The 144,179-nt window shown below is 39.9% G+C and overlaps 2 protein-coding genes and 1 long non-coding RNA gene across 3 annotated transcripts; 1 reads left to right on the forward strand and 2 right to left on the reverse strand.

The window, feature by feature from the left end:
• The first annotated feature begins 11,492 nt into the window (after window positions 1-11,492).
• On the forward strand, window positions 11,493-41,486 carry SLC18A2 (solute carrier family 18 member A2). The gene is made up of 16 exons (XM_075026993.1): window positions 11,493-11,561; window positions 11,641-11,790; window positions 13,565-13,916; window positions 21,542-21,600; window positions 23,587-23,670; window positions 26,182-26,274; window positions 26,704-26,793; window positions 26,902-26,945; window positions 27,021-27,081; window positions 32,264-32,359; window positions 35,826-35,904; window positions 36,152-36,203; window positions 36,668-36,731; window positions 37,833-37,952; window positions 38,516-38,649; window positions 41,243-41,486. Exons 2-16 carry the CDS (start codon window positions 11,670-11,672, stop codon window positions 41,348-41,350), a joined length of 1,557 nt encoding a protein of 518 aa, XP_074883094.1. The 5' UTR covers window positions 11,493-11,561; window positions 11,641-11,669; the 3' UTR covers window positions 41,351-41,486.
• Window positions 41,487-44,654: 3,168 nt separating this feature from the next.
• Window positions 44,655-111,662, reverse strand: PDZD8 (PDZ domain containing 8). Its single transcript, XM_075026478.1, has 5 exons — window positions 110,612-111,662; window positions 90,422-90,544; window positions 84,635-84,737; window positions 51,777-51,939; window positions 44,655-49,412 (listed from the first exon to the last, which is right to left on the reverse strand). Exons 1-5 carry the CDS (start codon window positions 111,541-111,543, stop codon window positions 47,215-47,217), a joined length of 3,519 nt encoding a protein of 1,172 aa, XP_074882579.1. The 5' UTR covers window positions 111,544-111,662; the 3' UTR covers window positions 44,655-47,214.
• An 11,209-nt stretch (window positions 111,663-122,871) lies between these two features.
• LOC142030704 (uncharacterized) lies at window positions 122,872-130,992 on the reverse strand. Its single transcript, XR_012650241.1, has 3 exons — window positions 130,822-130,992; window positions 126,074-126,262; window positions 122,872-123,896 (listed from the first exon to the last, which is right to left on the reverse strand). It is a non-coding gene; the product is annotated as an uncharacterized LOC142030704 (long non-coding RNA).
• Window positions 130,993-144,179: the final 13,187 nt, after the last annotated feature.

The raw sequence follows: 144,179 nt of genomic DNA on the forward strand, positions 1-144,179 counted from the left end.
TTAATACCCTTGACGTCATGCACAGAGGAATCCCTTCACTCCCTTTGTAGAAACACTCCCCTACTCACAGGCTCGTCCGTGGGTAAAGATGGATGTACTGCAGGTTTTTAAATGCAGTGTTCAGCAGATCACATTGTTCCATTTCATGGCTTCTATGGTCTTATCCATCGTGTTGCATTCTGCTATATTAAAGAAAAAAATCTCCAGTTGCCAGACTAAGCCTTTTTAAGGCTTTCAGGGAAAGCTCTGGGTTCAGCTTAGTTTTTACAGTTCATGGCTTCTCAGTTCGAACAAATGCATCTTTTGACTCAGCAGTGGCTTCATTATTTATAGTTAACTTTTTAACATGAAAGGGCTGAATCGCTCCCTTCCCTGACTCTGTGAAGAAGCTTGGTACTGCTCACTGGCTCCCAACAACCAAGTAGAGTCTCTTATGACCAAGTAAAATCACATAAGAAAGTACAAGTGTAAAAGAAAGCATTTTATTGAACTGCTTTCCCCTGGAAGATCCATGGAAATCCTCTAGCCCATGTACTATTGAGAGCTCATCTTAGGACTCCTGTGCTCCTGAGAAGCTATCGCTGATAGCAGATCTAACACCCTGAGAAAGATTTGGTCCTTAAAAGAGGAATCTCACACAAAATTGTGCTGCAAGCTTGCCAACGGCCAGAACTTTCTTCACTGCTTGGAGCTTTCTGGCTCATATTTCCTTCCTTTTTTACTGAATGCATTTAATATAGCTTTTGCTCAGTCGGAATCAGAGTTCATTAATACTTTTGCTCTTTGTGTCCCTATGGAGAGTATAAATAAAGACATTAGGGAAAGCTCGGCCAAATATGCTGCAACATAAATGTGCATTTGCAATGCATACCTTATATGAGGTTTCACATCTCTTTGCTAAGTAGGGTTGAAAACAAAACTGCAGAGCACACTTCATATACATAGTGTACCCACACATACATATACATGTGTTTATATATAAATCTGATATTACATGTCCGTGCTCATGGACACCCTGCATGTACTATGCAAAATTACCTATCACATTAAGACTGTAAAAGGCTTACAAAAGCTAAAAAAACTGACAGAAAGTAGGAAGTAGCACAGTCAATTTTGATGGCTTCTAACACGAGATGGTAACCTTTGTTTTTCAGTTATGTCAGTACAGGCCAGACATCATGCGTATGGGCAAACCCTGCTATAGTTAATGGAAATATATCCATTAGCAGCACCAATTTATTCTCTTTTTGGTTCTATAAAGCAAAATAAAACAAGTAGCAAAGGAGGCTTTATGCTAAGGGAAATGCAATTTTGAATTTAAATGCATGGAATCAGTTCTGGGAACGGATCAGGAAAGAATCATTTGCTCAGTGTTTTGGAGGTCATTAGTCTGTAAGACAGCACAGTGCAATTCAGCACAGCCTAAGTTTGCCAGTGATGGTTCTCATAGACCATGGAGCTAATTAGCCCCTCTGAAATTCCTGCTTGATCCCTTGTGGATTTCTTTCTGAGAAGCCTCAGAAAGTCAGTATAAAAATTCCTCTTAATGCTTTACGTCTCCAGTTCACTCTAATTTTCAGTGTAGGATCAGGAAGAGTATTGCAGTCTTGAAGATTATGCAGAGCTCGCCACGCTTGTAAACACACATGCTATTCTGATCCTTAGTATTGCTGCTATTAATAAGAAAAAAAGGAAAAGGTTTGTCCTGCTTTGATTTTCTATTGCTAAGGTCAATGCTGAAGAAAAGAGGATGTGTAAGAACCCCAGCATTTGCACCTTCAGGTCCGGGCTGTAAGCACCACCAAGCACGCGAACACTAGCGACGAGAACACCGCGGATTTCAGTGGCTCTTCAGGGAAGCCAACAGCTCTACTTACAAAAGAGCTAATGGTTGTGTGCCAGAGTCCTGTTTGCTGCTGTTTCCTTCACTTACTGCTTCCTCCTTTTATCCCACCCTGCTTGCAATGTCCGTCGGTGCCTTCTGCCACCCCGAAGTCTTTCTGTGAACAACCGTTACGAAGATGCCCTCTGCCAACTGCAGCCCAGACGCGCTGTCTCAGGATCAAGCCTTACACCCATGTTATAAACTCAGACTCTCACAATTATTTTCTTTGCAGACTGACAACATGTTTTCTCTTCGGCTGAGCAGTGTCATCAAGCAGCTGCAAAAAATTACAGGCTGTGAAATCTCTCTGTATTGTTCCCTCTGCTAGTGGTAAGGATCTGTTGGAGCTGAGATCCCTTCCAAATGTGTAAACTGTTCTCCCCAGGAATACTCTAGCTAACTCTGCTCTAACCAGCCACTGTTGGGTTATTTCTAGGCATTAAAAAGATTTTCTTCCAATGAACACATTTAGGATTTTCTAATAGCAATTTAAACCTAATCTGAGAATGTCTGGAAGTGGAAAATGACTTCTACATGCTGAGGATAGTGTTCCATTACCAGTAATTTATTGTCTTTAAGAGCATCACTGGAACATTTATTGACACAACAAAACACAGACATTTCTGGTTTATTGTAAAATCTCATTGGGCTCAGCCATTTGTGACTAAGCACAGCAGTGCAGTTTATATTCCCAGGCAGGGCTTCCTATTTTTCCAAGTGTGTTTAGACTCATATGAAGACTGTATAATCCAAGGGACAAAAAAAATCTATTGAAAACAAATGCAAAAACACATGCACTCTTGGCAGAAGAAAATTGAATAAGATTTTTAAAAAGGAATTTGGCTGAAGAAATTTACTACAGCATTTCCAGTAGTCTATGCAGGTATCTAAGAGATTATGACAGATTTGATGAAGCAAAGGATTTCAGTCATCTCAGATCATAAATCATGTTTTTCTGTGTTAAGAATTGTAATTTAACAAGCTCATGTAAGATATAAACTTAGTTTGTGTCTATTTACTTGACTCTAGAACAGATATTCCAGAGAAATATAATCTTTATTAAAAGGTTACAGAAAACAGCACTGTTAGAGCAATTTTTAAAAAAACCCAAACTTAAATACTTATTGTTATTGCTAGCAGGTTTTAGGACCCAGTCCTGTAAAGTCGTACTTTGAGGTCAGGGATTATATGTGTGAGTAACTGTTAGGGCTGTCAAAGTATTAGAGTAGAAATCTTCCTTGAATTTCATCCATTAGCAATGGGTGAGGAGGGAATAAGTCCCTGGGTGGTTTTAAGCTACTTCAGATGCCCTACAACAGCCAGGTGTTTGTTCCAGGTGTCTAAGGAGATCCTGAGTGAGTCACATGTAGCTGAGAGGGAGAGCTCATCCACCCCACATTTCACTGGTATTTTACTGCAATATTCGAAACAAACTCAGAACCAAAGTTTGCAAGAATTCAGAGCTGTCCAATGTCAATCTTTAACCTTCAGATCTTTCAGAGACAGTCCTGTGTATTTCTTTTGAATGTATTTATTTCTTGGTATCTTTGACCAATCTGTCATTCAACCTGACCTCTATCACCTTTTAAAAGGGAAACCCATTGGTCTGTCTGGGAGAGCCACATTGCTCCTACTTGCAGAGTTGCACCTCCCTTGTTTTTTTCTGATGTTCATTAGAAGTCTTTTGCTGTGTTTGTGGCCAGGTAGATTTAAATAAAAGAAAACAAGCTGGTTATTCGACGATATCTCTCATGGAAGACTTTGAAACATAACTTATATATGTTAACTAAAAAGGCTGTGTGAGGCTACCGGAGATTAGGTAAAGAGCATTACACACATTATACTGAGGCAGCAAGTGATTATGTCGTGGGCTTGTGACTTGTCCCAAGTCATATAGGTTAGCGTAGAGAGAGGCAGGCACAGAGGGCAGTTCAGACCGCAGCAAGGGCAGCCGCCCTCTGAAAGCGCCCGTCACCCTTCCCTGAGCAATCAGGGAGCCCAAAAGGGAAAGAGGTAGGTGGCATAAACCTCTCCTCTTCTTCTGCCATCTCACCTTTCCCATACGACCAGGATATTTTATTTAAGACCTTGTCCTTCTGCAAAACTATAGCAATTCCCTCCAGACCAGGCAGTTAACATTTCTCATTGACTGCATTTATATATAACATACTACATACAGGTCTGAAGAGATTTTATTTATGCCAGCAATATAAATAAGGCCACACAAAAGCTTTTCATCTCCCAGCTAATCTAGTATCTTTGATCCTGCATTACAGTTGTTTGTTTTCTCACAAGCTCTGAATGTTTCTTTGTGCTCTTATCCCGTAATTATTTCATTAGGATCCATAAGGCTGTTGCATCAGCACAGCACATTTAGCCCAGGTGTTGCTAAAATTATAATCTATGGGAAGCAATCACACTATTCAGCAGCCTGCAGGTCACGCCTGCTCTGTGTGGTTGGCTTGTCTTTCATTATGAATTTTCCACAGGGTTTAATCCAGGATAATATATTTAGATGTAGGTCTGGCAGGCAATTCAGGGATTTTAGAGTGGCTTCACTTTCCACAATGGATGGGATTTGCTCTTAAATGTTAATGAAGTAGGCTGACTTTTTGGAGTCACTTCCACTAATGATGATTGTGTATTTGGGGGATTCTACTATAATATCATAATTCTTAAACACGGAAATGAAACCTTGTTTTATTTTATTGACACTCAACTCGTCCTTTAGAAAGACAAAGTTACGGGTTGGTTTGACCTTTTTACACAAGCAGAAGCCAGCTGTGCTGAAACTGTGTTAAAGAACAAGGCATGGCTCCACGAGAAGTCCCAGGCATCCCACCGCTCAGTGTGGCAGCCGTGACGTGACTGCTGTGCCCTGGTGACGTGGTGTGCCATCAGGTGCCATCAACACCAACCCACGGGAACCAGAGGTCCCTTTACAACAGCGCACGGATACGGCTGAGCCAGCCAGAAGGTCCTGAAACGGTTCGTTTTGGTCACGCTGGAGGATTTGGTAGTGAACAGGCTGAACACGCTGTCGGGGAAAAAGCAAGCATGAAAATCCTGGACAGAAGAACCCCAACAACTACCTGGCCAAGAGTTTTACTAAGTCAGGACCCCTGGTATGGCTTTCAGGCTCTTGCAACACACTGTGCCTTATCATGACGGCCCAGCAACTGAACTGAAATGCAACCAAGAGGTAGAAGTGCTTCATCATATGTTTTCACCATCTTTCTTTCTTTGTTTGCACATCTTTCTTTGTGCTAAATGAAGGTTTACAGATCTATGGGAGGTATGGACCCATCTCTTCACTCCTGGCGGTTTCAAAGGTATGTGAAAAAAGGAGAGCCTGCCCTGGCCATCAGCTATTTCCTCCTGTTGGAGGCAAATATTTCACATAACCCCCTTCACTGACTCTTGAGTGATGCCCGTAGAGATATTTGGGTTGAGTTCAAGCAGGATATTCCCTACAACTGGTTCAAGACCTGGCACAAGTATTTCCCTGCCCAGCAGTCCTGCTTTATATGTTTCCACCTCTGCAGTTCCGCTTCGTGAGCTTTTCTGGCTTTGTGACTGTTGCTGTCTCTGAGTATTTCCTTTTTTCTACCAACACCACAGCTGATGGGGAATGCATGTCATACTTCAAACTTGCCTCACCTCACTGTCGGCATCTCTTTTGCTCAGGAGACCCCTGCATTCGTGCACTCAGCCTTGGCCAGTTCTGCGAAACGAATTGGTGCTAATGCAGGCAATATGTTCTATGCCAGCAGAAAGAAGAGGTTGAATACACTTTCTGATGTAGAGCTATGTTGTGGCAAAGGGCTTACGATGTGTGCGAAAGCTGGCTAATCTTTTACCAGTTGACAAATGTTAAAGGTGAACAACTACTTAAAATTGACCTTAAGGCTTCCTGTACGCTCTGAGTTACTGCACAGGCTGACGCCTGGGCTAAAAAAGCAGGATGGTATTTGCCTCTGAAGCCCAGCCACTAAAGGAAAAGCTGTTGCTTCTTTTCCCCACAACCCGCTCGCCCTCTGCTTTCCCTTCAGACTTCCCAGGGTGTGCGGCTTGTGCACCATTACCTGAGTAACTGATGCCCAGTGGCATCTTACACGCACACACCTATATAAGCAGGCGCACACACACACGCAACCGTTTATGTGCATATGTCTCTGTGTGTACAAATACAAACACATACTACATTCTTATTGCTAACCATATTTCTTAATGTATGGAGTTCACAGTTTGTGCCTAGAGGGGAATGGGTTTTTCTTGCAAAGCCACCTAAAAGGCACCAGTTTCAAAAGACATGTAAGCGGTCAATATAAACACAATTTACATGCAATGACTGAATTCCTCTAAGCTCCAGGGATAGGAAAGATTTTTTTGTCAGCTGCCTTTTAGTTGCAGACAAATTTCTGAAGAAAATAATTAGGTTTGTAAAACAGAGGCCAGCATGTCTTCCCATTGATCACGGAGCTAACAGTGGGCTGCCCTCAGGGTTGCGTTCACTGCAAACAGAATACCAGCTTGGAAAGAACAGATAAAACAAGGTGTTATTTAGCCTAGTTATCTTCCAGCTTTTAATGGGCTTGGCAGACCCTCTTTTCTTGTCAGAGCAATGAAACCTGTCAGAGCTAGACCTCACCATCACTAACCTGTGGTCAGTAATACCGGAGTGGTTAGACAAAGCCTGCCACAGAAAATGCTAAAAATAGCTTCCCTGGCCATCTTGCAGCATGATGGCTCTCCTGACAGATCCCGAGGACAGTCATGTTAAATCCTCAGCATCACACAGCTCTTGCTAGTGTGTGCTTTCAGGAAGGAAAAATATTCTGGGTGCAAAAAGCTAGCAGAGGAATGATGATGTTCTGGGGTGTGGGACCAACGGGAATGCCCTTCCCTCCTCACGTGTCGCAGACAGGCAATAGTAACACAGCACTAGAAGGCAGGAGGAGAAATCAGGGCCAGTGCTGATATCTGACCCCTCCTTCAACAGTTTCGGGTTTCTTTAGGTTAAATTTTCAAGCAAGTCTAAAAGGTGAGGATATACACCTGAGGCATACCATTGCACTGATCAAGCATTACTGGTGCTTTTTCTGACATGACTTTAGCTACTGTACCCATATGTAGCTAAATATTTTCTCATCTATAGCTAAATATGTTCATGCTATAACATGCTAGCTTGAGTATTACAGGCTATGTGTTTTCTTCAGGGGTTTAGATAGGGAGCAGGGTAAGCGGTGATTTTTTACTCAACCACTTGCCCAACTCCAGAATAGCCGAATGTTTTTTCTAATGTGAATAGCAAAATAGTTTAAAAAGTTAATTTTAGAGGAGGGATGTTGTGCTGTAGAATAAAATTTCCTAGTTCTGAAACACTCTGAAAATTTCAGACCCTCACTGAAACTCTTACAATACAGTTTCCCAACCATATCAGCTTTGAGTTGTGGGTTGGTTTTTTTTTCAGTGTGAATGGTACAGAGAAAACCTGAAGGGACTGCACCTCATGCACCTCAGACTGCTGCTGCTACTCTGGGCCAAGACTACGTGTGAACAATATTTTAGAATAAGTGCCCTAACTTGAAAAGCTCTACTTTTTAACAGGTTAAATTATTTACTGCATAGAGATAGCCTATGCCATTATGTAATGCGGTCCAGGATTTTCTCCATGACACATCTGTATGTCTATCACTTGCCATAAACATCACAACAAAGCATCACCTATTTATCTTCATCTCTCCTTCTACCTCTCTTTCACTACAGCCTTCCTACATCTCTGAAAAATTCCTGCCACAGTTTCTTGGTGCATGGAGAAATGGCTGCCTTATGTTCCTACATGAAAATTAACGTCTTTGTTCCTGTGCAAAGGGGAGCAAGTAATGTTTTACTTCTTTTTAATGGAGACACATGAGCTCTGTAATATCTTTTCTTCCCCCGCACACCCTGTCTCCACCCTGAGCCTTTCTGGCTTTAAAGATGAATCCCTCATAGTCTCAGACCTGGTTATCATGCACACCGTTGTTCAGCTAACTAAATGCTTATAGATTAATTGATAAGTGACCCTCTTAAAAGCAAAATTTCTGCTTTTTCTCTCTTTCCTCTGAACATCACATGCCACAGTGAACAATCATATATATAAATATACACGTTCACACATAGGCTTACTGTAGGCTATATGGCAGAAGATTAAAATACAACGCATATCCTCAAAGCCTGGAGAAAAGGAGATGCATTATTCAGTGGAGCTAACTACCACATAGTCTTACTGCAGAGTAATTAGTAGCATGACTGTCGGGCACGAAGAAAAAAGTCTTGAAAGAGCTACAAAGGTTGAAAAAGCTGACTAAGTATATTACTTGTTATTAGTAAAACATAAGCTGCCAGGTATGTCTTCCAACTGAAATTGTAAAAATTATTTATAGCAGGAATTTTCCCCAATAGCAATAACTGCAAATAATTAATTCATACAGAAAGCTAAGATAATTATGAATTATTGCAAATTAAACTCCAAGCACTAAAAATAAATGTAAATCTTAAAAAGAGACAGCTTTGAAAGGGATTACAGTTCCCAAAGAAGCCAGCAAGGTAGTGCATTTCTCAGCCTGGATGGTGAGAAGCAGAAGTGGTTTTTTTCTAAATTTCAGCATTTAAGGAACCTGTAGGCAAACAAGCAAAATGTCGCTTCTCTCCGGTGCTTGTAACAACATTGTGCCCCCTCCCATGCCAGCATTCAGGACATCTTGCCCCAGAGGAATTTTCAGCTGAGGTCAAAATTTTGACTGCTAATAAGTACTATTCTCCAACATCGTATCCAGACTGGTGATTATTTGCAGTATCATTGCCTACGTGTTTATGCCTATTTTATTTGTCTGCCTAGCTCATTGGGCTACGCAGGCTCTATGGCACCGCAGAGGTGATTCAGGAGAGTCTACCTTCAGTCTGCCAAAGCCTGAGAATCAGACACCACATTAAAACATTTTTTTTTCATCACCAGCTTCATGATGCTCCATGCCTTTAAGCCTACGCCCTAATGGCTTAGGGGTGTTTCATGTAGAGAGGAGTATTTGTAAGTCCTCAAAATTTTGATTCCTAAATAAATATATGCTTTTGGAACTAATTTCAAAGTTTATAATTATTTCTTATTAAAACATAATAAAGAGAGAATATTATTAAATCTAGGTATAATAAGCACATGTATACTTTAAAGGATAGTTAAAGCAAATAAAAGGTAGAGACTTAACAAAAGAGGTGGAACCTACCAGCATTTTTCAAAGCATGAAATTTTGCTCAACTGTTCTGTTGAAAGCTCAAATAACAACTGGAAAAATCCCATAGCTTTTCTTCCCTCCTTTTTTGACCAATCTTAATTAACAATTATATAATAGGAAAAAATTCAATCGGAAAACCAAATCGACAGCTCCCCAAAAGTAATTGCTGATTTGGCTGTGGTCCTATTCCTTTTCTGCTTGTTCTTCAGAAGACACAAAGATCACCGATTAAAGGTAAATAAATATCAGTGAAGGAATCATTATTTGCCAGAATACAGTTTACACCCGCAGAGCAGCAAACCTAGCAGGTTCCTGACCTGCTCACTTCCTAGAGGTTACCACAATTTCATCGCCTAGATTAGTAAAGCAGTAGTATTCCGTGCACAAGTAGGCATCTTTACATGCAAATAAGTATATTCAAATGCTCTCATGCTTATCCATGCTAGTAGTGCGGGCATGATTTTGCATAGATATTTTAGCATTATTTATCAAACAATCGATTGGCTGAAGGCAAGAGAAACTAGGGCAGGAGGAAAGAGGAGTGATGTAAAGTCCAGCAAAGCAAAGTGGCCAGATGCTGTCAGAGTGAGCGACAGCACCGCAGCGATAGATGGATGAAGAGGAGAAATATTCTAGAAGAAAGGACTGGGAGGGGAGGCAGGGGGAAGGGGAGGTTCATCTTGTCACGTAGATGATACAGAGAGAAGGAGTTGCTTCTACAGTCATGTCCCTCATCAGAAATGGCTGGAAAAGCATCTTATTTCTCTCCCCATCTGCTTTCTGACAGGTGACAGAAACAGCAGCACCGCTGTCAGTTAACTCTCCAGTGAACTGCTGGGAATACAAGATACCCAAACCCCTGTTTTCCGGGTGGAATATTACTACTGCCACTTCACTGACATGCATCCCGTACTAACGCTGCTTCTGCTGCTAATGAGAGCCAGTGTTCCCCTTCTCCTTCTGCACTCCGCACGAGTTCTCAACTAAATGATGTAGTTTGCTGTCTAAGTGCCTTCAGGATCTGATACTTGGAAGATGAAACATTTCTCCCCACTCCAGCCCAGTAGATCATATTTTTCTATTTCCTCTGAGTACAGGAGCAGAAGCTCTGTTTTGGAAATTCAACTTCAATCATGAATGTGCCCCACTCCCGAAGTTGCTGGTTAAAAATGTTTGGAAAAGACAAACCATCTATAAGCCATCATTCAAGAACTAATAGCTTATTAATAGCCTTGGGTGGTATTTGTCATGTACCAGCATAATAGGTCCCATTTAAAAATAATACATGGTGGACATGTCAAACAAAATCAAAGCTACCTGCATGCAAACAAAAGAGAGATGTGCTATCAGCATATCCTCTCCCATTTTTCATTAGTTTTAGAAAATTCTGTGTACAGCCAGTAACACACTGGACCACAAATTTCCTCCCATTCCCCAGGCCTGTTAAGCTTCATCCAGAGATGGATTAGGACCTAAGAGAGCAATTTAGACCATAAACATTTATCTTCTACTGTTACTCACATTGGCAAATTTCCACAGTGTAAATGTCTTTTGATATTCCTGAAACTGGGTGTTTACAGCATGAAATGACTGCTGCCACAGAAGCACCAGCCTAAGTTTGAGCACCCCTTCCTAAGAAACCTGCATTAGTAATGAAATCCCATCGCATTGCAAATGGACACCACTAAACTGGTGAACATACACAGCAGGCAATGTAGTTAGAGAAACAAAGGATTTGCATAGTGATGATGTCATCAGCTTCAGCCTGACGTTTGGTTCTGGGACCATTAAATTCATTAAGAGACTTCCCTCACGTTCAGTGGGCTTTGCCAAAAGGGGAGCTCCGCGAAGACAGCGAAGCAGAGAGCGGTTCACAAAGTTCAGTACCGGGCGACTGAAAGAAAGCAGTGTAATACGTGATGTGAAAGACAATGTATTAAAAACCCGCAAGTCTTTGTTAAAACGTGTTTCTTGATCAGTTCAACGCAGTTAATCCCTTTCCTAACCTAGATTAAAAAAAGAAATTCCAAATGATGCTGACCAAATGCCCCAGCCTGGGTACACCTCTTGGAAATCTGCGCGGAGCGGACAGGCGAAAGGAGCAACTGAAATGCCCAAACGGGGCGAATTCCTGGTTTCGGGAGAAGAATCAATCAGTGCCCCTCTTTCGATTTAGCTCGCCGAGGGGGCACGCTGCTCGCGGGTTTAAGCGGACGAGCAGCGGTGGCTTTTGCTCCCCCCCCCCCCTCTTCTGTGTTTCGGCCCTCCTCCTCCTCCTCCTCCTCCTCTTCCTCCTCCTCCTCCTCCTCCTCCCTCTCCTGCCCAGCCGGCTGGCAGCGTGCGGCCGGAGCGGGGACCACCGCCGGGAGCTGGGAGCCGGGTCGGGCTGCCGGCGGCCAAAGGTGGGGGGGGAAAGGGGCTGTGTGTGGGGGGGGTCCTGCAGCCGTCGGAGGTCCCTAAGGGGCTTTCGTGTGTCTGCAGGCAGAGCCGGCGGCGAGGGGCCGGGGACGATGGCTTGGGGCGAGTTCAGCCTCCTCCGGTGGCTGCGGGAGAGCCGGCAGTCCCGGAGACTGATCCTGCTCATCGTGTTCATCGCCTTGCTGCTGGACAACATGCTGCTGACGGTAGTCGGTAGGTAGAAGCGGGTTTGGGGTTGCTTTCTGGTTTTTTTTAATTTTTTTTTTCTTCCCGATTCATGCCAGGGATGATCTCCAGTGACAGATGTACTCCCCGAATGCATGATTAATGCTCTCAACCCAAACGTTTCCAAGCACTGATTTATTTATTTTTTTAAACACAACTGATATTCTAGTTATTGCAAACACGCTGCCATGCACAGCAAAGGCTCGCTTTATTTCCACGCTAATTGCAGGACAAGGAACGGTATAAAAAGGTCTTAGTAATTCTTTTTTTCTACTAAGCGCCACTAACACTTCACAGAATGACAGATAACAGTATTTTTAGCTCATCATTGCTTTTTCTCTTGTGGTCATGCAACTGAAACAACAGGCTAGATAGCATTGGAGATGCCTGTTTCCTGGAGATAGTTTCTCTTTCCCCCGCATTGGTCTTAAAATGATAGGTTAATAAGAAAACTATCTAACTGGGTTTTAAGAAAAGCACTTCTGTGAGTTCATTTCATAAAGTAATCCAAGTTTTGATCAAAGTCGAAGATGCAACTTCTACTGGCTTCAGCAGCACAGTGTCAAGCAAGATTTAGGAATCTACTCAAATAAAACGCTTGAACTTTTTTCACTGGTAGTTTTAGAAGTCCTCATATTCCAATGTTTACATGAATTTAAAGAAGAAGGTTCAGAGAAACTAGGGCTTCATGGCTGCGCAAACACACACACACACACGAACGCACATGCTTCTCTCAGAAGTGAATCGGGCTGTGCAGAGCCGGCTCTTGGATGATGCTGCAGCGTCAGCTTCTGAATCAGACTCCTGAATTTCTTGGGGGACTTCAGCTTAAAAGCTGATGCCACAGTATCGACCTTAGCTATACACATATATATTTTTGGCAAGTCGATTTGGCATTTTTTTTTTCCATGAATATACCTTCTTATAAAGTTATTAACATTTAATTACTTATTCAGTACGATGTATGCTAGAAGCTTGAGAAATTATTATACCCTGCAGACTTACTAAAAGAGTGGGCTTTTTCAGGGTGAGATGCAAGGCAAAGAGGGGTGATTCTATCACTAGTGTTAAATTAAATGAACCTGATATCTGGTTTTACACATGCTGAAATGCTAATTTCTGAGATGCATATTAATGCAATTCAATTGCAGCAAAGATCCTAAAGCATACAAAGAAGGTCCCTTCTGGATGATCTTTTCAGTGTAAGTTTTTAAAAAATAATGAGATATGCAAACATCCACACATTAGTTCTGAATACTTAATACAGGAGCGATGCTGTTACTTATCAATATTTTTGTGTTTTATTTTAGAAGTGTGTTTTATTACATTTTTTATATTTTGGTTTAATAATAGTTTCAATGCTTTTCTCATCTTTCACGTTTTCACAATCTAATAAATGGATTTGCGCAGTCATGTGCAACAAATAGACTCTTCAGACATGGGTTTTGATACTTCGTACATTTTGCTTTCTGAATGATGTCTGTATAGAAAATCTTATATTTATGAAAACTGGCAGAAAATAAAGACTAATGTAAAAGAACTTTTTGTTTTAAACTGCACTTCTGAGTTACTGGTGTGTTTTTTCCCATGAGCAAACTCCTATTTCAGTTCTGTGTTTCTGCTGTTCAAAATCTTTACTAATGTGCTCAGTAGGAAAGCCTTGTATTTCCTAATCCGAGGCAAAGCAGACAAGAAAATTTGGTGATTCCATTTACAAATAACCTGATAGTAAGATGCCAATATATTCTATTTGTTTTTCCAGTGCCAATAATTCCCAGTTACCTTTACAGCATCAAACATGAGAAAAATGCCACAGAAATCCAGACTACTAAGCCTAACGTAGTCTCAACAACGATGGACAATTTTCAGAGCATCTTCTCCTACTATGACAACTCAACGATGGTTACTGGAAATGAATCTGATAAGACACGACCCAGAGAGTTGCATCATACTCAGACAGAACAAATGATAGTAAATGTGACTCCTTCCCCGTCTGACTGCCCTAAGGAAGATAAGGACCTGCTGAATGAAAATGTTCAAGTCGGTCTCTTGTTTGCCTCAAAAGCAACAGTGCAGCTAATCACTAACCCCTTCATAGGGCCGCTGACAAACAGGTATGTTATTTCTGCTACGTTACTCAGTTAGGATTTTATATTGGTACTTTAGTCCGGACTAGTGTTTCAAACAAAGTATCTTTAATTCTATTGTGGCCCTGGCTTACTGGCCTTCTCACTTTATCTGGAGGAATATTTTAGTGAAATACATTTGGTGAACACTTCTAAACACCTATATCATTTTCAAAATAAATCGCTAAGCTGCACATGAGCCATCTGATACGTTCAGTATCGTACACTTTTCCTCCAGCTCCTGAGGCCTCCGGTTTTTATGGAAACTTTTGCTGAAATGGTGTTGAAACGTCTTCAGTGCAGTTATATGGGGCCAAAAGACACTCCAATGTAGCATTTACAAAGCACTGTGAACTGATGATATATCTGTTACACCTACATTAGGCAAACCTAATATTGAAACTGTAGGCAGCGTTCATATCCCTCCCTTGCTCTCACAGAGATGCGCAGCTCTTGGTGTGATTTGGTATTCAATGATTTGGAGTCATCTGAGGTAAGAATCAGTGGGAAATTCATGTGGACATCAGTGAAAAATGAACAGGCGTCAAACTTTGCTGATGCCATGTTCATCATTGAGTTCAGTAGATCACAGATTTCCATCAGTATATGATCTAGCCCAGCCTTCAAACTGTTCTCTCTAAATTCTTGCATATATATGATGTCTTGAACAAAGTATGCTTAAATGCTACTTCATAGGAAATCTATTTGAGCCAGGATCAAGGGTATAAGCACTGACTGATATTGTGACTTACAACCCCCCCAATCCAAGCACTAATGATGTTTACACGGAGATTAAAAAGTGTTTGTAATATAATTTAAATTTTTGATGTTAATAATTAATTTGATTTTATTGTTAGGTTTTTGTGTAACTGTTCCCCAGAGAAGCAGCTGCAGTCCTCCAAAACAGAATCTCTGCAGGAAATGAAGTCCAAATTGTATTTAGTCAGGTCACTAATTTCATACTTCTTATTTAAGCTGTTTTTATAAAGAAGATTTTTTCCTTTCAGAAAATAATATGCAGCAGAAATTTGTCCTTGTAAAACACTTTTGTTTAAGCAGCCAATGCCTATCATACATGACAATATCCAAAACAACCAACACACTTTAATGCTAGATATTTCAGGTTTTGAAGCCAAAACCACCTTTCTTAGGTTTTACAGCTTTAGAGAGAGAGAGAGAGAGAGAGAGTATTTAATTTCAATCTAACAGAAGAGTATCCAACTGAGGGCTAAGCAGTGGTTTGACTCACAGTGTTATGAATTCAAAACCTGTATTCAATCTGTGGAACTGATCTAAACACAAAAGCTTTAAATGAGATAGACAGTTCCATTTCTCTCTCATTTCACCTTATCTCCTACTGCATACCACCTACAAAGATACAAGTATGCCGCTGTAAAATTACTCTTCCACAAATATTGCTGCAAGTTGAGGAGGAAAAAAATTTTTTTGTTACCTGGATTTTCTTTATTGTTTTGTGAGGATATAATAGCTCATCCACAGGCAAAGTAACACAACGTCAAACAGTATTTTCTTAATAGTTCTTTAGGTATTCCAGATTTTCCTAAATGTCTAAATTATTGCCCTATCGATATTTACTTTCCTCTGTTAGCATCATCATTTCCACAACCAGCCAAACCAGGAGAAGGGCAATAATAACGCCGCTCCACGTTGTCGACGCCTTTTTCAATAGCTAGGATCTCCGCTCTTTCTTCGGTAGGCATCTGCCTAAGTCAGAGGGTGCGTGTCCCTGCCGACGTCTCCTGTCTGCCTCCGCATCTCGGGTCCGGAGCCTGGTGCTGCCTGTGCCGAGGCACGGGGTGACACCTCTCCCCTGGAGCCGGCTGCCGGGACACGCGTGACACATCCTTACTTTTGGCCGTGGGGCAGGAGCTGTTCTTGTAGCGTCTCCCTTTGCTGTTAGGGGCAGGGTTGGCACCACACCGGTGTGAACATTAGCTGAGATTTCCTCCTGGAAACATCCGACAGGTTTTTGCACGGGGCTGAGCGTGCGACTGCAGTCACAGGGGGAGGTTTGCAAGCTCAGGAGCTCAACACGTGCGAGAAGAAAAATCAAGGAGCACATCATCCCAGTGTCCTGTGCGACAAACTCGTCTCTCATACAGCAGAAATGAGTGCCTTAGTGGCAAAGTGGCCCTAAATTAGATTTAAGGATAACTGGTTTTCCTTCGTGTGTTATTTGTATCTTGGTACCAGTGTCTGCCTTTCTTTTGAGAAATGCTTAGTGGGAAATACCAGTTAACACATTTATCAATTAACTGTAGAAGTAATTGGCAACCTGCCTCCCCAAGTTGACATTTCCTAATAACTATGTATATGATCAGTTAAAAAGCAGTGTGAAATTTGTGATTATTATAAATGAAACAGAAAATATCTGAGTTATCATTACAAAGACTCTTCCTTACCACTGATAAGCTGTTCAGTGACAATTGTTACTGCCGTTGTTACTTTTGCAAAATTTCAGAAAAATATCACAGCTTAAGGAGAATTGGTTGCTTGGTTCAATATTAGTGTGCGCAGTTTGTTAAGATGCCCAGTAAGTTTCTTTTTCAAATAGGTAACACACTGTGTTTATGGTTTTTATTTTTTCAATTAAATATAGTCATTCAAGAGTGGTTTAGATTTTTAGTTGAGTATGGAGTTACTGGCTTTCAGTAGGCATTGGCTTTGAGTGCTTGAGTTTGTACAGGATGCAACAGGATGTTCTATTGATACAAGTCTGTGCCAATAATTATTTTAGGTTTTCTGGAAGTTTTTCCCTTTTTCTATAACTACTGGAGGTATAGATTTTAAAAAATAAATTTCAAAATTGATTTCTTCAAGCAGTAAATTCTGCTAAAAATATTTCTTATTTAAAAGCCAGCTCTTTCTGTGGAGTATCAGACAAAACACACACCTGGCTTAGTGAACTGGTTTGCAATTCATGAAACAACGCAATTTACCCTTGGTCTCACAAAGTCCTAGCAAAGGAAGCGCTAGGTGATGGCTTTGCCATAGGATGTCAACACCACACTTCCCACCGTGGCACAGTTTCAGGGCAGAGCTGATAAGATTTTGTGGCTCAGATGCATGTTATGTTTTCCCCTGTAGTGAAATTGGTAAGAAACTATACAAATAGCACAGCACTTGGCACAGGGCGCTTTGTGAGGAGGATACCCTGGCAAGGGGAGATCGAAGGCTCTTCCTAATCCTTTCCAGTGAAGAGAGTGGGCAGAAGGCTGCCGTGCCCTCTATAACTACCTGATTTGCTCCATTATTTTTTTCAGACTCTTACCAAGCTCTCTGAGTAAGCCCAGCCGTGTTAGCCCCACAATCCACTACAGATAATGAATGTCTCCGCGCCATGTCTCTCTCTCCCTTTAGTTATCAGTCTGAAAAAATACATAGTTTTAACCTTGTGCTTATCCATATTGGCCTCAAAAATCAGTGACAAATGAACAGATATTTTCATCATCATTTTTACACCAGCCTGATCACATTTTTAAACTTCTTTGCATGAGAGAGAGAATGGCTAGGACCATGACATGTTCATGACCAAGACACTTGCAAAGAACGAGGCAGAGAAATAAATAGCATTTGTAACTACTTAGCTACAGTTCAGTTCCTATGGTAGCTTTCCTTTCAGGTTTTGGCAGGTGATTGAAATGATGAGTTCTGCAGGTTGGACGAAGCCCCTCTGCCCACCCTATGCTACAGTGTGGAGGTGGAGAGTGCGTGGATCACACTCCCCGTCCCTGCTGACCATGCAAGTTCTTCCTTACCTTCACACACATTCAGCGGTTCATTGGTCCATAACCTCGAGGAAAATATTCTTCTTGCCATACGTCCTCCCCAGTCTTCACTGGAAGGGAAGAAGGTAGCCAGCCTGGCAACCAGGACAGACTTAACACGGGGCGCTCACAGTGGTACCGGTGTAGCTGTGTAACAACAAGGTTGAAACGACCGGATTTGCAGCACTGTAATGGATGGATAATTAGGCTTTAATCACCCACAGCTGCTAACCTGGTTAGTGTAACCTTTATTTTCCTGCTGCACAGGACCCATCACTTGGTTGTCTTATTGTAGGGTAACCTCGTTAATGGGTATAATGCAATTCCAAACAGTCCTGCGGTCTGGGGCCAACGTGGGACTGAAACGGAGTAATTTCGGTGTTCTCCATCAGTGGCAGCCTTTCCTCTCCCTCCTTCAACTAATGACTCCAGCATTTTCAGAGGTCAGAAATGCTTGTAGGAAGCACTTTTGGTGCAGGTAGCCTTGGTGAAACATGCTGGACTCTGCTTCAGATTCTCTTGGAGGGTTTTGCAAGGAGCGCCCAAGAAAATCACATGCTTGAGTGTGGTAACGAGAAAAAAGGAAAGACAGGCTGTAATATTCTTTTGTGTTGCACACGTGCAGAGGAACAAAATGTAGAGATAACTGTGATGGAGTATGCCATGTCATGGCCGAGAAGTAGAAACTGCACATTCACAGGTTTCACGTGGCAAGAACATGAATGGCCCAGGACCAGGGGACAGAATCACTGTATAGTTGGCTGTTACAGGTGGTGCCTCTCCTTTTTGTGATTATTTATGTTATATAGTGTAATTGTTCACCAAAACCTCCCAGGCTGTGCTCTCTAAAATCCGTTGGACAGATCAGGGAATGCAGCTGCAGATTACACATTTGTGGTAGCACAACTGCCAACTAATTAGTGCTGCTATTTCAGGAGGCGGCAGGGTTTGCTAAGATTATGCAGGAAAGGACAATCTACATATCTAACTAAATGTCAGCTGGATGTGGGTAAGACCATCCCCTGACCAAGAGCAACCACAACTTCTGGAGGTTCAGCAGGGGCAGCACACCAGAACCGTGCATCTCCAAATTGTGGGTGAAGCTCCAGGCAATTTTTAGCTTTTCAGGGGATTATAATGACTTGTTTAATTCAGCACAAATGCATGTCCTGTGCTGACCTATATACCTTTGCATCATCTTGTATGATGGATCACTGGCAATGCAGACTTTGGCTGAAATGACTTGCCGTGCCCACACAGAGTCTAGTTCTGAAATGATTAATTTCTGTGTCGAGGAAAAGGTATGTGTTAGACCTCGGTATGTGTGATAAAGCATCATGGTCTGCTGGGTAGCAAGAGTAGGACTGCATTCTGCTCCAGTTCTGCCCTCATCACCCTCTGCTATGTATCGCTTCACACCTTGCTGTGACCCTGTTTGTCCAAGATAAAGGAAGAATAATATCTGTGACTGCAAAAATTAAGAACAATGCTTGAACAGTATTTTGCTGGGCATTAAAATGTTGTTTTCTTACAACCTTCAACCACCAGAAACTTTCCAAGTGTAGGAAGCCTACTGGAAGAATTGAAATCTGCTTTAGCTTGATAGAGTATCATTCAGAACTAGTATGATAGCCCATCTCTTTGTTTAACTAATTAATGTTTATGGAAGGTCTCACAGCTCATGTCTCTGATCTAGTGATCGAAACGTGAATGTGGGAGCCAATCTGGATGGCGTTTGTCTTCATGCAAATAACTGAGTTTTAATTCAGTGTACTTGTAGCAGAGGCAAATTGCTGTCTCATGGCCCCTTTGTCAAGTCTAAGAATTGCTTGGTTTCTGTACTGAAATCAGATTTCTCCCCCTCCATGTCCATCCTAGATACCTCCGGGATAGCCTTGACTGACACAACTCTACTTTACTTTGCAATGAAGGAAGGCATAAGGACATTCAACTTTCACTTTCATACCACAGAGAAAGATGCTATCACTCACCACCAGCAGTAGCCATACCTGCAGGGTGTTTTTTTTAAATCTGTACTTCTATCAGTGCTTTCTTTAATTGAAAAATTCAAAATCAAAGCAATTATGGTCAAACTCTCTGTGGCCTGTTCTACTTGAGGGCACTGGGAAGGGAAGTGCCCACTTCAGCTCTGAGGCAGGCATGAAGTTGGTAACAGGTAATTTTTTATTTCCTCGTGTACGTAGAAACTTCAGTGGAGATTAGCACCCCATTGTACTACAAACATGAGTAAGAGAAGAGACAGGCTTAGAAAAATCATCCACAAAATAAAGCAGACCAAAAAAGGTGGTAGTATTCTCTGACAGGCCAGGTATCAAGGTGCTCAGAGATTAAAATGATTATAAGGCTACAGAGGAAGTCTGTGATAGTGCCAGGGATTTAAATTGCTTTGGAGATACCAGTCCAGTTAAGTACCACAGGAGTAACTAGTCTCTGCTGGATATTTGTAACACCTCCTTACAAATTTCAACTAGAAGAATCTGCGTACTACCTTTTTGACATATTGTAATGTAGTGATGATATTTAAGGCAAAACTGTTCTTCATTAGAGATTTCTGTGGCATGTAGAAATGTGCAGGCTAGATTTCTTTCATTCACAAAACTCGAACAAATGTTACAATGAGACATATAATGAACGTTGAGCCCTGCACTTCAGACAGTTTTCCATTATCCAAGGTCCTTAATTGTATAAAAATTATATTAACAAAAAAACAAAGCACAGAATACTTATTTTGGTTTACCTATGTCGTGACTGCTATTATTAAAAATTAAAAGGGCCATTATAGACTCTTCCCTTATTTGATTGACCTGCTTCAGCCAATACTGTCAATATAAATGCCCAATACTGTCAAATCATTGGAAGTTGAAATCAGTCAGTACTTGGAAAAGCATCACTCGTTGTTGAAGAATTTGGCCATGAAATAATGTCTTTGCAAGTACATTTGAGATGCCCAATCCTACAAAAAAGAAGCCGTGAGTAAAGTGTGCTGAGTAGAACATACAGACTGTCTTCAGAGTTACCCGGGTAGTGTTTTTGATTCGAGGGTGGATTTTTAATGGTGTGAAAAATAGTGTATTTTGAATTTTTTGTTAAAGGTTCAGTTTTAGCTGCTCAAAAATTGTATTTGCTTTCCAGACAAAAAATTCTTTATTTCCTGGAAACTTGAAAATACTTATAGCAACCAGGCATTTCTACAGGCTGTTTAGAGTCCTAATGAAGAAGTGGGCTGATGAAAGCTTTGATCAGCTCTATTTTTACTCCTAAACCCATGGAAAGCAAAAATCTTATTCTCAGGCTCTTTAGGACTCTTCCAGTGCTCCTGGCTGAGGCAGAACTCTCAACAAAGCTGATGACAAATTTTTCCAGTAAAAAAGCCATTGGTTTGACTGTGTCTCATTATAGTCATTGTCTCATGAGGATGAAAACAGATGAGCATTGAAACACCACTGGGATATTTCTAAGTTCAGCATGCTCAGCCAAATCTTCCCTTCTCATATCCTTGGCAACCCCATGGAGGCCCAGAGGGGCTTTATTGAGAACAATTATGGTGGAACGAGAACAGGGCAATCAGATTCTAATGAGAGAAGGCTTTCTTCCAGGGATTTCAGATACAAAGTCTGCTGTGCCAGATGAAACGGCGTTTGTAACATGGACAAATTTGATCATGTCATCCACAATAAATAGTTCAAAGCCTACCAAGGAACTACAGGTTGGGTTTTTGCGGTGTGTCCACTCATGTGAGTTAAGTCTAACTCAAAATGTCAGTGAGACAATCCCAGAAACATGAATATTCATTTTGTTTTCCAGAATAGGCTACCAGATTCCACTGTTTGCTGGCTTCTGCATCATGTTTGTGTCAACAATCAGTAAGTGTCCACATCTTATTTGGTCTGGCCCAGACGCAACTTTTAAATAAATGATCTATAATAACTATCACTAGGAATTCTTCTTGTTGATGTAGAGGGACTGATTTCTAAGGAAAATTTAAGGGCGGCTGCTCCATGTGGATGGTGATGCTGATGAGATTTGACAAGTATGCTCTCATGAACGTGCTCTAAGGAATTCACCACCTTCCATCCTACGTCGGCTGGTCTTTTACTTAGCTGAACCTTTCTCTCAGGTTGTTGTAACCTGAAGTGGTGCTCAGATAGTTTTAAACTGATAGCCACGGGAGGGCCATCAGCCATGAGAGGGCTATTTTGCAGGGCCCTTAACAACTAGCTATCGCAGGGGCTTATCAGAAAGATTGTGAGGCTGCAGGGGCTCACGGGTAGAATATGAGTCAACAGTGTCACAGCGTTGCTAAACATCGCTGTGGGATGTGCAAACAGGAGCATAGCCTGCAAGTCAGCGGAGATCATTTGCTCTAAATGACACTGATACAGCCTCAGCTGGTGTTTTATGTTCAGTTTTGGCATGGCATTTAAGTAGTGGCCCAGATGGAAAGAGCACAGAGGAGAACATCAAGGATCATTAGAAGCCTGTGAAGAACAATGAAAGAGCCAGGTTTGCTTCAGAAGGCAGATGTAAAACATACCAGAGTCTATGACAAAAAGGAAGGGAACAAGCAGTTTTCCATGTCCACTGTACATAAGAGAAGGAATAATGAGCTTAAAACTGTGTCAGATAAAATTTAGGTTAAATATTAGGAAAATATTTCTAACAGCAAGGGGGCTGAAGTGCAGGAGAAGACTACCTGGTCTTAGAGTCTCTGACAACTCTGGATTTTAGGAACACGTTAGACAAATTTTAGTTGGGATGGAGATAAGCATAGTAAGCCTAATTCATGACAGAGGGGAGTACTGTTGATTTGCTGGCATACTTTCTTTCTTTATTTTTCTTTATTTTCCTCTGTCCATGCAGGTAGGGATTTTTGTAAGACCCAGTGAAAAGCCCAGGAGGCACAATGCCACAGGGCGGGTGGGAGAAGTGCACGTGGATCTCGCGTTTAGCTGGTCTGTAACAGCTTCCCCCAGCTATAACCTGTCTGGCAAAATTCCTTAGGTGGCCAACAGATAGGAGCTGAAAAAAGTTTTTAAAAACTCACTGTAGATATAATGCCACTGACCACGACTCAGGCTTTAGAAGCAGAGATGCGCTTGGGTTTCTGGGACGCTCCTACTTTCCAGTGTTGTGGATGGGGACTTTAGCCGGACTGATGGGCGCAGCATCCAGGGGCTCTGTCCCAAAAGGCAGAGTGGAGCCTGGCGTAAAATCCCTTGGGGTGAGAGAGAGAGGCACCTCCTCGGCTGAAATTTCTTTAGTGGTCTGCTGTTGGGAGGATCAGGAATTTGCCACAGCCCTTGAATGAGTGGAGCTGGCTGCCCTGCGCCTTCAGCCAGCCGTGCTGCACAGCATCTATCGCAGAGCTGGCAACACCAGGGTAAAAACTCTCCCCACCCATTTACTTGTTGGAGGAAACATCGGTGCATGCATGCATGCGGGTGCATGTGCATTAAATCCTGCTTTCCCTGAACGCCTGGAGCTTCAGCCTGGGCAGCCCTAAATGAAGCAGTGTGGGGAGGCAAGGCTGGAAAGAAAGGTCTTATTACTCCTTCTGTGTGCAGCTGAATCAGGGCAGGATGTAATCAAATCCTAAGTAATTAGTTAAAACTGCTTGTGTGCTTGCATTCTGTGTTACCAGGAGGCTTAGACACCTGAGAGCAATTCAACACTGACACATCTAAATGCAATAAGAGCAAATAATGCAGTTAGCATCGAAAGTGGCACAAGTTGCTGTAAACACTTGACTAAATTGTATGAAGTTTTTGTGGTAGTTTCAAGAAATCTAACTTTTTAACCTAGTTAGAGTTAACCTAATTTTAAAAATTTACCTCTATTTTTTTCTGTAGTGTTTGCCTTCTCTGGAAGCTATACATTACTGTTTATTGCCAGGTCACTTCAAGGAGTGGGTTCCTCTTGTTCGTCGGTGGCAGGTAAGAAAAGAGATGATAGAGTAAAATGCAGATCACTGATTCTGTCATTTTTAGTCATTTTCTGAAGTGTATTTTGTCTGTGGTTTTGATAATTAATCAAAAAATATTTAATTAAATCAATTTCATGTTTTTTCTGTCCCTTTCATATAAAGTAGCTCAAAAGCAAATGTCTTCTCAGACTTCCTTGGTATTTGGGTTGCAGTAAGGTAGAGTACTAAATGAACTGCGCTCTCCCTGGGATTTCTGCATCTGTCCTCTCAACATTTTAAATTCATTTTTAGCCATTTTAAAGGTCATTGGGAACTTATGTTGGTACTTATTATAGTAGGGATAGCAGTTCTGTCTGCTACTGAAATTTCTGTTATAAAACGTTGTTTTCAAGGACTTACCATGCCATCTGCAAGTTTGGACTCAGTTTACCTGTACCAGATTTCCAATACAAGGTTATAATTTTTAAATGAGTAGGTGAAATGGAGTATGGGTTTTCAGCCCAAATTATTCAACCATTTCTGAGACTGAGATGGTAGAAAATATGTTTTGTTCGTGTTAGAACATTTCGCAGTCTTTTGTTGGAAAAATTTCCCGTGATGGCAGCAGCAAGATAAATTTGGCTTGGGAAGTGAGGTGAATACAGTGTTTTGTCGAGAATGTGTCTTTTGGCTTCCTCGGGAAAATTCCCCCTTCCAAGTTGGACTGGTCTATAAGCAGGGTTCACATACGCTCCATAGAAACTTAACAAGAATTTGGCAGCTGGATTCCTCCTCAGTTCCTTTTGCAGGGATTTTGCTCCAGCCCACATCTGGGCAGCAGTGCTGGGGGCAGCTGGGGAGACGCAATGCCCCAGACTGAGCGTTTGAACTGGGAGCAAGAAGCATCTTATGCTTAAGATGGGCTTGAAGCTGTGCAACAAGCGCTGGTTAAGCAGAGAGAATTAATACTCTTAGATGAGTACGTGACTTTTTTTCACAGGCATCCTACAAAATAGAGCAGAAAAGACCAAGAGACCATCTAGTCCACCCCCTTCCTGAAGGCAGGATCAGCTTTGTGTCTGTCATTCCTCATGCACGCTTGACAGGCATGTTCTCAGAAGCCTCTCATCTAAAGCCTCCTTACTGTCATGTAAACCCATTTCTGCTTCCCATACTTGAGAAAACATGAAGAACAGTTTCTTTTCTTTATCTTCGTGGCTCTTTTTCATATTGCAAGATTATTATCACATCTCGCATAATTTTTCTCCTCTCTGCAGTTGCCCCCCACGGATATTTTTCTATGCCTTTGCTCACCCTCATCACTCTTCTCTGGATAGTCTCCAGTCACCCCCCACCTTTTCTTCTTGTCCTGCACCAAAACCAGACCCAGCACTTGGAAGAAGCTCTAACTCCTTACAAGGGCCAAGGGCAGTGAAAGCCACTTCACGTATCTCACAGGCAAAGGAAGTTTTCTGTAGTATTGCTGCCAATCAGTCTTTTACCCCCCCCCCCTCCAGTTGTGCATGTAATCATTCCTACCAGAGTGTAAAACTTTGAGTTATCTTGTTTGTATTGTCTCCTATTTTTTTCCAGAATATTTCTCCAAGTTTCACAAATGCATTATGAATTCTGATATTATTCTCTAACTTGCTCTTCAACTGTTCATGCAAACAATTTGATGTCATCTGCAATTTTCTAAGCATGTTCATCCACACAGGACCTCTGCTTTTTTGGTGCACACAATGGAGGGTATTCACTTAATGATCAATCATGCAATATTCTTTGTTTTCTTTTTCTGGCTCACTGTATAGCTGTGGACCCTATTTACTGAGTCCTACTTAAACCTTGATTTGAAAACAGAATTATTAATTTCTACGAAGACTCTTCTGCAGCATTTACCTCTACAGTGTCTGAGTGCTTCACAGAAAACACAAATAAATTGGGCTTCATGTTTTCTTTTGTGAAATGAAGGCTCATCACCAAATGCAGGAGTGAGGGATGTGAAAACGAAGGTCAAAAGAATCCTTTAATTTTGGATGCTGAACTTGAAATACTAATTTTCAAAGTAATCAGCTCTGCATAATACCTCATGCCCAGAACAGGGCTAGCACTGACTACAGTTACGGCTAGGAGTGGTCACCAGACCTTTGTGTCAAATGCCCCGACTATAAATAACAGATAGTGAATACTTGTCAAAAGCTTTGTTTCACCTAGTTGAAAAGCGGCATCTAAAAGCTCTGTGAAAAAGACAGGGACAAAGAATCTAGCAAATGAGGGTATCATTAAATTACCTGAGTAAAACTGTATAATAGAACATGGTCTTAGAGACCATTTACGTTTGCCAAACGTCCTTTTTGCTTCAAGGTGAATTCCATGTGGAGGGGATATGTATATTTGTATTTATAGAGAGAGAAATACCTGCTGTCATGTCTGTATAATGTTTAGTAGGGCTGGCAAATGATGACCACAAACTATAGTACATAGCTGCCTAATTTTGCGTTGTACTTTTAAAATTTTTTTTTATTTTTTTTTTTTCTTTTAGGAATGGGTATGCTTGCCAGTGTATATACAGATGATGAAGAGAGAGGCAACGCAATGGGAATTGCACTAGGAGGCCTTGCTATGGGAGTATTAGGTCAGTGAGATGGAGGCTCTGCTGGCAAGAGAAACCACCCCCCAGCCTTCCCCAAAGCAAGTACTTGGGATGTATGAAAGCAGCAGAAGAGTCTCATCGAGTGCAATGTTATCGTGCTGTCTCCAGATTAGATTCACACTGCATGTTAAGAATAGTTTTTCCCACAGAAGCACATTTCTTATGCAGATACATATGTCAGGCAATAGTCTCTGAGATGTTTGGGTTTTGTTTACACAGAAGAGTATTTTGGGGAGTGAAGAATATGGTTATTGTCATGATCAATGAGCTTTGTGGTTAGGTTTGTGTTGGTTTTTTTTAAATTGAGCTTTTGGGGCACTGAGTGCCCATAGCAGGATGCCCAAATTCTTGCAAGGGATGTTTGCTCAGAGACGTGGCTTCACAACTGTGTCCTTTCTGTCTCCCTGGCAGTGGGCCCACCTTTCGGGAGCATCATGTATGAGTTTGTGGGGAAGAGTTCTCCTTTCCTGGTGCTGGCAGCACTAGCTCTGTTAGACGGAGGTCAGTAAATACGAAGAGTCAATATCGCCATGCAGCACATCCCTTTCATATTACTACCATCTAACCCCCTTCTCGAAGAAATGTTACAATATTGATTTCTTTTTGCAGCTGTTCAATTATTTGTTCTGCAGCCATCCAGAGCACAAGCAGAAGTAAGTATTAAGGAAAAACACTCTAGGCAATGGATGACACTTTGCCTTTCCTAATCCCAAGCTTTTATTTCACAGAGTCAGAAGGGGACACCACTACTGACACTTTTGAAGGACCCGTATATCATTATTGCAGCAGGTATGAGATTTTTTTTTTTTTCTCTTTTCCCTTTAAACCAACCATTGGTGTCATACCTGGCATCCTGGAATGCCTCAGGCTGAGCTGATTTAAAAATACTGTCATTTGCTGGTTTTATTTACATAAAGCTCAAAGAACTTGTTGGTAACACAGGATGAATATACCAGTAGAAAGATAATAGGTAGAAAGTTTGAAATGTAGGTGTCTTTCCAGCTGAGAGGACACTAATGACTTGTGGTTGCTCGTTAAGGTAATGAGATGTGGCCATGAAACTTTCTATGAGGCATATGAATAGGGCCAAGGCTTTCAGAGGGAGGGATTGCCAGCACATCCCAGGCAGGTGTAGGGAATAACACTGAACTTTGTTTCCATTTGAAAAGGGAGTGAATTTGGTCTCTAGAGCATGTATTATATTTCATAAAAGGTCTAGGTTGAATGGTGAATGGCATTTGGTATTACATGTATCGTTTGTCTAATGAGTCTTTCTGTCTCAAGGGAAGTTTGCCTTTTTGCGTTGCATTTTGTTGAATATTTATTCTGAAGTCTGTAATTAAGCCTGGCCATTTTTAATGTTCATAAAATATCAGAAAAGAGATCATAATTTTTGCAGTTTTGTTCTTAATCCTACCCTGTATGTCCAAGAAAGCAATTCTTCCAGGCACATTTGGGGTTTGCTGTTTCTTGGTGGTCTTAGGGAATGACCATGACCCTAACTCTTTGACTAGACACTTTGGTCAAGCTGTGACTGAAGTTATACAAACACTTTTACTCGAGATATTCTTAGAGCATTAAAAGACTTTTTCATAGAATGAAAGCATTTGAAGGAAAAGAGTAGCAAAGACGGTACCTGTCATAAGAGATCAGATCTATCATTCATCTAACTCAGTACCTTGTCTCACAGTGCTTAAAGCAGATGCTGCAAGATGAGGTTCACCTAGCATATAAAGTAGATTTCTGGAGAATAAGGTAAACCCTGCCAAGGTCTAATGTGTGACAGAACTTGGTTTAAAACACAAAATATGACCGGGGACTGATTTCAAGGTGTACTTATTAGCTGCTTATGCCAAACTAGTCTTAGCCAAGGAAGAGAAAAGGTACCAAAGACCGTGGATCCCACTATTTTGACCACATCCTATGTCCGCTAAGAGTGGGGATGGACTCTGTTCCCGTTTTCTAATACATTCACATGGCATTCAATTCCTGCAGCTATTCTCTTCTCTGAAGCTGTTTCAGCTGATGTTTTGGGGCTCTGTAAAGCAGGGCTGCGTGAACAGTCTCAGGGCACCAAAAGAGTGAGACGATTCAGGGCTGGGTAGCCTGGAATCAGGACCGTGTGTGTCAGAGAGACCTTACCTTTACTGCCCTGGCTCTTTTTGCCTCTTGCTTCCCTGCATGTGCCTGCAGGTCCTGCCAGTGCCTCCTGTTTCCCCTTCCCATCGTCAATCCAGAGCAGCTGGGCATGGCCAGAGATGGGAAAGGAAGGGTGTACAGAGGAGTAGAAACATAAAGACCCTCTGTTCCCATCCCTCCTGCTTTTGCCAACTGCTCTGGGTGACCTGTCCTGCTCCCACCAAGCAGCAGTGCCAAGGATCTGAGAAAGTCCCTCCCGTGGGTTACTGGCAGGGTTAGGTACAGCACCCAGGGTCTCTGCCTCCCAGGACAGAGACTGCCCACGCTTTGACAGTACGGATGATGATGATGTTCTTAACCACAGCCTCTTCACCCTGTGATTAATTTCCCTTGCAGACCAAATTTGGTTTTTCTCAGAGCTGAATGCCAAGTACCAACTAGAAATTCAGCCTTTTTTCTGGCCAACCAGTGCACACCAGTCCAAATGCAGATTTCTTGAAGCACCAGGAGTACACTGTTTAAATGTTAATTGCTTCAGTTGGGAAGTTGTTTCTTTTTACAGTGAAAAGGGTCAGGAAGTTTCATTTGCTCTCCCTTACCCCAAGGAGTCTGGTATTTTCCTTGCTCTGTTTTCTAAGATGGGAGCTTCTAATTCTGATACTAACGGGGAAGGTTGGGTAAGCGGTTGGTCGGGATGGCAGAATTAGCTCCATGCTCAGACACCTTGAGGCAATCACGCCACATTTCTCCATATCTAAGCCAGGATAATGTCTTCTCCTTCACAAGGATGCTGTGAATGTAAATGTCCCACACTGCATACGATGTTCAGATACAATGATTGTATGAGGAGAAGGTTAAAAGTCTCACTGGGTTTGCATGGCTCAGGGAAGGTTAGAGGTTTTGAATGGCTTTTAAGGTGGTTAACTACCTCATTAAAAAATTGACGGCATCTCTAGTGGCCTGACTTGTTAACCACAACTAAAAACCAGGGACGTTTTAGGCATGCTGAAAATGGACTAGCAGCTTAAGTGTTCTTTGCACTCTTGATTTAGGTACACTAATTTCATGGTCTAAACTCAGATTCAATCTCCTGAATGTGCGTCATACGCTTGAGTCATAATTGTTTGTACTCTCAAAGAACAAGCACTTTCTGACCAATTTGGCTTATCTATAGCACAATATTACTCTTTAACGCAAGGTGTCGTGAACTCAGGCATGGTGCTCTTCTCTCTTCTTTCTGAGAGTATGACTTTTTTCCCTTGATAACGCACGTTGCCTGTGAGTTAATAACGGTGACTGTCAGACAGGAGGCCAGTGCTCTCATTCACTCGCTGTATATATCGCAGTCCCTATGGCCAGTCCTGTTGCCTTTGGTGCCAGCAATAGCTTTTGCAGGATGCGTTGTGGCCGTTCCTGTTGAACGTGCGCTCACCAGTTACGGTGGGAAGCTCACAAAGATGTGGCATCAGAGGGACAGGACCAGGTCATATGGCAAGCTCACGTGAAAACCTCTGCAAGAGAAACAAAATGTGAGCAAATACAGGTTCTGCCTCCTATGTGGATTGTGTCAGAGGTGATGCTTCAAAGTCAGTGCCATCAGTACTCGCTGACCCAGGCAAAAGAAGTGTTACTGATGTTTTTTGTCACTGCTGGTAAGAGCTAAGTGAATGAAGTCAATGTCGTTCTCGCAGCCAGACCTCACTGAGAGCAATTAAAGAAACTTTAGGTGTTACTAGGTGACAAAGCTGCATTGATGGACAAGTTAGTTTAAATTATCGGATCCAAAAACCAGAGTTGAGACAGATGTCATCATGAGCACATGGGTTCCTGAGAAGGTGTGTGACAGCTTTTTGCTGGGTACCTGGTTTTTCACAGGAAAATACCAGTGACGTCTATGGCACTCTGCCAAAAGCTGAGTGGGTTCCCATGTGGGGAGATGGGATCCAGCTGGAAGGTTGCAATTTCACACCTTCTGGCCAGCATAGGATGTTTAATTTAAAGAAGAAACAATGCAGGATTTATGCCTTTGAGATATGGCCCTCTAAAGAGTGGTCAGCTCCATACAAGACAGAGGAAAAAAATATTTTATCTTCATTTGGGGAAGCTTTGCTAAGGTAGCACAGTACTGGACTTTACCCTGAGTTTGCAGAATATCAGCTCAAGTTCTCGCTTTTCTTTTGGGGCACATCCTCAAGATCTGAAGCACCTTTGTCACCATGTACCTGACTAATTTGGTAAGCTGTGGTGATGCTCCCTGACCTAATGAGAAATAGATGCAACACACGTGTGCATGTACACCTGTTTCTCATTTCTTTGTGAAGTTTAAGAGTAGAATAAGACCTTTGCTATTGAAGTCATCTCTGTTAGAATGGCTCTGCACTTTTTGTGGCCTGAAATTTTTTCCAGCATCAAGGAAGCCGTTCGAGCATGGCTGATTTTGGCTCGGAAGAGGGCAGCCCTGAGGTGTTTAACTGAGGCTCCTTACAGACACTACACTAGTGGGAGCTTGCAGCAGAGTGGAAAGGTTAGCTTTAGATCTAACATTTCGTCCGCAGGGTAGAGCAGTGCTGAACTGTTTCTCCTTGCCCTGGGAAGGGAGTGAGCCAGCCAGCCTGGAAGTTCAGTTTAGGAATTGTGAATACACACTCTAATGTATTCTGACAGGTTTGAGCAAAGAATGACATCAGTGCTCATTTTGTTTTGAAGTGTATGATGAGGAACTTGTTCCAGGAGAAATAAAATTTCTCTGACCTCAGACAAATTAAGCTTTTTTTTTTTTTTTTTTTAAAGTAAAATTTGGATGGTAGATGACTGTAAGAGCCTAGAATATTTTCCTAAATTTCAGAGACTATAAATATTAGGAAAAAAAGTGGGAACACAAGTTTGAGGCTGTCACTTCTAGTGACTTCCAAACTCCCTTAAAAGTCATTTTGCAAGGGATTAGCAGAGGGGACATGTCCTATTGCCCTGCATTAGGCTCTGACTGCCTCGGGTTCTTTTCAGTAAGTGGGAAAGGCATCTTGAATCCAAAGAAATACCATGGGGTTTAATAATCCCTGCACTAAAGCTGAAGTGTGCTACTGAGGATAGACGCACTTGACACAAACCCACTGGAGTCTGGATCTGCAGGCAGTGGCATAGGGCAGAGCCGAGCCAGCGGGCAAGACTGAATCAGCATTTCCACTGCCTGTTATCCCTTGCGTCCGGGTGACTAAAGGTCCAGAAATTCAAAAGAGATTTGGAAGCATTTGAAATTCATAGGGGTGGGCAAGCTCAGCCAGACCCATGCTGTGCTGCAAGGACTTACTGGCTGCTCGCTCTAGGATCTCTATACAAAATTCCCTTTTGTAGAGGATAGACATCTCTGTGGTTGTCTCATGGTATTTTTAGGATCGAGACCTCCACATCTTACTGTAGTCACCCTCAGATGATGGAGGCATAGGGTCAGAACCTGTGCCTCTTACACAATAGGGCTCCGGTTTTGCCCCAGGAGACTAGGTAAAGACCAAAAGATTGTAGTTTTAGCTAATCATTTGTACAACAGTCGGACCTCATGAACTTTCTAAATGTCATCAAGCTCGCTGCAGACTTTCACATTATGAAAATAGCTTAACCTTTATTGTAGAATCTCTAGAATAGAAATATATAGAAAGTTAGTCTTCAGTGATTTTTACATTCTATTCTATTTAACATTAATCAACATTTGCTGCATGGCAAATAGGACTGCAAAATGCAATGTTTTCTTGTAAAAGCATCCATTCTTTGCATGGCTTTTTGTTCACAGTCAAAAGAAATAATAACTACTTTTTTTTCCTCCTGTTCTTCCTCTAAGGATCAATTTGCTTTGCAAACATGGCGATTGCTATGCTTGAACCAGCATTACCGATCTGGATGATGGAGACCATGTGTTCAAAAAAATGGCAGCTTGGTAAAGTACAGCATATATTTGCACCGCTATGTTTTGTCTAATGACTGTCTCAGTTCTGGTCCTGTTAATGATGGTCCCCTTACACGCTTCAGGGTAGTAATTTTTTTTACTATCTTTAAATTGTCGGTGTTATACCTGCACAGTTGCAAACATCACTTTGTAAGAAAAATAGGTAGTCGATTGATGTTATTGCAATAGAGGCTCCAGTAAAGGGCAAAACTCACATTGCAAGGAGAAATAGATGGAGGCAGCCCCGGCGCTGTGCTTGTCCCGGCTCCTTCGGGAGCCCCAGCAGCACCTCTGGCAGCGGCTGCAAGATGCCGTTTGAGCCGCAGAGCCAGCCTAGCAGGGCAAAATGATTTGTTTGGATTCCCTTTGGGAAAAACCCCATCCTCAGTTCCTCGTTTGCATTGCCGGGAGCAGGCAGCCACAGGAGGTGCACTATCTTTGGTGCAGAGCATGCTCATGGCAACACATACTCCTTCCAGGGCTGCTCCTGGTACCATGTGGAAGAAGGATGGACTTTACCTAAAATGTGGCCACCAAGGACATAAGGAACACTTTCCCTTGAATTTGATAATTTGACACTTTTCAGTGGTTACTTAGTCATCCCATTCAACAGCAAGAAACAGGAGATCCCCAACTTGGACCATCTTATAACCTGTAACAGGGACACAGCCTCAGGAAACCAGTGTCCACAGGCAGACTGAGAATTTGTCCCACGTATCAAGTCAGACTAAAGAGTAAAATTGGGGCAGTTACTTTCTCTTTGAGATGAACAGAAGCGGGGGGAGAAAATGGACTGACTTCCAGTGTCAGACTGTGTGCGGGAGGTTGATGTGAATTGTCTTGGGTGGGGGGTACCTGGCCTTTGTGTGCCACAACGCATAGTGCTGGTCCTCTGTATCCATCTGACTGATTTTACCTTTTTAATAGTTTGTAGGAAAGAGTTACCGTTACGACACCACAGATACCTATTTGATAAAGTTAATGAAGTGTTCTGTGCTGTGACATTTTGCGAGGGTATTTTTTAATATCAATATATGGCGTTTGAAGGAAAAAGAAAAATCCTTCATGAAAATGATGTTCAGCTAGCATCCGACTAATATCCCTACTCTGTGTAAACGTAGGTGTTCCTACATTATACAGAATGCACAAACCTGAGTTCTAATTAATGCAGGGTGGCCATAGGTAGCAGCCCTTAATGTGCTGCTGTACTGTTGAACATGTTAATGACTGCTAGCCTGTAATATAGCAAAATTAACACACAAACTTAGATATTTTAAACCTCACAAAGAAAAAGAAAGATTGCTTATCTACTTCCCTCACTACAGTTTCGTATTACTGGTACAACGAAAATGAGATTTACAAATCTCTTTGTCGAATAGAAGTTCCTAGAAGGAAAATATCCATTTTAAGTTAAGACTAATTTTACCCCTTAATGGTATAAGTAATTGACTCCATTACGCTTTGTCTGATTTGACAGCATTAATTAAAGTTTTTTAAGCCTCTGAAATTATATCTTGAACTGCAGGGTTTTAAGCAAATTATTATCTTATGCAATTCGGAGATCCAGCTGTTTGAAGCATGACCTGAAGAAGGTATAAAGAACCTTGATTTGATCAATTAATGTTACTGTGCATAAAGCTTATTTAGAAAATGACAGTTCTGCTTCAGTATACCACAGCTTACACACCAACCTGCAAGTCTTACTTAACGAGCCTTTGCAGTTTTGGGTTTTTTTGACAGTTGTCAACGTCTGCTATATGTGACCATTTGGTATAAAATGCTAGCTCCAAGCAATGCAAAAGTAGTTGCGGTTACACAGGTGAAAATATTTCCCTGGTATCACCATTGTAACCCCCAGGGATTTTAATCACAGGATATTGCTGTGCTAAAAATTACCTCTTGATTTTTTTTTTTTTTTCTTATGAATATCAGAGAGATAGGAAGAAAGATGGATAGGCAGGAAATGAGAAAATCTATGTTGCCTTGGTGAAAGATGAGGAGCATATACACTTAAAAGAAATGGTTTGATTGTGCACTGTAATGTCACGGCTGCTGTCTAAATCTGTATTACCTGATTTAACAGTGACCAAATGGAAGGCTTGTCGTGGCGTGCGCTATTTTGTCAGACTTACCCAGTTTTGTCAGGTTTCCCAGTTTAATTTTTCTTAAGAAAATGCAAATCTTAGGGGGACCAACAGAAAAATACCGTGTGTTATTACATCCAAGGCACATGAACCGTTCAAGACCATTGCCCAAGGATCCAGCATCAGGCACAGGCACCCTGTTTCTTTCCCTCTAGGATATTTTTCATATAATGTCTTCTCCACAAGGGCAGTCCCTGCTCTCACACACGCCTGCATCACCCTCCCTGGCGCTTTCCAGACAGTGGCAGCCAAGGCAGTAGCACACTCTAATATTTATTAACATTTCTTCTGCTAGGCTGTGGCTTCCTTTGACACTTCCCCTCTGGCTGGGTCCTGCCCTGTGACTTACCTGTAGGGAGAGGATGAATCCTCAAGTGCAGCCTGTAATTGGCTTTTAAACCAAAGATATTTCTGGCCACCATGCAGCCAGCATCTACTCCAGCTACAGCCGCTGCTGTGGAAACCTCAAGACTAGAAAAAATTGCTGGTCCCAACAGTATGTTTTTCTGAGTGGATGTGGGGGAGATGGGAGGGTTTGGGTACCCTCCCATCAGGCTCCGAAGGAACGCTCGGGTGCCCTTATCTGCAAGTCATTACATATGATTAGGTTTTTTTAAATTTAAACCAATAACTAATTTTTTAAAATTAAATTTCACTGGAAATATATTGGCTAAATAATTTCAAACCCATGACTTTAAGGTTTCTTCACCTTTACATTATTGATATATACTTGGCTTTGGTCACCGCTTGACCAAGGACCATATTGCAGCATTACAAACTCACCTTAACGCAAAGCCTCACGGCATTCACAGCCTTGCAGGGGGACGGTGACTTGCGAAGCCGCAGCAGCGGTCCTGCTGCCCACTCCTCCAGGGAGAGATTCACCCACCCCTAACTGTCCTGGGCTTGCTGCATGTGCTGAGCATATGCTCCATAAGCCGTGCGACCGCAAAAGAGTTGCCTTCCTTGACCTATCCCAAAGCTTATTGTAGTTAGAGGTGAACTTTTTGCTCTTTGTTGTTCCATCCCCTCTCCCATACCAGTTCTTGCAGCTGATGCTGAAAAATCTCTTTTCAAAGGTGTTGCATCGCTCCTGCGTTTCATAGATGATGTCCTTAGATTTCATGAGAAGGCTGCAACAAACCGGATATTTGATTTTTTTTTTATTATTATTTTTATTTTTTTTTTTTAGCTATGCACAAAGAGTCTATGAGATACCTTCAAATCAAAATTGCAGTGTCTGGAATTTATTAGTTTCTTCTAACACTTCACTAAAATCATTGCTGATAAAACATCTCATTCATATTTTTCAGGCGTCGCTTTTATTCCAGCTAGTATCTCTTATCTCATTGGGACTAATCTTTTTGGGATACTCGCACACAAAATGGGAAGGTATGCTTAATTTAAAAATACTAATAATCTTCCAGTCGGTTCAGGTACTATTGCCAGTGTTTCCTGGGGCAGTTTTTTGATGTTGGAAATTATGAAAGTTTGTTCTATAGTAGCAAGATCGCTTTTTTTGAACATGTTGCTACTTCAGTTGTGTAACTCGGCACTTCATACATGACTTTGAAATATTCAAGATCAGCTCTAACATCTCAGTATCACCGATCTCTGAGTGATGTTTCTTCTTTGATAGGTGGCTTTGTGCTTTGCTCGGGATGCTAATCGTGGGAATAAGTATTTTATGCGTAAGTAGAAGTTTGTGTATCTTTCAAACCACCTGAATGTTTGTGTGTTCATCTTCAGATATGTGCTTTCCCCATGAAATTTTGCTGAAGTTTCTGCTTTATAAATACATTATTAAACAATGTGTAGTTAATAGGTTCTAGATCAGAGTTTTGAGCGCTTTCAAATTTCAATGCTTCAATTATTTTGAAGGAAGACTGGCTCTGAAAGGAGGAGGATGATCATCCTTTTTTTTTTTTTGAGCTGTCACTCAACAGTTTATTCTTGCTCATAACAGTGTGTCAGTGGTTTGACGGCACAGTCGTCTGAAACAGTAGCCCAGAACAAGGATCAAACTCTAAGTTGCACATAAGTACCAAGCGTGCCATAACTACTCTGAGAATTTATCTTAGAAAAAAAACCCCAACCCTAACCTCATTAGCATGTGCAGTGTGACTTAATTAACTGTCTGAAATTTCCTTTGTAGGTACCATTCGCTAAAAACATTTATGGGCTCATAGCACCAAATTTTGGAGTTGGATTTGCCATTGGTAAGAAAATTACGATGACTTCTTACAGTCTGTTGGTTATTCAAAAATGATTTTATATGAAGTTACATGGAAAATTACTTTTGTTGTCATTCTGATCTGACAGTGGTGAAGCCTGAGCTGTGGCCCAAACTGGTAGGTAAAGGAAGAAGGCTTAAAGGATGGTGCACGGGCAGTTTGAACCAGGGCGCTGTTAGACAAGCTGGATTCTAAAGTCTGTCCAGAATTGCTCCATTGACCTAAACAGATCTTTCAAACTGTCCATGAATTTATACCTTGTTTTCAGAAATAAAGCAAAGCGCTGCCCAAAACCCACAGTCTTTCCTGTTGTGGAAAAGAATTTATGTAGACATTTTCATAGAAAAAAAGAAAAAACAGGCTTAAATTTTCATCAAACAGGAATTCCCAAGCCCATGCACATGTACTCTTCTTCCAAGTAATATGTGTGAACTTTGCTTATGCTGAACCACGCAGTCAGGCTGGAGTGGAGACCACAGCTTGGGTTTTAGCACTTGGCTGGTCAGCAAATGTTCTGGGGCATCTTCACTCACAAGGGATGTGTGGTTAGGAAAGAAGTTACAGGCACAACTACAAATCCTCCGGTATCTCGGCAGTTTCATCAGCTGTCTTGTGCTGTTTCTTGCTAGCAATGAAAGCGTGGCTCAAAAGACGTGTTAAAGCCACTGTAATAATTTTGGTTAACTGGAGGCTAATGCAATCTTTTAGGCCTACAGTAAGTGTACGTTCATACAAGATAACTTTCCCCTAAATGAAAGCTACTTGGCTGGTAATGTGAGATAGCCTTTGCACGGACAGCTGCTGGGAAGTGGTTGATATGCTCTAAGCTCACATCTCTCTTGTCCTCTAACAAGGGTCACAGGTACATGTCTATACGTGTCCTTACGTGACTCGGACACAGTAAAGACCATAAAAAGTACAGATAATACAGTCTATTTTTACACAAATCTTTTGCTTATTGAAGAGTAAGCATCCTTTGAGTTGCTTTTGCATCCCTTTTTAGCACATAGTTGGCCAAGACATTAAAAGAAAAAAAAAAAAGCAGGCAGTATTTTCCTGAAATATGTTTCCTTCCCTCACAACCAGGAATGGTGGACTCCTCCATGATGCCAATTATGGGCTACCTCGTAGATCTGCGTCACGTATCAGTCTATGGTAGCGTGTACGCAATAGCTGATGTTGCCTTTTGCATGGGCTTCGCCATAGGTAAGTCCAGCCTTTTCCTGCCTATAATGCACGGTTAAGAAAAAAGAATATGCTACGATGCCAGGTGTGAAGCCCAGTGACGTTCACAGCCTTTATGAGCAGGCGTTCTTATTTTCTGCAGGAAATCAAAGCAGAGGGAATTGGGTTTGACATCTGTTCCCCTCCTTTGCCATGATGCCGTGCTCAGCTTCATTAGCTGTAAGAGGCTTGAAGGTATCGGGCACTGAGCACAAATAGGATACCCCTAGGAAAGGGGTGTTGGAACATTTAAAACTAACACCACAGCTGTGCTCCTAATAGTCTGTGAGGGGAATAACTCCCCACTGACCCCCAGCCTCCTTGAGTGCACGATTCAGATGCCCCTAGGAGCATCTCTAATTTCTTCAATGAACGTGGAGTACGGAGCCAGGAAAGGTTTATGTTATAATTACAAACATGTCTTTACATTCCTCAAATCAATATGTAAAGCGGGAGTTTTGTATATAAAATTACTGTTGTTTAAAGTGACTGCTGCAAATTTTGTGTCCGAACGATCTTCAGAAAAGGGTTTTTATTTCTACAAGGTCCCTCTGCTGGTGGTGCCATTGCAAAAGCCATTGGATTTCCATGGCTCATGACAATTATAGGGATTGTGGATATCCTCTTTGCTCCCCTGTGCTTTTTCCTTCGAAGTCCACCTGCCAAAGAAGAGAAAATGGTAAGCATAACATGGCTTCTTTCTTCTGGGTTTGTTTCAGTGAAACAAATGATAACTTATTTCTGCATCTTTGCCTCTAATTTCCCCAAAAAGGGACCAGCACAGTTTATTTCACCCTCATGCATCATCTTTGGAATGAACTCCCCCTTCCTTTTATGTCCAAGATGTATAAAGAAAAGCTTTTTATTAGTTACGTGTTACAAAGTCACAAATTTGATTATCACAAAACAGGGTGCAGCAGACATCAATCTGCAACAGCATCCGCTGTGGTGGAGTCAGTATAAAAGGCATTTTTGTTTTCCTTGAAGCGCCAGAAATGTATCGACCAATTTTGTTTTATTCCTTTATGTGCCTCAACCTGTTTTTTTTCCCATAGTCCTCTACAGTATATTTTGCATCATATTTTTTCCTTCTCCCTCCATACAGATTGCCTGCCCTTACAAATTCATGGCTTCTCTTATCCTATCTATACCATGGGCCTTAGCCTGACCTTTTTTTTTAATGTAACTTTGCCAATGACTTAGTTTTCTAGAGCAGTCAGTGCTCCCCAGCTGCTGTGTGGCGTGTAAGAAGATGATGCTTGGCCAAATCAGCATTTGCCCAATCCCCTGCAGCCCACAGTGGGTATCTAGGGACGAGCCTCAGAGCAGGTGAATGTCTTGTGATACATCCCTAAAATCAGGGGCTAAGAGACCCAAGTCAAAAGTGACACTGTGATTAACAGCCTTTAATAGCAAATGTGAACATTGATGGGGAAGAAGTCTAAGTATATGTAAAAGTCTAGTTTTCACAAGACCTGGAGTGAGGAGTTCTCCTGTCTATTCCATGAGTTCTGCCCCAGGACACTCACAAATGTGCCTGCAGGAACATTTCACTTCTATTGCACACTGTTCTCTTAGCCTGTCACACAAAAAAAAAACCAAAACCAAAACCCCCAAAAGATTCCTGCTTTGGTTATAATAGTCCTTTTCCCCTTCCTTTCCCCTCCTATACTGTTCTCCTTTCCTTTCCCATTTCTGTAGCTCAATTTTGCCCTTTCATATAATGTCCTTTATCTGCTCCCCTACGCTGCTGTTGCAGGACTTGCTGTTCCTATAGATTTATACTAGATCAGGTTCAAAAGGCATCTTACTGCAGGAGGGGATATCCATTGCTTTGCTCACTAGGTTTCCTCTGCTCAGCAAGAAGATGGGAAGATCCCAAAGGAATTACAAGGCAGTGCAGTCAGTAAGCAGACCAATCCCTATTGTGATTCCAGGGCTGGGGAAATCCTGGAAAAACAAGTACCATTCTCTGCTGAAACGTCTGTCACCATGTAGGTGATGTAGGCCTAGCCCATCCAGCGCTCCATCCTTGCTCATGCTGAACAAGGTTGTCTGGGGCCCAAAATGTAGTTGCTAGTTGTTTATTTGGGTGAAAGGAAAATGTAATTTTGCACTGCCATGGTCTCACTATGCAGCACCACATCTCTGCAAGGTAAGGACAGAACCTGCTGTGTGTGCTGCTCACGTTTTGTGCTGACATGAGGAGAACAGAAGGTGGAAAAATGAATCTTGCCAAAATAGGTGCATATGTGAGACCAGAGACCTTTTGTTTTGCAAATGTTTGGACTGCAGCATCCCAGAGATTCCAGTTAATCCCTTGTCATGACCTTTGCAGACTGCACTGATTTTTTAATTTTTTTTTTTATGTTGACTAAGGTGGAGGACCAGAAAGAAGAAAAAAACCCGAAAAGCTGTTGTTTGCTAGAGATACGCAGTTTATCGTGTGCTTCCCTGGTCACTGTCAGGGTTTTACCTGTAACACAGTAATCACTGCAGGGTCAGAATCTCTCCCCAGGGCTTAAACACCTTCCACTGTCTGAACATACCTTTAAATGCAAAGTGACTCCTATGCCCACAGTGGCTTGTGGCAGTGAACTGATGTGCCATCTCTTTTGGGTTCGAAAAGAATCAAAAGGAGGGTCCCTACTTTGTGCTCTTTGCGTAATTAATTAAAAACCCAACAATTACATTCAGCACGAAACACGCTATGCAACCGCTCCAAGTACAGACTCCAAGTGTCCTAGGAAAAATTCATCCCAAAGAATGTAACATTGCAGCTGGCCTCCAACTATGATAATCACTTTTAGCTTGCTGTGGATGTCACGTCTCAGTATTTGGATGACAACTCTCAGCAGAGCCCGGCTGTGCTGTTCTGGAGCTCTGCAGAAAGGGGTGGGAAAAGCAAAGCTAGTAAGGGACACTCACCTTGAGCAGTAGGACTCTTCATCTGGCTTTTAATAGATGGAGATTAAATACAGGAGAGGTAAATTACTGTAACTGGAGAGCGGGTAGATGTATTTCAATTTAAGCCTGTGGATTAAATACCGGTTCCAGTAAGGTAATAGAAATGTGCTGGTGATGTCTTGGGGGCCAAGATCCCACCTCACACAGACCTATGGGCTTGATTTACTCTAACTAAAATCAGTTTGGGTTCTACTTTCAGGGAGAAGGGAATCCCTGAGTGGTGGATGACGTGTGGTGGGGTCAGCCACAGACCTCACCTGGATGCTAAGCAGAAGTGCTAATATTCATATTCCGTTTTCTTTTAGGCAATACTCATGGATCACAATTGTCCCGTGAAAACAAAAATGTACACCCAGAACAACATCCAGTCCTACCCCATAGGTGAAGAAGAAGAATATGAAAGTGATGAATAACATGAAAAGCCATATAACATATTTTGGTGTACAAAATGCAGTGTTTCATGTGAAACATCTCATCCAGAAATAGGTTTTAGTTGTACTGTACATTTAATAGTGAAATGGTCAAAAAAGCCAAAGGTATATCATCCATTGCCCATGGTTATAAAGCAGACTGCTAACTGCCTTATGGGGGGGGGGGGGGGGAAGCTTTTATAGAGGATTTGTATAGTGCTAATCTTTATTTTGTGTATTTAATTTTATTGAATATTACACTATATTTTTTATTAAATGTGTAGTACAAATCTGTATAAACATGTGAATTTTAACTATTTGTTTTTTAAAGTCAACTCATTGACATACAGTATTTCGTATTTTGTTTGGAGTTACGAGTTACTGTCAAGAGCTTCGGTCTTTCTTACTTAATTGGAAGGGGAAAAAAAAGCAAAGCTCAAAGAAAACCTATCCAATTTGCCTCCTTTTAAACTGTACCCTTGTAAGTACATTGAGAGGAGCTGAAGGCTGGAATTCAGAGCGTGGACATCGCTACCATTTTTTTGATCAACGTTAGGTCATACATTAGTAAAATAAAAGGCACAACTTCTTTGCCAATTTAAAAAAATGAGCTCTCCTTGAACCACTCATGGAACGTTGGTGAAAATAGTGTTTTAAACAGATGAGTGTATTGCTGTTAGTCAGTACTATTTAATGAAGTTTTAATTAGTTAAGTAGTTGTGCAATATCAAGCTCCTGAAACACGCAACACTGGGTAAACATGTAGGTATGAATGTGCACTGTTTCTTTCCCTTAAAGGGAATAAGGACGGCATGAAGATACTTTTTATATTTCTACCTTTTGAACCTTTTATTTTTAACATAACCTTATTTTAGAAGCATCTTAAATGACTGGTTAAGAAAAGCTGCAGTATCACAGTATTTAGTCTTAGCATGTACTGAAAGTTAAGCTGATAACTTAAGCAGTTCAAACAAAAGAGCCTATTTTACATGCATTTGCATACACAGCTAGAAGTTCAATATACTTTTTTTTTTAAAAAAATGAGCTAAAATATCACCTTTGCTAAAAATAATGAAAAAAATGACCAGTTTGTTGCCAATATCTCTTAACATTTGGGGACAGAGTCTAATATAGGTAAAGGACTGTATTAGGCAGTTCCTATCTGCACTGAGAAAAATCAGACTTTGAAAGAAAGCATTTTAAAACAATGCCGATGTCCTTATCAACCATGTTGTATCTTTTCATTTGTAAAATTAAAATCTTTATGTGCCTTCTTTCATGTATTTGCAGATGTTTTATGTACTGCAGCATAGATACTATGTTTACATATAGTTTTGTAAAGCGTATATACTATGGTCAGAAAATATAAAAAATATAGTGGATCAAACTTCAAGTATTGCTTTGTCAATATACATTCAGATCATGTTAAAATAAAGTTATCTGAAAGAAGTACATGATCTATTGTAATAAAGTAAAAATAATAAAAAAAATCATCCCCCTCGTGATTTGCCTTCTGCATTGTGTTTTACTGTATACTAGGGACACAGGGAAAAAGCCGACAAATATTTCAGGTTGTGGGAAAGCACTCCTCATTTCTAGTCCGTTTGTAACTCAGGACAAACATTTTCACTCCAGGTTACAAATACACACAACTTGTTTAAGTAACCGCGATAGCTTCTACAATCATTCTGTCACATGGCTGCTGGTCTGAGATTTAACCTTTTGGGAAATTGATAAGGCCAAAATGTGCAGTACCAGGGACACCCCCGTATGTTCTTTAAATAAGGGTGACGATTCTGAGAAAACATAGTAAGAGGCTTAAATGGTGTGGAAGGCCAAGCAATACGTCCTATGGTTGATTTGAAAAATCCACTTACCGATTTTTGTAGTGGTATATTTTCAATTGCATTCTTTTGAGTATGTAACAGATGGAAATCCTTCCTTCAAAGCTGAGAGGTGTTTGGAGAGAGACATTAATACAGCATAAACCAAGATTCTGTCATGTGTTGACATGCTTCACTGCCACTGAATAAGTAATAATTGTGCAGGCTGATGATTATTTACATTAAGTTCAGATTTTAATGTTGTACATCATTTGGATACTTGAAACTTTGCCCCCAACTAAGTTATTTTACTTAGCTTCACTGAACTCTTTTGGTCAACATCAAATTGTTAATCCAATTAAATCTGAAACTAATATACCAATGTTAGAATTCTAAATTATCACAGGACATGTTCATTTATTTGCCAGCTAGAGTAACTAATGTATTGCTTAAATTCACAAGTATAAAAGTAATGCAAACATAGCAACTTACATATTTTTTTTAAAAAAAGCATAGTATGGCTTACTTCATGGCTTGGTTTTGTACTTGCGAGCACATCAAAATTAAGGAAGAGTTCACGTTAATCTGCAATGCAGAACGAGTACGAGAAGGAGGCCCAGGGACAGATTAAATTGATCACATTCCTCACAGACCAGCATCTTACCACGGTTTGCTCAGCAGACCCCCACAGCTCAGCCTGGCTCCCCCGGGCTTTTGCTCCGCTCCTGGTCCACCAAAAGTTAGAGAAAGAATTAGGAGGCACACAGACAACCACGTTTGGGCTCTCTATGCCACCTTTTCCCCTAAAAACAGACATTTAGGAGTTGTTCTGCATTTTGTATTTTTGGAGGAGTAAGTAATCAAACCTTTTTTGCTGACAGTCAGGAAGTAACTTTAGTCACAGAAAATACACCCCCCCACCCCCCACCCCCCCCCATTCTGTCCTGGAATAATTTGGGTTCTTTCATATTTTGTGTAGTGTGATCTGTGTCAATTTAAGTGTGATAAAGTCACTTAGTTCATCTGCTTCTACTACTCAGTCCTCCCCTGTAGTTGTAAAGTTCCATACATGTTTTATTTTGAAGTTGAAGGAAAAATGCCAAGGATAGGGAATTACAAGGAAAAACTGATTAGATAAAAATGAGCCAGTAAACAGTAAGGATTTGTTTAGTTATTATCCCTTAACATTTTCTGAAAGACAGGGCAAATCAGAAGAATTTTTCTCGGACCATTTTTTCCCCTAATGTAACTTTGGTGGTAGTCACTATCACCAATACTGCCATTCAGTTGTAATTTCTGCAGTGCCTGGAGGTCTTATAAAAGACCCACATATATCCTTACCTTTTTATAAGATTCTCTAGCCACACAAAGAATCAACTGGAATCACCTTTTCAAAAGAAATCTCTGTTTACTATTAAACTGTGTAAATAAAAATAAATGCATATGCAGATAGAAAGAATGCATAAAAGCCCAATTAATCCAGCAATCAGCAGTTTTATTTAATGCAAAATGTGTGTTTTTCTCCCAAAGATCTTTCGTTTAAGGAGTGGCTTTAGATGATGAACTACTGCAATACAAGTGTTTAAAAAACATTAACACAATGCAAAGAAGTTGATAATTTAGCAAAACTATTTTATTAAAGCTTATTCTCATGATAAAATAATAGCCAACAAAATCATATTAGGCAGATCTTCTGCAATTGTGTGCAGCTGCCACCTATTCAGATATCATTAAGTCAAGATATTCTTGTTTTCTGTGGTATTCTTTATTTTCAGCTATTTACAATCAAGCATGAAGCAAAGATTACATCAGGAATGTAGTATTACAATTTTCCCCTCAAGACTCACCGTTTATTGTAATTAATGCCAGGTAGGAATTTATGTTTTCCTTCTTATCACTAAAATACAACTATTTTGCCCTTTTCCCATTCGGTATATTTAAAAATATTGCACTACGTTTAATTTATCTCTTACAATCATCATTAGCAATACTATACGAGGAAAACTATATCCAGCTTTTCTTACCCACTGTATCACACAAGTCAATTTAAAACCACGAATGTGTTTTTGAAATCAGTATTTGCATTGTTTTCACAGCTCCTTCATGTGTACCAGGGTTTAAATGAAGTACTTGGATATATTTGAAGACCTCTATAGTAGTCCATAAGAGCAAACACTGATGGAGATTGAATGCAGATCACCACCAATGGTAAGCCACTGAGAAAATGGAGTGGGGAAGTCTTAATACGCATCTCAAGCAAGTATAGGTTAAATAAGTTTTAGTCAATAAGGGAAGCTAATTTTGTGCGATTATTTGCTGAAGCTTAATTTCAGGTGTGTCACATGCCTATTTTAGCATGGATAGTGTTTTCCATACATCAACTAGATAAGTATCAACTGCCCAGAACTCACAAAGAAGTGCAAGTAGTTGCATGAGTGGAAGTAACCGTTTTTTGGTTTTTTTTTTTAGAAGTACAAGTATGCTCTTCCATCTGTGAAAACCATTGCTTCTTAATTTTGCCCACCGCAAAATAAACTGAGAAGCAAATTTAATGGAGAGGTACATTACAGACTGCCTGAAAATTTAAATCAGTTATTTCACCACCTTAGATTCAACTCCATTTCCACAAAGGCATTTTTTTTTCTACTACCAGTGATACCAGTGATAATGATACCAGTACCTAACACAGTACCTAAAATAAAGATGATATTTTATACGGCATTTCTATACACAGAAGATGAAACAAAGACATGTTTACAGGAAATAAATAAGAACGGCCTTAGCCAGGTGATGCTAAGATGCACAGTTTACACATAGCACAAGACCAGATAGTTCTTTTCAAAAGCTGCTGGCTGAAATTCTTGCTCATCTCTACTGGACTCACTTATTTTGATTCAAATAAAACTTGTTATATACACTATAGGACATTATTCGGACAAAGGTGATAATTCTGCTCAGACTGTCTCTTCTGTATGAGAAGCTGAATGCAACTTACCACTATATGATTACTCAAAAGTGTTGAGAGAACATGTTTAGCTATTTTGTAAAGTATTTTGTACCTTTTCTGAAATGATAAAGTCTGCAGCAAAATATTATTTTTTTTAAATTACTTAAACCATCATTACATGCTTTTTCATAGAATGCAATGAAACCTCCAACTCTTGTGAAGAACAATTTTCCTTTATCAGGTTATCAGATAATACAACAATATTTAAACATATAATTTTCTTCTGGAAGGCAACCAGCCTCATCTCAAAAATATGCCCAATTAAAATTATTACAAGATACTGGTATGTACTTTGATATCTAGTATTATTCAATCAGGATACAATAGCCCAAAGTTCTAAGGATTACTTTTTTTAGCATTACTGTATTTCATGTTAATTACAAACTATGAAAAGTTCCTGTACTTAAAAATATGGAAAACAAATGATATGCAATATTAACTCTAGTAAATACTAACAACAGACAAAATGAAAGACTTTTGTTTGCTTTCATGATATGTTTGGCAAAAAAAAATACACAACTACCTAGAAGATGTACAATAAAACCGTGATCAACGTTTTAAAGCCTGGTCCCTCAGTGACTTCTGTGTCAGTCATCAGCTTAGGCATGCAACAAGCTTATCATTTTTTCATCATACAATGGAAACTAAACATTTTGAAAATCCTGCCAGTTTCCTGTTGAAAACACTAGCTCAAAAAAAAAGGGGGGGGGGGGGCAGGGGAGGGCAAGTAATACATTAAGGACACCACACACATTAATGTGAAATGGTAAGGTTACATAATTAGAAAAAATAAAAATAAGTTATTAAAAATAAATTTCCAATATAAACCCCAAAATGTAGTTTTAACCAGCCAGTTTAACAAAACGATGGTGCTGTAGCTGGAGAACCATTATCAGCTGTACTCTTACACAGGCAAACAACTGTGGAGAAGCAGGACATGTACATTATACCAGTGTTTTAATTTAATTGGTGTGTGTTTGTAATTAAGTGCAAAGTATTCTTTTAGTCCATTCCTTCAAAGGCTAAATATGTAAATATCAGTCTACTGATTGAGGTGGATCAACTGGTTCTTCTGATAGGATGTTGAATGTTGGAGCCTCTGTCAGACTGACATCTTCGTTATCCATTTCTTCTGCTATATTGGGTTCCTCTGAATCTTTAGTCACTCTTTTGGACTGCCGCTCTATTGACATGTTCTCCAAAGACTCTATATCCTCAATGCCTGCCCTGTAGTGGATCATCAGCAGCGTAAGGGCCTGCAGTCTTTCACCCGACTTAGCCAGCGCAGCAGAAATCAAGGCTTTTTTCCTTGCATCGGTTGTGTCTTTTTCTTCTTTAACGAGTGAATTATTATTTTCCAGCTCCTGGTCTATTTCATTCTGCAGCTTATCCAACATAAATTCTAATTTCTGAAAACGCTCCTCTGTGGGTAAACTTCTATAGAGATCACGTCCAATTTCTTTAACGGCAATGAAGACACTGTCGTCTAGACCACCCTCCTTTCGGACCAACTTTATCCCAGTACCTGCTGCACGTTTTGAAGGACTGCTTGGCCCACTGATTTCAGTATCGCTACTTTCATTATCAGAAGTGTTTGGTGTGTGCTTTGGTGACGGTTCTACCACCTCTGTTCCTTGCTCAGAAAGGCGAGCTTTGGGGACTTGACGAAGGTTTAACAAACGGGTGCTTGTATTGATGATATGCCTGGTCAAACCTGTAGTTCTGTTAACAGATTTAGATTCTGAATCAACGCGAGAGGATGCAGCTTGGGGAGCTTCCTGTCCTTCTGCTCTACAACCTCCCACAGTTCGATCAAGTCGCTTCTCAGCTCCTACACAAAAGGGTGTCTCAGCTAGACATTTTTCTTGACATTTTTTATGGCAAACATAAGCACAGAGCATGCACTGCGAAGCCGCTTTAGTCCATACTTTCTTTTTGCAGTAATCACACCAAGTTGGATTCTGAAACTGAGTATCTTGAAAGTTATGCTTGTTCTCCGTAAGAACAATTTGTCCCAAGTAAGGATCCTCTTTCTGAAGTGCACGAGCTTCTTCTTCCAAGTGGCATTCCCTTTCCTTCTCCAGCAGAAAGTTTGAATCATCTATTTCACCTTCTTTTAAATATTTGAAATGTAAAGTCACATCGCCATAACAAAATTTTTCATTGAATCCCTTATGGGTTGTCAAATTCCGCAATGCTGTTCTAGTGACTGCTGCTTTAGGTGTAGGAGCATCCAGTTTAAATGTTCTAATATATTCCATTGAGGATGTAGCTATACAATCTAAAGCAATTTCTTCAAGTTTTATGCTTGCATATCCTAAGCAGATAAAACCACCTGCTTTGAAAGGGTCTCTGCACCACAGTGCAACGTTAAGGTACTTATGGTATCCTTCTACTTCAAATAGACAGGAGGATGTTCTCGTCCTTGGCCATCGGCCTTGACGGATTTTATAAGGAATTTCTGGCGATTCCCATGTCTGATGATCATCTCCACTATCTTTGTAACTACGTGCATTTTCTGAAAGTCCATCTTTTAATGTATCTTGTTTTGGTGCTGTTATTACTTTTGAAACCGCTGGGTCTTCTATTTGATCATTATTCTTTACTACCTTCTCTGTACATTTATCTCCATTATTTGTAGGTGGAGGTGGCCTCTCTGGTTTTTCAGAAGACACACCTCCAGTTTCTAACAGATTCTGAGTTTCACTAGTAGGCAAAATAGGCTTGCTTTGTGGCCTAGGTGGCACAGGAGGCTTAATACTGGATCCTTGTGATTGTTTACCTGATAGCTGTGATGCATCTGAACCCTCCACAGTTTTGGGCATTGCCACTTTAGCTCCATCTTTTTGTTGCGTTTTTGATGTTGTCTGATAACTTCCTAAATGTAGTTTTCGATTCAGAATCGGTGATATAGTTCCAAGTGGTTTAGCAGCAAGTATTACTACTGAACGTTTGGGACTCGGAGTTGTTGGCAGATCTTCTTTTTGGTCAGATGATTCACAAGCTAAGTCCTCAAATTCTGAATCAAAATCTCTGTTATCAACATCAGCTGATAAACTAGCTTGGTCATCTTCTGGCTGTGTCAAGAAAGCAGTGTCTTCCAGTTGTCCAAATCCATCCTGCAGCGCCGAACCGTGTTGATTATATCCAACAGGCCTTTCATAAAAGACTAAAACTCTGTCCCCAGCCTGTCTAATAAGCTTCAACACTTGGACAGTTGATGTGATTTTAACACCTATTAAAAAAAGACAAAAATTGTTAAGTGTTAATTATGATATGAATCTAGATGGCCAAAAACAGTCAACAAACATTTAGATCTTTAATAATGGTAATAATACTGTTGCTCACTAACAAAGGAAGCTCTTCAGTCATAACTGACTTAATTAAAATGTAACAGATATATTTCTATGAATAAAATGGGAAGGATCTATCACTTCAGGACCTGGAAAAGATACTGACATAAATACTCCAGTTTGCTGTCTGTTATTAATGCTGTAATCTTGTAGAGTAATGCTGATTTTATATGCTAACATTTTTAACCTTGATCTTATTTCAAGTTTGGACTTTTCAGCAGCAGGCATGTAACAAAGGATTCAAAAGAGATAGGCATCTTTAAATACAGTTATAATTAAAACAGAAGCAGGCTAACAAAGAAAATAGTTCCAATATGTTAACAAAATATAGGCGTGATGCTACATTTGCAGTGTGGCTGAACAGTGAACTGAATCATCTCCCTTATCAGAACTTTCAGAGCCATTTGACAGTATCTCCAACCTGTGGTAAGATTTGACAAATTATATGCAAGCTAAAATATCTTAATGAGCACATAGTCCAAACAAAGTCATGCAGGGGGTCATGTAAAAATTACTTTTCCCTTGTTCTAGAGCAATCATCAGTTGCCTCTTTGAACCAACTCAAAACCCTTTTAAATCACTGGAGCAATGCAATGGGGATTTAGGCAGTACCTAATCACAATAACTCATTGTAGTGATTAAGGTCTAGTCTGTAAAACCTCAGGTAAAAACTTAAAAAAAAAAAATAAATTAATGCAACTGTGCTAGCAGGGAGTTTAAGTAGTTCATGTCATAAGTGTATAAAGTTCTACCTTCATAGTATTTTACCACACTAACTCTTTTACAGTATCTTAATGACTTAACAGAACCAAATATAAAATTACTTTACCTCTTATTTATACGGTTAATGTTTGGAGAAGAAACGTGTGCTGTCACATGCAGGGATATCTGGGATACTATATATAGCTCATAATTATGCAGTTCTTTCTGCATCTCTTTATCTACCAATGACATGATGGAGATAATCTCCAAATTCACAATATAACCCTAACAGAATTTCTTTTACCGTTTTTCCCCTAGAGTGATTTCAGTTTACATTCTATTTTATCAGTGGTACCTACATTTATTTCTAAAATGTTATTAATATATAGTGATACTCCCACTCCTTTTTAGTCTTTATAAATCCCTGGACAGTATACAAGCCCAAACAAGCTTAAACTAAGCTACTTATGATTCCTACTCTGTAATGTTTTATTTAGTCCCACAACATCCAGTAGAATAGAAAATATTGCATTATTTCTTAATGATGATAAACAGGATCTTATCTGCTGCTTCCACTAAGTTGGTTACCCATGGTTCTTGTTAATGGTTTTCTTGTCCTTCTGTCCACTGCCATATTCTGTAGGTCCCCTCCAGTTCTCAAGTTTAAAGCAGTAAGATTTCCAGGATCAGTTTCTGATTATGGTTTATGATTATGATCTAGTTCTCTGCTGGTGACAGGGTCCATATACAACAGAAGCATTCAAGCTATATCTGGAGATGGTCTAATTTAAAACTGTAGAATATAAACTAGTATCAATCCACTTCATAATGCCCAGGCATTTCAATAGAATATTAAAAAAACCACCACCAAAATACAGTGCCCTCCGCTACAAAAGTCAAGTGTAACTTTTGCCTCAATGCAGCACTTATCTGCCAGTTACAATTTGGACAAAGTGTTCAAATCTGAGAACTTCAGAATAGATTTCTAAATAATAATTAGGCTCCCACATGTCAGAGCTGACAAAAATTGATACTAAAAGTATAAAAATACTATCAAATACTCAGCAGATCCTCTTGAGTCATTTTGGCATTTCAGGCAATTACTCTGTTAGTCAAAAATATGTTTATACTACTTGTTCCATACACTATTTAGTACCTTTAGGTTCAAAGCTGAGTATGCAGGCCTAGGATGTAAAATGTTATGGTTTTCCTTGTAAACCAAGCACATTTTATAACATCACTGGAAGAAACTAAGTAGAAAACCTCACAGCATCACTATTACAGCAGTTAAAATATAACTACATTCAAATGTTTATTCAACTTTATTTTGGCTTTTACCTAGCAAAGAGTAAATAAATATGCAAAAAAAAAGAATAAAGTGAATGACAACCTTAAGTGGCCGTAAAAACTAACATTTATGTATTTATTATAAGTGCCAGGCATAACTGTAATTGTTGCAAAAGGTGGTCTAGTTGAACTGTGTGCAGACATGTCCTCCTAGTTTGCAAGATGACACTTATTTTGAAAGCTGACATGTTACTCACTGCCAATTGCTAGAAGTCTGTCTCCTCTCTGTAGATCAGCAGCTGCAGCAGGTGAGTTTGGAGTCACAGTTTCAATGACAACATGCCCTGCATCTTCTTCCTTGGACTGCACAAGGCGGAGCGTGAGCCCAACACTTTGCAGATTCCCTTTCACCAGTTCTGCCTAGAGAGAAAGAAGTTAAGAGTATGTCAATTAAGCTGACTGCAAGGATTCATGACTACTAATGGTAGCTTAAATAAAATTATACAACCGATATTATTAAAAAAATTACATTAGGACATTCATTGACTTCATTAAGCAGGTTATCACATAATAGATTAACTGCCTGCCAATCCAGTTTAGACTCTGGATGGAACCAAATGACACCAGTTCTGAAGAGCCAAATATGCCAAAACTAGAGAGCGGTGCAAGGAAATGTCAGCAAAATAAATATATAAGTGTATGTGTGCACACATCTGTTCAATAGTTTATATACAATTAATAACAAAACTGAGCTAATCTATGCAAATACAAATCATCAGGAAAGGCAATACATGGCTCATCTTGCAAAAAGCCCCAGTTCTAACAAAGCTACAACTAAACACAACGTCATTATCTCATTATCCATTTTACTGGGAAGAAGTTTTGTTAAAAGTAGCACTGTACAATCAATCTAGGTATCACTTTGAATATACCACATTTGTGTTATAAAACGTATTACTACGAGTAGCTCTTCAGTGGTCTATACAAAAAGGTGTTTGGAGTGAGAAAACTATTATGTACTTAGATATTGCTAAAGCATATTTAGAACAAACTTAAATTAACAATAACCTAAGAAGTTTCTTCAAAGACTCAGAACACTTTCCTCATTTATCTTGCAAGGTAAACACAAGATAAAATTTAATTCAATAATCTCAAATACCTTATTCTGTAAAAAAACCAAAAAAAACCCCAAAAAAAACCCCCACAAAAAAACCTGAGGTGCAATGCCTGTAGTAGAGTTTCATCCCACACTCATGCACAGATCTCTTATAATTTGTAAGTCCCTACTCAAACACAAGGATTTGGAAATCTTTTTCCAGCCTTAATCATTTACAACAAGACTTTCAAAGGAATCATCATAGGAAAATTGAGATTTGAGTACTTCAACTCTATGGCAAACCTCAGAAATAATGGTATATACCATTTGATATAAGAATATATCTAGGTAGTGGTCAATTGTTTACACACCTCAGTGTGTGAGATCTTTGCCAACTTTTTTCTTAATAAAGACTGTCCTTAATGAATTCAAAAATACACTCCCCCCCCCCCCCCCCCCCCTTAAAGCACATTCCTTCTGGACTGTTTCAAATGACTGTCTACTATCATTCCACTGAAGTATATTCTGTTTGAAAGGGGAACTCATAATCTATGTTTCAGCTCCAAGGTCAGAAATTTAATTTGCTTTTTTGATTCCTAAGAACAGAGAGACAGACATTGTTTGTAGAAAACCTCCATAGGAAATTTTCTATTTGGTTTCAATTTACTGAGTTTAGGTAGACAGTCTTCTCCTCCATCCTTCTGCATTTACTTTGTTTCTATTCATTTGTCAATGTTTGAACTGTCTGGAGTTGATCCTCCTCATTGGAAATGTGTTCGTTTGCTTAGTTGTGTACAATGGCTTTCCACAGATGAAGTGGATCACTTAACTTTGGTACATGACCCTCTCCTTGGCTGAATGGCTTTCAGTCCTTTCCTATAATCTTAATAGCACCCCATCCTGGATTTTTAATTGTTTTTCAGTTCTTTATAGAAATAAAAATGCTACACTATGTAACAGTTTGCTCAAGAACAACATGGAGTTTGAAGAAGCAGACTTGCATTAACTTTCTAAGCTTTGTCACTAATTTTCTGCATTTCCCGCAGTCACTTAAAGGTAATATTTTCTCTCAAACTTTAACATCTGTTGTGAATACCCTGTAATATAAGAATACCAAGACCAAATATAAACTTAATTCCAGTCCCAAGATTCAAGGTTCTTCTATAAAGCAAACAAGTAAATAGCTGCCCACGCAAACAACTGCGGTAGGGGTTTTGGTTTGGTTTTTTTGTTTTGTTTGTTTTGTTTTAAGGCAGATCCCACTTACACCAAAGAAACTCTGATACATAATTAAATTTTAAAAAATTAAATAATAAACTCTTAAGTGTTAAGAAACAAAAAGTATTAGAAATACCTGTGGAAGAAAATAGAAATGTTTTTTTAAAGAAAAGAATTACTCTTCTGCTTTAGTCTTTTATTTACATATAGTATGGCTTTAAGTTAGCAATTCACAAATTCACAAATGTGCTGTATGGAAACAACATGAATGATTACTACAATTTCAAACAACACTAGTTGAATATTTTAACTGTCAAAACCACAGATGACATGAATTTGCTGTGGAGGCATACAAAACTGCAACAAAAACTCCTTCCAAAAATCACTCCCCTATGCTATGTAGCTCTGCATATTATCAAACAACGAGGAGACCATTATTTCTGAGATTTGCCTCAGAGTCTAAGTACTCAAATCTCAATTTTCCTATGATGGCTCCTTTGAAAGTCTTGCTCTAAATGACTGAGGTTGAAAAAAGATTTCCAAATCCTTGTGTTTGAATAGATAATGAAACTATCATAATTAAGATCAGAAAGTAAACTCCCACTTAAGGAATGCTGACAAACATGAATATTACAAAGGACAATATTACAAATTTCCTCTTAACACAAAGTTATTCTGGCCATTTAATTACACTCCTTTAGGGATACATCTATTTTGATGATATATAGTTTCTTCTGAAATCTTACATTACTTCTGGATCTTAACACCCAGAACTGGAGTTAATTAATAAGACAAGATGTTTTAAAGTCATGGCTCATCCAAGATGGATAAGTCTTGTTAGTTTGCATCACTGCAGAAGAAATGTTGCTGTAAGTTTGTTTGCAACATAACTCTTGTGCAATCAGTCTTTGAGCAGATCAGAAAAGCATCCGACTACTGAAGGAAGCTGGCCATCGTAACACTTTTACAGGAGTTACCTCATGCAAATCTACTTTCTTTTACAGTCGGATATTTTCTCATCCATTCAAAGAGTGGCGCAAAGGAGAGGTAAGATTTCTAAAGACCTGTTCTTCAGAAAGCAACGAGCCTTATTTGAAGGAGAATGTCAGAAGGAAAACAAGAGCTGGTACTGCAGCATCTAGTATTTTGAAGAAAGGCAGCAATGACCTCTAACCACTGTTAGTCCTTGCAATCATGGTAAACTGCATGATGAGCAAAATATGGGAAAAGGGCATAATTAGACAGTAAAAAAGAAAAAAATGTTACCAAAAGGTCTCTTACAGAGTTTGTCAGTACAGACCCTCATTCTCTTGAGCTTCCTTTGAAACCAAGGACTTCTTTGAGCAGATCTCCATAGTGGATGACTTAACAGTGAAAATATTCTCTACTAGAAACCTCTGAGGTGATTCCCAGCATTTCACCCTTCCCTCCTCCCCCAGAGTGAGACCACATAAAAGAAACGAGGGACAGCTGGGACCAAAGACACTTAGGTATCTCTGAACATTTGGCTCCCATGCAGTGACACCAACCGCAGATTACAACGCGTATGACTCACTGATGGCAAGGAGACTTCCAATATTCTAGCAGTATCTGATGGAAAGCTGTTTTTGGAAGGAGAGAGCCTTTGAACATAACAAGCAAAGTTCATCTCAACTTTTTATTAACTTTGGCACAGTCACAAGCTTTCTCACGAAGTAAACTGGTTTTATTTATCAACCCAAACCAGATGAATAGTTTCCCTGATTTTCCTTTCTGGCAACTCCCAAGTTTCACCAAGTAATACCACAATATTTCAGGCTAGCTGCAGTGCAGGTAAACACTGTTTCAAGCTCTTGAACACCCAATGAGTACACTCACAAAACCGAGCATCTTCATACACCCAGCACAGGTACTTTATGCCTTCTGCCTCTCCCTCAAATTAAAACTTGATAATAAACATGAAGAGCCAAAGATCTACTGGAACATGAAACATCAGAAGGACAAAAATCAGCTAAATGAAAGAGGTTAGAAGAAAACTGCTGATAATGAGAGGACATCTATCATCAAGGAAGTTTGCTGCAAGGGAGCAAAATTAACAGCTGTGCCTAGGAGAAAGGAAAATTTTAACCAACTAGCTATACCATAATAAAGCAAGTTTATTTTAATTTGATCTAATTAATAGCTGGTTTACTAGTTCCTGCAAACCTTAGTAGTTACTTAAATAAGGAGCAAGACAAAGCAAATAATACGAATTGCTTGTCAGTGACAGGTATACAGGTATTGAAAGAGTTAGAGCTAAACTGTGTCACGGAACATAGAAAATGTACCTTTTTAAAAAAAAGTAAGCAAGCCCCAGACTACTTATCAAATACTTGTTGAGATTAAGATGCAACAGAACAGGAATGACTATCTTAGGAAAAAATGAAAAAGAAGTAATTTCCTTAGTGTTTTACTGTTCAAGAAAAAAAACACAAGAAGAGGACACAAGATGTCCATTCACTTTCAAATTAATAAAACATTTTGATGTGGTGCTGTGAATGCCTGACTTTTACAGGACAAAGTCTATAAGCATTGATTTCACATTACAGGCTTTAGTTCATTTATATGCATCAGTGTATGAGCCACTGCAGAGCATAACCCCACCACTTTCAGTTCAATATTGGAAGTATGCTCTGGAAATAAAATGCAGCAAATAATTATGTTGTGTCTCATAGCCTTTCCTTACCTTAGCCTCGTCATTTGGAAAGCCTAGCAGATGTTGGATGTCAGTGAAAATCAATTTTTCCAACCTTTCTTAACATACTGATACTGAACTCCACAGTGATCATTCAGAAGTTTATAGCTTGCTAATACCATTTAAATGGCCAAATATTTACACAAGTGTCAATACAGGATGCAGTTTTAATGGTCGAATGCTTCATTAAATTATCAGTCTGAAAGAATTTGCAAATGCAAAGGGACAATAAACAAACATCCCTCTTAAAGGCACCACATTTGTCTGTTGCCATCTCATTTACTATTTGCTTCCAAAACCATACCTACAAAGTTAGGTTATTTTTGAATACAGAGGTAAGAATGTCATCGGTAATACTGTAGTCTCATAACTACAACATAAGTTAACATTAGATATAGCACTTCCATTCAGAATTTCTAAGACAAGACACAATAAATAATGTCCATCAATAAATACGGAGATTACAACATCTGAAACAGTATGTATGACAACCTCTTACTAGTAGTGCAATATCATTCAGCTAAAATTTAAGAATTATTAGATGCATACAAAAAAAGTCACAAAATTAAGCCACAGCATGATAGTTAGAGCATAAGACTTTTGCTTTTAAACCAAACCACTTGTTTTCAGGAATAAAAAGGAAATGTTTTTTTGAAAGCTTAATTTTACTCTATAACTAATACTTCATATTTGCTTAACTATTTGTAAACATTAACATAATAAAGCTTTATTAGAATTTAGTAAGTATGTCACATTCTTTTGAATAAATGCTAAGAAAAGCTTGATCATCCAAGCACATATAAGAAATTTTATTTCATTGTCTTTATATCAACTAAAGAAGAATATTTTTACAAATATTTCTTATTCCCTATCAGTGGTATGTAACACGTTGTATGTATCAAAAACTGACACCATGTATGTCAGTGCTGTACTATAGATTAAAACCTTATTTTTTTCCAACCAGTCAGAGTCACTAAGTGGATCTTAGGTATTCTTGCAAGGTATGGTCTAATGTGTTTTGAGGGAAAAGAAGAAATAATGTCGATGAATACGCCTGTAAAGTATTACATTCTCCTAGACGACTCTGCATGCTGAGAGGAAAGGAAGGAATATTTCATGTCAAAAAAAGTAACATTAAAGTACAAAACCAGGAAGCAGTTCCTTCTATTCTGAAGACTCAGATATTTGTATTATTAAAAAAAGGTTTCTGGCATGTATCTTTAAAATATGGACTTTAACGTTATTGCTTTTTTCAACCCTATTATTGAATGCAGTCATTATATATGACCTGTACAGTGAAGTGATTGCTAGATTATTTATATGGGCTAGAGGAGACAGTGAAACGAAACAGGTATCACCAATCTCACGATACACTCCTTCGTAACACTAGACTCAAAAGAAAAAAAGGAATTTTTTTTGATGTTCTGAGATGATTTCCATCTCTGCTTTAGAGAAGGACTAGATGTTTTTCTTCTCTTTGTGACATGGCCCCAAAGCCCAAAACTATGGGGCCAGTGTAGCAAAAGCCTTTTCCAACCTGTTCTCCAGCCCTCCTGTCCACATGGCAGGATAACGCCTGAAGCGTTCTGGGGAAACTGTCAAGAAAACAGTCTTGCAAAGAAAAGTGTCTGATGTAGACCATGACCAAGGAATCCATGATGACAGGCACACTTTAACTTCCCAGGCATAGAGAAAACTCCCAACAACAGAAAAAGGAGAAAGTTTTCTGAGCATTTGAGAGCTAGCCTTGTTCTTGGGATGCTTAAGCAGTTCAGTAGTCAATAAAGAATGTACTAATTATCAGTTATAACCTGTGTTCACTGTTATGTCTTATTTGTATGCAGGTGAATTGATACATACATACACTCACACAGTCGCACAGAAATCCACTAAAAATTTTGGTTCATAAAATTGTTAAATAGGCTGGGATTCCCAAGCAACCTCCTGGTTAGCATGCATTCAAATATACTGCAAAAACAGATACAAATGCAAAAAGAACAAACCCAGGAATTGGCTACCTAAAACTGGACATGTACCTCCTTCTTAATCTTTGTATTTCCTTTAGCAGATTCAGACATGTGAAAACATGCTGACAGAAGATTTAAAACAAACAAACAAAACAAAAGAGAAAAAAAATCAAGAGCTAGATTAGTATTTATAGGATAACTAGACTATACAATGTGCCAATGAAAAGAAAGGAAATAATTTCTGTAATATAATTAACCCTAGGTAGAAAATGGACTCTTTTTAATATTTCTTTTCCCCCACCACTAGAAACAGGCATTAATTACAAACCACTATTAAAAAAAGGCTGAAGGTAATCTAATGCAAAAGATTATATACAGGCTCCTTAAAACATCAGGATACACCACAGCCAGAAGCAATACTATATTCTAAGAAACCAACATATACTAGGAAACGTATTTACAAACTTGGAAATCAGCTTACTGATTTGTGGAATAATATTTTCAAATTGTTCATAAAATGTGTTTCCTAAGATTGCTTGAATAAAAATCTGACTTTTATTGTTTCCATAACTGAAGCTAAGTCTTAAAATCTAAAGTTGTTACCATTCCAAAATCTGTATCAAGGCTTCTACAACAATAATTAACATACTCTTTCTTGCTATGTCATGTTTCCTCCATACCAAAGAAACATACAGCTTTAGTATCAGACTTGGTTCAAAATTTTCATGGGTTTTTTGCCCCCATTCCCAGGTTTGCATTGATTCAGTTAATCTCAACAAACATGTTTATTTTTGTGTGTGTGTGTCCCCCCCCAATTTTTTTTTAGTATCTTGCCAAAATATATTAGACAAATATGTTGAATGAACATGTATTTGTTCTAGATGTACTAGAATGGGGGGGTAGGTTGTTTGTTTTTTCAAAATAATTTACAAATATATTTAAACATTTAAAAATATATATATATGAATAAAACTTTCAATAAGAAATTAAAAGGAAATTATCTGCTGCTTATAAAAAGAATTCATCTGTTGAACAGCAATCCTGAAGATCCAAATTATTGTTCTTACACAACTCATTTTACAGCATACAACTGAGCAACTGCCAAAAATATATTCTTCTGCCCATTTTGCTTGGAAGAAGAAATTTGATAAAACCATTAAACACTTCACATGCAAAATGAAAATAAATTTGGAAAAGCTACTAACTGCAGAATGAGCTTTCACTATAAGTTGATACCACTGATAAAAATAAAACTTCATGGCAAACAGGACTGAGTTACAGTGAACATAAAAATATGAAAGTTTTATCAGAAATCTCTATTCACAGGGATATTAGGGAATTTATCTAGGCGTGTAACCACATTTTCTTAATCCATCCTATACCACTTAGTTTGATAGTTAAACCATCCCTTGCCCCTCTCTACCCAATGTCCACTGTAGTGTTTCCAGTGGGTTTCTGGACCAGGCTAATCCTTAAAGTTTTACACAATTTTAACTATGTGCTTTTTGCTTTACCTGGTATCCTGCTTTCCTCTACTGCAGCTCTTACTCTGCTCTGAAAACCCACAACTCTAGAGAGGTTTTTCCATACTTACATAGCTGTCCTCAGCAGCTGTTCACTTGCCTAATCTCATCAACTAAAAAAGTCCACCTTTTACATTGATCACTTTTCTCACCAAACTCTGAACAATGCATTGTCATGAAAACAGTCTTCATCAGTAAAACAAAGGAATCAGGCAACACTGAAAATCATCTTGAGAATGAATATTCACATAATTGTTCTAGTACAAATATTTGCAATATCAGAAAATATGTTCTTCAGCTTGTTTAGTTTTATTCAATATTGTCAGTTTTGCAATTACTGCATTTTTATACATATATTTGTGTTCTATATCGTACCAGCTGAAAATGCTTGCAGATTGGAGCATACATAACCAACTGAAGCACCAATTACTACCTGGCAAATCAGGTACCCATGGCACTACTGATCATTCATCCTTTATGGGACTGGCTAAACCTTCGTGCCTTTTTGGATGTCACTGAATGGATATTAAAATCATTAGCTTGTGGACTCTTAATGTTTCCTTGAAAGGAATTCTATGAAATTACCCACTTCTAACACAGTGGATTGACTCAGGCGTTCATTCACCACCACAAGTATCTCTGCAAGTTTAGTGTGACTGCCACAGACTTCTCAAAGGGAGCTCTGACCACTAAGGAAAGCAGAGGAATTACACAGCCATTTCAAAAGGTACAGTTTAAGTTCAAATGCTAGAAAATAAAGCATTCAGAGAGAAGTTAAGAAAGAAACACTGGAGTCCTAATAGCACTGGACCTTTTAAAGATCTTTTTTAAGTTGTGAAAAACTCAGCTCCAGAAAAGATTTTTTTAATTTTAAATTGTGGTTACTGTTCTCCCACTCAGCAGATGATGCAGATGACCTGCACACCACTTTCCCATTTTTTTTCCTCCCCTTCTCTAAGAGCAATAAAACCCAAAACCAATCAACCAAAAACCCCCACAAACACATACATGAAACACCTTTGCCTTCAAAAGACTTGTTACATTTACTGGCATCTGGAAATGGCCAGTAAGTTATCAGTTCTTATGCTCTCCTGTGACTAAAACATAGAAATGTATACACTGAGTTTAAACCTGTTAGTCTGTATTCTAATGTCAAAGTAGTCAGCACAAGATGAATTAGCCTACTCTGAGTTTGATGTTGAGACAACACTAAATCTTAGTACAGATAAGTTGGTACTGCTGAGTTATTTCAGGTATAATTACAGTGCTGTACTGCAGTGTGGACCTACCTTCAGTTACTTTGAGAGTGTCTATCTAAGATTTTTACTATTCTCCACTGTTTTTAATCTCTTGTCCATTTCAATTACCTCTAACCCTAAACACAGAATTTTCTCCAAGCTATACTGGAAGCAGTTTTTAAGAGACAGAATTTCCCATTAATGAGTATGTTACATTTCAGCCACCCCAATTAATAAAAATAAAAAAATAATTAAAAAAATTAAGTGTGGCACACATTTTGTACTTAAACAATCAAATAGCATTATTAATGAAAAAGTCTGTACAGCATATGTGTCACAGAGAGAAATTAGGCTTATAAGCAATGGACTCACTACTTCTGCTTTCTTAACAAGGTCTGGAATAATCACCATCTTTGCTTTTTGTGGAATATTAGGAACAACAGATTTTTAATGACAATAAAACAGTGAAAAAAATGGAAGTGGGATATTAGACCTTTTTCTGTTAATTTTTCCGCCTATGTGAATTGTGGTCTGTGCACAGGGAGACACAACTATCTCAGATGAACATTGCAGTTTTCATATTTGGGGTTTTTTACTTTTAGGAAGAAGCATATTTATGGATAAATTTCTTGAGATTTTTTTACTAGTCATCTTACATAGCAAGCTAGTAGGGCTCATTATTTTCTGTTCTATATATCTTACAAAACCCCAAAAATACAAGTTACAAAATATGATGGTAATTTCATTCTAAAGTGAGTTACATATTGGACCAAGATCATATTTAAAGTAATAGTTCATTAAGGCCACAACACTGCAAATGTTACACACATCTAACTTCACCATCGTGCGCTATTTGTCTGAAATAAATGGGACAATTCATGGTAGTAAAGTTAAACACCTGCATGTCCGCCTGATGAGCACTAAAAATATCTGACATCAGCAAAATCCAGAACAGGCTAGTTACTAAACAAAATAAGGAGCTACATCTTATTTTACTCAGTACTTCTGACACATTGCAGGCACCCTTTGACTAAGCTACTACTAAAAAAAAGTGTACCTTCCAATTGCAGGGTGAAACAGGTTATGTGACATGCAGAAAGTAAACTGTTTAGCAATTATCATGAATTGCTGAGGCATTCTTACTAAACAGCAATTACAGGCATTGAATGGAGGAGTTAAAGACAAACAAAGCAGCAGAAAACCTGCATTTAACTTCAAAGTGTCAGAAGCAGGTAAAATGCAGACCTTCAGTTTTATGTGTAGCTCTTCTTCGGAGAGCAATTTAGTAAACACACCAGTGTAGCTCTTCTTTAAGTGCTCTTACTCACTGACATCCTTTTAGTCTTTATTAAACCCAACTGTGATGATTTCCTTTGGCCCTGAAAAAATGGAAAAGATTGATTTTTTTTTTCAAATCTTCTATCACCATTTATGTCTTTGATAGGAAAAAAGCCTCCTTCAATATTGCTTAAGCATGACTCAGTCATCATATAAATGTTTTGTAAAAAACTCAGGTAGTCTAATAGTAAATAAGGTTACTGAAACTGGATATTATAAAGAACAGAAGTTCATTAATAATACCATGTGTGACACCAAACCAATAAAAAGTTTACCTAGTTAATGGTTTTCTTTGTATAAATTTGTTATGAATCACTGCAATGCAAATTACAGATTAAGGAGATTAATGAGAACGTAAGAGTTTATGCACTGTGAATATGTGCACACCGGGAGGTCAATCCAGGGTTTTGTTCATTTCTGAGACAGAAGCAAAAAAAATTAAAAACATTCAAGTGTATACATTAAAAGCAAACCCTCTAAAACACCTAGTAATTACTTATATTTACCTTGGAAGTACCTAATTAATAGTGATAAAATGGTTACTATTAATCTCTATGTAATAAATTCAAAACATTAGACTATCAGGTAAAAGTTCTTTATAATGAAAATAATATTATTGAAAGAGTTTTCTTCTCCACACAGAGAAACTGCTTGGCAATTTTGACTATCGCACCCAGCAGCATTAACCACCTGATTACCAACATGGATATTGCCATCAAAACTAAAAATATGGAAAGTTATTATCCACGGTAGTTACAGTAACATGTATCACAGATGCTAGTTTCCATGGAAATAAAATATACAATACTACTTTCTAATGAATATAAATCGTAACTCTTAGATCTCACTAATGGGCTTAAAATTTACACTTCTGACAGAAGAACGCTGATGGAAAGAATAAGTGCATTATTTATAGGTTGATTTTTATTCTGGAGCAGAAGTGTTTTCTTTCGAGCAACAGCAATGCTAATTGCAGAGTTACATCTGGAGTACAGCGCATCTTCCGAAACGAGCAGGAGCTTCACAAATACTCCTTGCCTGGGAATCTTCAGCAAAAAAGCCTCCCTGGATCTGGGACGGGAGCAGAGCCCCTGCTGCAGCTCTGCTCCGAGGAAGAGCTGGGTGCTGGCAGAAGCAGTGGCCGGGCCAGTGAGCACCGGTGGTCCCAGAAGAGGCAAAAGCAGCAGGCACGGCACCCCGCTTCCCGGCTCTCCCCCAGCCCTGCAGCCTGTCTGGCCCCTGGCACTGCCCTCGACTCCAACGGGATCATCGGATCAACCTTCGTATCCCCCTGGCACTACCCTCAACTCCAACCGGATCGTCGGTTCAACCTTCGTATCCCCCTGGCACTGCCCTCGACTCCAACCGGATCGTCGGTTCAACCTTCGTGCCAAAGGTGAGGACATCAAGCCGTGTCGTTTGACTTATTAAAGATGCGATGTATTTAAACAGTTACTTGCACAAGAGCGTGCAAGAAATATGTAAAAACACTACACTCTCGCAAACAAACCGTCACAATTCCAGGTAACAGAAATTACATTCTTTTCAATAACATAGTCAAAGCAACAGGGGCCTCATGTGTACCTCGAACCAACCTAATTATACAGTTTGAAATATCGTAGGACTTAAGTGAACACAGTTTGTTATTTCTGCACTGCATAAACATACTATCTTCTTGACAACTGTTACATTTCTCATCAATTTTAACGGCTACATGGCTATTAAAGAAAGCACAAGCCTGCATAATATCCTGCGTGACCCAATCAGTTTTCAGACTCCTACGTTCCCACAGAACTAGCTAAACCCAAAGGAACTAAAGCAGATGTAGTAAAATGATTCATTATAACAGCTCTTCAGAGATTAAATACAAGATCCATCTGTATCAAAACAAAGTTCCTGTTGCATACGACACCCCCCCACAACCCCACCCTTTGCCTGGTAAAACCAGAAGATGGCTTTTCTTCTGAAATTCTACATTACTAAGGCCAGAAGAGATGAGGATTTATATCTAGCTTATTCCAAATAATTGCTGTAAGAAGGCCAAGGTTTTGTATATAATAATCTTTCCCTACATAGAAAGGCAGCCAAACCACACTGAGTTGTTTTCAATTAAGTTCTGGACACAACACTGCAGTACGAACACACAACTATATAACCAGTAAAGATTTCCACGACCATACATCTATTTCTGGTTATTTTGTTGAACACATCACATCAAATCAATTTGTTTATGGTTATAGGGCACAAGTCGCTGCCAGGCAGTGAAACAGCAGCTCAATGTCACATCTAATTAGTAGCACCAAGACAACAGCACACCTAGAAGCCAGATTTTCATACTGTTACCGTTCCTCACTTATAAAAAATTGCCACAACTATTAAACTGAAAAAGATCTTTACACCGAGTCAAATTCTGACAATTCACTTCGCAAAATAAATCAATACCCAGCTATATTTGCTTTGCACTTGAAAAAATATTCTAATTTTTTTTTTCTCCAAACACACATAAAGATCACTTCCCAATATATCTGAAGAATGATTTAGAAACTGAATGTTAGCTGTAAATTGTAATCAACATGCTATCCAACTTTGCAACCTAGCTTCTATAAATGCTTCATGAAAATCCAAAGGTCTGAATTTTTCATAGAATCATAAAATAGTTTGGCCTGGAAGGGACCTTCGTGTTGCAGCTTTCCACATAATCAATGTGATCATAATCGGCTAACAAAAAGTAGGGGGTTTTTTTTCCCCTATAGTTAGATATCTGAATGACAAGACAACAGAATTGTTATAACTACTTAGACAAAGCACTGAATATCCTCCATTTCTAGGCTATGAAAAAGCATTATTACAATGGATGTCCTAAAAAGAAACCAAACAAAAACAACTTAGCTATGCCACAGATTCCTGTTAAACATTTGAGACTGGGATTGTGCATTACCATGAGACTTAGTCACAATTCTGGCAGAAATCTCTCCCATAATTTACCTCCCGTCATTACTTCTGGAGGTAGCAGAACATACAAGTTCTCCAGAAACCCATTTTGGACCCCAAACCACTAACACTGAAGCATGCAAAAGCGCTAAAAGAAAAATACTCTTCCTGAAACAGCTTATTAGGAGGAAAAAAAAAAAAAAAGAAAAAATTACAGGAGGAGCAGGACACTACCCATAATGAAAGTAAAAGTTCATTCATTTTGACTGGGTTTTTTTAAAGTATTTTCTGGCTTGGGGATGTAACATATATGCATTTCTCATCTCCCTATCATAAGGTAAGTCAAAGAATGAATAGGAAATTATGTCAAGCTTAAAAACTTCTTCTTTTACTTTAGCACTCCCTATAACTTCATATACTCTGGTTTTATGCTCTATTATTTTTAAATTAGCAACAGATCTTATTGATAGCTGGTGAAATAAGTAAGAAAAATAACCAGCAGATTTCATAATGCAACATCTATTTCCCGTTCCCCCTTCTCTCGTCCACCACCAGAAACAGGGCTTGCTTGTGACTGCGACCAGTTACCTTCCCCAAAGAATTTACAACTCATTTAATTTAAAAATGAACAAAGAATTAGTCAATACCATAGAATGCCTGAGGAATAAATACATTTTAAAAAATAAGTCATACTAAACAAGGGGGTGGGGGGGAAGACTGTCAAATGCACATGCATGACAGAAGCTGTCCTTAAGTAAATCTAACTTGTTTACTTAAAAGTGGTAAATATTCATAAGGTGGTAAAATCTTTCTACATATTAGAGGATTAGAATCTGCATTAGTTTGAAAACCACGAGTTATTTGTTTCTTTGATTTCTTGACTTAAGTATGAATAAGTTTACTTAATAATTTGAATGAGCTCTCTCAAACAAAAAAAATTGAAAATTGCATCCAAGAAGTTGATGACTACATTCTGTGTGATACAATTTGAATACTTAGTATCAAGCCATATTTTTATACTTTCTTGACTATCACTGTAAGGCTGTTGGTGGAGCAGCCCAAAAAAAGGCACTGTTCATCAATGGCACATTTAATACTAAGTATTCAAAGTCTGAGGTTTATCTTTTAAATTGATACTTTTAAAAATATTTGATCTGAAAACCTACAGCTTTAAGAGATTAGAGCTCTATAGAAAAAACAAAGGTGAAATGTGATGAATGATGAAATACCTTACAGTAAAAAAAAAGTAAAAAAGTTGAAATTTCTCATACCAAAGCTTTAGGATACAAAATTACAAATTTCATCATTAACTTGCTCCCAATTTGTTATGCAATCACTTAACTCCCACCACCGTTCATGAGAACAAGAGATGTGTTAACTCAAAAAAATTGTTTGCTTTTATAACCTCTGCAACACACTAAAAAGCCTAAGATGAAAGTACCTGAGAAATTATATTCAGTCAGACTTTAGGGAAAAAAAAAAAAAAAAAAAAAAGGGTAAAACCACTGTGTTAGTAGAGATAGGGAGGGAAAGGAGGATAGCGATATAAAAAAATTAGATCTGAATTGGAGAACTGCAGTCTGCAAATCCATAGGTGCAGTACCGTGGCATGACCTCTGATTATTAAAACTTTATTAATTTACATCAACTACCAAGAAACGCATAGCTTAAACTCAGATTTTCAACTACCTGTTTGTGTACAGTGTTACACTTGGGTACTCATCGTCATGAACATATTACAATATATTCTACCAGAAAAAAGTATTTGCGAGACAAAAAAGACCATTTGGGGAGCTAAAAAAGCAAAACTATCTGCTTTTTACTTAGGACTCTGTTAGTCTGCAATGCCAGAAGAAAATCATAATGAATAAACATGTGTGTTCATCATGCACAGCATGCCCTTCTTGATGAACTCTCAAGGTTCACAAAAATAGCCTTTGACTTACATACTTTAATACCATTTGAAGAAGAGCACTGCAAGATAATTAAAACCAAGGTAATTCTACACTGCTAAGTCACACAAATACTGAAAATGGACTGTAATTTAGATGTTTTCAGCAGAATCACCATTGATTTTTTTTTCCCCCCATTTCCATACAAGCACACACATCTGAGTTGAACTGGAAACAATATTTCGCATACAAAGCAAGCCAAGGTTAAAAAAACATGCAAGGATCATGACTTGTGTACGATGATGAAATTAAGTAATATGTTGCTTATAATTATTGAAAGAGCTATGGCTTTACTACATAGAGAGTTTTTTATTAAGGCCCTTCTCCATGGCAGCCGACAGTGCTGTGGTTCACAGGGATAAACACAGCCCTGATGGGGACAAGTGGCAAGATCCACCCCTGCCCAAAAGTGAGTGGAGAGGGACAGGGGTGGTCCCACAGCAGCACCCTTGGCAGCAGGAGCTTCTCGGCAGGCAGGCTGCCCTGTTGGAGCGGGTGACCGTGAGGTGGTATGGGGCCCGAGAGCCAATTCACCCTACAGAAAATCAGAGATGTTTACCTGGGCTTGTTGCAGCTGTATGTCGTCGGGGGAACATAAAGAGTAAAGCTCTAACAATGACACAGGGCTAACGGAGGGACTAGAGCCAAACCGCACTGCCTCCTGGATTAAGTCTCTGCCTGGTTAAATACTTATATTTTTCTCAAACAGCAGTTCAAAAAACACAGATTTTACAAATCACTGTGGTTTCTTCAAAAAAAGTGTTATACAGGTATACAGATACAGAGGTATAAAAAGATATCTAACTGCATGTGAAAATGAGACTCCTTCAATGAATAAAGAGACACTTTGAAATGGATATCAAACTTCTGCCTCTGGACTTCAGTGACACTGAATTGACATAACTACCTTAATACAGCATGACCAAATATAACTTTCTGAAACCGTTAAATACCGAGAAACTGCAATACTAACAATAACCAATTAAAAATTAATCCTTACATTAGCAAAGACCCCTAGCTAACAGTCGTATTATAGCAAGTATTCAAGATAAATGGCACATTCCAGTTACCGGCCAACTTCCAGCTGCCCCCAGGAACTGTTCTTACCAGAAGCAGTAGTGGCCAGCTAATGCAAGTATCTCAATAAGCAATAGCATGAGCACAGAACCAGCCACAAAATAACAGAAGCATGAGACCATCTGTACTGACCAGCACACCTGCAATATGAATATGTGCTGTACAGAAATCTGGCACCCAGCTACTAAAGAAACTAGCAGCTACTCCTGTGAAAACATTGTCTCAAAGAGCAGCAATACTCAGAGAACTAAAGGATATTTTAGGGGAAGGGGTGAGGCGATAGACAGATACTTAAAAAAAGCATGCCTTTGTGTACAGTCCACTCATTCAAGTTTTGCGTATCAGCCATACTCTCTCTTTTAAAGAAAGCATCGCTTTAAAGTGTTTCTGGCCAACTGATAGTTGCTAGCTGCCTGCTCATTCAGCATTCTCCACTGCTATTCTTTCTATAATAAAACATGCAGAAATATATGATACCCATACATAGATAAAAGAATGACTGTCATACACTTCAAGATCACGATCTACTTGCGAAATCTTCTGCATCTTAAGTAATGGTTGGCTAACCTTTGCTCTCCTATTTTGGATTTATGCTGTTGCCTCAACAGAAATTCCATCTTTAAAAAAAAAGAATAAATTTATTCTACTGACAATAGAATTTACGCTCCTGCATTTCGCATTTAGCAATACATGATGCTTGAAGCTTACCTAGGAATTTGTAGGACTGCTTGACACCAGCCACCATGAAGCACATAGCAAGAAAAAAAAAAATTAGCTTGAAGAACTCCTTTCAGAAGGTGATAAATTTATTCTCCAATAAAACTTAGAAATAAAAAAATAGAAAAAAGGACCAAGTTTCAAGGTCAAAGATTTATTTTCTGCTTTGATACAGACAGAAGAAGGAGTTAGCTTGCACATCTCCTGTTCTACAAGTGCTTTGCTGAAAAGGAGGCCCAGGATACAATCGGTCAAGACCTATGTAGCGTCTTTTCCTAAACTGTTCTTCCTGCAGCCACAGCAACATTCCTTGCTTCTCTTCTACTGTAGCTTTAAAATATTTACTTCAGCATTTGAAGAGTTATACAGTGGGTTGGGGGTTTGGCAATGTCAAAAAAGATCTCTTTGCTCCACTAAATTATTTTTTCGAACGTGCAGAAAAGAATATATTCTGTCCAGGCCACATTTCCAATGCCTTTATAGGTTTCTACTTCCAGCTGTCAAAACAAATCCAGAAATGAAACTAATATCTGTAAAAGTAAATTGTGTGATCTTAGCTAGAATCAGATTCTTTACTTTCTGGTAAATCTCGTTCACTTTCATTCCAATTATGAGACATGAGAGACTATTGCTCTAATGACCTTTCACAAAATTACTTCCTCCTAGTAGCTATTTTTAAAGCTCAGGAATTAATTACAATTCTTGGTTACCTCAATCATATGTAACCAAGACTGTGGTTCCTAATGCACTTCTGTACATCAGTTGGCAAGAACCTGAATGCCTTTGCTCACAACAGCAGCCAAAAGTCCGTTCCTAGTTATTACAAACGTATTTTTAGAATATATGTTATTTCAGATTCTCTTCCAATAGCTACAGCTTCAAGAACTGTAACGGAAATAGAAACATTTCTCAAACGTGGCAAAAAACTTTATTAAAAAAAAGGCAAAACACACTCTTTACCCAAATATTGTTTGCAAGGAATAAAAATCCATCGTAGATGTTCCCATGGTTTGGCTAATCACCCACTGTAGCCAGTCTGCAGAAGTTTAATAAATGAAAAAAATATTACATAGTTATTATTTTCTCTTTCTAGCAGGTCTGTAAGCTCAGGCATAACCTTAATGCAACTTCATTACAGAGTTTTTAGGCTAAAACTGCCTCCTGCCTGGACTGCCTGCAACACAAAGAAATTTTACTCCATCTGAAGCCATCCCTATAGAAACAGTCCTAGACTGGTCTCAAGACTAAATTGCTCTTTTTAGGAATTATTTTTATTTAACTAGTCAAAATGAGTTCAGATAACTCTGCTGCCTGCCCTCCCTCCCTGTGTAACAGTATAGTCTGTCACATACAATTTAGTGAGGAAAAAAATAAAATTTTAAAGAAAGACTTTTAACAACTAGCACTGCCTGGCTGCCAGGGCCCCCCTGAACAGGGTCCTGAGCAGTCTGAGCCAGCTTAGCCCTGACCTGGCTGAAGCTGGGACCAGATTACCTCCAGAAGTCCCTTCCATTCTAAATTACTCCTAATAACCAGATAGCTTGTCCAGATATCATTTAAATCTTGTTTGAAATTACATATATATATGTGTGTGTGTGTGTATATATATAATATATATGAAGAAATGCTTGAAATCAAGCCAATTTTTCTGCTGAAGCCAGCTGTTTAATGTTTGTGACAGCAACTCCCAGGAAACTTATAGTTGTACTATAACGTACAGATAACATACATTAATCAGGTATTTTAAAGATTCCACACTAGCCAAATATTTACAGCTACTCTACTCCCATGACCTTACTACTCCTATGACTTTGTTGGAAATATTATTCTGTTAGACATCTTCTGTTCTCTGTTTATGCAGCTGAATTGATGCAGTTATTCATCATCATACCTGGTCTCCTGCACCAAGCTAATAGTCATTATTTGCTCTCCCTTACTGCTGTGCCTGCTTTCTCCTTTAATGATTAACAGATACTACATCTCTAAGTGCTGCTTAAAGAACTGGTTTGGTTAAGTAATACAATTCCTACCACCTAGGGTATTTTCCTTACTGGAAGCTTTCAAAGAAATTCCAGCTAATTGAACTCTTTTTCCTGAGCGCCTTATTTTTCCTTGCTGATACGGCTGCTCAACTAGCAAGGCTCATGCCATGGCCTTCCTAAGCTCCCATGCTGAACACTGAGTGCAGTATTTCACTCCTAACACATCTTACCCCACCTAAGTGGAGAGCCTTCTTCAGGTCAAAACTGTGTCCCTGTAATTCAGGCACATTCATATCAGCCTCGAAACAACAAAACCAACCCTACCAATCAACAAACTCACCCCTACCACTCCCTTAATTCCCTGTACTTTAACGGGGCATCATAACCAAGAAAACTCAGGAGCACCCTCAAAATTCTCATCTCATCAATACTCAGCACTAGACTTCACTCCTCCAAAGTAAAGCAACAGTTCAGAGAGGTAACAAATGACTACCAAAGCACGTGTAGCCACTTCATTTTAGGTATCACAAGAAATCAAGTTACCTAGACAAGACAGAAGAATATAGTCACCTGCACATCATCGCTACCTGTTTCTTTTCCATTTTGAGCTATTTTACAGGATTTGAGTTGTATATATCAGATCTATCCTGTCTTGCCCACAGTTCCCCCCTCCCAAATACTTAACATACAGGCAGCTAGAGCCCTCCAAGTTTTTTTCTCCTATGCTGATACGTGAAATGCTTTCTTTCCACGACCTCCAAGCCCTTTACACAAATGACTTCTGCATCAGCCTCACTGCATAATCTAAATCCATTGACAAGCAACCCACCCCCCTGCCACCCCACAGGAGGTAAAGTTTAACCCAGGCTTCAACAGCCCCTCAGTTGCTCCTTTTCTACATCCTCCATGAACAGAAAAAAAAAAAAGCTTGATTACCTTTTGCAGACAGACCTCCGTGCCATGTGCAAGACAGCAACGAAATAAACTTTTTAATTTTTTTAGCTCATTCAAGAGACAAAAGAGGTAGGAGCAGCAATCCAGTCAACACCGAAGATGGAATTTGCAATTTAACAGTTGCTCAAAGCATATGCCTACATTTGCTTTTTAGTTCAGATCAGGTGTGCGCTCTTGAGGCAGAACTCCCCACCGTCTCCACCTACTGTGCTTTGATTTGCATTACGAAGTGCCCCTGGAACACACAGAGTGCATTCCCTCCAGGGGAAGCTACACCGGACAACGTGCTCCTAACACTGATCTGTGGTCAGTCCAGGACAGACCAGAAGCAGACCCCAGTAAAACCTCCACCACGCGTACGATGTGGAAGTCGTGTCCTCACCCCCCAGGCTGTACCACTTACTAATGTACTAAGCATCCCACTGTCAACACAGTTTGTGATATGCACATCCGTTTTCCAAACTGTCTTTGATTTATTTATATATGCATGTCCATGGAGAGGACAACTTTATCTACAGTCTATACACAGCTCTCAGATTCAAAAATTATGAGTAAATGCATGCTATACATGAGTATGTACAACATCTACCAACACCTTTGTCACACGGTGTTTTTCATATTCCCTAAGAAGAGGCTATATTACTCAAATCTATTTTGACTCCACATTCCACAGAAAATACCATGTGACTGAACAGCAATTTATCATTTAAGCATGTTACTTGTTATACACTTAACTAGTTCAATGAAATCATATACATTGTCTGGTTTTGTCTCTACTTATCACAAATGTGCATCTGATTTGAGACCAGTGGAAAACACTGGTTTGAAAGGGGAAGACATTACAGTGGAGATGGACCACATGTTTGTTTGTGTTATAAAGTTATGAACACCGTAATCCTATGCTCACTTCACATGTAGTTCACATTGTTATGTAAAGTGATTGTATTTTTAGTTTACAAGCTGCCGTACAGCTTATTCTTAATATACTCCCACAGATGTGTGATTTAACTACCGAGCAACCTACAAACAGATTTCTGCAATTGCTCTCAAACATCATCTTTGTATTTCTTGACTCTTTTGTACATCAGCAGAGCTGTAAGCACTGATGAACTTCAGGTAAGCCAAGCTCAGTTTCTCAGGGGTCATTTATTGTATTTACAAGTATCTACATTTTTAAAACACATGGTCAACTTGTTATCCATGAGACTTCCATTTAAATTTAACTGAAGAAGAACAACTGATGGTTTTTTTTTCATTTTATATATATATACACACACATAGATCTATATATATTAAGTGCATGTATTTTTATATATATGCTCAACTTGTATATACACTTTATATATGTATGTATATATTTATACATTTGTTTAGGTGTGAAAAATTTTATGGCTGTTTTCATAATAATAAAAAAAAAAAACCCAAACAACAAAACCCTTTCTGCATACCCAGCCTCAGATTTCTAAGGACTTTTTTTAGTTTTGTTTTCTTCCTTCAGCTAAGGAAAATATATAGCTTCAATTAACATCAAATGGATGTGAGGGTGCACAGGCATGATACTTGTACCAAACTAAGGGCCTAAAAATGGAAACAGAATGACATAAGTATAGATCCGAAGGTACTGACTTTTGGTTAAAATATTTGTAAAGACATTCATAGTTCAAAGATTCTATTTATCTTACCAAAACTTTAATAGAAGCAGCCTTTTAACAGACTGCATTAAGGGAAATGGTCCATTTTCTAATGATTCACTACCGATTACTTCCGATATGTAGGTGTCCTTTGCAGAGCATCACTCTGCTATATCTAACCTTAATACACTGGAATGACCTTTTAGTCATTACATTCATGTGATGGGAATCAGCAATTCCATTTTTGATCCCCTAGGCTTTTCCAAGGCAATTGCTATGCTGCCCACTCATATTACTTTCTCATTTCTATCTGCTGTTATTATAGAGCATTTGGAGACATGTACCGCACTTGCATTACAAAACGCTTGCTTATACATTTTTTTAATTACGGAAAGTGTTTTTAAAATGCTTGGTCACCCTTAAGAAAAAGCAAGAAGAATCACTTATCCTGCACTAATAATTATCTTAACATGCACTTTTGCCTACAAAGCAAGATTTCACTCCTGCTGTTCTACAGACAGAGAATAGCCACAGTATAGTAACTAGTGAAAATTATAATGTCAACATATAAATACTCCAAACACCATTCTCATTCGCTGTGTTGCCCCCAGGTGTTGAGCTCCACCCTACTAAACCTAGAAGGGACTTGGAGCACTGAGACAAACATCTAATTTGTGCTTCACCTTATGAATGAAAAGCAAGAAAGGAAGAAAAAAAAAATGAATAGTCATTTTGAGATAATGTTCAGTTAAATAATTACATTCTAGGAAGGTAAGACGTGACACATGTAACAACACTGCATTACCTTGAGTTCAAGAATCTGAACTACTTAACCCATTTGACTTCATAAATATAGCTACTTTACATGAGTGTACTCAGAATAAGGAATTTCTCCCACAAAATTAAAGCCTTTCACTGCAGTTACTCAGTAGTTTTTTATGCCTGTATTTTGACACATGAACCACAAAATTTAAGACCACTAGATATCAACTGCTTGTGGTTTATGAAAATGTATTTTGATCCCATTGAAGGGCATTAAATATCTACATTAAAGAACAGTGGGCTCATTAGGTAAATCATTAATACTAACAATTATTATCATACTATATATTATTAATTAAGGATATTTTAAGAAAACTCCATTCCAAATTTCTTCCTGGTATTTAACTTGCTTATGTTTTTGTTTAAGCTCATGCAATTGTTAATTTAGCTGCTGTAAATATAAAAATGAGAAACAGAACCAAGCAGCTGAGATTTCTTCTACTAATGAGAATGTTTATATACAAGCCATTTTGTGAAAAGCAAAACTATGGAATCCAATGCAATTTGCCTGTAAGCTCCCCTCTTCCCTTCACATGCTCTATAATATGCCTATTTAATTAGCATATACTTAATGTTCCAGAAGAGTTGAATACAATCTCTTCTAAAAGCTCATCAGAACAAAAGGATACCTGATTAAATCCAGACAGAAGCACAGATGTGTAGGGCCATCACTAGGTAAGAAGCCTGAATAATATAGAGAACCAGAGACATACTCACACTTCTGATTATTTAAAAAAGAAAAGAAAAAAAAAAAACCAATGCAAACAGCTGCACGTATGCAACTCTAAGTATAAATCACACTTCTAAGTGTAGAGCACGCTGCAGGCAAAGCAGATGTGTAAAAGAATACCATCTTATGCCAGGTGCCTACAATTGAGAGCAGCCCTTACTGACCAGGAGCTCAGGACGGATAGGAACAGAGGCCCTGCAGATTTTAGCAGATAAGCAAAATACATGCTTGTCCAATCTATGATATGGCCACACCTTTCACAGCACATTCCTGCTGGCTGCCCGTGCTATTCATGATCATCTTTACGATCCCTGAAGACTTGCAGAGTAACTGGATACCTTGTCCTATTGTCACACCATGTGCATTCTGAGTGGGGGGACAGCGAGAAAGATGGGAACACAAATGCCACAATGCCACAAACTCTGATTAGCTCTCAGTCTGTCCATTAACTAAAAGCAAGTGGCTGTTTTGGATACTTTGATGCATCTATGGGCATTAAAAATGAGAAACAACAACAGCCAAGCAAACTTCTGTTAGAGAAGTGACAGATGACCTACCAAAAAATGGATGTTTTCAGTTACACAGCAGCCTGTAATAACCAACCTGTTCAGGACCCCTTCGTTTTATACATCTCTCTAAAGCCTATTCTTAGTGCTGAAGAACCTGCTCACCTGGTGACAAACATCCGTTAGTAAGTACCAATCCATCTCCTTTCTGCTGTCTCCATCTGCTCCCTGTATCACAGTTTGTGTCACCTAAAACATCGGTTTCAGACGGCACAGTTCAGCAGTGTAATGTATGCCATTATGTTTCACTCTGGCTCTTCATTTTGTCAAAATGAGCTGCTAAAAGTTGGTATTAGTCCTAGCCTAGTTATGCCTTTTTCAGACTATCAAATGAAAACCAGAAACATTCCAGGAGGCAAATCTGCAACAGATTTACTTTACTTCAAGAAATGGTCTGCCATAGTTAGCCATCATTTTTAGTCATTTAAGACGACCTAAAGGACTGTCAAGTCTCCAAATTCCATCTGCGAACTTGGGTTAAAAACCAAAGCACCACCACAAAACAACAACAAATGAACAACATAACCAATTTGGGCAAAATCCTACTAAAATAAGTTAACTCCTCCTGGACATTCATTTGCACACACTCTCCCTAGTCCTTCTCTAGTACAGCCCATAACAGCAATAAACAATGTAGAGAACAAGGGTAGGTAAAACTCAGTAGCAGCATTTGACATACTGCAAGTGAGCATGGGAAGTTGTCAGACAATCTGTAAAGAGTAAACCCAAAATTAAATCCAAGATCTAACTGCAGGCTGTTGATAAACTTCTAGTGGAAATCTGAGTAGCTTTAATTGCTCAGACTGAAAATTGTGAACAAAGCAACTAAATCAAGTGGCATTCAGAAGAGGAGCCTTCTCAGTAGTTATCACTGTACTTCAAAGTCTATAAACAGGTGAATTGTTTATACTTGGAACCAAGGGCAATACCAGATTATTGAAGGCACTAATGGGTCAGAAGTTAAACATCAGCTGTTCTGCAGTCAAGCACTTGCCTATCCTTTGACAATCTGCAGAAACTACAATGTAATTTTCCCTTCCTTAATTGCAAGATGAACTTCCAGATGATGAAGTACTTGTGGGAGTAACTCAGCCAAGTTCCTGCTGAACAACTTGCAGTCAGAAACAAACACCCCTACAACTTTGTCATATGTCAAACCCCTACATGTCTCACAAAGATTTTAGAAGTTAACTGGTTTTAGGAGAGCATATGAGCACTAAGTGCCAGCACCTCACTATTTAACAAGTATTTTTACTCACAGCCACGGGCCCATTTTCCAAGACTTTCTACCCACCCCCAGGCTTTCTCTCTTTGTGTTGTTACAACCTGGAAAACACATTTTTGTTCAGTAATTAAACATTCGAACACAGGCTCCCTTCTTGGTTATTTTGGGAGACGTAACCGTTCACCAATGGAAGGAAACAATTGTTGACATGCCCAGCAGTTTACTTGGCGAGGTCCTGATTTGGTAAAGAAACATTATAACATCACTAAAATCCATACAAATGGGTAAATTAGTTTCAATCCAATTACAACCTCCTCAACAGGAACAGATCCCAATCTCTCAATCTGAAAAGAAAAAACCTAGTATGTTAAGAAGAGGTTAACTTTTATAAAGGTGCTCTAAGAAAATATATTTTAAAAGTAAACTAGAAGACTGAAGAGGAAACCAAACTACAAACCAATGAGAATGAAAACTGCTTATTTTTCAAAAGGTGGTTGTGGATATCTGTGTTTAAGTAAGTCCCTTCCCTTCTACTCCAGCCATGCGCAGCAGCTTCCAACCTGAGCTGCTAGCTCATCCGGCTGCACAACTTTGCAAGAGGATGTAACAAAATAGTTTAGAAAGTCATTCCAGAAATATACTGAATCACCCAGAAACCACCTTGTTTACTCTGGTCAATAAAACACTGTTATCTCTCTTACAATAGGCCATACTGTTTATGCAAACGAAGTTAGCTTTCATGCATCAACCACCTATTTATTTAGCAAGATCAGTTACCACTGTAAATCAATTTCTTTGCAAATGAGAAACACAGCTGCTGTAAAACCTACTTTAAACTCTTTCTTGCATCCAATATTTGGACATGCAGCAGAATAGATGACAAGAATACAAAAAAGAGTCATCAGCAGCACATCTAGTGACGCACTAAAACAGTGTGCTCATCTTAGCTTTCACAAGCATTTTTAAGGAAAAGATATCATTTAGTGTTTACTTATTAGTTTTGTATTTTAAATACAAAGTTTAAAAGTATGACAAGAAAAGCTTACAACTGCTATTCAAACTGTGTACTATCAGAAGGATATGGAAGGCAGGCAACTAAAAGGTAACTCAAAGAATCTGTACTACAGGTTGGTTACTACATGCACAACCTTCAAGGAAAAAACACAGCAAAAATGAATGTTGTTTATCAGCTCTGTGAAAAGCATTATAGAACAGAACTAATCCCTGATCAAGCTTGAAGTTTTATATAATTTCTGTCCTTGAACAGTCATACAGAGAGGTCTTACAAAGGTGAATTCACCCAACAGCCACCTGAAAGGCTTGTCCCTCTTTCATGACTTTCTGATGAATCAGAAGAAGGTGACTACCACGCTTTCAGAGAGTACAACACTGTACTGCAAAATATCAACCTGGAAGACCCCAACTGAATAGACAACATCACCAATGGCACCTGCAGTACAATTCGGTTACAAAAATCTAATGGAGATTTAGACTGGAATTAAGTGGCTTCAGAACAGACCTCCTTCACTATATGAGCCAAATATCTGGCTGCAGAAGAACTTCTCTTCCTAAGTCTGAATACTATGAATAAGTTCTGTTGGCAGCTCTTAAAGTAGGAGTTGGGGATGAGGGAAGCGCAAGCATACACAGAGCATTAAGCCCTGCTCATTACAGATTCTTCTCACTCAAGTTATTTTATCCACTAATCTTTCCATCTGGTATTTTAAATTTGAAACCCAGCAAGTCAGATTCATTGCAAGCAGTCAGTCTCTGCAGCACTCCAGGGAAGGCTGGAAAGGATCACAACTTCAAGCTTGGACGTAAGGAGAAAGAAGGTGCAAGTAAGGGAAGCTACAGACTTGGTTGCACGTGATGCATTTAGTACTATCTGCTGGCAAATGCAAAAGCATAGCAAGCTCTGCTTTCTACCCATCCCAGGTGAGGGTATGCATGCCCAAGGATGCAGTACATGATAACTTCTGAATGATCCATAAGCAGGCAAGAAGTATCAGGCTGTGACTAGAGGGATGACAACTGGTTCTAAACACCTATCTGAATATACATGCACTAAAAAAAAAAAAAAAAAAAAAAGAAAAAAGCTGTTAGTGGGTTTTTGTTGGTTTTGGTCTTTTTTTTTTTTTAATATTCATATTCAATAGTCTCTGAGCAGTAAAGAACTACAGTGCATTTTCACAGAAGGTCACTTATTAAATCACAGAAAAGCTTTCTGAAGCCCCAAGTCAAAAAGCTTAAATGTTTAGGATGAGACCGAAAAAATCCTGATGGCCTTCAAGTTTATTTGAAAGACGGATTACAGAATATTATGTAAGGCACAAATCTCAGAACTATTCCCCATTGTATTTACAAATATTATCAAATTTTACAAGATCATGAATTTTCATAAAAAGTGACATTTTCAAAAAGCTTCTCTTACTTTAATCCTCCTCCTTTCTTTTGATAGGATTAAATGCTGAAATGGCAGGCTGTTAAATAAGCACACTGAAATGCCAACTGGGAGGCATTTAACTCTATGTATTTACAAATTAACATTTCACAGCTGCTTTAAATTTTGACATTATAGTTTAGTATCTTCAGGCAACTCATTTCAGGAGGTGCTGGATTTGATTTACATTATTTCTCATTTTACATTCTTATGTTACAGTACTGGAATACCTTTAAGTTTCCCTTAATCCCTGATAAAGGAAATTTAATTTTATGAAAGGCTGAGAAATATTGCTTTGTTTTTATAAACAGGTACCAACCAGCCTGCCTACAGCAATTTCAAAGTTACCATTAAATTTACCTATAAAAAGCCATATCCATCAAGACAACCTCACCAAAAGAAGTGGAGATCATGGCCTATATATGTGTATGTATACACATGCACAAATTCAAAGTGCGATATTGAAAGACCATGTCACTGGTCTTCCCCTTCAGTTACTTCAGTGCTGACCACAACGTTCAGAATGACCTGGAGAAAACATTAATTTTGCAGTAGCTTCTACAATTTGTGGAAAACCAATTTATCTGTCAGAAAAATCAGTACCTAAAGAAAGGCAATATGACTACCATGATATGCAGAGCAGTTCATAAGAAGTAAGATTTGTATTTCGATACAACTATACTCTTGATTCATTCTCCTCTACAGTGCTGGAACCAGAGGAAAGTGCCAGTGCTTGCCACACTCAGGGCAGCTGGGCATCCACTGAGCAGTCAAGGCGTTGCATAGTCAATGTAAGAGATAGCTTTGCAGCTGTAAGTATCTCAGGTCTCTGTTACTAATACTTCAAGATAATTTCTATGTCCATTATTCTGCCACTTTTAAGGAAGGCAGACTTTATTTTCCTTTTATTCATAAAGCGACTTCAGTTTCTGCTGAAAAATTGTTACTCTTTCACAACACTAGACATGAAGTGTTGGCACAAGTAAAGTTAGCAGCAAGATTCTGACTAAGTGTAACAAGGCCAGGGTCCACTCTAAACAGATGTGCTCCAAGGGAAAACAGAACAATTTGGTTGGTTTGTAGAAATCAACCTGGTATTGCTAACTGGCAGTTTGGTGGACATAACCTTCACATCTATGACACAGCCTCCATTTAATATCTACAAACACATACCTAATTATTCAGACATATCTAGTTATTTAGCCACAGAACACCTGTCCAGTAATCCAATGCTGCTAATGCTAATTACTACATCCTATCCGTACATAATTAAGTTTTACAAAGCAATGCAGTGATTAACGTTAATTCCAGCAGCATGTACTACTAATTAAGATATTTAAGAATGTTTACATGTGTCACATGGGAATGTGCCAAATCACTTCTCTGAAGTTCACATCTGAACACCTTACTGGTGTTTCAGATTGATTTGATAAATAGAAGCCTGAGACACCTTTGTATTATAACAGACACTTCAATAATGCTCTAGATATGTTCAATAACACAACATCTTTTTCCAAAACCAATTTTGACACCTACTAATATTCCATAAATAATGGGATCAGATTAAAGGGCTCGCCAAAATTCATTATGAAGTATTAAACCTGTCTAATCTTTTATCACCACTACTAACATAATAAAAAGAATGAAAACACCAGGAAGTAAAGAAAGTTATGAGAATTTTCCTCAGCAGCATTGTAGAACATAGTCTGAATCAGAGGATGTATTTTCATGCCTATGTGAGACTCTTACAAATTAGATGCTTTTAAACCACAATGCATCTTTCTACTTTTCACTTCAACTTAGTCTGTCATTTCTCCTCCATAGTTTCTGAAGTTGTTATTCATTCCAACAACTTCATCTCAAATAATTATTGCATATTTCAGCATTAAAAGAAGGATGTAATATTAGAAAGATACTAAGTATTACGATCAGCTGCCTTGTGGTTAACATTGCATTAGAGCTAAAAATCACAATTAAAGATACAAGTAAACTTTTTGTTTGGAAAAATATCACAACGTTTTTTCTTTATTACCTCCTATTTAACTAATCACATAGTTACAATTTCTGAGAAAAATAACTAAGTTCCAGTGTTAAGTGTGTCAGGAATACTTCTTATTTTGTTGAGTATCTTTGGCAATACTCTTGCCACCCAGTGAGATGTCCTAACATTTTGTAACTTAACTTGCATATTTAACCTGATTTCTTAAGGAAAAGACACTTCCATGATTTCACTACATCTGTTGAATATAAGTCAAGAAGCAAAAAGTAGTTCTGCAAGTTGCTAATTTTCAGTTTCCATATTCTACCGTATCAAGATTTTCAAAAGCAGGATCTTAAAATTAGGAAGCCTATCTAGCAGCCTAAAGTGCAACATGGTTGAGCACAGTGAATTCTTCATACTGAGAGCAGAGCTAGAGCAATTCAGATGAAGGAGTCTCTGCTCTCTGGCAGGCAGTGTTTGAACTATGCTTAATGAAGAACTGCAACAAAGATGCATAGAAAGCACTTCTCTACATTGCAGGCCAGATTTCCAAAAGCTTAAGAAATTTTTAAAACCTGCCATTTCATTTTAGATGCTGAAACAGAAGATGAGTTCTTGAGAGTCTCACCCTGAGTACTTTTCTGTAGTTTTAAAAAAGGAGCCATGCCACCCTCCATCAGTTTAGTCCTACTGCCACCTGCTGTCACAAACACACCGGTGCCATGTTGCCCACAGAGTGTTTTTTCTTTCCTCTTCTGTTGCTAGAGTGTAAAAGAATACATTCCAATATTGCTACTCAAAATTATATAAAAATAAGCACAAATTAATTTGTCCAGAGAAGCGTAATGGTAAATCAGTGTACTGCCACCTTCACTGCTACAGCACCAACCCTGCAGATCCGCGCGTGGTTTCATACACAGCTTATCCCAACAAAAGGCTCGTTCACATGAGTAAGTATTAGCAGCATTGGGTCCAGATCCTGAAATTGTTTGGGTTTTTGGTTTGATTGTTGGGGTTTTTTTGAACACTGGCAGTATTGCTTGTTTCTTGAAATGTTTGAAAATATTTATTATCATTATCGTTAGGAAAGGGTTAAGACTATGAACTGGCCAGACTACTAAGGCTGAATTGCTCCTACCTTATCCTCATGTGATCATGCAAAGAGGCTTAAACCTTTAGATTATAACAAATTAGAAGAAGTTAAACAAAATTAAAAACTGCTGCATAAAACAGATTAAACAAAAAGGTCTGAAAATAAATTACTCAAATCTACCTCCTGCCTAGTGCTTCAATGAAGTCTAGCAACCTCTAGAGTTAAGCAAACCCAGTAATTCCTCTCAGGACCACTGGAACACTTTAGGCCATCACCTCTGCTGGTGCTGTGCTTCAGCAGCTTAAACTAGCTGAAGCTGCTGCCGTCCCACCCTTCTTTCTCCTTTCCACCAGCACTGGAGCTGTTGTACAGCAAGCCAACTCAGGGAGTGGACATGGCTAACTCGTAACCACACAGACACCACTGACTGTGTTAGGAGCAGGTAGAGAGGGGGCCAAGACAGCGACAACTTCTGTAGAACACAGTCCTGAACTGCCATTGGTTTCTATGATGTCTGGCTGCAGAACCATGCTCTGGGAAAGTTCTTCTCTGAAGTGTCTCGGTCTGCACTGCAGCTGCAGCCTCCCCGCTTGTCGTTTCCCTGCCACACTCAGAAAGCTAATTGCCACCCAGTGTTATGGGTTCCTACGAGACTATAGGTGAACCTCTACCCTCCCTTCAAGTTTTTCATTTGAGTAAGAATACAGCAGCTAAGACAACAAAAAGAAGCTTTCTGTCTGTTGCTCAGCCATACAGCCTTTTAGCAAAACTTAATATACAGTAAGCTGAAAACAAGTATCATAGCATGTTACAAGGAGTTTTAAAAACAATGCAAAGTGGAATTTAATTGCAGAAACTGAATGAGATGCTGAAATTCTGGATTCTTGCTGCTCCAGTGGCAAAGCAATGCTGGTCTCCAAACACAACTCTGGTCAGATATAACAAAGGCACAGGGCTTAAGCTAGTTGCACTCAGCAGAGAGTAAAATGCAGGACATTGATTTTTGTTCCAATGATTTCTTTGCATGAAACCAATTGTTAACATAAAGTCTTTTTAAAGTTTCTGGGGTTTGGGGTTTTTGTTTGTTTGTTTTTTTCAATAAGCACATTACTTATTGCTCAGCATAAGCCCAATTCAATTTTATGACTACCACAATATCACTGTAACGTGAAACTGAAAGACTCTTTCACACATGGCACCCCTCTTGTTTGAAGAAAAAAAAAAAAAGGCAACTCTCATCCTCACACACACACACAAAAAGAAAGGCAATTTTTAGGCTGCATGCTGCTAAACCCATGTTATCAAGCATGATAGTTAGTAAAAGATTAACTTACAATACCACCAACATTACTACTTTCTATATTTGGTGACACTTGTGAAAGTATTTTTCTTTGCCAGACAGAGTAGAATTCATATGCTCTAAAAAAAAGTTAAGAGATCTACAGCAATTGCCTATATTTTCACAAAATGCAGGAGAAAAGGAGAAAGACAGTCACATCAGCTACCTACCCTCTGATCACGCTGTCTTCAACACTCACATCAGAAGGGAATACACTACTGGCCAGTGAAAGACAGGTAAATCTTCCTGTTTTCTAAACATTGCCCCACCGAAATGTAACAGGACTATAAAAGTGCATATTTTACACTATTTGTTTTAATGCAGATGGACAGTTGACAATATATTCAAACTAGGTATGTTTTCAAGCACAGTTGTGATAACTGAACATGATGTTATCCATACATGTCAATCTGACAGTGAAATACTTTGGATTAAAAAGTAAATAACTGGTCTGTTAAGTTTTGGTTGGTTTTTTTTCTGCTCTATCACTCATTTCATTGTCCAAAGATACACTTTTTCCAGACAATGTATTAAGAGCATAAGACATACTGCAATATGCAAAGATTATACACTTTTTACCGTTTTAATAGAACTTCTTGATTTTTCTTCCCAAACATTACTGCTCAGCTCCATTGTGCAATGAACATTTGTTTCTCTTTCATAGGATCCGAACATAAGTAACCTGAAATAGAAAAGCCTATAGTAAGAATTGTAATACTGTTACATAAATCCCAGATACCATATTAAACTCACCATTCTTCATTTATACACTCTATTATCAATGAGTACACACAGAGAAGTCCACACAAAAAAGATTACACAGGCACAGCCTTACACCAAAAGGAAAGACACTGCCACCCTCTAGTGGAAGAATTCCATAAATATCAAATATAACTTAAAATTTTTAGCTAGGGTTTTTTGAGTTTTGGGGGGGTTGGTTTGGTTGTTTTGGTTTGGGGTTTTTTTGCTATTGTATTTCCCTCTTTCTTTTAATCTGTTTTTTAAAATAAAGCAAATAAGCAGGCTAGTGTTTTTCCATAGAAGAATAACTTTTTTGTTTTTTTTTAAAAAGCAACAATAGCCAGAAGATTCTTCCATTCTAGTCCTAAACTTCACAATATACTGCAGCTCTTCTTGGTTCAAGAGAGTGTTACTATGGATTAAAGTCACAGTTTACTACTGCTTATGTTTCTATTTCACTAAACTGGGATCCTCTCACATCTAATTTTTTGTAACATTCATAACAAAGGAAAGAGTGGTTCTTCATGCATGATACCCTATTCCAGAAGGCTATAAAGCTTTTCAGGTAGATATCAGTACTATAAAAGAAAAAAACGATAACCTTTATGCTAGAACAGCAATAAAGTTGCACACAGCTTCTCTCACAGTAGTTGGAAGCAGATCAATATTTCTGAATAAAAACTTCAAACAAATCTTACTCTTTCAAAAGAGCTACTAGATTTTAACTCCCCACCCCCCAAACTTTCTATATACATTTGACATGGACAGTTTCTAAGCTTTCACCCAAAGTATCCTATTTGTGATTGTGATGTGTTACACAACTCTTTAGATGATAGACAAAAGCTGTCAGAAAAACATGCCAGTTTTCTCTATTTATCTTGATGTTGTTAAATAAAGTTTCTAGGCTAAATATTTATGATCCAAAAGTGCCTAGCCTTCCAGACATGGAGATACGTAGTAAACATACTTTGAAAATTAAGTAAAGCTATTGAAAACAACTTTCACCAACAATTAGAATTGGCAAAATTAAGCCAATCCCAAGGGAAAACACCTCTCTGGCTACGACAGCTCTCTAGCTTGCATTGCAGCAAGGAGAGGTAAATAAATATTTCTTTTCTACATCTCTCTATGACGTATTTGTTTAACTGGTGTTTAGCTGAGCACATGAATGCATGGGGGAGATGATAGGGGAAGATCACATTCGGGTTGGTACCCAGCACACCTGCTTTACAAAGTGTCTTTTTTTTTTGGGTTCAGAGTTAGCGGCTACCTCCTGTAGCCCCATCTTCAGATGGAAAGTTTGCATGCTCCAGTGAAACACCACAAACAGCAGCTGCCAACCTCATTTCCACCTCGACCTTCAGCACCGATTTGTCTAGACACTATCGATTTGATTACTGGAAGCAGAAATCCAGCCTCAGAACCAACTGCTTAGGTATATTGTCTGGTCAAGACTTAAGTTAGTTCAAGGTTACTTGAACTGACAAACTCATGCTGCCTTTGCTTATTTTTAAGCCATCCCCAGCAACCCTCTGTGGCTTTTCTGTTCTGCTTGTAGTAGTTGCTTTTGAATAACACAGGTTTTCCTCAGTGTCTCATTGATATCAGACAGTTCATTAAAGCTTTTCCACAGCTGATCACTGGCTGCACACGTTTCATCTTCTGGTCACCTAGACACACTCTAAGGAAATTTTCCAGTGGTACTTACTGTCCCTCTAAAATATCAGCACAGTAGCTATTTAGCTGTCTTGTACTGGTGGCAACTAAGGTAGAAGAACAAGGACAGGAGGCAGCTCAAAATGGGAATAAAATAGAATTTTCAGCCAGAACCATAACAAAAGTCACAAGGAAAACAATGACTCATAATGAGATTTCACCTTACATTAGGTTACCAACACCCATCTTGAAGGAATATGTAACAAGACAGCAAAACCACGCATTTAAATTTTGAAGAGCTCTCCATGCTGGAGTTTGGAATTCAATTTCCAATTTCAGAACGACAAAGGGGAAAATTTAACTGCTACTACACCAAGGGAATTTTTGTTTGAATAATACCTCCGTTAGGATGCAAACAGAGGTACTGTATTCTATAACACAGCTGCAGATAAAGACTAACATTAAGATTACTTCACAACACACCCAAAACAACTGGATATTAAGGAGATATCCATGTCCTACAGATTGAAAGTTTATAAATCAGTATGAAAGGATGTATGAAAGACATCCCGAAACAAAGTTTATGACCCCAGCTATAATTAAATCAATAAAGAAATGTGATTAAATTACCACCTGAGTAATTAAAATACACATACAGAAAGCGAATTTTTGTTCCTTCTTCAGTTGTAAATCAGATGGTTTCCTTCAACAAGTGAGGATAAGGTAGGAGAAAGTGATTCAACAGCATAGCTATAGATATGAAAACAGTTGTTTGTAGCTGTCCTGTTTTCCAGTCTGAGAGCTACAAGGACTCCAAGACATGAAGTGTTTGTCCTGTGATACAGAACAACAGAAGCACACGGAGGTTGTGGTCACCTCAACTCTTGAGCCGAGCCAAGCCAAGAACTTCAGCAAGTCTTTATAGTCTTTTGGAAAGGAGGATGAATAACAAGGCTATCAAGTTTCCTGCTTTTTGTAGGACGAATGCTGAAGTACTGATCTGCAAATCTAACAAGAATCTGGTATGGGCAGACAAAGTACACACCCACCTTTAGTAACATGTTATTTATTACCAGGTGCATAAAAGCAAGCTGAATTTATTTCCTTTACAATGCCTTCCTACTTTTTTATTTCAATTGTGGCCTTTCTATTTGCAAGTATTTTAGAAGTTGAAATAAGCAGAATATTTCCCAAATTTTAAGAATGTCAAAAGCAGATTCAGTATTCACATACTTAAAGGTGCCACTGCTGCACACTGAAATCTACGTGAAGACAAAAGGAGAACAACCCACAAAAGTCCAAATTTGACAAGTCAGTCTCAGGTACACTCTGGTATTTTACTAAATAACTATCTGAGGAAAACTGCCTTCTCCACAAAGGTTATCTATTGAAACAAATGCTAATTTAGAAAGCCCACTTAATGGCATAGTTTTGGAAGAATATTCTCACCTAACATAAGAGTATATAGGCTTTAAGACTTTCTTCACAATGTATCTTTTAAAAAAATAAATGTAGCAAAATTTAACAGCATGTTGCTTTGCTTCTTCCTTTTCCTTAAAAATTTAAGGTAACGACAGATAATAGCATTTTTGCAACAACTGAGCTCTGCAAGGCCATTGCACTTGTACACGAAAACTTACATTTTCAACAGGTCAGATAAAAATTTGCAAAACATAATCCTTTATTATTTACATCAAGTTCCCAACCTTTCGTTAATTTCATTTTGAAAATGTGCAAAATTTAATTTCTCTTTCACTAGAATGACAGCAAGGAAATTAATGTGGTCAAGCCCGCAATTAGAAAAGAAACAAGTGCAGCTATTTGGTTGTGTGAAGACTATAATGAAATTAAACTAGACATTTATAACACAAAAAGTTTGCTAAATGTTTTGTCACTATAGTTCCACCACTGTATTTCAGATTTAAGCAGGAGAAGTAGCAGAATTCTGTTACCAGACTAGATAGAGTATGTCAGCGGTCAATCAACTCCAAATTCTATGCAGAAGTCAAAGAACAGCTACTGTACTGAGAGACAATACAAAAACCTTCTGAGGCACTGAGCAAAACTGAAAAACACACAGAAGTTAAAGTGATCTTTCATTTCTGGAATGAGAAAGATCGCTAAGAAAAATTTTCAGGTCCCTACAGCAGACATGAGAGATAAAGCTCTGTATTTCAGTATGCAGTGCTGCACTGCAAAAGAACCATTGAGAATGATCCCAGGCAACCTTCACACCAGTTCACATCCAGTGGTGATGAAAAAGGAAAGTTTTGTCATTGTTACTTTCATATACATTGTGTATTTCTTCTTTTACCACCAAAATCCTCTATATGTCTTTCAGCTTCCACCTCATCAATACCTTCAGGTGCAAAGTAAGCAAGAATATTTACTCACAGGGGAACTCAATGGACAGGAGTTGTAGTTTAGTTCAAGGAAGGATGGGAAACCTGGAAGATCTGAGAAATTACTAGGGACCAAGTGTCAGACATCTAGATTGAGAGGTTTCTGCTGAGACATAATTTTCAAGTGTGTGTCAAGAAATGCCAAGCAGCGTAAAACAGTCGGATTAAGTCAGACCTGAAGCTTAAAAGACCTGACAAGCCAGCAACTGCATCCTCTCCCATCCATCTGATAAGCATCTGTGACAGCTGAAAATACTGAGAGGTCGGATGATGATGTCAAACTGAGCAATCTGGCTTCTAAATGTAATGGAAAGAAACACAACGCTACTGACATGTTGGTGATGTTACACAGCATTTCAGATTCAGGAAAGACATAGTATTTAAAAGATTACTTTCCAAACCAAAACCAACTGCACACGACTTAAGGTAGTTATTTTGGGCCCTCTTATAACAAAAATGAATGCACTACCAGACTGAAATTGCAGACTGCCTATAAAGAGATCATGAGTTCCCTTACTCAGCATGGGTAAAAAGGAAACATTCCTAGCAGCCAAGGAGTGCAGAGTGATTTAGTATCCTTGGATCATTCACAGAAAACCTATCACAAAGCTAAGAGACAGGTAAGCAGCAATTTTATTACGAAAAAAAAAAAAAGAAAGAAAAAAATCACCGCTGTGGCCCACACAATCCTTAGAACAGAAGAGTATCTTCTGGAAATCCATGCCACTGATATACCATATTAGTACAGCAAACACAATTCAAACAGTTGTACAAGGCTACAGAAAAAAGTGCGAAGAGGAGCTCATATGGCAATACAAGCAATGAAAACAACAGGTTAAAAAAAGTCTTGCTGCAAACCAGAGTTTAGTTCATAAGGAGCAGAAGTGCACATGACTAGATCAAAGCCTAAGCACTACTTGGATAAGATCTAACATAAACCAAGAACTAAGAGGTCTGGAAAAAAAAAACAACCCAAAAACCCAAAAAAACACCAAAAACCAGACAAACCAAGAGCCCACACACCTTTTTTCCAGCTTTCAAGAGAATAATTTTCTCTTCAATGAATGAAGGAAGTAGATTTTATTTCTTTCCATTATTTTGTTCGAGACAAAGACAATAAGTAATGCCTTATAAAAGTTATTTGGATTAATCTAAGTAAGACTGAGTGAAACAATTATTTCCCTTTGCTTACAACATAATACAATAGGATAATTACAACATTTATGCTGTCCTGGAAAGAGATTCATAATTTGGTGCGCCAAACAAACAAACAAAAAAAACAAGAAAAACCCCAACAGGAGGCACAGATTAGCTTGTAACCAGGCAAAATTCAGAAGAAAGGCAAATGCATGCACCCACACAAAACATGGAAGAGCCTCAGGAACTTACTGCAACTTTCATTTGTTCATTTTTACTTAAAAAAAATACATTTCTTCATTAGAGCACAATCACGACACCAAAGCTGCTAGTTCGTGAATCAGAACAGACCTACAGCTATAATTACAACAAACTTAAGTAACATGGGTACTTGCTTAGTCAAGAATGAGCAAAAGACCACAAAACATACCTTGTACATTCAATTAACGTGACTTTTAGTCGACCTTCTGTCAATAGAAAATCCTGTATACAGAGGTCTCGATCTTCATATTCATCAGGTGGCAATACTTGAAATGGAAAAAATGGCTTGAACCTGAAAAATACAGAAGAGACTTATCTTAATTCAAATGACATAAATCACACTAACACACAGAAGTAAAAAAAGGTAACAGGATTACAATGAATCTTTAACACTCCTAAAGTGAAATACTACCATTCCTACATATTCATTGGTCAAAAGGAACAAGTAGAAGCTACTAAAGCTTTTTGAATGCAGAAGACTGGAGAGTACATAAACAAAGGTCGCTTCACAGGAATAGATTATTTGAGTTATATTTACTAGTGCAGATAACTTTCAGAAAGTGGGAAGTTGATCAAATCACACAGTATGTTTATGATTGCAAATGTGATTTGACACAAGAGTCCTTTTGCAGTAAATGTCTTACCAGGTCTCAGTTTTAAATTATTCTGCATAAAGTATCACAGCATTGAAAGGAGAAAATACACTATGAGCCTAAAGCTTAAATTTTTATGACACTGCTGTACTTGGAGAACTGGTGCATCCTAATAAACTGTACACTTTAGTTGCAGATTGATACTTCTCTCATTTTGTGAAAAACATTCGGTTGCTCTTTTCAGCCAGTCTTCTTCAATTAAAATATACAGGTATGCTAAATATTTGCCCTTGAGCTTTATTTCCCTCATCACAGCACATGATTCACAGGAAAAGCAGTTCATATTCAAGATACTAAGTGTTTTACACACATTATCTCACCACATAATTCTCTCTCTTTGATAAGAATATGCCAAGTTATAAATACCGATTTCATTTTTAAGTGATAGTGCTTCAGTGTCGGACACAGCCACGATCTGAGGGAAGGAAGGAGGGGGAGAGGCTGCACAGCTGCAGCCCCATCACATGGCAGACACACACATGCAATCCTAACAGCAAGGACCACAACCCTGCAAATAGAAAGATAGCATGGAATCTGCACCAGCATTTATATAAAGTATTTGAAAAAGCACTTGCAGGATATTCCATCTTTCTGGTTTTATTTATTGCTCATTTCTTAGCACTGCCCTGTGACTTGGTTTCCATCCTCTGCCACAGGCTCCCAGTGATTATTTCTGTTCAGAAGACTTAGAAATAGCAGGACACAAGCACCACTGCCTGCAGGATGTATCTGCCATTTCATGAGAAAGAAGTCTTTCATAAGCACTGTTTGCTCAACCATCAGAGGCATCTGCTTGTCACATTCAGAGATCACAATATGTTCAGGAAATAGTCACATGGATCTGAACTGAAGAGTTTCAGAAATTCAAATAAATAATTAAGCGCCCTTTAACTGTCGGCACACTCTTCGGGTGGGAGCTCAACACTCTGATTCGAGACACTTCATTTCTGTACGAGCATCAGCCTCGTACAGAGCCATGAGAAAGAAATTTCTTTTGTTCTGCTTGTGAATAAATACAACTCAACACTCCAGCTATTTTCCTGAAATCCAATTCAACTTCTAACTTTAATTTGGTTCCAAGTTTCTCCCTCATTAACTCCTTCAGGAAGAAAACTGTTTTGAACTTGGTCAAGTAAAAAAAGAAAATCAATTTTAAATACTTTATTCCCTTTTTTTTTTTTTTAAGTCTGTGTACAAAAAACATGAAGCTATTAAATCACACTGGCCGTGGTTCAGGCTTATGAGTATACCATAAACAACCAACTCAAAATATGCCTTGTGCATGTACTATTTGGTCTGATATTTTACTCATCATCTTCCTTTATAGTTCCTGAATTATTAAAGAAATAATAAGCATCACAAGGGTAGGGAAAATACCATCAAGACAACCCCACTATTTTCATTCTCCAAGACCTACTGGCACTTCAGGGCTTAGCCACCTCCCTGCTCAGACCCACTCCGAGTCATCACAGCACACACCACCACACACAAGCAAGGGTACCCTGTTCCTTTTAGGAATGATTTATACCCCCTCAAAATACAGATTTAGCTCAGATTTTGTTAGGCAAAAAAAAAAAAAAAAGAGTTAGGCAAGCACACTGGAAAATAATGCCAAGGTTTGAGTGAATAAATACTCGTAGGTTTGGGTTTTTTTCAGCACAAATAAACAACTTTTCACTTAGTACCAGCAACTGCCCATATACCTTCTCCCAAAATTTATTAAAAAAAAAAAAGTAGTTTTCCATGGGAACTTCAAAGTAAAGACCACCATCAGGAGCCTCAGTGAGCTACTGAAACAAAATTTCTGGGAGGGAGGAACAGACAAAGAAAGAAGATCCAATAGGTTACTATCATCTCTCCGAATTTCTGCAAATATCAGGCTTAAAAGTGTTGGTAGTGATAAGGTCTTTCCCTTATATATACACACCATGAAACAGCCTGCAGGCTATTTACCAAAAACACAAACCTGGACAAACCTATTTTCAATACTAAAAACAAGAACAAAACAAAAAAGCAAAACAACAGACTAAAATATTCCAATAAGGATGCAGACATATCTACCTACACATTCAAACCAAAAATGTCATTTCTCAAGTAACTTCAGGACAAAGCTTTAAGTACAACACACACTGCAATCTTCCGCTGCAGCACAGAATGATGAAATAATCTTCAGAAGAAGCCATTTTTCTTGGTAGATTAAGACATAATGTTTACTATAATTTTGATTCCTATTTTCAAAATAGCCTTTTTTTTTAAATTAGTACAACAATGAATTAAAGAGGAAAAAATTCTAAAACACCAATACTGTTATATACAATAATATGCAAAACACTTAACAGTGTAGGCTGGACTTTGTGCAGCACTAGTTAAATCTTCTACAAATATGGGATTAAAAAGCAGTCTCAACATCATTTTTAATTTACAACAAGCGCTTATGTTCACATTCTTACCACTGCAACTAATTTGCAAAATCCTTTGCAAAAAACCTAACACATTACCTATTTCCATTGGCATTAACAACGTATAAAGAGCTAAATATCCCACATTAAATGCATTTTTAATGTTTAAATGCTGCTCTGAAACCTTCCAATTTAATACCACAGCATTTATCTATTTAAGGTAATTTACTGAGAATTTGTACAGTTCCAAAACTAAACATCGGACAAATTACTATTCCAAGTAGATTTCAACGATATATTAGTTAAGCGAACTGTTGACAGACTATTTAAGTGCAAGATAACCCAAATTTATTTTGAAAGACTTTTCTACTGTGAACTGGTGAACAAATACAGACCCAGATGATGACAGTCAGTAACACAGCAAGACTCCATTCCCTTGTGTTGTAAAACCACACATAGGCAACCTGCAATCCGTGCACATAACCGAGTCGGGCATCACAGGTTCTCTCATCTTTTTCCCTGTGGTAGGGAAAGCCTATGAACTACCCTACCTTTTAAAAACACAATCGCCATTAACGAAGGGCACTCTGAGGAGTGCTGCTCCTCTGTTCGGTCTAGCAAGAGAGCAGCAAAACAGCAATGGGTGTTCTCTCCTCTGCGGAGAAGCCAGATTCCCCACATCTGTACCATCTCTCTAACTTTCCTGCTTGAGAACAGTCACAGCACTATGCAAAACAAACTGTGAAGTTTGTTTCATAAAACATTTACAGTAGGGACAACAAAACACACTTTTAATATGAAAGCAAAGCTATATTTCATTGTATTAAAGTACCAACAGTAGGCTTTTAGCTAACAGTGCCAATAACACAACTCAGTGAAAAAGACAAGAGTTACAAACTCTATTCCCAAGTCCTGCGGACTGCTGTACCTTTGGTGATTCAGTAACTTCCTGTCCCAAACTTTCCCATGTAAAGGAGAGAAGTTTCCCATCATCCTGACTTTGTTGTTACAATATAGAATTTATTTTATTAAATACCTTGTGTAAATAACCTTGCTCTAATTTTTGTAATAGCTTTAAGAGTGTACTTTGCTACCTTCTATTATTTAGTCCATCTTTAAAGAGCAAAAGTCCACCAATAAATGCCTTGGAGAAATTCATCGTATTGACTAAGAAAGAAAAACAGACCATGTAGCCTACCAGCAGGCTTCTATTCAAAAAGTCTAAAGAAACCTTGACAGCAAACTAAATGCCTCAGTTAATCTCAGCTTGTCTCTGCCCTCATCACAGCAGCCATCCCAGGATCTGGTCAGTTCTCGCAGGTTGCTCTTGCAAATTCAAGACTCTCATTTTGCAAACTCTGAACAAGAAAAAAATATGTGGTTTTCTATTTGGCTGTCTAGATCTTTAAACACTCATCCAGTATTCTCAGCTCCCTTTCTTAACTTCAGATGGTAACCAAGAAAGTTAGTGGACCTCCATCAGTGGAGAACAAGCCCATAACAAATGGTTTGCAATCAGTTCATTCACTGCTGCAGCCCGAGAAAAAGGTTTTAAGCCACAACAATGGCATGGGGAAATCTAGGAGTTGTTCCTGACAGTACAACAGTTGAGAAAATGTTACCAAAAGGTACTCACAAGAAATATAGTACCTTTCTAAACACTGCTGAGCTGCTACCAGGCTGTCCAAGGCAAATTTTCATTGCATCTATATTAAATCCCTTTCAAGTGGGGTCTAATGCTGCCAGCTCCTTGCTCAGCAAGGTCAAAAGGCAAAATTCATGCTCATGTCACAAATGCTTGACCTACAAAGCAGGATTACACCAACTCAATCCATATATCCGAAAGCCTCCTCTTCAATTCCAAACCTGTGAAATGATACTAAACAACTATCAGAAGTAAGGTAGATATTATATTGTCTTTAAACCATATTTGTTAAGCCTTTGTAAACTTTTCATCTTCTCTAGAGGAACAAAATAGGCATAATCATAGCTAAACAAGAAAACAGACACCTTACACCCCTGCCCCAAAACCCTGCTTGGATATGGCATGCTATTAAAAAGAAGTCTTTAACACTGCCTTATATTAGATGCTTATAGTGTGTTTGCAATTTGTTTATAAATTATCCATCTCCCTCCACAAATTTATCATCTTATTTGTCCAGAAGTCCAAAATTCAAATAGCACACTACTAAGAAAATGTTAGTTAAAACCCAGCATTTTAACTCAATAATATGAATATTAAGGGGAATATCTATCAATTGAACTTCATGTGAAATTTTAGCAAGTGAAAAAAAAAAAAAAACTATGAAAAAATATTTAAAAGAAGCTGTCGAGTAGCAAAAGTGTTTCTCAAATACCACAAGACACAAACAGAAAAAAAAAAAATTTCACATGAAGAATTAGGTCAGATGACTGTACTGAAAGATAATCAAGATAAAGTTACTCAATTAATGCATAGGATTAAAGTTATACTTAAAGTAGCATAATACTGAGCTCTTCCACATACAAAGCACAGCAAAAATGTTTCCAGACACTGCATGCAGTCAGTATGTCTCCTTCATAACGAAAAACTTCTACACTTCATTCATGTCGTATTTCAGAGTCACTTCAGTGGCTCATTTGCTCTCATCTCATCACCACCTCACTCAAAGTCTAGATCAAAATTGCATCTGAAAAAAAAAAATCCCCAAATTAATCAAATTTGTTCCCCTCACTTTGGGTGTTTTCAGCCCCTGAACAATGCTAATCTTCCTTCCAGTTGCCAGTTCTGTGGAAGAGGAACTCACCTACTTGGAACAAGACTGTAATTCAGTGATTTTAGTTTCAGAAATGTCTGACCTATATTCCCATTAATTTGTATTCGCTATTCTGTGATGATTGTTTTGTGTTCCTTTAGCTAGCTTTTAACAGAGAAGAGGACAGGAGTCTTTTATACCTTAGTTTAATTAACCTATTACTTAAATTAACTGCTCCCACCAGTACCTACTTAACTACAATATTTTTAGTTGCATGAGGAAATTCATTAAGAACTGGGAAAAAAAATAGCAATTTATCTGACCAAAGATAACCATGCACTTACGTGTTTCTGTTCATTGCATCTGTTAAGAATATCCAGAATCACTGTAAAAAAAAAATTGTTAAGAACTAAACACAGACAGGAACAAACTTCAAAAGCTCTCAGTACTCCATTTCCTACTTGGAGAAGCAGAAAGACTTACAGCTTCATTTGTAAATGCAGGAGGCGGCTAGGATTTCGTAGAGCTTTTGCTAAGAAGTGAGAACACTCTTCTAGAATAAGTTCTGGAAAAAGTTTTAAATTATTCTCTGGTTTTATAAGGGAAGTTTGATATCTAAAACAGTGGTGTAAAAATTACTGGGTATCTGTTTAAGACCACATTAATCACTTGTATTCTATTAATTCCAGCACTACTCTACTGCCATAAAGATTAAAAATTGTCAGGTTTATGAATTTTTTTAATTGAGGTACATTAACTGAACATTTACATCTTAATAAACAAGGCAAAAAGACCTTAAATCTCAGAAAAGCTAAAACTGCAAGTGTCTTTAGCATAAGGCTACTTTGTATACATTGCAAGTCTTACAGTTTTGTTTGCCACTAAGTAAAAATTAAACCAAAATCTAAAGACAGTGTTTAGTAAAACACCAATTTACTTTTGCAAATGTTACTGTATTTGAAGATTCTAGTATCTAAAATACTTTTGAAAGAATAACTGCTGAATTTATTTTCAGTTTGGGGATTACTCAAAAGGTTCAACAACTACAGAACTCAGTCATTTTTAGATTGTCTTTTTTATCTGATTCACAGAAATACAAGTCATGTGCTTGTTAAGTGTATAAATTTCAGTAAGTGACTGACACCAGATATTTTAAGTTATAAAAAAGTCCTCTAATCTTACATTGTGTGTAATTTAAGATTAAGTTTACTTCTACAAAAATTCTAAAATATTACAAACCACTCCTAAAAAGGCATGATCACATTAATAGGATTTTAGAACTACTTGTCAGCTAACATTTAAGCTTGTTAGGTATTATAATGCAAACAGCTTGTATCAAGCTTCACATCGAAGATGTAAAAATGCAACTCATCCTTATTTTGAAAAAAATTAGTAGTACTTCTCTTAAAAAAACAAACAAAAAAACCAAAACCAAGAGTATTTTTTAAAAAAAAAAAAAAAAAAAAAAGTACCACCACTGAAGATTTTGCAAAAGCAATTCTCCAGCTTCCACTGATTTCACAAGAACAAAGCTGCAGAACTGTGTCAGTATCCATATTCAGGGGACTTCAGTAATTCAAACTATACTCTTATTCAGTATAGAAATCTATTAATTTCAGCTTTACCCATACACATGAAAATTTGGCTTATGAACAACCTGAAAAAACATTGCAATAAGAGTAGGTTTATTTTCTAGGAAATTTTATGGAAAACTGCAAATCAGTTCTAGCACTCCACCCACTATGTTACAGGATATTCTGCCACAGGCATGTGGGAGGCTCATACACGTAAGATCTCAATATATGAGCAGTCGCTTTTTAAATCAAGACCTCAAAAATAAAAAGCAAGGATTTTTTTTTTCTTCAAAAATGTCTCACATTTCAAGATTCTTAAACTACTTAAACTATACCTCTGAGGTATATCTCAAATCAGACATTCAAGACAAACACTTCTGAAACTTTAAGATCCATTCTACATGAACAAATAAAAGAACAAATGTAAATAGCCAAGTAGCTCTTCCAAAAAGATACTAGATTTTTTTTTTCCTGCTTATATGACAGAACCCACTGTAAACACAACAAGGAGAATCTTAAAAGATTTGCCATTGCTGTCTGAATTGAAATAGCCATGGTAAAAGAGAAATCTTGAATCAGGCTTATCAAAACTACTTTCTTATCAGAACAAACCAGATTAATTTGACCACGCACAGACTTTTTGGCATTTCAAGAATACTAGTTTCCCAAATTCTAAATTCCATAAATACTGAAATAGCTTGGTTAACTCAATGCAGCCAATGCCTGTTTGATGTCTGAGTTTTCATGTGGTTTGGTTTGTTGTTTGGTTTGGTTTTTTTTTAATTGTATGTGACCTAGCTGAAGCCAACTGTTGGTTCAAATTAAGTGAAAGAGATCAAAATCCTGCCATATTTCAGTCTCAGACAGGACAAAGACAAAATTTCCCTGTCTAACCAGAAAGCCTGAATCGTTGTGGCTCTGCTCCAAATGGGACAGAAGATGCAGAAAATGCTCTTGTTCACGTAGAGCTGGAAGAGAGGCAGGTATGGTTCAGCAACCAGCTTTTAGGCATTCAAGGAGAAGAGCAGCAGGAAAAAACACACCAAAAAAACCCCAAACAAATAAATTCAAGCCACCCCAAAACTCTACCTTTAGCCAGTTGGGTTAGAGATTGGTTCCAGTAACTGATGCTAGCAAAACGCTAGCTTTTTCTCACTTCAGCAAGAAATTCTCCCAAAAGGAGGTCTCAACTCTCTCTACAAACATCATCTCCCTGCAATTCTGGTCAGAGAAAAATGATGTTGATGTTCTAATAGAAGTCTAAGCTCTGTACATGACTCATTCATTGAGCTCAAGAGTTTTAATCCTCTGCTCTAAACACTAGCCTATGTCCATATGAAAACTAATGACATCATCTTAAGACTCCTTACACAGAAAATGACTGCCTCACTGCTGAAAAGAGTCTCTGACAGCTGTTCTGGATTCTAGACAAGACAGCTTTCCAAGGTTTATCCTCACTCCTCCAGTTAGTTTTAAAAATGCTCGAACTGCAGAAGCTTCTTCTCACTCTACATTTACCTAGTCACTTCTAACAAGACAGAAGATGGTCAAATTCACACCCTTAAAGTCTTCCAAAGTGCTGGAGATAGTCTAGCCCGGGATTAGTAGTACCATTTTCAAAGCTGAGATGACTGGCAGTTCACCTTTTAATTTGTTAACAGCAGTAATTAAGGCCCTATTTTACATACAGCTCAGCTATTCAGACTGCAATGGTGGGGAAGGCACTGATGGGGACCAGGGGACACACCATGGTACATACTTGCCATTACAGCTGTCCCCAAGCAAAGGTGTCACCATTTGTGAGTCACAGCATTTTATTAATGGGCTCCTACTGTAAACAAACAGGACCTAATAAGGCAGAACCTCAGCCTGGAGGTGACCTGTAGCACCACTGTGGACAGTCAAATACAGGAGGGGCTTGCGAGATTCATCAACAGGAAGGATTCCTGCACTTTGCAAATCCTGCATCACTGATGGCAAGTTACAGTTGGGACTTACGATTACGTTTGAAAGAAGCAGCTGCTCAAATTACCATAATCTTTTCCCACCATCCCCACGATGAATTTGGATATTTTCTCTAATTTGCCCTTCTTTCAGAAAAACAGGGAAAAAAATAAGAAAAAAAATATCTGAGTTTTTGTAGTATTGTTTTAAAACAATACCACTGACTAGCATTGCTGTTCCCACCCCACCTCCCCTTGTAATCCACTGGGCTCTTTGCTTGGCAACATTAGAATTTGTTTTGTTTATTCTACCATATTGCATTAAGTTTTGTTAGCAAGTATGCAGTTATTCTAAAAAAAAAAATACAAACTGCTGAAGTTTTCAGAGTTACACTGCATCATTTCCACTGCTTAATTACTTAGGAATTATTCGCCAAGGCAGATCATTCACAGCGGTGATTCAAACACCACCATGAAGCCTTCTGCCATGTCACTGCAAGACTATGATCTTCAATTTCTACTCTTCCTATTTTAGCTCAGGCAAACAGGAATAATGGCTTAAGTCATTTACTATACAAATGACATTCATGTAAAAGTCCAATTTAGTTCTTACTACACAATGGCTCACATTTAAAATACTGTATAAAAGGTGTATTTGACAGGCTATTTTTCAAAGGTTTTAGCATCATTTAAAGAATTTTACATATGTGGTATTAGTTATTGTAAGTATTAGTGTCTTCATTTCAGTGACACTGGCAAACACCACAATCTTGCACTTAATGTCATTAAAAAAGCAGATAGTAATATTTGTACACATTTCCTTCTGAATAGGCCTTTTCCATAATTATGTTGCCATTAAAACTGATGCAGAAAAATATATTGAAGCTTTGCATTAAGACTAAGTTGAGAAAGTCAGGAAAAAAGTGTAGGTGTTATGATATCCATAATTTTAAAATATTGGACAGAAATTAAGAAATAACTTTGTAAATTTACATCTTAAATTGTCCCTGTACGTTTTACAGTTTAAGCAACACTAAATTGCTAAAAAAAGTATTCCCAAATGATTATCCTAATTTAATTTTATGCTAGTCATATCTGGCAATTAATTACTGTCTTTGAGTATGTGTAACAGTCTGATTATCATCAGCTGATCTCTGTAATACACTCTTCATTGCAGACAGATTTTCATGACATCTGGTAAGTCTTCAAAAGTATGAAAACTGTACTGCTGTAGTAGAATCCCTGTATTTTCCATTACATGAAACAGCTTTAATGGAAAGGGCTGGGTACACTGCTCCTCACTGACCTTTCTGCTGAACTATAGAGTAGCTGCAAGTTGCACAGGGGAATTAAGAAGTTATAAAGGTAAATTGTTCCCCATGTAGTTTTAAGGCTGAAACGAATTACAACAGCTAGTGGGGGGGAAAAAAAACCACCCACAACAACGAAGTAGCTCTCCAGAGCCCAATCCAGAGTTGAACACAGTTTCTGCTTTTCTCTCATCTCACAAAAAATAAAAGTTTTCCCTCTCTTTTCATTTCTGCTACACCTATCATCTCCTTGGCAGTCTTCATATCTACATATATGGCCACAGACAGGTCTAAAATGCTGCCGGGCTCCAGCTGGGTCCTGCAGTAAACGGTGATGAACTCCCAAGTCCTCAGAGGGCTTATTAACCCAGGCAGGGCTCCACAAGAGTAAAAGTCCTCCCAGAAGGAAGAGTGCTTAGGGAAGCAGATGCACCCAAACAGCTTTGGGCAGGTGTGATGCAGAAGTCCAAGCTACCGAACCCAACACAGCATACACCCAGCTTGCTGGGTAGAGCAGTTTAGGAGCACCCACATCCATGACACCACATACACAGCTATTTCACTGTTGGTTGGGCACTTTAACTCTACCGTAGAAACTTTCTTTGCAACACAAAAGTATCTGTCAACTGAAGTCTTCATTGCAGATTTTTTTCCACTAATTTACTAGATATGCTGGCTGGGATCATTGAACATCTTGAAAGTCTGAATTCTAGCCTTGATTTGATTGGCTTGTAAAACAACTGCAATTTGTTAGAACAGTGAAGGTAAATAATAACAGGAAAAGCTTCCAAAACATGTGTGGATCTTACTCGTGTCTCTTAACAGAGATGAACACCATTCCAGCAGTAAATTCTTTAGTTTAACCAGAAACTCTGACTGCAGCAGAAACTACTCAAAGAAATTATTTATAAATTCTGTGTTCAGCTTAGTATGTCACAATTAACCTGACAAATGTTTATAAAACAATGATTCCCAAATCCCTTCACACAAATTGGTATCCACACTCATTTCCAAAATGAGAATTTATCCACTGTTATGAACAAGCACTCTTCAACCCTCAAACACCAAAACAAACACTTTCAGTACAGCATTTTTTCTTAATTATATAAAATATTGATATTCATGTATCACACAGAATAGAACCTGCTTGAAAAGCTAGTTGTTCCCAGTTAACATTTATAATACTGGATCATTGCTTTCTTCTGGACAAAAGCACAGTTTGAGATCATCATGCAAAAGTTTCTGTAGCTGCACAATTAATGGATTTTAGCAGACCAAGGTGGTACAAATTATCTATTAAATGAACAAATCACATAGGTACGTAACATTCTCTCCATTGTCATTTTAGACAATAAATTTTATTAATCCTAGAAGAAGTTTAAATTTAAAGTCTTTTACTATTCTCTGAAGAACAGTAATATCAAGAATAACCAAATGTTGAGATAGTTTTAAATCAAACAAGTGTGAACATGAACTGTAAACACAGGAGCATATCGGGTGACTTCAGGCAGTCTCTGCAGGAATGCAGAATAAGCAGTTTCCCATAGAAACCGAGTAACATGAAAGGACTAGCTCCAATAGTGAAATCGGCAGCCTGAGACTAAGCCTCTCCACCATTGGAGCACCACACAGTTCTACCACACTGACTACTAAAACCTACTGTCCTTACCCAGGCTACTTATTTAAGAGCTTTCTGATCATGTATCATTTGCTAATAAAAAGATTAACTATTTCACATGCTCAATACATATAAAATAGGTTCTACAAGAGACTCATGCATTTTGACATAAATGAACTACCAAGACCTGTATTAGCTACCCATTTTTACACGTAAATTCTGTGCCTCTATTCCTTGAAGTAATCTCCTTCAAGGGAAATCCAGCAGTCAGTTTTGTGTGACAGGTAGGAAACATTAGTCACACTATCTATCCACAGAAACTAAAAGTCATAATACAGCTTGTAGAAGATGATTCAGAATAGCCCAACTCTAGAGCTTGAACACACCTACCTGCTCCAACAGACAGGCTCAGAGCCAAACTCGGACATTTGTTAGATGCCTACAGTTCCGTAATGTGATTAATTCCTACATGCCCTATATTTACTTTGAAATAAGTTACCTTTCAAAAAATAACAAGTACTACTGCTTATTTCATATTTTATTTAAAAGAGCTGAAAGCTATACAAATTATGACAACTGAATAAAAAGAAAAGTATTTGTTCTCACTGAGCAGCAAGATGAGCTTAAAGTTCAACATCAGAGTTCAGAGGAACAGAAATATGAAGTATCAATGCTAGTGCATGCAAAATGCCATGAAGTACCAAACAAATCTTGCCAGATTTTTCAGAGCCTTCATTCACTATCTACATGAAAGAAGCTCACTGCAGGACTAATATCAAGTAATTTTTAAATACAAAAGAACAAAAGTGTTAAATGAGGTAATTTTGTTTTCGTTATTATTGCACAAAAATCTTTTATACACTGTTTCAAGTAAAAGAAGTTGAAGGAGGTTTTATTTTCCTGTCAGACCAATTAACCTTAACGCTTATTGGATTGGTATCTGCGGCAAGCACACAGTAATCACCAAAACTTACTATTTTATGTCTTCATCCATCTCTCCCTCCAACTGAGTTTGGTTTGGGGGTTTTTTTGGGGGGGGGGGGTTGGGGAGGGATTTTTTGTCCCCAACTATACCTCTGGTCTCCCAGTTTCTTCACTAATCCACCTCAAGTCAGTGCTGTATTAGTTCCTCACGCTTGCAGGTAAGGAAAGAAAATGAAGCATTTGTTGACTAATCAAAGGAAAAGTCTCAACTCTTAACCTGAAAAGAATGCCACCTTTATACTGGGAAATGTCCAATATGTAGCTGGTCATTCATTAAATCTGACTTTACAAAGAACAAGTTTCAAACTGGCATTCTTTCAGAATTAGATCTCTCCAGTGTGAAAGCCCATTGTCCTCGTTTTGGCTGGGATAGAGTTAGGGTTTTTTCTAGCAGCTGGTATAGTGTTATGTTTTGGATTTAGTATGAGAATAATGTTGATACCACACTGATGTTCTCAGTTGTTGCTAAGTAGTGTTCAGACTAAGTCAAGGATTTTTCAGCTTCTGATGCCCAGCCAGCAGGAAGGCTGGAGGGGCACAAGAAATTGAGAGGGGACACAGCCAGGGCAGCTGACCCAAACTGGCCAAAGGGGTATTCCATACCGTGTGATGTCATGCCCAGTATACAAACTGGGAGGGGGGTGGGGCGAGGGCCGAAATTGCTGCTCAGGGACTAACTGGGCATCAATCAACAGGTGGTGAGCAATTGCACTTATCAACACGCGAGTTTTACTTTTTTTTCCCCCCCAATTCTCTCCCCCATCCCACTGGGTGGGGGGGAAGTGAGTGAGCAGCTGTGTGGTGCTTAGTTGCTGGCTGGCATTAAATCACGACACCCATGAAGTACTGGAGCTGGGGAAGAAGACTAAAGGGTTTCAAAATCCCTAGAACCAATATATTTTGAACTTGATATCTACGTAAGAAGATTTACATACATACTTTGTACCACATACTTTCATTTAATCTGAAGAAACATGTATTTAGTGACCCTCTAGACACAATGTAAGCCTGAGATAGACCACTCCCAAAATAAAGAAAGTAAAAAGCTCTGCACTACAAAAAGCTTCCTTCTACACATGTAGCACCCTTGAAGAAATGAAAATATTTAATGTTCTGGGGTTTGGGTATGTTTACTGTGTGTCAGGTTGCCTACAGATCCATTTATCTAACTCCTATATGAATAAGAAAAACTACTTGACCATGCACTACAAAGATAATTGTCAAAGCATGAAACTACTGTCTACAGACAGATCTACTGATTCCAATTATCAGCGCTTTGCCATTAGCAGAACAAGTCTTTGTGCTGTCATCATTCAGAGCATTACCTCTCTGGAATGGTCTGAAAACCCACAAGTATCACAGTGCTGCTTTACCATCAATTTTTGCAGAGCAGAAAAGCACTCAGATCCTGGGTTGTTTTTTTTTCAAATGATTCTCTACATTAGAAGATTTTTTGCACCTAGAATAGGCATGGCATTAAAAAAAGAAAATAAAAAAAGCCTCCTCTTTCAGGAGCAACAGGAATGAGAACTTCAACCAGGAGTGCCTTACAGATTTAACTAGTAAGAGAGATTCATACCACAGCTACAGTAGAAATCCACTCAGGAAAAGAATCTCCATATCCTCTCCCTTTGCAGAAGCTGTAGAGAAAGTAGGTATCTCTACTGGCTACTCATTTCTGAAGTTAAGACATGCTCACAATCCCAATCTCTACAATTATTTCTGGTATTTCCAAGTATAATTTCATCATATGAATAATACATACTTTTTTAAATTTTATACTTTTTCCAATACCTCTATTACCATATTATGAAGTCATTTCTATTATAAAACACACTCCAAATCAATAGCTACTTACATTACTTCTTAGCTTAAGTTTTGCCAAAAATAAGAAACTGCTGTGTAACTCTCAAATTGCATTCTATAATGGTAAATTAAAATAGGTTTGTCTAATGGTTCTTCCCAGTGAAATTCAATATAGCCCCAGCTTCCAAACAAAGCATAAAACTATTTAACATGACTAACTGTATTGCAAATGATCAGTTCCAAGGATAATTCATGTTGGAAGGGACCTCAGGAGGTCATCTAAATCCCTGATACAGAAAAGTTAGAAGTAATCCTTTGTGAGATTACTTGTAAAGAAAAGAAAGTTATTCCACTCTGTGGTAGCATGCATTAAAATAAAGCAAAGTATAGTTTCTCTAACTGGCTAGTATCAATACAAAATATTAGCTTTTTTTAATGTAACAAACTGAGAAACCAAGTGTTCTTAAAATATACAGAACTGACTCACTGCTTAGGCAATATCTAATCTGCTTAGAATCTAAATGGATGAACTTGCAAGACCTTGAATTTTGAAAAAAAACAAACCAGCAGCTGCCAGATTTTCTACATCATTGATTAAGAAATACCAGGCAATTAAATTCTGGAGTGAGACTAGACCAGGAGTACTTCCTCCTCACCCTTTACATATGTACAAAGAGCTTTGTTTCTTCATTATGGCAAAGTGTATTTTTATTGTCTAGAAAGAGCCCCAAACCCAAAGCTCTCTGAAACCTACGCAAAGCAAGATCAGGACCTGTTCAAAACAGCAAAGCTACAGCTGACTGTTAAGAATAGGCTAGACAACACAGCATATTTAGTGTACCTATATACCTGACATGATGCGGGGGGGGAAATATCAAAGTTGCCACCAATAAGCAGCTTAATAATAGGTTAATGAGCAAGGTACAGCTCATTAGAGAGCTAACAGAGATGAACCTGTGAGCACTGCAACAGCACAACCAAGCAAGGAGATAGACATATAGTAAGGACTATTTCAGGTGTCTAAGTACTAAACACACTATGGCAATGCTAGTAGCTACAGCTTAGTGTTAACCACTTTATCCTACTATTAAAAGGACACAATATAGAAAGTTAAAACCAACATGAACAATGTCTATAGTACTACTTTTAAAGAACTGGCTGAGTGTATACAATGAAAAACCAAAGGTTGGATTCAGGACAGTAGATGAACTCCACTTTGTGCTGATCATTACTACCTACCATTCTGCTCTAGCAAAAGAAACCTACATGAAAAATACAGTGTCAAGTCAAGCCATGCCAACAGGCAAGACTGAGTCCAGTTCCTGAGAGTGCCAGCATTAAAGATTTTGGGACAGCAAGACACAGGTCAGTGGCCACCTTCCAGAACACCAATAGCTGACATCATGAACAACCAATGGGGAAGTCTGAGCATGGAAAGCCTTTTCTCAAGTTCCACCCAAGGGTCAACTTGTCTTAGAACTAAAAAAAGGTATAACTGAAACTGTTAATTCAAGTCAAAATAGAGTTATGGAGTATGTAGAGCCAAATAAATGATGCCTAAAGTTCTTCATTACCTTACTCAGGTTAGGGCTAGTTATAAAAAAAGAAAAAAAATATATACTGACTCACAGTTTTCTAGTTTCTCAAGAATGCACCAGAACTCATGTATACCGGAGAATAACAAAAAAAAAAAATTGTCATTTTAGATCTTTCCCACATCTGAACAAGAAACTTATCTGACAGGCCACAATGTTTTCAGAAAAGCTGCTTCTATACAAAGCAACAACAAATACATTAAGGTTAAAGTTAACTATAAAACAGTAGTAACTCTTGCTACTATCAATTGCACAAATCCTTTACCAACGATGACTAAAAAAACAAAGCCTACCATTCTCTGAATGTTACCAGCAACCTTGTTTCCAGAGATTTAACCAAATTCTACAATATGAGATAGCAATTGCCATTCAATGGCAGAGCAGCTTCGAAATAGGGTGTTTTGCCACAAACAAACACATTTCTTAAAGAGCCAAAGAAAAGTGATTACACACTATTAGAATAAAACACAAATTACTGCTTATTTGTTTAGACATAAAGTGCATTCCTCCTTTTTCAATTAGTAGACAATTGCTTTCATGGAGAAAATTGTACATAAAATGCTAGGCAAACTTTAAAATGCACTTACTAGTCTACATTGCCTCCCCTTATAGACACTTAGGAGTGCATCAGGAATGCAACATGCCTTCTTTCACTTTCAAGCTACAGTTATGCACATCACAAAGTCACTCCTAGAAATGGATGATACAAAAGAAGATGATCTTCCTAATCACTGCTTTGCTGCACAAAATTTTGTACATAACTGGAAAGAATACAAAAGTATGTGTGTAGTAATTTGGCTGTAGCAACGGATGGTACACATGTGAAAACACAACACTTTTTTTAATGCAGTATTTTACAATTAAATAACAGAGGAGAGGAGGATCTGCTTTACACAAACTTAGTTACAGGATGTTCAAAATCAACTATTGGCAAAAGTTCTCTTCTTATACCATTCACTACAAAGTAATAACCTCTAGAAGTTGCCTAATACAACAGACAAAGAAAATACCATATTTTAATTTTTAATGCTACTTAGCATCTTGAAACAAGATAAAACTCCTTTGTGGACTTCAATCTGGATGCTAGCTGGGTAACAAAGTGCCCCTTTTAACCAGCTGAAAAGAGAACTCCTTGCACTCCAAATGCTTTTGTTTACAAGTTTGTAATTACTGCTATTCAAAGATTTATTTACAAAGTTACTTGATGTAGGGAGACATCAGAAAGGTTTTGAACTGCACATGGAAGCAAATACTGACTATGTACTTAACCAAAAGGCATATAGGCCATAGGAAAAAAAAAATGGGGAGAGGATAAGCACGTTCCCTGTAGATGAGAAATTGTTAAGCCTTAAGTAAGGTAACAGGTTATTACACACTTGTGAAACTCTCCTGACTTCTTCATACACATTCTTTTCTAAAGAATATATTAACATACCATAATCCCAAGCCAATGTATTCTTACAAATTCTATTAAGAATATCAAGTTTTGCATCTTATCAGCAGGAGGCTTGATTTTCCAAATCAGTTCTCCATACTGTCTAAAGCATAACGTCTCAATTCTCAACTATGCTACCACATAAGAGTGTGTTGTTACTACTCGGCTGTTACCAAGTTCTGCTGTCTAGGGATCTACCTGCATAAACTCATCTGAGACACACTGGTGGAGAATACGTGTTTTCAGTCTGTCTTCCACAACCTTGGGCAACTGTGGACAGCTAAAGGTTCCCATGCAGAGGTCTGCGTTCCCACTTGAAGCTTTAAAGGCAAAGTTCTAGACAGTTAGGCCACCAATGACACAACCTTCCTTCCTTAAGACAATTTCATTAATGCGCATCAAGCTTAGTGTCCTGCCTTCCCTCTTTACCACCCAGTGGGTCAGAGTGACATGTTCAGAACACGGCATAAAATCTAAAGGTAAAAAGCTCCATATGCGGGGTTGGACACTGTTTCACTGAACATTTGCCACCCTGTGCTACCAGCCTACTACGTAGTGTGAAAACCAGCTGTGATGCTGTATTTCCCTCTCAAGCATTGACAAATTCCCAACTCCTTATAACTTAAAGAGAACATTTTAAAACAACTGTTCATTTTTCTTAGTTCTATAATAATTTATGCTTCCTATATTGTTCTCAGTGTCAGTTACCTTCCATCCTCTCACTTCTACTCATTTCTGCCCCAAACACTGCACTCTGCTGCTTTCCTTATTTTCCCCTCAAGTCCCTTTAACATGTCAGTGGCTCACACATGCCTCATGCATTCTTTCTGGTGCAGAAAGTTTGAGGAATATGTAGAAAATTCATTAACTAAATGATGAGAGCACCCTACTGCCCAGGTGCATCTCCCAGAGGAAAAATAAAGATGTCTGTCTTCCTATGCTGAAGGGGAGGAGCGTATCACCACTGGTTCCACAAACACCCTAAAAACTTGTCTAGAGAGCGTAAAGATCATTTGCTCTACTTGCTCTTTCTAGGTATGCTGAGAGTGCTGACAGTAAGAGAATGGAAGCAAACTTGCTCTTGACAGCTTCCCTACTGCCCAGGGATTGTTCTCTTCCGGAGAGCAATCCAGTACCTCAAAATTTGAAAGGACCACCACATTACTTGAAGAAACTACTTATTGCCCTGTCAGAGCTTTCCAAATCTTGGATATTTTACACATCCACTTTCATGAGAAGTCTTACAAATTCAATTGCAGAAGAACCAGCTGAAAACTCTTTAAAAATTACATCACTGCAAAGCTAATTATACTTCAAAATTCAAACAGGCAGTTTTGTTACTCATCTCTGATGAATTTCAGAGCAAAGGCTTACTGGAGAAGAATGTGGTAAACAAAGTAAAACAAAAATCCTTACTTAACACACAATACAAGCTACAAAGAATAAACAAAAGAGAGAGGAAATATGGTATCCTAAGAGTGGTAAGATGCATGACAGAAAGGGAATATGGTACCTGAACAGTGATAAGACATTCAATATCTTTTAATCAGAAACAAGGATGGAATCAAAGCAAAGATGCCACTTCTGCTACAAAAATATCACTGAACGTTTCATTATATTCACTATATAATGCAGTCTGCACTGCAGTGTGTGCACTTGTAAAAGAAAACATACTATCTTACAAAAAAAAGACCAAAAAAACCCAAGAGGTCCCCCAAAGTTTTACTTACCACAATAGTGGCAATACTTCTCTTACCAATTTCTAGATTTCCCCAAAGTCACTGAAGAAATTCAGAAAACCAGAAAGGAAGAGGACCTAGAGATATTCCCTAGAGAGTGAACTTTATCCTTTCTCACATTAAGTCACAACCACCTTGCCTCTATAGGTAAGCATAAGCCACAAGTCTTGCCCAGGTGGCTCATCAGTGGCAGAAGCTTGGGAGAAGGACAACCCCAAACCCACACACTGTCCACAGAGTCATCCTTCTACCTTTTCCAAAGAGGGATATCACAGTCCTGCCATTGGACACCTGACAGGATCCCAACATTTTTGATACCTACTAATTCTGCCACTTAGTTATACATAGTTTGGGGCATGTCACAATCTCACCCTGCAATGGCTTCTTCACCTATTATAAATCGAAAACAATGCTTACTTTCATGGAAAGCTTTTGATATCAGACAAGCAATGTACAAGTACCCCTACTGTAGAAGGGCCAACAGAAATGTCTTTTTACCTACTAAGAGCAAAAGAACAATTCTAATGCACGCCACCCAAAGCAACACTGAGGACGCAGGACATCTTACCTGATTTTATAATTGGGTAAGGTGTGCTTGCGCTTAATAACTTTCTTGAACTGGTTCACAATGATGGAAGTGAGCTGAGGCATGGGCCTCCCTTCAAACTGAGACTTCACTTCAAAGAGTATCACAGGGTCATCCATAAAAGAGAAGGACCAGTGAGTGAAGGGCAGACGCGTGAAAACCAGCTTCAGCTTCCCCATCACCCGGGAGATCTTGACAAAGAGGTAGGCCGACTTGCCAAAGACCAGGTCGGCATCGATGGCCAAGTGGAAGCCACCGTTGTACTCCAGGTCCACCTCAAAGCCCAGCTCCTCGGGGCAGCCTTCTTCGTTGCAGACCACCGGCCGAATGAGCTTGACGGTTTTGAAGACGGGCAGGACGTTGCCGAGAGAGACGTCCCTGAGGCTGAGCCCCTCCAGCACCTTCCCCGTCATCTTGGCCTGGAGCAGCTCCTCAAACTCCACCTTGATCTTCTTGGTGACCCAGTTCCTGACCAGGGCCGTGTCCCTGAGCTCCCTGAAGAGGAAGAGGAAGATAGCATTGAGGAAGTGGCACGTCTCCTCGCGGGAGGAGGGGGCCGGAGGGGACTCTGGCTGCTGCTGCTGCTGCTGCTGCTGCTGAGGCGGCGGCGGCTGCTTGGCGCTGGGCTCCGGGCCCGGGGCGGCGGCGGCGGCGGGAGCCGCGGCGGCCGGCGCTGAGGCCGGGGCCGGGCCGGGGGCCGGCTCCGGAGACGCCTGGCTGCCGGCCGGCTCCGAGCCCTGGAGGTAGTCCCTGAGGCTGTGGTCGGTCGCGACGCGGGAGTAGACGAGGCCTTCGGAGGCTGCGGCCCCCCCGGGGGGCTCCGGTTTCTTCCTGTAGAGGAGCAGGAGCTGAAGCAAAAGCGTGAGGAAGCAGCCGGCCAGCGCCGAGAGCAGGATCACGTAGACCAGCAGCATCCTCGCTGCCGCCCGGCGCCGCAGCCGCGCCCCGAGCGCGCCGCCCTCACCGCGCCGCCGCCATGGCGGGGGCCGCGCCCGCAGGCCGGCGTTTAACGGCCGCGGCCGCCCGAGGCTGCCTCATCCGGGTCCCCCCTCCCCACCGCCCTGATTGCCGCGGCGGCGGGCTAGGGGGGCGGGGCGGGGGCGGCAACCGGCCAACGGGAGGCGCGGGCCCTCCCCTCCGCGCGGCCCCATTGGCTGGAGGCGGGAGGGCCTCGCCGCGCGCGTCACGGCGCCGCGCGCTGTGGCGTCACATGCGCGGCGGGCGCATGCGCGGGGTGGGGCGGGGGGGGAGCAACCTCCCTCCCCGCGCTGTGGGGAGCCTGGCGGGCTGAGGGGGCTGAGGGAGGGACGGCCGCGGCTCTCCTCAGCGGCCCGCTCCCGGGGCAGAGGGGAGCGCACAGACACGCACAACGCAGCCGGCGAGCCTCCGGAGCGCCCACCGAAGCCCGTTCCCCGGCACGGTCGCTGGGGAGTGGCGGGGAGAGGGAGAGCTCTGCGGCGGCCCACCCTGCCCCGCCGCCGCCTGTGAACGAGAGGGCCGTGACGGGCTTCGTTTCGGGGTACTTCGCCAGAAGAAGGTCGGGGTGGGGGGAAGTTTACCCGAGTGCCGTTAAGTGTCGGGCGGAGGGGGTGTCTGGGACGCCGTCGCCGCTGAGCGGGGGGACGGAGGGGGAAAAGGTCTCGCCTGTGGGAAGGTGAGCGGTGTCGTTGGGCGCTTCGTCGGCCAAGGAACGTACGAGGAGCGATGAGAGAGGGAGGGCATTTAGTCCCTTCAAAAATAGGCAGGCTGTTCAGTAAAATTGCTCTGGAGAGGGGTAAAGAGGCAAAGTCTGTTTTCGTGGGAGTTCTGTGGCTTCCTAGAACTGCTTCTCCGTTTCCTCCCGATGAGAGAGGCTTTTAGCAAATTGTGAAAATGCTACATAGATGACATTTTAGCAAGCTCTGCTATTATTGGTGATAAGATATAAATCCGTTTCCATCCTCTTCATTTACTAATGCTCAAAAGCTGTCATTGAATAAATGAAGAAAAAAAAATCCAACAAAACATATGGAGGAAGGGAACATGAAGAAAGCTAAGAACTTAGCACAACGTTATGGTGTTTCAGCCTGTGATGTACATGAGATCGCTGTTGTCTTGTGTGTAGGACAGAACTGTTGTGACAGTCGGGGACAGGGGTTCCTTTGTAGGACTGACTGTGGCTTCCTTGCAGTCAGAGAGGTAAGGAGACAAGGGCATCTCTCCTCCCAGAGTGCACGTAACCCTTTCAGGGGAGGCAACAGATGTAATATGTGCAGGAGGCAGGGCGAGTGGGAGCCGATCAAACTGAGGACCAGGAAAAATGGACATTATAAAAATTGCTTTGAAAGCAATGAACAAAGGTAGAAAGAAGAAGCATGACATGAGGCAGGGCTACAGTGAGTGGGAAGAACATATGTGGAGGCTCTTCAGAAAGAGTCACTTTAAACATTTGAGAGACCAACCCAGAAGTCCCATTATATTCAAATTTGGTTTACAGAAGTGTTCTATAAAATAACCATATTTTTACTGGAAAATATAAACATACTTCAAAGAAACCCTCTTATTCTAATCTAGCAAACTCATTTAAAAGCCCAATCAAAGCAATGCGTACTGCACATTGTTTTTCCAGGTACTTCCCTGTGTCAGGGGTAGTCTTGTCTTTCAGCCCTGAAATAGAAGTTTTATAATTTCTGAAAGACAGCCACAATTAAGGCAAAAGTTACTTAAATGATAAAGCTTGGTTTTTACACCTGTTCTCATTTTTAGTTAAATATCTAGCTAAAAGCTTGTTGGATAATGTTATTTTTTAATAGAATAAACGAAAATTCAGGCTCACATTGTTGGTTTGGGTTGGGTTTTTTTGCCAACCTCCAGAACTATTTAAAAATGCAAATAAGAGGAGAAGAAAATGTGAAATTTAAATGCCAGGAAGATAAAAGCCCTCTTCCCCCTCCCCCTTCATAAAGTGTGTGCGGTGGGAGGATTGAAAAGCTCTTAATGATGCAGTGCTGTGGTTTGAAACTAGAGATTCAGAGTATGAATTTTTTATAGGTCTTGTGACTGAAAGTTGAAATGCCTGGGTGTTTAACAGAGCATTTCTATAGAAATACCAGAGAGGTCGTTAGTCCAACATTTGAACTGCTCTGTTACGGGCCTTTACCATGGCTAATACAGGCACATGCAGTAAGAATGGAAAGGTTTTGGATTTGCAACTAAATGGCTTTTCAGATAAGGAGTAATGTATTCAGAAAGGCAATAGCAGCCTTGATTTGGGGTCAGGAGGAACAGCAGGAGAAGAAAAAAAAGTCATGTTGCAGATGTCTCAATTGAGTATTTTCTTCTTTTACACAAGCAGAATAGGAAATCTGGCACATTTTGTGCACCTGATGTCAGCTTAAGAGCCTCTGAAATGTTCAGCTCAGTAATCACTTCTCTCCCAGGAACATTTTCAACAGGAGCTATGTTATCTTAAAGACACGTTATGAAGCAAGAATCCAGTGTGTTTTAGCATTTTCAATGAGAATGAAAGAATAAAGGGAAATAGCAGCAAATACATTAACATGAATACAAAAAGGAAGTGTAAAAATGTTATATAACATAAAATAGGATTGAAATAAGAGAGAAAAGAAAATTATTTGTCAGGTAGAGAAGGAAAAAAAGATTCATCTTAATACCATCTAAAAAGGGCCTTTAAGAGCATATTTTACTTTGGCTTCAATTTGGAAGTTGCTATTTGCATTTTCTGGAAGTCTGGATAAATAGAAAGGCGTATACAATCTCACCAGTTTCCACCCTGGTTACACAGAGCTTTGTAAAACTGTGTAGTATACACTCAACTGTTTGCACTTTGAACAGCTGGAAATTACTAAATAGGATGCAAGACATGCCAAAAAAAGAAAAAAGACCCTATATGTATATTTTATTTTTTTTAAAAGTACTAGGGGAGAGTTTATTAAAAGGGATATTTCACCTACATTTAAACAAGGAAAATACTATTTTCTTTTGCAAATTAATTTATGATATGATGGCAACAAACCTGTAAGTGTAGAACTTCAAAACCAGTTTTCAACATTTTGCAGGAGATTGCCACAGGAGAGTGTACAAAGATTGCGAAATATGTAGAGCCCGGTAATTTAACCCTGGTAATTTAATTGAGAGCAAGTGGCATGAATTCACAGAAGGGACGTGTTTGAGCTAATTCTCCTGTTCTAAGCAATGAGTAGTGACACCCTGGGAACGTTTGTCCTCATTCCTCTCGTTCATGACTGATCCAAGGATCTTTGGGTTTAGGAAGAGCATTTTTAGTTAACCCCAGAAGTAGGACCAGTCAAAGAGGCACACTTTAAAGTTCATGTCATGGCACCAAGGAAAGAAACATCCATATCACAAGCTTAAAAAAGGGATTACGGGTGGGTTTTTTTCAAAACTGCAAAGTAGTCTAAATACATTATTTTTCAAAGCAGGAAGTGCTGGGTTGTTTTGTAATGGATGGTTTTAGTAATTTTCTTCATCACTGGACTGGAGTCGTTGCCTGCTTTTGTAATATCTGTTGGCAAAATGATTTTATTCTTTCCTGGGCCTCCTATTGTTTTTGTATTACATCTCTTAGAGACCAAAATTAGATTAGCATTCTCATGGGGCTGCATGAAACAGGATTTAGAAGGTGATTAGGTAAATTCTTGAGGAAGAAAAAAAAATCCATTGAAGGCTATTAAATAAATACAAAGATTGCTGGAAGTTATACTGGTGACAGACTGCTGGGGGTGTCCTTTTCTTCTGACCATCCTCAGGCATCTGCAATTTCAGACGGGATACACTGCACAGAGAGCAGCTGGTCTGGTCCAGTTCTGAAGATATGTTAAAAAAAAAAAATAAATACATACAGTGATCAGGATTGCTTCCAGTTCTAGTTCTGAACTCTGCCAAGCACAATGTCATCTTATTATCAGATGATCCTACCTTTTATTGGAGTGAACCTCTTTAAAAACATTGAGGCTTTAGATCATGTGAGATTTCCTTTGATGCCATCTGAATACCTTTTTTTTTGCTTTTAATTCTGCCCTTGAAGGGGCAGGTTGCAGTATGAGTCTGCTCCCAGTGCTGGCAGAAAGGGCTCACCCCGCCTCCAGCTGGTCCCTGGGAAGACTTCTGTTCAACTCACCTGGAGGAACTCGTCTGTCGCGAACCCTCGGAGCCCATTCCCTGCACAGAGCACAGTCCATCTCTTGTGGCTCCGTATTCATTTCCAAATCCCTCAAGTACATTTCACTGTTGCAAGCTAAGTTCCTCCACTCAGAATTGGAGGAAAAAAAATATAGTTGGGTGACTGAATCATATTTAGGCTGTATTGGTGCTTTAGAGAACCACCAGCAGATTGTCAGCTGGAATAAATTGTTGGATTCATTGAGTTGAATGCAACCATTTATCCTACTGAAAAATCTGACCCCCTAACTTTCAGTTATTTTTAAGGATGGTGACTGAGAATCTTAGAAGGTTTTATTCCTGTCCTAGAAATGACTCACTGTATGAATTCAGAAAAGGAAGCTAGACCCATGTTTTCAAGATTGGAATGCATATTAAATGTTGCTTTTTGGTTGGATCCTACCTGAGACACCTAAACATCAATTTTCAGAGTTAATGAGAAATTACATAGTTTACTTTGGAACTGTGAATACTGTGTGCAGCAGGAAAAAAAAATAAAAACTCCGTTGGCTGCCCAAAGATGTGGATGCTCCAAATTGACATTCGTTTCTGAAAAAGAAGAGGTTTTTAACTTTGTGTCTCAATTTACTGATCTAATATGATCCGTCTCACAACAGGGATACTGTTGTTGTTCATGAACAGCTTTGCAATCTTAACATGCAACAAGTAAAGCACTTGAGTTGGTTGGTAACAGTGGCTTAGAGCCCAGTTTGGATCAGAATATGTTAAAACAAAAAGAGAGTGAGGGTTTGCATCCAAGGTTTAGTTTGGCCCAAATACAAATCCAGTATTTTGACTGAAGCTCATCTTTAATTATCATCAAAAGTATGTTCTGCTTATTTAATCAAGAGCTTGACATTTTGGATGTAAAGGTGCTTTGGATACTTCAAGAGGCTCATGTTCAGCTGTAAAGTATCCTGGCTTTTAATTAGGGATTCTGTTACTATCTTACCCAGGCCCTGCCTTTTATTGTATCATGAAACAAGATCCTCCACTTAGGAACTGTAGCTCTCATAACTTTTCCAAGATTTAAAAAAAAAAAAAAAAAATTAACTGTAAATATAACAAATTCAGACTTTTTCTATTAGCAGTATCCAAGGCAAACTGAAGATTTCCTTTACTCCCTGCCTGCTGTTAGATCTTAAATCCAGCAACTGTTCTTTAATCTGCAGACACATGTGAAGCTTGTCACACGTATTTCGCTTCTTCCTGCATTTGCTTCGCTGACTTCTGGTATTTGCCTAAATGCTAGCTTGCTTAAGCTTTGAAAGGGATACATTTGGGATAGTTGTTACCACATTTGTCATATAGTGTTCACTCAAGCGCCTTTTCTTTACTATGAAGCAGATTCACAATCCCTCATAAGAGTTGCAGGCAGCTTCCCCGAGGCCCTCTTGCCTGCTCCCAAATCATCTTTTTCAGACTGGAGATTGTTTTAGCTACTTCCCCTAATACATTTCAAGTATAATTACACTATGATCAATATGTTTTAGATGTTCCACAACCTCACATCATTTTTTTAATACTTGGCTCACTTCCTGGATTAATCCGAAGCAGCCTCTGGCTGATGGAGAGGCTGCAAGAAACTGCATTAAAAAGCAATTTTGAGTTTGTATAAGGGTTCAATGGCTAAAGAGTTAATACACACTTCAGGGATGAACATAATTTGTGAGATGAGGGTCCCTGTGAGGCTTTGTGCCTCAGTTGCCCTTCATTAAAAGTGTAATTCTCTGCATCGGTCCGCAGGTAGTTGATTACTGGGCTGGGGTTTCTGCCTCGGGTCCCGGCAGCAGCCGGTCACAGAGTGTCTGCTCTGTCTCGTTAGCCTCCAGATAAGCTCAGTCAAATCAGGCCACGACGAGAAGCTTTCTCCCTTCTGCTGGAGGTTACCACCCCTGCGGTAAGGTCAGAGCTGAACACGTGTCTGTGCTGCAGCCATTTCGGTGCAGAGCTGAGACTCTTTATTAGCCTTTATGGCCGTGAAGGGGGGGGCCAAAGGGCTGCATGAAGGGAGTGGGAAAGAACCGCCTGGCACTTCAACAGTCCGAATCCGAGATCCGTGTCCTAGTCTCGGGAGAGTGCTTACTTGTGCAAATACTCGGTAATCCAATTTCACCAGCCACAGTCCTGGGATCAGTGACATGCTGTGGCAGGTCTTGGGTTTCTGTAGCTGCTCACAGCTCCCGTGTATCCTGACGCTGGCTCAGCTGGAAAGAAAAACTAAATAAGGGGGCAGTAGGGGATTTGAGGGAAACTGCCCCAATTCTCCAAGCTGGAGGGAGTATCTCAGAAAATTTAGCCCAGATCCGTGAGATTTCTTGGGGAAGATTCTGGGATTTCTCCATTATTCACCTTTGCCTCGCTGATTGCCTCTTAAGTTTTGTATGTGGTATTAAACCACTGAAAAGGAAAAAAAGGAAATTACTAGTCAGCTCATCTACTTACTGTACAGAGAAGGTGTGGTCTGTGTAAGTGCAGTGGGCAGGCATGTCTGTGTACTGCCACTCTGGGACTCCTCAGGCTTTTAAGTGCTTATAGGCATCCCTATAGGGCTGTACGTCTAGGCATACATAAATGTGTTTGCGGAGCTGAACCTTTAACAAATGCTTGAAGAGATCCTTTCATTTTCCCTCCTGTTTGGTCAGCCCTCCCTCCTCCAAACCTAACAGTTTAAAGTAAAATGAAAAGAACTTGTTCCAGGCAATGGAAGCTAGACCAAGCATTTTGATGTAAATAAATCGGGGGGGGGGGGGGGGGGGGGGGACGGACTATTTTAGGGATGAGTCTGACAAGCACTAGGTAAAGAAACTCTTTCCTCAGTTCCCACCGCAAAGCTGGAAGAAGGCCATTTCAGCTCCATTCCTTGTATGAACCCAAGGCCATTTGAGCATGAAAGTATATTGGCTTTTTGTTGCTTGACCTTTTGTATTGGCAGGAAGCTCAGGAAAGGTAAACAGAAACACTTAATTACATATTCTTGTTTCTGTATCTTCCAACTAACAGATTTGCACAAGAGTCTTCCCATGCCTGTGTTGATGCTTCTATATTCAGAGAATGAAAAGATGCATGCAGACTCCCATAGCTAATCTTTACAGATGTAGTTTTATTCCCTTCACAACACATTTTTGCACAAACTCAAGTAGCTTTTCGTCAGGAGATGACCCGAAGACTATATTTAATGACAAATAATAATCATTGCGCACATATCTGGGCTACATATTGTGATATGTATACATATGTAATACAGGTACATATACACGCTGATCTGGGCAACATTTTTGTAGTAACGTAAGTTACTCTGTTCATCTGTGTAAGACAAATAGCTATATTACTGAAATCTCTGTAAAAACTATTAGTAACATGTTTCAGCTGAGAAAGCATAACGTTACAATTCCTGTCTTTCTCCTGGTAGCGTTTATTTAATAGTCTGGTTTCATACTACACTGTCTGTACTGCTTCTGTTCAGAGTAAAGCAAACACCAGCCAAATTTAAATTCACCCAGAAACATGACCTCATGTTTCACAGTCAAGAAGTGACATTTGAAAGGACAGAAGCAACTCATAGTTTTACAAACATTTTGCAAGTTGGAAAACTGTATTATCTCTGTAGTAATAAGAGAGATCTGGCCTTATCCTTAGACACTGAGGCTGTGCCATAACCTTTTCACGCTTTCTACCTTGTTTATGCATAGGACACTGCAGGGGAATGGGCTAAATAAACTGCCTAGACAAGAAAAGTATCAAAAGTAAATAGGAAAATATTAGGGGGGGGAGAGTTGTTCTAATGTTTGGATTATCAGTAAAAGTAAATAAAAACCTTTGGGAGAAGTATGATTTAAATCAGTGTTCTTCATGTTCACTTGCAAACTACTGACAGGGAAAAAAATTCAAATCCTTCTTAACTGGAGAATAACTTACCTGCTTTTGGGCAGACTGTATTCTTGTAGCTTCATTAAGCCAGAAGGCAAAACTCATGTATATTCATACAGTTTTCATTTTGTTCAATTTACATTCTTTTTTTCCCAGGCACCCAGTGATGCTGAGGATACTGAATAGACTGACAAGGTGAAATTCTAGTCTGCGGGCTAAAAGAAGTGAGAAACTTGTCTGTTGTCCTCAGTATCACAGCAAATTAGAGATTCCTCCCACTACCAGCCTACAACTTTTCAGTTATTCCAATAATTTTAGAAGCATGTCTCTAAAACCACAGCTGCCTGAAATGCAGCCTATACGCTTCTATTTGAATTTACTTATTGAGCTTTTGGTCTAACAAATGGAAAAACTGAAGTAAATATTTTCAATATGAAATTTAAAACTTCTCTGAAATAAGCCCTAAAGAAGCTTGGCTTCCTGAATAATTTCTGCTAAAATTTGTCATCCATACAAGGTTATTTAATCCGAGTCAATATTAAAAAAAAAAAAAGTCAGGAAGATGAAAACTGTCATATAAAAAGTGAAACTGAAGTTCTGTGAGGGTTGCGTTTCCAAATACTGTTATTTTTATTGGAATGGGTAAAGCTTAGAATACGGTAATGAAAACTTGGAGGTTTTTTGCCAAGATTTTGACTTAACCGCTTTTGATCAGCAATGTTTTCTCAAAAGCATTTAAAAAAAGCTGCCCATGTAACTACATGAGCACCAGCAATACATCTTCTGCCTTCACTGCTGTGACCTAATCAACTAGGCTTAAAGACAAATAAAATCTTTAATGCAGTCAGTACAGTTTTTGTTTGAATGCCATGTGTTGAAACTACTCAGATTTAACTGAGAGCGCTCCAGATGCATGCACTGCCAGCCGTATGAATTATAACCCTTATTTTTATAATAGGATTGCTGTATTTATCACCCCAATTACAATGATCCTAAGCACTTTTGCTTTAGAAACAGGAGAATGTATTAAACAAGGGATACCTGCAAGGGCAAAAAACTATTAATGGAGTACTAAAACTGCTTTAAGAGTTGAAAAAAGAGTAAACCTCCTCCCTAGCGTTGTTTAGTTCCACAACCTGTATGCTCCTACATACCATCTCATACAAGTGGGAGTATTGTCAGCTTCTACTAGTCTGAGAGAGAAATGTTACCTACGTGGAATGTAATCAATGCACATCACGTACAATGGCTATAATAAAGGTCTCCGTAGCAACATAAAGAACAGTTATTTTTAAATGTTCTACCTTAGTCTCATGTTCATGTTTTTTTTAAATCCAACTGTTAACTGTTTCTATTGCAGATGCTGCTGTGAGCTAGTCATCCAACAAAACTCCTTTGTTGAGGCTTGAAAAGATGATCCCTGCCTTGTTTTTCCACAGATCACTGCAGGCTTGCTCTCCTTTGCAGTCAGTAAATATCCACTAAATATTGCATAATTATTTATCAACACTCAGCTGGTCTGGAAAATTAACCTGTAAGAGCTCCCTCTCCTCTTGGGAGGAAGAGGAAGGGGCACAGGAGTAGAAGGGATCTAACGAGGAAGACCTGATCAGGTCGTGGCCGAAGATCCCCCAAACTGGTAGCACACAAGCAATGGAAAAAAGGTAGAAAACAAGAGGCTGAGGAGGCACATCGTGCTCAGGAGTGGGGCTGGGCGAGGCAGAGTTAGCAGGTAGGGTGGTGAGGAGGAAGAGGAAGCTGGAAGGGAAGGCACCTCCCTGAGCCCCCGTGAACACTGCCGCAGGCGCTGCAGCGGAGGAGCCACTGCAGGAGCAGAGCTTGGTTAAGAGAGGAAGAACAACAGAAAACAGTTGGGTTTTATCTCAGGGATCAGAAATGACTGCTTCTAGAGGAGGAGCAGGAAGGACGATAATATTTTTCTGAGAAATTAAGCAGCATGTGGGTTTTTCTTGCATACCCCTCCTTCAGACCTGTTTCCCCAGAGCTTCATCCCCTGCTGATTCCAGTGTAAAGACCGAGTGAAGGCTGGCGTGGGTTCCCAGACCTCCTCGTACCCAGCGTTTTTCTTTGTTGTCTCAGGGTAATCCTGTTGCCTTCCCCTGGTTTCTGTTCCCTACAGAAGGCAAAGCAGTTTGCAGGGGGAATGCAGATTTCAGGCAGGTAAAGCAGGTAGAAAGCGGGCTAAGCTCAGCCCCATGCTTGGCGTGGTAGTGGGACTTTGTTTCTGGAGGGAACAGAAAGCTCTTCCTTTTCACTGTTAACTTCTTAAGAGACAACCAGCAAGGGCCAGTAGTAGGAATAATTTATACACTGCCATACACAGGAGTGATACAGGAGTAACAGAGGCATTTACTGCAACTCTTGGATTTCATTAATAATATATAAATATGGATGCTGGGTAAAAAAACCAACCCTCCGAAGTTTGTTAATAGACTTCTGAGATGCTAATCTTGGTTTCATTAGCTTAAATGCTTAAAATATAGTTTGGCAGCACTGTTTGTACCATGCAGAAATGATCTGCTTTGGAGGGAGCACAAGCTAGGGAGCATGAGTGTACTCATCTGTTACCCACTCGTATTAATATACATACGCCTCTGCTTGATCTCTGGAGCAGCTTAGGCACAAAGGATGTCAAAGGCAGGGGAAGAGAATCGCAGGCAAACATGTATAAATTACATAGTAAGAAGGATGGCAGCAGAAAAAGCGGGGTTTTGACAACAGGCCTTGTCAAGAACAAGGTGTCCATGGATAGGTAAAAGGAGTGAGCTCTGTCCTGTGCTAAATCTCTTCAAGGGAGGCCTGAGGTCTTTAACAGAGATACACAGAGATTCACAGAGATGCATTTGTGCAACAGAATTGCCTGTGGTGGGGGGAGCTGGTGTATTTGGGGGTTCCTCTCTCCCTCCTATTAGGAAAGGAGTACAGATTTCTTTGGCTGATTACAGCTCTGTTCTGGATGGCGATTGTCTAGGAAATTCTCCTTCTTCAGGACTGTATCCCCCTTTCACTTAGAGCCTCTGCTGTTTTACTGCAAAAGCCTGGGAGAGAGCCCATCGATGGCAATTTGGCCGAGCTGCCCGTATCTCTAGGAAAAGGGCAGCCATCAGCAGCTCTGTGAATGCTGAATGTAATCGGAACGGCTACTAGCCAAGCGTGTGGGGGAGGAGGAAAGTATCTGAAGATTTAGGACCAACTGCAAGGTCTGTTCAGGATTCATGCCAAAAAGCAGCTGGACAGGCTGCTAGCTGAAGCCTGTTACACTGCCGTGGTTCATAACCAAGGTAATTGTCTGTGCTTGATTTTACACAGGAGATTTGTGGGCATTAATACTTCCTCCGCACCAGTTGCTCAGCTTATCTGATGCTGTAACATGAGCTTGCCTGCTTTCTCGTTGCTTAAAAGGGCACCGTCAAGGACATTTTCAAAGTATATGCCAAGTTATTTGTGAAACTTTCTCAGGACAGTGAAAATACTGCTTTTCCACAAGGCCAAGTTCTTCTTTGTTTCCTACAGTTACTCTCACCAGTGTGACTCTTCCCACAGTAACTTTCTTTTTGGCATCTTTTATTGGAAAGATGCATTTACCGGGGGAGACTGTTCACTTGACACAAGATAGGTGCCATTAAGAGCAAGCACAGGTTCAAATTTAGGTGAAGGAGGAGGTCAAAGATGCAATGAAGATTTAAAAACAAGTTATTGCTGCTCTACCACACACCATCAACTTTTCCCTTCTACTTCCCCTACTTTTAACTCTTAGTAGCATTAGGTAATATCCTAGTCTGTGGCTGGTTTGCATTTTGTGTTTTGTTGTTGTTTTGTTTTGTTTTTTTGACACAAGCTTTATCTACAGAAATAGGTTTTGGTCAGAATTCAGCAGCACAGCCCTGTCTTCCCTCCCTACTCATTGTTCTGGCTCAACGTTTTGCTCCTGTGTTACTCTGTGTTTGGGCTCAACTTGCCCAGTTTCCAGGGTGGGTTTGCTTTGAATCTGCCCCATCTCAACATCTCAGGAGGGTGTTGTAACAATTTGGATACCAAACACGGAGAGGACAGCCCTGTTGGACAGCTGTGCCAGGATTCCTGCCCTAGGTCTCACCACAGACCTCAGCTGAGTTGCATCACATCTCCAGAAGGTACGTTGTCACCTGAATCCTCTGAGAAGATGGGGCTTAGCTCTTCAACCTTGAAGTCACACCTGTAAGATCAAGAGAAATGTACTTACTAAAATGACAAGCTGTTTAAATAACGTGGTCATGTAGGCACATCTGGGGCAGCTGGAATAAGTATCCTTAACCTTCATCCGTGCTAGTGAGCTGAACGTAGCTCTTGTTGGAGGCCACGGCTGCAGGGAACTGCGTTATGCTCTATCGAAGGACCACAGGGCCAAGTGAGGGTGCTGTGGTTGCTCACACTACATTTTATTTCCTTGTGGCTTGGTGACTCATCTTTCACACTTCCTCATTATCCCATTTACCGACAATACAAAGTACCCTTTTCTAATAGAGAAGCATTTAGAAGCACTGGGTTTTGGTAAACAACATAAAAATGATTCTCGGTAGCCATTAAGAGTTTGGGTTCACAGCTTTTCTGAGGAATGCTTATCTTCATGCAAACACATCTCCTTTCCATAGCCCACTGCTTACACCTGGGACCCAACTGTTAATAGTTTCAGCAGTACCACTGATGTACTTAGTGCTTCTCTAGTCCAACATTCGTGATGGATGGTGAGAATTTGTAATATCTGATTCTTAGTGTCTGAAGATTTCATGCTCAATAAATCTCATGCATTTCTTTTTTCTTATTTGTTTGAGAACAAAACTTCCAATGACTTTTCTGTGATTGCCTTGGTTCATTCTGCTTTAGCTGGCACCTGTTTGCTGATTAGCTCAGCTAAGGAAATTAAGTCCTGCACTGGTCTGGCAGACAGTGCGTATGTTCTTGTGTGCAGGTGGAGAACTAGAAAAACATAGCCTGTTATTGGTAAATGCAATAAAGATGCCAAGGAGTAACTTGCAAGATTTTGCCGGACACATAGATCCAAGCAGGCTATTGCTAAGTGGGTACTGTAGACTAACACAGCTGAGTGGGTGAAAAAGCACATAGAGGATGGTCAAAATCAAAGAAAATACATTTTCATGTAATAAGAAAGGAGAGAACCCTCTGTCTTCTCATATTACAGATACTGTGGTTTGTGATTTTCTTTTTCAAGTTTTTTTTTGATTTTTTTTTTTGTTTGTCTGGTTGTGTTTTTTAAACTAAGCGTGGAATATATTATCCCAGGACATTACTTAAGTGCTTCAGGAGTTAACCATATGGAGACTCACAGCTGCATCCCTCAAGTTTCCTGTGGCATTAAAAACCTTACTGACTAATCAGCACAATAAAAATACATTATCCTTTGTACAGTTTCTTCTGGAGATAGTCTTGGCTTGAAGACACAAAATACAGTCTAAAGCTTCATCCTCACAGGTCTTCTGGGACACAGGGCTCTAAAACTTAGTTCTTTTTGAACAGCAGAAGATGCAAAGCCAGCTCATACTGTCTCCAAAGCAGATCAGCATCTGCATGTCAGCGTGTAAAACAGAACAGCGAAGAACATGAGATCATTAGATCTTGCCAAGGTTTGTCCAGTCAGGCTTCCTGTAATGTGATACTAAATCTAGCAACAGAGGGATACTGGAAAACCTAAGTGCAATTCCTTCACAGGCAATAATATGCCATTATATCTTCTCTAAATGGTTGGTTTCATCAGTACTACTTGATGTTATCTAACTTGATGTTATCTAAATTGTTATCTAATTTGATGTTAACAGGAAAGCTTTGTAGTTGTGTAGGCAAACTCAAGCAATCATTACAATGAAGAAGACTTTCAGCTTCTTCCTTTTTTGCCCCCAGACTGAGCCCCCATTGAGCTAGAATCAGCACAAGGAGACATGACCTCATGCGTAAAAATATGCAGCTTTGGATGACTTTTTTTCATCTATGGCTAATCTATCTATGGCTAATGATGCAACTGCTACCTTCATTTCTTAACAATTTTTGAAGAGCACAGGTACATTTCCCACCATGCAGTTGAGTTCTCTCACCTGTAGGTAAGTAAAGCTACAATGAGAGAAGTCCTAAGAGGACAGCTGGGAGAAAATAAGACAGCTAGCAAACGTTACAGTTGCCTGCATTCAGAAGAGCCTGGGAGAGGTCCACTTAAAAGCAGCATTGAATCCAGTCATTGAATCCACTCCCCTTGGGGATCCGCTTGTTCTGGTGCCACCACCACCAGGCAAGTAACCTATTTCCTGGTTGTCTCAATAGCTGAGACTTTTCTGGACAGATGCGCAAAGTTTTTTTAACATAAGTTAGCAGAGAGTTTTGTACCTTATCAGTCTCTCTGTATTCCTCGTATGTTTTCACGGGGAGCTGGGTTGGTCCCTTTACGTGGGCTGCAGGACAGACTTAGGGTCAGTGCAGTATTTGCTCCTCAAGGTATATCCTTACACATTGTTTGGATTTCCAGTGGGTAAAGTGACAGAGCTTTCCAGCACGGGGATGAAGAAAGAAGAAATCCTGTAGGGAAAAAAAAGCAACAGTTCAGGTATTGTTTCACCATCTAAAACACTGTTTTCTTTTTTGGTGGTAGGGTTAGGAGCATGAAGCAAAGGGCAAGCTCCAGCCTTCCTGAAGTGATTGTATTGCTAACAGTCACCCCTACTTTGGCCTCGTACTTGCCTTTCAAGTGCCTATGTGAGACCAGATGATACCAATAGAGTTTTATTGTTTCAACCATGCTCAACACAAGCTGGCCTTGTCAGTGGATTTGGGCAACACTATAACATTAATTTACTTTTGGGGGGTGGGTAGGGAAGTTGTAAAGAAAGAAGCAAAACTCTCTTTTCCTCCAACAAAACTTACTTTCCAGGAAGTTCAAGGGATTCCACCTTTATTTTTTGCCACAGGAATTAAAAAAAAAAATAAAATGGAGACACAGCCAACAGTTGCTGGCTATACAAATAAAACAGTTCCCTCTTCCACATGTAGTAAGGACTAAACCTATATGCCCTGTATCTCCAGCAGCAGGTAGCTGTCGTGAATCCTTCACCATGGTGCTAGCGATCTCAACTCTTGGAGAAAGACCAAGCACCCAAGCAGAAATATGCCGCGCTCCAAGACAACGCAGCACCATATGACCAGTCCCGTCCGCAGCCTTTTTTCTCTTCAGCCAGCAGCCACCCTCCATACATATACCTCTTCTGCAGGTGGATCACCTAAGGACTGTATCCCTGCCAGGGATTTGAAAAATTATTAATAATAATAGTAAAAAGTACTCCAACTACCCCTTTTAAGGTTTCATTTCTTAGTGAACTGCCAAACCTCCACATCTCAAACCTCTGAGAAAGCAAATCTCACTCTGCTCTGAATTCAGCCAAGTTTAATGGTATTACTTTCTATTAACCCCTGCTAGACTTACACTGCCTCATAAAGACTTTGCTAGAGACCAGTATTCTCACTTACTCCCTTCTTCCCTCCTTGCAACCAACCTGCTCTGTCACCCAACCCGGCACCGATGACATAAAGCTTTTGATTTTTAACTCCTCCCTTGCAGCCTGATATTTTTCTCAGATGTTATCCTGATATCTGGTAGTGGTAATCTGTTCTCTCCTGGCTCATAGGATGTTTCACATCCCATGACAGTGGGGTACCCAGGTAGTAGCTCAGAGCTAGTATGGAGACAGGCACTGCTTGCTTTCCCCTTCTGTTTCCTTAGCAGGAATCAAACTTCTAGATAATGATGCATGCCTTGGTCTGGTCAGCACAGGACAGAGAGGTGGTAATTTGAGGGCTGCAGTGTTAGTAAGTTCCTTGGATATCTTTTGGGAAGTCATCCCAAAATTTTCTGAAAGAAGCAGAATCTGGATTTTCTGAAGATACCCATCTCTGTTAGAAATTAGTATAATGATCTACTACTATATGTTTGTAAGTACTAGCTGAGCATAAATAGTTGTATGTGTTTGGTGCTTTACCATTAAATAATAGGAGCTTGCTGCCATCTGTGTCATATTTGTAACCTTAGCTTCTTTTAATCCCAAAAGAGAACTAAGCATTACCAAGTAAGTAAACAAGCGTTACAAGAAATGGAAGAAAGAGAGAAATGACAGCCATCCTGACAATCACAAAACAAAAAGTGACATGCCAGAAATGTCAGTTATCATAATGTCCTTAAGCAACCATCCTAAACAGACAAGTAGGATTTTTTATCAGGCTGCTGTCTCAGATAAAGCATTGGCAGGATCTGAAAGGCTGGTTTATGTGTCTCTGCTTTTTAGTTTCAATACATATGTTTTTTGAGACTGTACATTTTGTCATTCCTTGAAGCATCCATATTCTAAATGTAAACAATGAGTAATGAGCTAGGGGTTTACTCCAACACTTCCCATAGCTGTGAATTAAAGGTTTGGATCTCTGTGCAAAATTTGTTGCTCACACGCCTAAATATATTACTCTGGCTCAAGCGCAAATCAAGTACACCAGTGCTGTAAACCAGGCAAGAGCATTACCAAAGCCCAGGGCTCAAACATGAGCAAGCTCCTGCAGTGTAATGAGTTACTTACTGAGCATCAGTGGGGCCAGATGCTCTCGGCCTGTCACATATTTGAGGAAATATGTGTTCATTTAAATGTCAGCAAAAAAAGATTTAAGATAATGCATTTTTGCCGTGTGTTTGTGAGGGTCTAGAAATATGCATGTGGTCGAACACCCAGCCTTGACGAACACACAGTAACACTCCAAGCAACAGTAACTTGATTATCTCTCCCAACCCTGGAGTGAACCGCAGCAGTCGCTTCAGATTAGAATTGAGCGAGAGGCACAAGGCTGTCAGAGAGGGTGTAAATCTAACTTGTTAAATTGCAAGTGAGATCAAGTGAGAAACAATATTTTACTGAGGATTTACTTTATGGAGTCACAGCGTCAGCACTTTACTAAAGAAAAGCCTATTGTGTCTGAGGGAGACCTGAGCATTTCCTAGCGCACATTTAGTCAGTAAAAAATATTCTGTGCCTGGCTCACTCTAGGCTGTTCCCCTGACCGCACACTGGGCTGGTCAGTATTTTTCTAACGCACCGAGAAAGAGAAGTAAGGTCTTCTCTAAGTTCCCTGAATCGTACCAACCAGCGGATTCACTTGTCGGTGGCCTGCTGCATGTTCCCCATCAGGAGCTAAGTCACTCTGCAACCCTGGATCAGCAAGAAGTGAAGGAGGGTGGCCGCAATCCAAGACAGTGCTCCTGGGTCTGCTTGCTCAAGGTCAGGGAGCTATTTGGACGCTGGAAGTATGTGCCTTGCTGTATTTAGCACATTGTGGGTTGGAACACCATGATAACATGATAAGAAAAGAAAAAATCATAATGTAGGAAAAAATCACTCATGATGTAGGATTGCCAGGTTGGACTTGGACTACCTAGATCTAGTGGACATTTCCAAATCTCTGGAAATAACGCTATGAAAGTTTTAATTGGTGTCAGCACTAGGAAACTCTGTACGTATTTCATACATTCATACCCATTTCCCTTAAAAAAACAACAACACTATTAGCAGTTCCCTCACCCATAACACAGACACCACAACATCTGTCTGACTCTGGGCAGTGCAGATAGCCCCTTTGTTCAGGCAGCGTTGCCAGAAGATAAGAAGCCAACCAGATAAATATAAACCACCTGCGAGCTACAAAGCCCTGTGAAAAAACTGATAAAACAAGCTGCCAACCTGTATAGGCAACCCAACTTCTTCCATAAGACCTCTAACTTTAACTCACTTCAAAACACCTTGTTGAGTGAATTAAGCTTCTTCCAAAGACCAGCCCCAATGGAAGGAAACATGATTGCGTGGGTCAGAGCGGAGCAGTAGCTCCAAGGACAAGAAGCTGTTGCACCAGCCCTCGAAAAGATGATCTGGGTGGGTATGGTGTTTTTCTTCACTCCCTGGACAGTGGTACTTATAAAACCTATATACATTTTTTTTTTTTTTTGCATACAGAACACTTTTAGGATACATGTAAATCCAGTGCATGCCGTTACAGCCTAAAGTTACCATAGCTGTCTCAGTTCGTGGCCACTGGGTGTCACTACTGATCCATTTCAGAGGACCAGCAGATTTCTGAGAGCAAACCAAAACCCCTCCTAATTTGGAGAAAATGAAATATTATTTTACTTATTATTATTGTTTATGAGAACTTGTCAGCTCGTTTTCCTAAGTCACCATAGCATGCCTGTCACCTTGTCTGTAACTGCGAAGGAGCACAACGCACAGACTGTTTTCTTGCATTGCCAGACAACTTCTCCTCACAAGGGAAGGGACCTCGGTCGGGATCCAGGGGAAGAAACAGCAGCTTTTAGAGTGATGACACCATGTCAAGGCCAGTGTGGAGCAGGAGAACCTCCGTGCAGCCTGGGCTCATGAGCTGGGGGACCCCAGAAGGCAGGCAGATGTGGGTGCTGGGACCCCAGGAGGCAGGCAGGCGTGGGTGCTGGGACCCTGCTCCATGCTTTCCTAGGGCTGGTGCTAAGAGCCAGCTCATCACCACCCTCTTTCCCTGCCTCTTCTATGGAAACAGTGCAGATCTGCTTATTTTCTTGGGGATAAAAGACTGATCCCATGTATTATAAATTTTAAAAAGAAGTAGAGACAAAGGTCACTAAAGTGCCAGGTGACTAAAGATGGGTTCTCTATAGATGCATCCCACTGTTTTGGACACTTGCATAGATGTCGGGTGAGAGGTGGATCTGCTTCTAAAGCCTTGCAATAAAGGAGGTAGCAGAGATGAGAGGACAGAAAGATTCTTTTCTGTGATATCTTTGCCCTGCTCTGCCGGCGTCCCCACAGACAAGAGGGGAGGCAATCTGATAGCGACAGATGAAATGGGGCACTGGGGAGGGAAGAGAAGATGACATCAGGATTTGGATGAGAGACTGGCGTTTTATGGCAGGGAAAGGGAAGTTAAGGAGATTCTGGAATAATCACATAGAAAACATCATGAAACCAGGAATCAGCCTTGCTTGCCTGAGACCTCCGGGCAGATTATATACATTTACACACTCAATTCAGGGCTCTGCAGGGTCTGACAGCACTTACCAGCCTGACCGGTGGAGTGCTCTGCTGAGCGCTCTGACAGTCCACCCTGCACTGCCTGAGTCCCACCTCATGCCAAGGTTGCTCAGCACTTCCCAGGAGAAGGTCCTATTTCCCATTCCGTATAGCTTCGCTAAACTTTCATCATTCAAGCTGAAAATTTCTGTTAGATTTTCTGCCTCAAGCTGAAAAACAAGGGCATAAAACTATTAATCTATTTTTAAGAAAGAAAATTGAAAGAGAAATCATATATACTCAGTAGAGACTTCTAGAGATTAGTAATTGGACTCTTCCAAGCTTTATCCCCTTTAGGCAGGCAGGGGTCCCCGAGCCATTTAAAGACTGGGTGACAGCCTGGGAGGAGAAAGGAGAACAGGACCAGACAGCTACAGGGTTGGAGAGTTGATTTTACGCACAAGGTGGAATTAAGTTGTTCCAGGCAACCCAAAATTACTGCCTTTGAGCTGCTCCTTGCCACCTTGAAGTGTTTTGAATGTCATTTTTGGAGTGGGTATCTTCCCCTCGTAAACCAGTCTGTGGTGGGGTGTTGTTCAGGGTGGTTTGGGTATTTTCAAAAGCAGAGGACTTCCGAGCTCCCGAGCTCCATTAGAGGCTCTCAAGGAGCAGAGCATGGCCTTAGAGCCTCACCCACGCCAGGAGCTTGGTCCGGTGTGGATTACATCAGCGTGATGAACTCCTTGCAGTGACATAGCCAGATAAAGATAGCAGTGACTAACACCCAGTTATCTAACGGAGCTGTGGATCTAACGGGACTGAGCTGGGGCTTTCCCAGTCACCAGGCTCTGCAAACAGCCTACCAGCCCACTGAGCTCATCGGAAACCAGAGAAACCCGTCTGATTTCTGCTGGGAGGTTCGTTTTGACTTAATCAGTCTGGCATTTTGCCAGCGTAAAAATTTCCCCTCTGAAATTTCCAACCCATTTCAGTGAGAGCTAAAGGATAACCCAAGGAGGTCTTCTGCAGAGCTCCTCTTTCCCCACATGTGGAGCCATATTAATGCCATGGGGAAATGGCATTATATGCAGAGCTGTATTAACGTCATGGGAAATGAAAGAAGTACTTACATGTAACAGCAGAGAGGGTACTTCGCTTAACCAGCTGACTTTGGTCAGAAAAAGAAGCAGCAATACCATGCACATGGGAGCCGTCTTTTTCCTCTGCTAGTGGAAAAGCTACTTTCTTTTTTGAGACAGGGTGTCCAGTGAAGTACAGCTCACTTTGCCAGTGTGGCTGGGAGTTTGGCTGGAGGGAAGAAGAAAAGCAAAAAAAAAAAAAAAACAACCAAAAAACCCAACCAGAAGAAACCAAACCAAAGTTTTGACCAAACTATTTTGGCCAAAATTCCTCCATCCTTCCAGACCCTGGATTTCTTTACACAACCTGGGAGAGCCAGGCAGGCAGCAAATCTCAGATGTTGCACCTCAGTCCCAATACATTGCAATGCCTGTAGGATTAAAAGCCTTTGAATACAGAAATAAACAAACAAGGTGAATGGATATTTGGAACCAAAGTCAGCGACCTTTACACCATGCCAGTACCTCTTTCAACTCCATGAGTAGTCCCATTGGTTTCAGTAGGATTACTCACAGAGTAAGGATCCGCTCAGCCCGAGGGAGGGAACCTGATCCCTTGTTTTCAGCTGAAGATGTAAACTTTGGGGCAAGGATCATTTCGATTTTGCAGAGGCCCAGTTTGGCTCTCACTAAAGCCAGGGGAAAAGGTGACCATTCTGTAAAAGAGCATATTGCAGGAAAGCCTTTTATCAGTCCAAACCAGGAGATTGAATATCAAATTTAAATCATCTTTTCATCAGCTTCATTTCACAATCACACTGTATATCAAGCTAGTAAAGTTGAGTTTTCCTAACAAGAAAGCAAAGAGGGAAGGAGCTGGCCAGAGCTTTCCGAGACACATTGGCAGAATCATTCTTTCCCCACTCCATCACCTGGCAGATGACTCCTCGGATGCCTCAGCACCAACCGCATGCTTTCTCCCTCCTTTCCTGGAAGTGTTGCTTTGTCCTGTGGAAACTCAGATACGTATGATAATATGTAAGGAGTTCTCACCAGCTCTTTTTATGAGCGTTATGAAAGATGTCAGATGATTATCTGAGGCCTTCCCACCAAACCCACAGCTTCAGAGGGATGCATGAGGCTGGCAAGATAGGGAAATCCTGTGGCCAAAAGCGTTTGGAGTGAGCAGTTTCTCCTCCCACTTGCAGAGACCACACTTAAATATTTGTGGTATCATAAATATGCTCTTTAGTGTGTGCACTAATAGAACTCTGGAACACATCTGGGTTTGGTGGCTCTGGACCCTCGGGCTTGTGCAAGGCAAGGTAAGAAGTGTCCAGTGTGTGTGTGTGTGTGTGTGTGTGCTGGGGGTGTTGGGTGGGTGTCTACCAGGCTCGGTGCCGTTCTGTTTGACCCCATCCTGGTACTAATGCAACCGCCACCTCTACAGCTATGGGAAGGTGAAAATAACAGTTTTCTATCACTAACCTGGATGACTATACCTTAGATATTACATATAGAGAGGAAAAGTTACTACCATAAGGAGAAAACTTAGCAAAACAGACCTCTGGTGCCTTATAGGTTATGTAGCCACTTACTCATGCATGAAATGGATATAAGATATTCTCAAATTTGATTGTACAAACATAGCTGATAATGCCCTGCTTTCCCTCAATACAGTGATTTTATGCTAAAGGGTGTCACTTGTATAACAGGGTGCTAAAGCCTCGATCTGAAGTCTTAATTCCCTTCTTCAGGCATATTAAAACTCCTCCTTGGGGAGGAGAACTTCTCTTTTCCCCCATGCCCTTGCTCTCCCATGCTGCTCATGGCTTCAGAGAAGCCTCTTCAGTCTCAGAAGCTGAGGTCCTTCCTAAGAAAAGCAAAGTTAAAGACATGCTATAGGCTTTACTTGTAGAGGTTCGATGTAACAAGACAGCATTCCCTCGGGGAGAGGGATTGAGGTTGATTTTAATGATTTCCTTCATGTCGAAAGGAAAGTTTAAATAGATTTCTGTGCCCTGAATGTGAGAGCAGAAGAAGTGATTTCTGTTTAAGTAGGTGTTAGGAGGTAGGAAAGAGCGTTGTAATAACAACCTGTCTCATAAGCCAGGGAAGCGAGATGTTGAATCTGTACCCAAACAAAGAGTGAACCTGAGTCACAAGAACACTTTGTATTTATAGGGCAGCTTTCATCGGAGAATTTCAGAGTGTTTTACCAACCCAGAGAGCCAGGGGTAAACATACGAACTTACACCGAGCCCGGCTTTCCTCGGTGATGTCACGGAGCCAAACAGTTAAGGAGCACAGAGCCAGGGGCTGTTTCAGTATGAGTAAGAGGACAGAATTTGGCCCCACATGCTTAACTTTCACATCTCTTTTCCCTCATAAAGTAAGCTTTCGTTCCACTTTATAGATGGGTAACTGATGCACAGAGATCCTGGGGAGTTTGTCCAAAGTCACAAGTTGAGGAAGTTAATGAAAAAGGACCCAAGAGTTTTGACTTTGTGCTCTAACCCCAAGAAAAACTTAATTTGGCACTAGCAGCTGCTTGATCTTTAGGGCTTCTGCATGAACAGGGAGTAGTTTGCTTAATGAAATAATATCCCAGGCACATATGAAGAGCAATTACTTGCTCTCATATAAACTCTCATGTATTCATCTAGAAAAAATGCTCATGACTCAGTCATCTGGGATGGTTCAAGCTACTCACCCTCCAGCATGAGGCGTAGGCATTACAGTGGTGAAGTTAAAAAGGAAGACACATGACCTCAATTACTCACAAGGAGTCAAATTATGATCTCAGATACAGTGGTATAAATCCAGAGTCATTCCCCCCTGAAGTAATTGGCATCATACTGCATTTCTTTAACATAGGGGAAATCAGAATGCAGTCTATAATCTCAGTATGTCTGTAGAGCTTTATTCAGAAAGAGGCTATGCTCTCCAGCAATGAATGTTAGCGATGGAGAAAAATAAGGCTGGAAAATGTACAAGGCAGAAAAACGTGCCAAGCTTCCCTGTAGCAAGAGCAACAAATTATTACCTAGTTTTAACAGTGTACTTAATACTGATTTCACTTTTTTATCAGGTTTTCTCCCTTTTTTTATGAACGATATAAATTAACTGAGATACAGAAAGACTTCATAAAGGCCTGTCCAGTTGAACTATATCTTTAATTCCTCATTTTTGCTCTGGATATCATAAATGATAAAGAAGGAAGGGTTTAGCTGTTAAGAAAGGAGAAGAAAATTATGAATTTACTTACAAATTTACAGATGGAGTGTGAGTACAAACACAGATCTAGAATTAGGGACATTGCAAATTCAGAGACAAGAATGATTAATGTAACAGCCACAATGAACTGTTCCGGTGGGACACCCAAAATTGTATGAAACTGTTTCCATCAGTGCCGAACAAAGGACCTGTGGCTTGAAGAGCAGGGACACTGGATTCAGCACAGCAGGAGACCACATAGCAAAATATTATAAATAGACCCTTCATTTATAGTTTCTGAACGTTCGATGACTGTGATGTTCTCAACCTTGTGGTTCTAGTAACTTGGAACTGATAGATGAGGACATTGCCCCTTTGGGACTACGGAAAACCTGGCAGAAATGAAAAGGGAAAGGATTCAGTTTGACTAGAGGAAACACATTACAGGCATCTAACAAGGCTCCAGCACATCAGGCAACCCAGAGTCTTTACAAATATGTATGTTTTTAACATTTTCTAAGCCTTCAGAAGCAGTGTAAACACATATTAAATTATATTCTAAGCCAGTCATACCAGCAGCATACAGGGGGACACCCGGGGCACCTTCCTTAAAAATTCTGGGTGTGCAGGAGGACTGCCGGGGTACCACAGAGCATCCTGCCTGCTCCTGCTGCCGGCACCAGAAGCAGCACAACATACGACTCCAATGCGTGTAGCAGTACTTTATGGGCATATATCACAATTTCTGGCTTGTCTTCCAGCTGTTACTCAATTCAGATTCCTTCCTGAAAAATCCTGGCACATACATCTTGTTGATATAATTTCTAAGTACGCAGAAGACATGCATGGGCACAAGTAAAGCTACAGATCTTGTAGACGTAGGAAAGTGATACCTGTATTACATGCGTGAATGCAAAGTAGGTATATTTAAATATGCATGAAATGTAGATGTTTTTGAAATATGTGACAGCATATGTGTACTGCAGTGCAACGCAGGGTCCAGGGGTATCATTAGGAGACACTTGAGTGAAGGTGATGAAGAAACTGTTTGCGCTGGCACCGCTGAAATACTGCAGCCTTCTGCCTCTTTGCAGAGAGAGGCGTTGTAACAACTTGAAATGGTTTTGTGACAGATCCAAGAATAGTAAGCCTTTCCCAGCACCAAGTACAGTTGAAATGACAGTTTGCAGTCACTTGCTGTGTGTAATTAACGGCGCTCCGCGTCTGCATCAGTCAAGGCTTCTGCTGTGGAACTTCCACATATCTGGTAACCCTGACAGAGAAGGAGAATAGATGAAGTAGCACCCAAATAGCACCCAGCACAGTGTAGCTGAGTGTGGCCAGCTGCTCTGTGATGTTTCAGAACCACAGCTGTGTCCCGGTCTGGTTTGGGCACTGTGTATATGCAAAAATGTAGACAAAAAACCTAAGTACTTTAGGTAAGTATCCTGTGTTACTATAAGTAATGAGTCTTTTTGAAGCCTAGACTGCATACAGTTTTATACCATTTCAGTTCAGGGGTGATTTTTTACTGAAATAGTACACCAGCCCATCCCTGTACATCTGCTGTGCGTGCAATGTTATCAGCAGCGAAGGTGCTGTACACCAGAGCAGCATACGCCAACCTCCCACGAAAAGCTCATCTTCCCTCTGGAGAAGCAGTTCTGCTTTTCTGATGGAGAGACAGTTAAAACAGTACGCCTTGGTAGTGCAAACAGATTAATAATTGGGAAGTTTCACGGGAGATTCTCCTTAAGCCTGGCCCTGTTGCCGTGAACCTGTTACGGTGCTGATTGTGCAGCTGAGAAAGCAGCGTGCGGCGTGTACACGGCGGTGTTAATATCGCTGGGAAACCTCCATGGGCTCCTCAGAGCAGCCTCAGGTAGGTGGGAGGTTGCCATCAAGATGATTACCTCCGTCTGGATCTGCTATGAATGAAATGAGAAGGAATTGAAGAATGACATCAAGCATTCCTACTTCAAAAATCCTGGGTGTGAGGGTGCAAGGTGGGTAAGACGCAGGTCACGACTGAGGGACGGCGCTGATCTCTGATCCTGTTACCGAGAAGCTGCCCCACGAGACTCGCGTGTCGCACCACTTGGTGGCCGTGGGCATCCCTGGAGGGGCACGGGTGGCGTGGGGCTGGTCACAGGGTGGGCATGGGGCTGAGCGTATGGGGTGAGGTAGGAAAAGCGGGTGCATGTTGCTAACCTGCTGCTTGGTTAGATGAACGCTTGTGGGCACAGCTTCTCAGCTGCCCCTCAAAGTGCTTTTCTTCTTCTGGCCTGGGACCCCGATGGGAAGTGATCTTTGGTCCTTTGGCTAATCAGCAGCATCTCTGAGCCAGGGAGAGGCGGCAGGACGCGTGGCACATTCACGAGATGAAAGCGACTGTGAGGTGGGAACATCTAAAGGACCCTGAGAAATGAAAAAGTACCCCGTGAACACCGAGAGCTTGCTGAGAGTTGTGGCTTTGCAGCTGGGAGAAAGTCAGGCAATATAGGAGAGTGTTCACAAACAGGGGAGGTTCTGGTCTTTGAGAAGCTTTAAGGAAAGGGGTTCTAGCTAGTGTGGCAGGAAAAGGCAGCATCATCTCTGGAGTGACACATCTACCTCTCTTACTTTTGCTTAGGGAGCTTGAGTGTCCTCATCATAGACACCATCCCCTAGAGGCTCTGGTGGGAGCACAGGGCTGCTTTCCAGCAGCACCATCCCAGGCCCTGGCCAGGACTGAGTGTGCAAGGGTATATTCTGGGAAAGTGAAATCCCTAAAATTGCATAAAGATTGCTCTGCAGCCCTATTTTCAAAAGCCTTGGTATTGGTCTAACTCCTCTCCATCTGAAAGCTATCTGAAACACTTTGGTGAGAGTTGTAGGGCTGTGGCAGAGCACCTTGAACTGCATTTTCCTCATACTCCGTGAATAAAGAAATGCTTAATTGGGTATTTATTTAATGTGCCAGAGCCAACAGGTGTAGGTAATTTGGAACTGCCGAGAACAAATCACCACGTGTAATGTTAAGACAGTTACTCCAGGGAGGAGAGAGGGAGGGGGAAAATGCCATATATTAGCATAACTATCTCCTCACACATCCTCTCTCATCTTTGCATAATATCCCCGTCCTGTGGGCCCCTGCCAGCAAAATAACACAATGATCCCAGCCCTGTGGGCCTATTATTATTGATTTATAAAATACTTACGGCTAGTTGTGTTAAATGTGTCCTTCTATTGCGAGAAAGAATTACTGGGCATACAGTGGTGTAAGACTGTGGTATCGTTATTATGCTGTATGAGTTACACATAAAGGCATCTTCAAAATGTCTTTTTTTAGGCATTTCAACCACTTTATGGAAACCCATCTGGAAATAAATGTAGCTGGCCTAATGTATGTAATGAATTTAATGTGCCGTTCTTCCACATTAAGGAAAAATCTAATAGGATGATTGAGTGGGGCCAAACTTCTCCAGGAAATTCCTTTATAATACATGATTGAATTATTGTTTTTCTATTAGGGCAGCCAAAACATTCAGTGTCCTCGACAATACAGGATGTGTGCCGTAACTTTTTTGCCACTAAGCTAGGCATACTGTATCTGGACATGTGCCCAGCTATTTGAGTATTTCCATTTGAATGATTTATTTATTTTCCAAAGAAAGACTACATAAGTTATACAGAACTCGGCAAATTTCCTTCAGTTCAGACGACAGAACTAGATGCCTGGCTGCCAAATGAATGAAATCTAAGGAATCCAGAGGCATTTACAGCAAAGCTGAGATTTTCCTAATGGATGCCTAAAAGTTATGCTCATGAAACTCCTAAACCTTTTCTCAATAGAAACAGGGCACCTAACTCCCTTTGCAAATCCTCATCTCAAGTCTGCATTCAAGCCCCTAAGTATCCTGATTTTCAAAAATGTTCCCCTTCCAGCTGCAACCGTGTAAGCTAGGAGAAGCTGCTGAAAGTAGCACATGTGAAAATTGGATTGTTTATTTATAAGCCTAAATATGATCCTAGGAGCATAACTTCAAATGTGTTTTAAAACCTAGGACCAGTACTTTTACCCATTTAAGTTCCACAGAACAACATGTTTTACAAACTTCTCACTAAAGATATGAAGCTACGAGTGCACTGATGTAACATAAACACACCAAGAAATTGATATAAGATATTCTGAGCTGGTAGTTCAAGCTCCCTCCTGCCTTCCCCCCCAAAAGCCGTTGCTGTTGTGATACACAGGTGGAGGAAAGCAAATAATTTGAATAGTTTTTTTGGAAAGACATGTGTTTGAGACATCTACCTGCACTCCCAGGGGTTACAGCTATAAAATGTATATAATTACTACTGCACATAATGAGAATATGCTAGTGACTTTGAGATATCCTGGAAACCCATACGTGAGCAAGTATATGGCTACATACAAGAGGAGATGAGGAGGAGAACTCTGGATTTTTCAAACCGTAGCTTGGGAAAACGTGGTGTGTATTAGTGTAGCCTCCTAACCTTGTCTACAAGATCTCATGGCTCATTTCCTGCAGCAGTAGAGCCTCTTCCCTTCTGTCTTCTTAATAGGGGAGGGCAATTACTTTTCTTCTGTGAATAAAATATTTGCCCCTCTCAAAAGTAGTCCCAGGTCAAATTAGTCATAGAGTTGCAGCTGGAAACTGTTTTTGGCCTAGGTTTACAACACCGCAAAGAATATCCAGGTACTTTACCAAATATTTAAGGCACTCGGCCAAGGTGTGGGAGATGCGGGTTCAGATCTCTCTGGGGAAGTAGATTTGAATCCACGCCCTGGGAGGTAACTATCGTCAGCATCTTGCTGTATAGGGAATGAAGGGGGGAGAGAGAATGATTCAAGCAAGCTGAGGTTTGACCAGCTACTTGTCTCACTTGAGCTGTGCGGCCTCCCGCAGCTCCCGAGCTGCAGGGGAGCAGGGATGGGGAACTGAACCAAGCAGGAGGCTGGGTTTGACCTCGCAGGCTAAACCAGACCACTTTTACGTTCAACCATCATCTGTTTCAGCCATGCCGAGGCGAGGTTGGGCACACCTTCCCCCTGTCCCTCTCCCAGAGAAACCGGTGTTTGATTTCCTATTAATCCTCCTTAAACTGAAACTCAGAGGTTATCTACCACCGAGCCAGGATCCTTACTCATCCTGGCAGAGATCAGGCTCTGACCTCTGGGACATCAAATAAAAGCAAAGAGCAGGGTAATATTTATTGGCTTTATTAATAACACAAAGTGAAAGACACCCAAGTGGGTAAAACTGGAGTGGCTCTGTACCTGCTCTGTGCACAGAAAAGACTTGACCTCTTCTTGTGATAACATTTCATTACATGTGCCCCGCAGTCTTGCTCAAGTTTATCTCGAGTCAAACAGCTCACCAGGTTATCCCATACTTTTTGTGCAGGATCCTGAAGCCAGCTGAGTGTTTATCATCCTTGAGGAATCTAGCCCATAGAGGTTTGATTAATTTTTTTCATACACACATAAACAAATTCAAGATGTTCTTGTTCAGCCAGAGGATAAAGGTTTCTCCTGCTATCTCAGTTCTCCATCAGAAAAACGGTCAGTCCCAATGTGCCAAGATTCTCCCAAAGGCATAATTGCCATCATCTGCATTTACTAAGGCAGGCTTACAGGCATCCTGAAAAACAAGGATGATGTCCTTTCCCAGCATGAACTCTGAAGTCTGGGTAGTCCCAGGCTTGAACTGCTTCTTAAGCGTACCTACAGCCAGGACACCTCTCGGATAAAACCAGAAGATCCCATCCACATTGCAGAAGTAACACTGGTCAGCTTCAATCAGTGGCTGAACCTCTCAAGAGCAGAAACGTTAAATCCGTGATTCCTATTTGGACAAGTACAGAGCATGACCTGAACCCCCTTGGTTCACTCAGAGTCTTCACTTTCCCTCCTAAGTTGCCAAATCACGTTGTCAGACACTGCATAAACTGCTGATGTGGTTTTGCACTGTTAGTGCCGTGTGTGGGTGGATGCTAAAAAGAGTCGTTATCGTTAGTGAATCCTCATTTGCTATAAAAAAAGCACTACAGCCTCGTTAAACCTCATCAGAGGATCGAGCCATATACATCCACGCAGAGTTCCCCGGGGTGCCCCGGACCCACCTCCCTTCCTCCGAGGCAGAGGGCAGGCTCTTTGTCCAGCACAAATCCAACCAAACTAACAGCCTCTAAGTGATTTCACTGATCTTAACTGAAGAAAAGATTATTCAGTCTAGGATTCAAAGAAGTGAAAAATTTCCACCCTTCCGCCCTTCCCTGCCAAACCCCAAATATTTAAACTGAATGCAACTGCAACTGGACAAAAAAAAAAAAAAAACACAAAACCTGAATATTTTGATTATCTGGGATCTCAGCCTTGTTACTGAGAAATCAGGTTACGGTAGGTGGGAAAGAAAGTACATCCTAGAAAATCCTTGATCCCAGTGCTACAGCCTTGCCCTTATGTCAGTGTCCTAACAGGATATGAGGTCATCACCTGAGGATGAAAGGCTTTTCTGCCCAACTCTTTTTTAATTCTTTGTGGGAGCAGGAGGTGCCTGCCTATACAGTCTACTATAGCCCGCCTATACAGTCTAGTATAGCCTGCCTATACTCTCACCTCATTTATGGTCTAATCATCAGCACAGCTGTATTTCAAACTGACAGCATGTGCATCCAGGTTCAGGATCTCTGCTCTTTTCTTTCTTTTTTTTTTTTCTTCTAATTTGCATGCATGCACATCCACACTTCAAATATACCCAATTATATCAGGTTTTGAAATTCCTCCCATCATGTGCTATCACAGAGAAATGTGCAAACTAGAATTCTTGTTTCTGAAAGCCTGGAGCTTGTCAAAGCACTCCTCTGTACAACTTTCTACTGACATGTTTTCATGTTCACAAAATGAAATGCCAGAATTTGGGAAAGATTTGAACATCTTTCCAGAGCAGTCTGGGGAAGGAGCTTGTTCACCAATTGCTACAGCTATACGATGTTAATAAATGTCATTATTAATATATTTCCTTTATTAAGCAAAATAATATGGATTCTTCCCTCATAAATTTTTACAGTAACTCCTCCCTGCACAATGCTCTAGCTGACGAGGATTGTAGGTCTAATTATTGGAACATGTGCTTTAATGTGTTTTAATGTCATGTTTTCCTTTAATTGTATTATATCGTAAGCCTGCTCTAGAAATAACACTATTAAAGTTTCCTTTCAAAACAAAGATCAATCAAAGAGACAAGTAATTATTTCATTATCCTTAAGAAGCTCATAACATAATGAAAGGAATGTTAAAAATAAACTAAATGGGTGTACTTGATTGAAAGAATAGATCAGTCCTAGCGACTTTTCTCACAGAGTAAAAAATTATCCAGGATTAAGTTTTCACAGCTTTGAGTATATTACGGATTCTCTGTTTCTAATAATTAAATAGGGAAGCCTTTCTCCAATAACAAACTAAGAATGAAATTAGCAACAGTTGTATCTGAATAGAAGCAAACGCTCGGGATTAAAAGCCAAAACTGCCGTTCTGCAGAGCAGGCGGCGTTAGATGATGTTTGGGTTGACCGAGTCCTCTCCAGCCTGGCCTGGAGGACCCTCCACGTGTGACATCTTGCCCTGCTGTGCCGGGGATGCCATCCCTGCCATCCCTGCCATCCCTGCCATCCCTGCCATCCCTGCCATCCCGGCGGGTCCTGGGCAGCCTCAGCCCCGCGGCTCAACCGTGGGCCAAGCAGTGCGACCTGAGGCTGCGTTCGGTTCCTACCCGCAGGTCTCTGGTCTTTGGTCACCTTCAGCACGGCTCGGGAGGGAGCCTGAGGTGCCACGCAAGGGGAGGCTGCGGTGGAAGAAGCCCTGCTGGCGTGGCTGCCCCGCGGCCGTGCGGCCGGGGAAGGAGGAAGGGGCCCCGCCACCAGTCTGGGGATACTGGTGTCTCCAGATACCCCAACAGTGGATGTGGTCCTCCCTGTCCTGCAGGACACGACGGCTGTTTCTTTTGACGAGGGAGGGAGGGAGGTTCGCTTCCCAAGGAACCTCTTTGAAAGGAATTGAGTGGAGCTTGATTTATGGGCCCCACTTTTTTTTTTTTTTTTTTTTTGCAACTTACTGTAATCTTGGAGCCTTTCAGAAGCTCAGATAATGAGGGAAGAAGCAACGTGGAAGGACATCAAAGAAGAAATTTTGTAATAGAAAAGCTCTCCCAAGAAACTGTAAAAAGAGAAATCTAGGCAGGTAAGAAATGGATCACGGGAGGAACTTGTCTCTCCTCTCGGTCCCCTATCCGAATCTGACTTCTCTGGCTGGTAATCTAAATTTGACAGCATCTAGTAAACACGAGGCAGACTGTTTGCAGAAGGCAAAGATAGCTTTGCTGAGCTCCCAAGGAATACATCCTCTGTAGCAGTGGTGCCAGATGGACCCTGCAGCCCAGAAGCCAAAGTTTGAAAGAGCCAGAAAGCGCAAACTTCTCATTTCCCAGGCAGAGCAAAATGGCTAAAGCAGAGACCTGCCTCACCTCCAGCCTGCCTTGCTTAGTCATGGGGTAAAACAAGGTGGGCAAAGAGGGATCTCGATTCACCCCCTGCTCCATCGGGCAGACCAGGTAAAGTTGCTACCCCTGTGCTCTCCACCCAGGACCAGGGGTGACTGAACAAGCTGTGCTGGAAGTAGCTATTTGGACATCAGCTCTACCTACAGGGCCATTTTCACCAGCATAACTCTCCCAGACGGATGTGATTTATTTTTGCTCATAGCAGAACTGGGCTGGCAGTGCCTTCCTGCCCTTGGTTGGTCCTGGGCTTGGAGTGAACTATTTCATCCAGCCAATACTGCTTATGTTGTAATTCAATAAATTACAGTATCTCCAGGGATATTTCATTTTGTAGAACGAAATGTGCCAGACATTGAGATAAATGCAAGAATAGATGACTCTGTATGTAACATCTATTTGGATGCCTCTTCTAAGCTGGCCATATATTTTTTTAGCTCCCATTGCTCCCATTTCCCCGAGCAAGGCGAGGAGCGGGATCAGCTGCGTGTGGTCGTGACGCCAGGCGTGGGAACAGACGGCAGACCGCGTACAAGGGCTTCGTTCTGCTC

Source organism: Buteo buteo, chromosome 4 (assembly GCF_964188355.1).
Source record: "Buteo buteo chromosome 4, bButBut1.hap1.1, whole genome shotgun sequence".
Taxonomy (NCBI): Eukaryota; Metazoa; Chordata; class Aves; order Accipitriformes; family Accipitridae; genus Buteo; species Buteo buteo.

Excerpts from the sequence above, each read along its gene's own strand:
- SLC18A2 (XM_075026993.1), top strand. The coding sequence starts at position 11,670 with ATGGCTTGGGGCGAGTTCAGCCTCCTCCGGTGGCTGCGGGAGAGCCGG. Across the intron at positions 21,601-23,586 it reads CATGTTTGTGTCAACAATCA|TGTTTGCCTTCTCTGGAAGC; the intron begins GTAAGTGTCCAC and ends TTTTTTCTGTAG. Across the intron at positions 23,671-26,181 it reads CTCTTGTTCGTCGGTGGCAG|GAATGGGTATGCTTGCCAGT; the intron begins GTAAGAAAAGAG and ends TTTTTCTTTTAG.
- PDZD8 (XM_075026478.1), bottom strand. The coding sequence starts at position 111,543 with ATGCTGCTGGTCTACGTGATCCTGCTCTCGGCGCTGGCCGGCTGCTTC. Across the intron at positions 90,545-110,611 it reads TTACCCAATTATAAAATCAG|GTTCAAGCCATTTTTTCCAT; the intron begins GTAAGATGTCCT and ends TGTATTTTTCAG. Across the intron at positions 51,940-84,634 it reads CAAGAAGTTCTATTAAAACG|GCAGAACTGGTGAAAGGGAA; the intron begins GTAAAAAGTGTA and ends CTTTCTCTCTAG.